The 144,179-nt window shown below is 37.0% G+C and overlaps 3 protein-coding genes across 7 annotated transcripts in view; 1 reads left to right on the forward strand and 2 right to left on the reverse strand.

The window, feature by feature from the left end:
* Positions 1–5,393: 5,393 nt before the first annotated feature.
* VCL (vinculin) lies at positions 5,394–119,640 on the forward strand. 2 transcript variants are annotated; one of them, XM_081268674.1, is made up of 22 exons: positions 5,394–5,741; positions 49,707–49,777; positions 71,114–71,264; positions 71,420–71,528; positions 74,977–75,099; positions 77,068–77,228; positions 84,937–85,027; positions 85,846–85,993; positions 89,995–90,148; positions 91,094–91,269; positions 94,700–94,890; positions 96,528–96,727; positions 98,185–98,313; positions 102,270–102,419; positions 104,676–104,784; positions 105,904–106,206; positions 107,344–107,468; positions 108,911–109,096; positions 111,957–112,160; positions 114,161–114,364; positions 114,741–114,845; positions 118,168–119,640. In XM_081268674.1, exons 1-22 carry the CDS (start codon positions 5,574–5,576, stop codon positions 118,312–118,314), a joined length of 3,405 nt encoding a protein of 1,134 aa, XP_081124800.1. In that variant the 5' UTR covers positions 5,394–5,573; the 3' UTR covers positions 118,315–119,640. The 2 variants fall into 2 exon arrangements, with proteins under 2 accessions (XP_081124800.1, XP_081124801.1); XM_081268675.1 differs by lacking the exon at positions 111,957–112,160 and having other exon boundaries at positions 5,406–5,741.
* LOC308634045 (non-histone chromosomal protein HMG-17-like) lies at positions 47,688–48,039 on the reverse strand (the record flags this gene model as incomplete). Its single annotated transcript, XM_081267631.1, has 1 exon — positions 47,688–48,039. The coding sequence occupies one exon, from the start codon at positions 48,037–48,039 to the stop codon at positions 47,689–47,691; it is 351 nt and encodes a 116-aa protein (XP_081123757.1). The 3' UTR covers position 47,688.
* A 2,220-nt stretch (positions 119,641–121,860) lies between the features above and the next one.
* The window catches only part of AP3M1 (adaptor related protein complex 3 subunit mu 1), a 28,105-nt gene continuing 5,786 nt past the window's right edge, over positions 121,861–144,179 (reverse strand). For 2 of the 4 annotated variants that reach the window (XM_081268676.1, XM_081268678.1), the window contains exons 2-9: positions 137,205–137,480; positions 136,238–136,409; positions 132,090–132,227; positions 129,699–129,784; positions 128,715–128,848; positions 126,195–126,402; positions 124,444–124,588; positions 121,861–123,979 (exon numbers count right to left, since the gene is read on the reverse strand). In XM_081268676.1, coding sequence (XP_081124802.1) covers positions 123,879–123,979; positions 124,444–124,588; positions 126,195–126,402; positions 128,715–128,848; positions 129,699–129,784; positions 132,090–132,227; positions 136,238–136,409; positions 137,205–137,477 — 1,257 coding nt within the window. In that variant the 5' untranslated portion in view covers positions 137,478–137,480 and the 3' untranslated portion in view covers positions 121,861–123,878. Of the gene's footprint in view, positions 123,980–124,443; positions 124,589–126,172; positions 126,403–128,714; positions 128,849–129,698; positions 129,785–132,089; positions 132,228–136,237; positions 136,410–137,204; positions 137,481–137,813; positions 137,926–144,179 lie in introns of those variants that run through there. The other 2 variants (XM_081268677.1, XR_014019061.1) reach the window with 2 other exon arrangements.

Genomic DNA, 144,179 nt, shown 5'->3' on the forward strand with positions numbered 1-144,179 from the left:
ATGGGGTGTGGTGTACGTGTCAGCATTTGCAGAAGGGAAGGAAGAGTCACTAACTAAGCCACTATGTGGTTCTCTTGTGGGGATGTGTGGGGAAAGGGCTGGTGAGGTGGTCTAGAGAGAAAAGATACATTTGAGGTAAGCTGGGGAATGCAGTGTGTATGTGTGTTTGTGTGTGTGTGTGTAAGTTGTATGTGTGTGTTTTTCTATGTGTAAGTTGTAAGTTCACTCACGTGGGCACAAACTGAATTGGAGTATATTGGGAAGAGCTATCTATACTGAGCTATACTCAATATAGCTTAGTAAATCCTCAGATACATAACTGATACACAGAAGTCCAAAAGTTAATCAGGAGGAATGTACAAAAACCTGGAGATAAAATGATCATCCCAATTAAATATAGAAGACTCAGGTTTTATATTCTGCTCTATTCTTGACTTAGATTCCCACAAATTGTACTCACAACTGACAGTTACTATGTCTCAATTTCTCAGTCTCTATACAAAGAGAGCTGTACTTATTTCCAACTACCTCAGAATTCCTATGGACCTCAAAGAATCAGAAGTTTCCATACCATAGAATAGTGTGTAATATAATTGCCACCATCAAAAATCCTTCCATGGGCTGGTGCTGTACCTCAGTGGCAGAGCACTTTCATAGTATGTGTGAGGCACTGGATGGAATCCTTAATACCACATAAAAATGAACAAATAAAGGCATTCTGTCCATCTTCAACTACAAAAAATTTTTTTTAAATCCTTCCATAATTATTTATAACAGAATGCTAAATTTTTATGTTTTTAAGATGTTCCTTATTACTACTAGTCTTCAAACTAATTATATGGCCTAGAGTAACGTTTAGCTAGTCACAACAAGAGTAAATGTCACATAGTCCTTAACCACTATAGTTTTTTTTTGCACATTTTTTATTTATTTATTTTTTAATGTGGTGCTGAGGATCGAACCCAGGGCCTCGAACGTGCTAGTCGAATGCTCTACCACTGAGCCACTACCCAAGCCCCCCCTCCAATAGGTTTTAATCTTGTGGAACTTTACTTTTTCATCTTTATCTTTGAGTTGTATGAACATTCACTTCAGTCTGGCCAGTTTATCCCATCGAACTGGAACATGCACCCATCTCGAGGCTTGCTCATTCTGGAATGTCTGCCCTCTTGCCTGCCTAACCAAACATTATTCTTCCTTTGAGGGCAGATCTAGTTCCATTGCCCTATTGTCTCTTTCTTATCCTCAGGCCCATGGTGATCTCCTCCTGCTTGGAATTTGAGCACTACACAATCTTTGGGTGATCTTCTCAAGCTAGGAATTTGAACAGTGCATACTCTCTGTAGCCAGCTAGAGAGAACTCTGTTTTAAAAGGCTCACGTGAGGGACTGGACTTGTAGCTCAGTGGTAGAGCACTTACCTAGCACATGTAAGGCACTGGGTTTGATCCTTAGCACCACATTAATAACAATAATAAAAAAAGGCTCATGTGATTAGATCAAGCCTATCTGGGTAATTTTCCTATTTTAAGGCCAACTGTGCTACTAATCACAGTAGTAAAATGTATTATATTCACAGTGTATACACCAGGGCTGAGAAATCTTCAAGGACATCTTAGAATTTTTACTGACCACAATGGGTAAAACTTCTACAAGCTTAGAAAGCTGTCTGGGTAGGAAAGGACAAAAACTCAAAAGTGAAACTTCACCAGGAGCTTTTGAAGACTGTGAATATGTCATTTGTGATTGTGTCAATAACAACAATGGCTCCTTTTACTGAAGGTCTCCTGAGTGCTTTACATAAATTCATTCACTGATCCTTAAGATCATCTTTATTATGGACTGGGGTGGGTAGAGCTCAGTTGTCTAATGTTTGCCTAGTATGTGCAAGGCCTTGGGTTCAATCTCCAGCACCACTAAACAAACAAAGAAAACAAAAACAAAACAAAACAAAAAAAGGTGGTATTATCCTACTTTTACAAAGAAAGAAATTTAAGTAGAGTGAAGAAAAGCTACTTGCCAGATTTAAATCTCAATCTAATTATAAAGCTGGGATTACAGGTTGAATACTGGCTGACTCTGAGTTTGTGCACATTATGTTGTTTAACTCACCTATCTGTGGGTCTGGGTGGTGAAGCAGAATGCAATAAGGTTGGTCTGGGCCCAGATTGTGGAGGGTATTTGCATTAACATGTGTTAACAGGTATCAAGAAAGATTTTAGAGTGTGTGTGAATGTCGGGAAAAGAGAGGAATAGAAATGGATATAGATGGAGAAGAGCACAAGGATATGGATGGAGGATTATGAAGAATGGTATCTTTGGTAGGTTAATATGGCCAGTAATGAGCAGCCTGGATTACAAGATTGGAGTCAAGGATGATACAGTTAAAAGACTAGTACTAGTACTGAATCTTGCTGACAATTTTTAGGAAATACATCAGATGGAAGAACATGCTAAAAAGCTCACAACCATATAACTAACAAAGTGGGAACAGAATGGAAATTACAGAAAAACAATCACACATAGTTCTATCACCAAGGTATTACTATTAGCAATACAAAACAATGGGCAGATAAAATAGCTTTGCTAGCTATGGTAGGGACTAAACAAAAGTTTTATTAGTTTTCGTAAGAATTTCCATGGGGAAAGGAAGTTCAAAAGGAGCTGTTTATTTAAAGTCAGTCATGATCAGACCTAGGTTACCAGGATAGCCTGGCTCATGGGCATGCAATCAGTGTTGATGGAAGGGCTCTTCACTCAGAAGGACTTCACATTGTCGTTGCTATCCTAATTCTAATTAATTTTATCTTTCAGTTTGCATTATAGGAAGAAAGTCTAATGGGACAATGGAGCATGCCCCAGGACTTGAAGCCTCAGTTTATGCATGGACCTACTTTCTGTCACCTGCTTTGGATGGGATTTCAGATGCCTGCTTCCACATCCTCTGTCCATCTGACCCTGCCCAGCCTCCCTCTCCCTACTCTTGCCCAGTGATTACAGTTTCCTGCTCCACCTTGGTCAGGGTTCAATGTGTGCTCCCTACAGTGTCTAGAGATGAGATACTATGGTAGCCGTTCTCAATTGGAGCTACAATGCAACAGCATTCCGATGGCTGACTCAGTGGGAGAAAGTTATTCAGTCTCAGGAAAGGCTGTAATATCAGCCTTTCTGCTATAGTTGGAGATGCAGGTCTATGGGAAGGGGAGATGCCTGGTTTGGCTTCCTTTCCCCTAACTGGGGAAGAGAGAATCAGTCCATCAGTTAGTAAGAGGAAGATCCTGGGACCCAGTGGGCTGCATAGGCCCAAGTTCCTGTGAGGGTCTCTACTTATCCCAAAGGTTTCCCTTGCCCAGGGCAAGTGCAACATTAAATAGCACATAAAAAAATAGAAGTATAAGTTGAGAAACCACCAAAGGAAGGAAAAAGCTTTCACATTGCAGTATCCCACATTTTCATTTTGTAATGGGCCCCACAAATTTAGTAGCTGTCCCTATGTGTAATGTAAGACAAATTCCAAAATTTCTTTCTCATCTATAAAATGGGGGGAATAAAATGATAAATGCTGCATACATCTGAATTTAAGTAAGGACTTATGCACACTTTGTACCAAATAATTATTATCTTAAAATTGATACAGAAGTTCACTGACTATAAAGATTGGGAAACAGTAATAACAATGTGAAGATATCAGCAGGGTGTGGTGGTGCACACCTGTAATCTCAGCCACTTGGGAGGCTGAGGCAGAAGGATTGTAAATTCAAGGTCAGCCTGGGGAATTTAGCCAGACCCTGTCTCAAATTAAATTAACAAAAATGGCTGGGGATATAGCTTAGTAGTAAAGTGCTTTCTTAGGATGCCCAAGACTCTAAATTCAATTCCCAGCGCAGTCCCCACCTTCCCTCAAAAAAACATATAAGAAGGAAGAGTTTAGGCCAGATGTGGTGGACATACCTGAAGTCCCAGCCACTAGGGAGGCTGACTCAAGAGGATTCCAAGTTTAAGGTCAGCATCAGCAACTTAGTGAGGTCAGAAGCCACTTAATAGGACCCTGTCTCAAAACTAAAAAAAAAAAAAAAGTGGGGGGGGGTTGCCCCTGAGGATGTAGCTGTGTGGTAAAGCACCCCAGGGTTCTACCTCCAGTAAACACCCACCTCCAAAAAGAAACTGTTCAGGATTTGACAATAAGCACATTAGAAACAGAGGGCATTATACTACTAGACAAAAATAGCTTTAAAAATTGGGTAGGACAAGGTATAGTTCAGCCTCTTGTGGTCCCTTGAGAAGCTGTTTTCATTTGATTTGAGCCTCTTTTATGTGGAGGTTTTTATGAAAGCGTTTCCTCTCAGAATGGGGAAGCTTGGGCAAAGGAGAATTTGAGGTTAGGAAGACACACAAAAGATGTCCTAAACAAAACAGGCTGTGAGGGGATTGGGTAATGTGTTCTTACCTATCAACAGGTAAAACGTACACTCTTTTGTATTTTCCCTTTACTTTGAAGGCATCTGTCCTCAATAAGTACACAGGTGAACAATACAGAGGCAAAGCACAATGACGTCCAAGCAGATCATTTTTCAAGTGGTTCTCTCACCTCGGCCTCACATGTGCTGGGACCATAGGTGCGTGCCACCACACCTGGTCTCAGGTTTGTTTTTTTAACAGTGAAAACTAGAACCTGAGCCCATCACTAGGAAATCTGTTACATAAATCGCTTTATTTTATACAACGGAATGCAGTCCTTCAAAAGAATGAGGTAGACTTCTAATAACTGTAAAAGATAACTCGGGCATTTTAATTAAGGCGGGAAAAATAGCTCGTTCTAGGAAAATGTTTAATCTCGTGTATTTAGAAAATACAGACAAAGGTGTCGAAGGTTACACACCAAATTGTTAACTGGGAATATCTCGAGGCCAGTGGGTGGAGTGTGTATAAATCAACGGGACACTCACGTTTCTCGGTGCATTTCCTGTTGTTTGAATCTTTTACGTTTCTGTGTATTACTGAGAGGGAATGGAGGATATTCTGACGGTCTCTGGTTAAAAGTTGAGGAGGGGGCGGGGAGACCTACGGCCCCGAGTTTAATCAGACTCTAGCGCCGCCCGAGGTGAGAAGACCCCGCCCCGCTGAGGTGATTCTGCAGAGGGGCGGAGCTCTGCAGATCCGAGGCGGGAGGCGTCCCCGGAGGGCGGGACCATCAGACTCCAGCCGCACGCTCCGCTCCCACCATGCCCTTATAAGGAGCGCCCCGCGTTAGGGCTCGGGAATCCGGTCGCAGTCCCTGAAGCGCAGCCCCATTCCCAGGCCCCTCCCTTGGGAATGGGGGCGGGGCGGGAGTTGGGCGGCGCGGTGGTGAGGGTGGAGTATCTTGAAGAGGGGCCAATAAGACTAATGGCCTGGGCCCGAGCTGCTCAGCCATTGGGTGCGGCGACGTGAGGGGGCGGGGCGCCCGTGAGGCTGGTTACGCCAAGGGAAGCCCGGACTCTAGTCGCTGTTCGTACTCAGTCTCTCCGCCGGCTCCCGGCCCCGCTGATCCCAGTTCCCTGTGGCCCGCGGTTCGCCGCCCCGCAAGCCGCCACGATGCCGGTGTTTCATACACGCACGATTGAGAGCATTCTGGAGCCGGTGGCGCAGCAGATCTCGCACCTGGTGATAATGCACGAGGAGGGCGAGGTGGACGGCAAAGCCATCCCTGACCTCACCGCGCCCGTGGCCGCCGTGCAAGCGGCCGTCAGCAACCTCGTCCGGGTGAGCTTGCTGGGCCAGGGACGGGAATCGGTGCGGGAGATGTCCCTGGAGTCCTGGTCCTCTTCGCGGATTCGTTTCTCGGGTGGGCTGCCTGTGGCTTTGCGCGTGGACTCTTATGCCAGATACCGTGGGTTCTAATGCTGATTTCCCCACTCTGACCTTGAGCAAGCTCCTGAGCCTCCGGGGCCTCAGTTTCCTCATCCATAAAATGGGGGCAGTCACAATAAAGCTTGTCTTGCGGGTATGGTAAGATTCAACGAGGTATTATTTGTAAAGTGCCTAGAGTGGCATATGTCAATAGTAAATGATAGTTGTGAGTCTATCTGGTGGCCACTTCCCTTGTACAGGCGGTCCTCACGTTGACTACCTTGCTCCCAGTTCCTTTTTAGGCCTCCCCAATCTGGCTTGTGGGTGGTGGTGGGGGGGGGCGGGTTCTCTTACTGATTCCCTGCCTTTCCTTCCAGGGATTCATATTTGAGCCACACTGCTCTCCTTTCTAACGAATTTTTCCGCCGCTCACTCTGAGACTTGCTTCAGTCACCCACCCCTCAACAGGGCTCCCTGTATCTGATCCTGTTTTCCACTCGTCTAAACTGACCCTTCGTCTTCCTGCGGTGGCCTCCTTCACCCCGGGGCATTGTACTTCTCATACCTCAGGCATTCTAACACCTTTGTGCAGTAATTCACGACCAGGAGCCCATTTTGCCTCTTCCTCACCCCTGCAGCCTTTTATTTTGTTCCCGCCTGTGGAGATGTCCACCTGGCTTTACCTGCTGTCAAACGGCTTCCTCCCGATGGGGCCTTTCCAGACTCTTGGGCCCTCCTCCTCGGCCCCTCCTTCTGCCAGGAAGCAAGATGGAGCTGCTGGGTGAGGCCTGTGGAATCCGGCATCCGCGGGTCCCTACCCAGGAGAAGGCTGGGGGCATCCCTTCCCAGGTCCACACTTTTCTCCAGGCTAGTGGCTCAGCAGACCCCTGTAACCTATAGAGTCTAATAACAGGTGATTAATAACAGAGGTGATTCCTGGAGGAGATGAAGTTCGCTTCTGAAATGGGACAAAAGGTCCTGAGCCCAGTATCTTAACACTCCCCTGACTAATGTCACACTTTGTGCCCCACTCTGGTTGGCTGACTCAGACTGCTCCCGTCTGTGAGGGAACAACTCTGGAAAAAGTTTTTACTGCTCCCTCACTGAGTTGGTAAATAGCTTTGTCAGGGTAGTCGGAAGGTTGGGAGGTAACTGTGTCTGGGTGGGGCCTGGGTTATCTGATTAGTTACTTTACTGCACTTAAAGGCATTTTAGCAGCTGAAAGTTTTCCTCCATCTTCAGTGGCCTTGGACTGCCTCCAGCAGTTCAGAAGACTGGTAGCTAGGAAGACAGGGACATATCATAGACCAAAATTCTGATCTTTTGTCTATAAAGATTTATTAAGGCTGGGGTAGGGGAGGTTGTGGCTAGAGAGGTGGCCTCGCCTGTGTGAAGTCCTGAGTTCTAACCTCAGCACCACATATAAATAAATAAAATGAAGGTATTGTGTCTACCTACAACTAAAAAACAAATTCAAAAAAATTTAGTAAGAATCTTTTAAAGAATACTGTATTTATTCAAAATGTCTGGTTCTACATTGTTCTCTTTGTAACTAATTTTAATCTAAGGCTCCAGAGTGCATTCTTATGTAGTGTTGTCTAACATGGCTGCATTCCAGACCTCCATTTTTCAACAAATGGGAAACAATGTAAAGAGACAAGGTAATAGTGTCCTTCCATGTAGTACTTCAGGAAATGAAATCTTAAAACCACATGTTGCACTTGGAACAGAGTTAGTGTAGTCAAGGGGTTGATATCTGGTTAGGCTATTTAGAGAAAAGTTATTTATGAGCTTCCATGCCATGAATTAATAAGCATTAATGCCTGTAGTATAAAGAGCATTGTAATAAATCAGTGGTTCTCAGCTTAGAGTGTGCATGAGAATCACCACTGGGGCTTTTTAGATGTAAAGATGTTCAGTTTCCATCCCAGACTTGCTGAAGAATTCTCCAGGGGGAGGGTCAAGGGCTTTGTCTTTTTAAGAAGTTCCATAGATGATTGTGATATACAACCTTTGGTTAGGAAAGATTGTAAATAAGCACTGAGAATGTAAAGAAATAAGCTTCGTCATAAGATGAAAAAAATTATATAAAGTTACATACTTCCCACACATACAAAAGAAGCAATTTGAGATTGGTGTATAGGCAGAGAGAAAGTAGAAAGGATTGTGCTGATAAATAATCATGAACAAACATACTTGTGAGTAAGTTGCTTCCAGATTTCAGTAAGTAGACTGTCTTGATTGCAGCTCAGGAGGCAAATTGGAGAGAAATTGGAGATGAAGTCAGTGCACAACATATGGTCAGTTTAACAGAAGGCCTTATCCAACAAAATGAACAAAGAGAGTGGGAGGGGGAGGATGAGAATGGTGTGTGCAGAAGACTGCATGGGTTGTGTTCTGGGTAGTCCATAGGACCTATCTATTGTTTTAAAATCACAGTGCCAATTATGGCTCTTAAATATATGAATCCTCTACATGCTTCAAGTTCTCAAGTAGATTGTGTATAGAGAATTGGCCTTAGTTAATATTTTTTTAATATGCTTCCCAGGTCCTTTTCTCAACATTGGCACACAGATGGCTCAATAAATATTGCTGAAGGAAAAGGAACTATGGGGAGGGAGATAAATTAGAAGCCTTTAAAAATTGTTTGATCATGAAAAAAATGAAGGTTTGAACCTTGGATGTTGCAAGGAAAATGAAAAAGGAATTAAGTAGAAATATATTAGAAGAAGAAATAATAGAACTTGATAATAGAACCTTGAGTTTGAAAGAACCATACGGTATAATAAAAATAACAAAACTGATTTTTGAGTAAATATTCTGGAATTTATATAATCTGAGCAAGTGTTTCTTAGGAGTTACTTGGGAGGTTCTATCCTTATTCTGATATTCCTCTTTGGGAATTTATTTCAGATATTTACATCTGTATGCTAAATTAGTCTTATTTTGGTCAATAAAATATACATTTTGACTGAAGTAAGCATTCCTGAGCCCACTATTGTATTTATCATTCTTGGTCTAAATGAAATTTAGATACTTCCAAAATTAAAATTTACTAGATGAAGATGAAATTTTTGATTGTTGAAATAGGTATTTATTTATTTGGTGCTGAGAATCAAACCCAGGGCTTCAGGCATGGCTAGACAAATGTTCTACCACTAAGCTATATGCCCTACCTCTAAAGGAGATATTTATTGAGACCCCTTTGAATGTCAAAGCAGTAAGTATGGTACTGGGCAGAATAAGTGTGATACTAGATTGAAAAGTTCCAAATGGCACTGAGGAATTAAAGTACTTTGGAAGTTCAGAGAAAGATGAGATGACTTTTTTTTTTTTTTTCCTTTTGGTGGCGTAGGGCAGGGAGGCTTTGTAGAGAATATAACATTTGAGCTGGGCGTATAAGGCACATGGGACTTGAACATTTAAAAAAGAAGGCCTCACAAGTGGAAGAAACTTTATCCAGGCAAAGGTGCAGGATTTTCAAGAATCTGAGGAGCAGGTTTTGAATTGGAACATCATTAAGATAACTGCTTTTTTTTTTTTTAACATTTATTTTTTAGTTGTAGTTGGACACAATACTTTTACTTTATTTTTTTATGTGCTGAGGATCAAACCCAGGGCTTCATGCATGCTAGCATATGTGAGGCCCTGGGTTGGATCCTCAGCACCACATAAAAATAAACAAATTAAACAAAGGCATTGTGTCCAACTACAACTAAAAAAATAAATATTTAAAAAAATCTTCTATCATCTCATCTATGTATATCTATATATTACAATTAAGTCATCACTTTTACTTCATACTTGTGCAGGGTAAAATGGGAATATTTATTTTCATGTCTTTTTTCCTACTCAGAATCCTGAATGAGACCATTTTTGGACTAGTTTTATTGAAATAAAATTCACATACCATATAATTAGCCTAATTAAAATATACAATACAATTCAATGGTTTTTGGTATATTTAGTGTTGTGCAACCATCACTGCAATCTAATTTTCTTTTCTTTTTTTATATATTTTAAAATTCTAATTTGTTATTACAGTAGAATGCATTTTTGACATATCATATATAAATATAATTTCTTATTTGTCTGGTTATACATGATGTAGAGTTACCCAGGTTACGTAATCATATATGCACATAGGGTAATAATTCATTCCACTATTATTCCTACCCTCATGCCCCCTCCTGTCCCTTCACTCCCTTCTGTCTAGTCCAAAATACCTCTGTTCTTCCCTGTCCCCCTTATTGTGAATTTGCAATCTAATTTTAGAACATTTTTGGCCACTCAAAAAGAAACCCCACATTCCTTAGCCATTACTCAATATCTCCCCAACACCTTCATCTCCCTTGTCCCTAGTAACCACCAATCTTCCTTCTCTCTCTGTGGATCTGCCTGTTTTGGACATTTCATATAGTTATATAACATGTTGCCTTTGTGTTTGATTTCTTTCATGTAACCTAATGTTTTCAAGGTTCAATAAGGTTTAATGTGGTATAGCATGTATGAAAATTTCATTCCTTTTTATTGTTGCATAATTGTTCATTGTATTGAATAAGACCCTTCTAAACACAAGTTCAATGCAATACTAAAGCAAGAGTGAGGTAGGAAAGGGAAGTGTAAAAAGACAAAGCAGAGGAGAGAAGTTCTAAGAAGGGTGGGATTCAGTAAGCAGTGTGAGAAAGTAAGTCTTAGACTGCCCATCTTATACCATGCTTTATAATTTTTTTTTCTTTCTCATTAAAGTGACCTATAGAAAACTGTCAGTCTTTCATGTGCAGATTATAGTCAAGTCAGTTTTATTAATGGGGCTTCAGATAATTTGCTTTCCTCATTGCTTCTGGGTTGTAACTATTCCTTGGGCTCATGAAATATTTATTTTGGGAGTTTTTGTGGCCTTGACTTTTATGGGTTTTACCCATATATCATATGCTATTGGGACTAGTTTTGGTACAAATAGTAACATTGTCTTTGCTTTAAACTGATAGATGGGAAAGGCTGTGTGATTTCCCCCCAACCACCAATCTTGGAAGCCTAGGCTTTGTACATGCTAGGCAAGTGCTGGATCATTAAGCTATATACCCATCGCTTTTTATTTTTTGAGACAGTTCTTGCTCAGTTGCCCAGGCTGACTTCAGCCTCCCAATTAGCTGGGATTATGGGCATGGGCCACGTGTTCTGCTCTTAAAAAGACATCAGCAATTAATTATGTCACTTTTAATTATCAATATTAACATCTGAAATTATTTTACTTTTTTTTTGGTTGGGGTCAAACTTATTTCAGTTAAAATAAGTAATAATCTTTGAGTGATAGGCCTGTGGGTAATTTTTTTCTTATTAATATTTTTCTATATTTCCTAACTTTTAAAATGTACATATACTTACTATATTAAGCAAAAATTAATAAAGCATTTGTTTAATGCTTTAGAATTCATGAAATATCTTCTTATTGACAATCTCATTGCAATCTTGTGGGTAGATATTGTGTGCTCACCATTTTATAGATGAGGGAACTGTAGTTCAGAGAAATGAAGTAGTCTGCCCATAGCTGGTTAGCCTAGACTCAAGCTCTGACTCTTATTCCAGGTCCTCTGCTTTTTTTACTCCACCATTCTGTATCCACTTTGAGCAAAATTCTTTTGGTTGAGGTTTTCCACCAAAAATCAGAAGCAACAAGAATGCTGTTAGTCATAGAGTTTCCATTTGTCCTGGGCCTGACAACTGTCTTGCCTGCTTGAAGGGTCTACATGAGAATGATGTGAAGGTAGACTTCTGTTTCATCATAGCCCCACTCAATTTCAAAGTTTTTTTTTTTCCTTTTCTTTCTTTTTTTTTTTTTTTTAGAAATAAGAATCCATATGCTGGGTGCAATGTGCATGCTTATCCCAGCCACTTGGGAGGCTGAGGCAGGAGGGATTTCAGGTTCCAGCCCAGCCTGGGTGATTTAGGGGAACCCTGTCTCAAAAATAAAATAAAATAGAAGAACTGGAGATGTAATTAATGGAATAGAGTGCTTACCTAATTTGTCCAAGGGCTTGAGTATCATACCTTTCCAAAAAAAAAAAAAAAAAAAAAAGCGAGAAAGGAATACATAGACATTATATTCCAAAACAATTTAATATTTACTCTTGTAAGAGAACAAAAGATTTTTGGAAATTGTGTATGTTCCTTTCTTTCTCTTTTGCTGTACCAGGGATTGAACCCAGGGCCTTGTGCATGATAGTACTCCACCACTGAGCTATATCACCATCCTGAAAATTGTGTCATTTTCTACAACTATGTATATAATTTTAATAGAGCTCCAATTTGTTTGTTTATATCCATACAATGGAAATTTAGTCTTTTCTAAAGTTATTTTTAAAATATTCATATAACTTTAAAAATTTATTTATTTATTTATTGGTACTGGGGCTTGAACCCAGGGGTATTTAACCACTAAACCACATCCCCATCCCCTTTTTAATATTTTATTTAGAGACAGGGTCTTACTGAGTTTCTTTGGGCCTCACTAGGTTGCTAAGGCTGGTTTTAAACTCATGTTCCTCCTGCCTCAGCTTCCCGAGCTGCTGGGAGTACAGGTGTGCACCATTATCCCTGACTTCATTGGTATAATTTTAAATGGGCAAGATAGGAATCAACAACAGTAACTTAGATTTGATGCCCCAGTTATAGTCATAGAGTAAGGAGAGCATTAAGGAAACTATTTGGAGCCAGGACTCATTTGGATTTTAATATTTATTATATATTTGTTTAAAAACAAAGTATTCTGATCATTTAGCATACTTATTTAATTACTAATCACTTATATCATTATAAAATGTTTACTTCTTTTTATATCTGAACTGAGGGTTATCATTTTAGAAGTCTTCTGGCAACCTTCTAGTCTTTCAGTGCTGCCCAGGAAAGGGGTAGATGAGAATATTCTCATTATCCACAGCCTGTACTCCAGTAGAGCATGTGTGTGCTCCAGTGTGACACTCATTATGCTGTTCAGTGTTTGTCTTCTCCTGTAGGTTGTTGGTTCCTTGGTGATAGAGACCAGATCTGTTCTGGTCATAGATGTGCAATATAAATTTTAAACTTAAATGAATATATGAATAGCATTTGTTTTTATGTATACAATACTAGGAATTATTGTGCAACCAATATTTCCCATCCCCAAATTTCAAAGCCAAATTTGGAAAGTCCCATCAAATTTATAAGGTTTTGACTGAAAAAGTAGAATATATACTAAGAGAGAGGAATGAATAGCTAACTGCCCATTGTTTGAGATAACAAAAGTGTTCAGGTTATTTTGGGTTGTGGTTTCTCTGTTTCAGAGTCATTTCAACTATGCAGGCCACTTACTAAATTCATAACATGCAGCTATATTGCCTCCTCTTTGGAAGTGGCATTTGGATTTTGCATTCTGTCTCTGGGAGTGCCTTTTTAAAATTTAATGATTTAGACCAGGTGTTGATATATTATTTGGAACCTGCTGGATACGCAGCCTCATACTATGAGTCATAAATTCCTCATTATTTTCTTGAACCATATGGCAAGAGACAAAGATATCATAAAGTTGTTCTGCTGGATTTTTGCTTTTTGGCTGATTTGGACCCAGCCTTTTTATTAAACTTTAAGCCATGGTCATGAAAGTGGCATATATTTTTTACATAATAAACCAGTGTTAGGGAAATCTTAAAAGAAGCAGCAATCCTTTAATGAACAACCATCAGAGATTAGCTGGTTTCTTTTTGTGCACATGTGTACTGAAGATTGAACCCACTGAGCTACATCCCTAGTCCTTGTTTTATTTTTTATTTTTGAGATAGGGTCTCACTGAGTTTCCAAGGCTGGCCTCAAACTTATAATTCCTCCTGCTTCAGCCTCCCATGAAACTGGGATTATAGGTGTATACCTTTTCTCTCAGCTGGTTTCTATCTAGAGATTTTCTAGAATAATGGTCTGTGCTCAGATTCAGTCAGGTCATCTAGCTTTCAGGCAGGTCTGACCTTAAACCATCCTGTATGAATGGGACTAAAAAGACCACAAACTTCTGCCTTAGCATTTTTTTTTTTTTAAGCTTCAGCAACTTTTAGTACAATAGAGCATAAATTCTTCAGATTGAGCTTTTAGGAGGAAAGTCTAAGCCTGGGATACCAAGGAAGATGTTGATACATTAGAGGAAGGACTTCCTGTTGGAGGCTTTAACTTGTGTTTCTATTAACCTTGTACAATGGACTTAGAGAATTTCTGCAATGTGTTTGAATCTCTTAGACCACATTAATTCAGATAAGTTGAATTTTGAGTTATCTACTGGCTGATTCTTTATTTTTTCAAACATTTTTAATACTAAGGTTTCCATTTGGGAATCCATATGGAAAGAAAGATGTCTCTTGCCTTTTCCTTCTCAAGAAGTTACAAAAAGGGGCTGGAACTATAGCTTAGTTGTAGATTGCCTAGCATGTGTGAGGCACTGGGTTTGATCCTTAGCACCACATTAAGATAAATAAAGAAATAAAATAAAGGCATGCTGTTCAGCTGTGTAGCCCATTTATTGAGTGGGTTTTTTGTTTTTCTGGTGTTAAGTTTTTTGAGTTCTTTATATATCCTGGAGATTAGTGCTCTATCTGATGTGTGTGTGGCAAAAATTTGCTCCCAAAATGTAGGCTCTCTATTCACCTCATTGATTGTTTCTTTTGCTGAGAAGCAGCTTTTTAGTTTGAGTCCATTCCACTTATTAATTCTTGATTTTATTTCTTGTGCTTAAGGAATTTTGTTAAGGAAGTTGGGGCCTAATTTGATGTGATAAAGATTTGGGCCTACTTTTTCTTCTATTAGGTGCAGAGTCTCTGGACTAATTCCTAGGTCCTTGATCCACTTTGAGTTAAGTTTTGTGCATGGTGAGAGATAGGGGCTTATTTTCATTTTGCTACATATGGATTTTCAGTTCTCCATTTGTTGAAGAGGTTATCTTTTCTCCAATGTATGTTTTTGGTGCCTTTGTCTAGAATGGGATAACTGTATTTATGTGGGTTTGTCTCTGTGTCTTCTATTCTGTACCATTGGTCTACATGTCTATTTTGGTGCCAATATCCAGGATATATAAAGAACTCAAAAAACTTAACACGAAAAAGACAAATAACCCAGTCAATAAATGGGCTAAGGAGCTGAAGAGACAGACTTCTCAGAAGAAGATAAAACATTTGATCAACAAATATATGAAAAATCTCCAACATCTCTAGTAATTAGAGAAATGCAAATCAAAACTACTCTTAAGATTTCACCTCATACCAGTCAGAATGTCAGCTATCAGGAATATAAACAATAGGTGTTAGCGAGGATGTGGGGGGGAAAGGCACACTGATACATTGCTGGTGAGACTGCAAATTGGTGCAACCATTCTGGAAAGCAGTATGGAGATTTCTTAGAAAACCTGGAATGGAACCACCATTTGACCCAACTATCCCACTCCTCAGTCTATACCTAAAGGACTTAACATCAGCATGCTACATTAGCACAGCCACATCAATGTTTATAGCAGCTCAATTCACAATAGCTAAACTGTGGAAGCAACCTAGATGCCCTTCAATAGATGAATGGATAAAGAAACTGTGGCATATATACACAATGGAATATTACTCAGCATTAAAAGATAATAAAATTATTGCATTTGCAGGTAAATGGATGGAGTTGGAGAATATCATGCTAAGCGAATTAAGCCAATTCTAAAAAACCAAAGGCCGAATGTTCTCTCTGATAAGTGGATGCTAATCCATAACAGGGGAGTGGCATGGGACAAATGGAGGAACTTTGATTGGGCAAAGGGGAAGGGAGGGTTGGGGAGGGTGCATGGGGGCAGGAAAGATGGTGGAATGAGATGGACATCATTACCCTAGGTACATGTATGACTGCACACATGGTGCAACACTACATCGTGTACAACCAGAGAAATGAAAAGTTGTGCTGAAGTTGTGTACAATGAATCAAAATGCATTCTGCTGTCACATAATACCTAATTAAAATGAATAAATTAATAAAAAATTTAAAAAGGCATGCTTTCCATCTACAACTACAAAAAATAAAAATAAAAAGAAGTTACAAAAAGATTTGTTAATGCCTGTAATCCCAGTGGCTTGAGAGGCAGAGGCAGGAGGATCACAAGTTGAAAGCCAGCCTCAGCAACTTAACAAGACCCTGTCTTAAAATAAAAGATAAAAAGGGTTGGGAATGTGGCTCAGTGGTTAAGCAAGGTTTAGATTAATATATATGGGAATTTTGTTCATTTGTAGTATACTATTAGTAACAAGTTTTTTATCATGCTTAGTCTTTAGATAGTCTTTGAAAAATAACATTTTTTCTTGTTAAAATTAATTTTTCGGGGGCTGGGGTTGTGGTTCAGCGGTAGAGCGCTCACCTCGCACGTGCAAGGCCCTGGGTTTGATCCTCAGCACCAAATACAAATAAATAAATAAATAATAAAGTTAAATTTTTTTTAAAAAAATTAATTTTTCATTGTTGAAATAGAATTTTATTAAGACACAGGATCAAGTAACCATTGGTTAAATTTGTTAAATTTGTTGCATTTTTGTTGGCATTATGTGTAGAGGTATAGTATGATAGAGTATTAAGTAAAAGGTGACTTTTATAATTAAACAGGAAATTGGGGGTTTGTTGTTTTTTTTCCTTGGTAAAAACTTTGTAGATTTTGTATACTCATATGCTGGATCATCAGTTCTCCCCAGACTCCTAGAGTGTCTCCCTTTAGATTGTTGGTTTCTTTTTTTGGGGAGGGTGGGCGTGTACCTGGGATTGAACTCAAAGGTACTCAACCACTCAGCCACATCCCTAGCCCTATTTTGTATTTTATTTAGAGATAGAGTCTCACAGAGTTAGTGCCTCACTTTTGCTGAGATTAGCTTTGAACTTGCGATCCTCCTGCCTCAGCCTCCCAAGTCACTGGGATTACAGGCGAACGCCACTGTGCCTTCCAATTCTATCATTTCTATTAGTAGTCAGCTCATTGGATTGGTGTGAGTGTGGGTGGAGTGTAGGTGTATGCTAGATGAGAGAATTGGTGAATCTTAGAACTAAAAATGTTTCACAGATAATGTTAAGTTGCAGAAAATGGAGTCTTTGGCCCTTAGAGAATTTCCCACTGATAAAATTTCCACTTGAATTACTTTTCAGGGGAAAGTGGCTGAATTTCATTGCAATTCTTACCACAGTGGGCCAAAATCCAAGTTCAAGTCATTCTTTCTTTTGAAAAAATCTTTAGTTATTCCCATGAGTAAGCTTTCTGTGAAGAAAGAGAAATGGCACATTTGTTCTTAAAGTTGAAAGTTGAGGGACCTCTATTATCTAATTTCCCAATGTTTCCAGTTTTCTCTCTATCTTCACCACATCTCTGGGGAACTGGCTGGTTTTTTATAATCTATCAGGTAAACAACATGTTTTTATTCATGCAGTTAAAAATAGATGAAGATACATGAAACTTTACATAGAAAAATATATCAGCAACACTTAAATTTCTTGTCCTACTATTCTTCATCCCAAATAGTAAAATTATTTATTGGACTCTAGCTATGTATATTGTTCAGTGTCATGAATGATCCTAGACTTTATAAGATATGATTTCTAGCTTCAATTTGCTTAAAATACAGAAGGGATTAAAATTTTATGAAGGGTTGCACATGCCTGTAATCCCAGTGGCTTGGGAGGCTGAGGTAGGAAGATCGCAGGTTCAAGCCTCAGTAAGGCTGTAGGCGACCTAGTGAGATCCTGTCTCAAAATAAAAAATAAAAAATGATACAAGTGGAAGAAATGATTTACAGTAGAGGGGGTAGAGAGAGAAAAGGGGAGGGGAGGGGAGGGGAAGGGGGATAGTAGAGAATAGGATAGACAGCAGAATACATCAGACACTAGAATGGCAATATGTAAATCAATGGAAGTGTAACTGATGTGATACAGCAATCTGTATACGGGGTAAAAATGGGAGTTCATAACCCACTTGAATCAAACTGTGAAATATGATATATTAAGAACTATGTAATGTTTTGAACGACCAACAATAAAAATAAATAAATAAATAAATAAATTAAAAAAAAAAGGGTGGGGATAGTAGAGGATAGGAAAGGCAGCAGAATACAACAGTCACTAGTATGGCAATATGTAAAAACGTGGATGTGTAACCGATGTGATTCTGCAATCTGTATACGGGGTAAAAATGGGAGTTCATAACCCACTTGAATCAAATGTATGAAATATGATATGTCAAGAGCTTTGTAATGTTTTGAACAACCAATAAAAAAAAAAGAAAAAAAAAAGGGCTGGGGATGTGGCTCAGTGGTTAACCTCCCTTGGGTTCAATCCCTGGTATGTGTGTGTGTGTGTGTGTGTGTGTATTTATAAATTTATAAAGGATTTTCCTACTTATTCTCCACTAATGAAATTGTTGGATTCAAGTTATTCCTCTCAAAGGGTTATGTGTTAGTACTATGAATACAGTGGTTTTTATTCTTTGGAATCATGGAGAAAATGTGAAGTAACAAATACACAGTGGGCCAGCAGCAAATGGAAAGGAGTGAACAGTTGGTGGGCCCCATAGTTAGGAAAAGATCTTTTAAGTACTGGGCTCAACTACTCTCTGCCTATGATACCCCCGGCTCATTGAATTTTTATTCTTCCAAAGCACAGTGCTTCTTGTGGACTTTTTATGTGGGCTGTTCCTTCTGCCTATACGTCTTTGGATAATTTCTACCAATCCTCCAATTCCGTATTGAATGTCTATTTTTTAGGGGTACATTCTTGGACTACCTCTAATCTAGATCAGGCCCTTCTATATTATATGCTTTCTATTATTTTTCTTTATTATACTTATTACAATTATAATTAATTATGTGATTTTTACTTGTTTAACATCTTTCTCCCTACCAGAGCTCTGCTGTTTGCCTCTGAATTTTTAGCACCCATCATGGTGCCTGGCTCATACTAGGGTCTTGAGTAATATTTGTTAAGTGAAAAATGGGAGGATAAGCCATACTGTAATCTCAGCTATTGTGAGGCTAAGGAGGATTCCAAGTTTGAGGCTAATCTGGGCAATTTAGCAAGACCCTATGTCAAAATAAAAAATAAATCAGTTGTGGTAGCACATCATACCTGTAATCCCAGCAATTTGGGAGGCTAAGTCAGGAGGACTGCAAGTTTGAGGACAGTCTCAGCAACTTAGTGAGGCTGTCTTAGAATAAAAAAATAAAATGGACTGGGGATTTAGCTCAGTGGTAAAGCACCTCTGAGTTCAATAAATCCAAATAAATGAATAAATAAGTAAGTAAAATGGGGGATGTAGCCCAGTGGTATCCAAATAAATAAATAAGTAAAATGGGGATGTAGCCCAGTGGTAGAACACTTGCCCAGCTTGAGGCCCTGGGTTTGATTCCCAACACACACACACAAACCCCCAAAACAAAGAAACATTTTCTGGAGAAATACAGTATATATCATTGCTATCAGTGAATTTCGAAAAAATTTAACTGCCAATTAGGAAAGTAGGTGTAAATCATTGCATGCAATAAGACCGTCCAACTCATGTTGAATAAATTCTAGGCACAGCCCTCAGGTGCATATGAAGATGATCCTGCTCAGTCCAACACAAGATTATGGGGGATATGTAAGAAGATTAAAAACAAAAAGTGGATTTGAAATTCACTGTTAGTTTTGATCCTTTGCAAATGAACAGAATAACCCACTTTGGCAAAATGCATCTAGTATGAGTTAGCACATATCAAAAGTCATACTTTTTAGACAGATCAGGTAAATCAGTATAGAAACATAACAAGAATTTGGGGAAGTATTAGAGTTTAACAATTAAGAGTTTAACTCCTTACATTCAAAGCTCACCATTGACACCTTTGAGAAAGATGCCATTGGAAAAATTATTTAATCCCTAATTCTTATGGTCCTCCTCTGTAAAATAGTAAAACTGAACTAAAGATAGTACATGACTCATAATGTTATTGTACTGAATGAGTTCATTAAAATGTTTAGAACTATTTCTGTCACATAGTTAAGAGCGCAGTGTTAGATATTATCACTAATATTCTTTCCCATGATTTTAAAGTCATATTTTAAATGTTAATCTAATGAAAAGGCAGAGTTTTTTTTCTTTTTTCTTTTTTTTAATGTCTAAGCATAGATTCTAACTTCTACTCAACAAGGCAAAGTGCCAATGAAAGCTTTCAGTAGAATTCCATATGTTGTGGAATACACAGTTCTACCAACTGTGGGGAAAATATCACTCACAGTTTTAGATTCCTGAACCTTTGATTGCCAGTTTCCCATGATTAAGGACAATTATCTGATTTTTTTTCTCTGTTGAGGATGGAACCCGGAGTCTCAGGCATACCGGGCAAATACTCAGCCACTGAGCTATAATTCCCAGCCCAACCATCTAATTTTCTTTTGTATATGGGTTCTTGATACATTACCAACGCTGGCCTTGAACTCCTGGACTCAAACATTTCTTCTGCCTCAGCTTCCCAGATATCTGGGACTATAGGCATGCACTGGTTTAATTTTTTGTGTGTATGTGTGGTACTGGGGATTGAGTCCAGTGGCATTCCACCATTGAGCTACATCACCCGCCCTTTTTATTTTTTATTTTGAGACAGGATCTTACTAAATTGATGAGGTTGGATTTGAACTTACAATTCTCCTGCCTCAGCTTCCCAAATCCCTGGGATTACAGGTGTGCACCACCATGCCCAGCAATTTTACCATCTTGTAAAGCATATAGTTCTGTGGCATCAAGAACTTCGAATTGTTCTACAATCATTACTACCACATATTTCCAGAAATCTTTTCATTTTTTCTCAACTAAAACTATGCATTTCTCCTTCTCCCCATGCCCTGACAACCACCATTACTTTTTGTCTCTATGAATTTGACTATTCTACATCACTTTGGAATTATACAGTATTTGCCCTTGACTGCTGGGCTTATTTCACTTAGTCTAATGTCTTAAGTTTCGTCCATTTTGTAGCATATATCAAAATGTCCTTTGTTTTGGAGGTTGAATTATATATGTGTGTGCCACATGTTACTTATCCAGCATCTGTTTTTGGGTTTCTTCTACCTTTTGGCTATTGTGAATAATGCTGCAGTTTCATTGTACTTTTAATGCCTGAGGCCTGGACTCTGTCCCTGAAGAACATAAGCTTCTGATGTGGTTGGGCCAGGACGATGTACCCAGCCTCTGATGCTAGGAAGAAACATATAATCAAATCAGGCTTAAGGCCCCTTTTCAGGATATGGTGGGAAGACAAGAAGGGACATTCATTCTTTCTTAGAGGGGCAGCGTTTGAAGCATGAGAAAGTTTTCTAGCCAAAGAAAATGGAAAGACTTTTTATACAGAGTGAATAGAAATATAAAAGGGTTAAAATGTGCAGTTAGGGAATGGGAGCTTTAGTAACAAGGTAGGTTGTGTGTTTGCTTATGAAGGTACTTACTTGCCATATAAATCAGTTTTTTGTTGTTGTTGCGGGGGGTGGGGTGGGGTGGGGAGGCACTTAAGCCACATCCCCATCCCTTTTTGTGTTTTATTTTGAGACAGGGTCTCATTGAGTTGCTTAGGGCCTCACGAAGTTGCCTAGGCTGTCTTTGAATTTGTAATCTTCCTGCCGCAGCCTCCTGAGCCACTGGGATTCCAGGTGTATGCTACTGTGCCAGGCTATAAATCAGTTTTGAAAAAGAAAACACTAATTTTAATGTTTGAATATGTAAAAAAAATCATAGTTCAAAATGTAAAAGGTAAGAGGTATACAGGGAAAAGTGTCCTTTTCTCTTTTGAATTCCAGCTAACTGGTTTTCCTTTTCATTGGAAAACAGTGACATAAGAAACTCAATGTCTTGGGGCTAGGGTTATGTGGCTCAGTGGTAAAGTGCTTGCCTAACAAATGTGAGGCACTGGGTTCAATCCTCAGCACCACATAGAAAACATAAATAAAATAAAGGTATTGTGTCTATTTACAACTTAAAAAAAGAAAGAAGGAAAAAGAAACCCAGTGTCTTAGGTATGCTTCTAGAGATAGTTTATACATATCTAGGTAATATATATTCATTTCCTTTTTAAACAAATGGTAACTTCTTATCCTGTCCTATTTCTGATCCCCACCCCCATATGTTTTGGTGAATATTTCTTATCAGTACATACAGAGCTTTCTCTTCTTTTAATAGTTAAATAATACAATAGTTCTCCTCCGCCCTCATCCATGAGAGACATGGAGATATGTTCTAAGACCCACAGTGGATGCCTGAAACCACAGAAAGTAATGAACTGTGCATGTACTATGTTTTCCTATAAAACACATACACATCTGTCATAAAGTTTGATTTATAAATTAGGTACAGAAAGAGATTAACAATAATAAAATAGAATAATAACAATGTACTATAATAAAAGTTATATAATTATGATCTTTCTCTTAAAATATCTTATTGTACTATATTCACTCTCTTGGGATAAGTGGATCATGAATTAGAGTGAGTTAACCACAGGTAACAGAAACCTCAGAAAGTGAAACTGTGGATAGGGAGGAGTACTTGACATCCCTTGATGATTAAAACATATTTTATTGAACTAGATTTAATAGAGTAATTGTAGGCTATTTGTGATCTTTTGTTGTTTCAGACAGTATGGTAAAGACTAATGCAGATGTCATTTTATGCATGTATGCAAATGCATTTATTTATAGGACCTTTCCTAGAAGTGGAGCATACTGAGCACTGGATATTCTGCAATAGATTTTTAAACTGAGGTATAAGGTTTTGAGAAGGTAAGCCTGGTAGTGGTGAAGAAGATTGATTGGAGCATTGGTAAGACAGTGGAATTGGAACAGCCATCCATCTAAGCAAGAGATAGGATAGTAAAGGTTGCCTTCAAGCAGTGAAAGGAGTACAAAAAGGGGACAAATTTTAAAGACAGCCTCTTCCTAACTTAACTTACATATAAATATATAGTATTCTCAATTTCAAAAATGAATCAGCTGGGCACAGTGGTGCATAACTGTAATCCTCAGGAGGCTGAGGCAGAAGGATCTTGAGTTCAAAGCCAGCCTCAGCAAAAGTGAGACAACTAAGCAACTCAATGAGACCCTGTCTTGAAATAAAATGCAAAATAGGGGTTGTGGCTCAGCTGTAGAGTGCTTGCCTAGCACGTTTGAGGCCCTGAGTTCGATCCTCAGCACCACATAAAAATAAACAAATAAAGCTATTGTGTCCAACTAAAAAATAAATATTAAAAAAGTACAAAATAGGGCTGGGTATGTGGCTTAGTGATTGAGTGCTCCTGAGTTCAATCCCTGGTTACCCCCACCCCTCCAAAGTTGTAGATGAATATAATCTTTATTTATTTATTTATTTTTAATGTGGTGCTGAGGATCGAACCAGGGCCTCATATGGGTGAGGCAGGCATTCTACCACTGAGCTATAACCCCAGCCCCTCAAATGATTTTTAAAATTAGTAATTTATTTATCCTAAGGACAATACTGTGTAGTTATTATCCCCATTTTATGGATGAGGAAACAAAGACTCATAGCATTTGAGTAATTCTTCCACAGTCCAGAGCTAGTAAGTGGCAGTGCCTAAGTTTAAGAATTTTAATTGTATAAATGAGCTTACTTAGAAATGCAGGGCAGAAAACCAGGAATCCTTATCAAATATAAAAGATCTCAACAATGATTTTTTGAAATTGTGTATGAAATAAGTCATGCTCATACCTTTTTGATCACATGTGAAAGACAGAAAAACTGAGTACAGTTGTAACGTAGATCCATTTATAGAGATGCTGGAAAAAAAAAAAAAACAGAAAAGATCAAGTTGAAGCAAGAGCTCAAAGGAAGGTCAATAAGGAAATGGCTACTTGACCTTGAACTGAAGTATGCTGCGATTTTTGATCAATCACTCTAGTATGTATTTCAAGCAAGCATGGACAGATATTTTTGCTGGTAAGATTTTTTTTGTTGTTTTACAGTGCTATAGATGGAGCCCAGGGCCTTACATGTGCTAGTATGAAGTTAAGGAAGCAGAGGGTGGTGGCACATGCCGGTAATCCCAACGGCTCTGGAGGCTGAGGCAGGAGGACTTCGATTCAAAGCCAGCCTCAGCAATTTATCGAGACCCTGGCTCTAAGTAAAATATAAAAAAAGGACTAGGGATGTGGCCCTGGGTTCAACCCCCAGTACCAAAAAAAAAAAAAAAAAAAAGATGTTAAGCAAAAACAGTAGGGTGATATGTTTAGAATAGTCTGATTTTATATTATAAGAAAGGTAAATCTATAATTTTCCCTATCTTTTTGTTATTACGGTTTGTACTTTTCCCACTGTGTAGAATTACCTTTCCTCTCTTATTAGAGTGGGCCCAGTGCAGTTGCCATTTCCTGTGAAGCTCTTAGGCTGCTTAGTTGAAATTACCTTTTCCCTTTGCTATATTCATTTAAGACTTGACTATGGTTCTTATCAAACCATTTATTTAGAAAAAAATTTTTAGGTTGTAGATTATTCTATCTATCTATCTATTTATCTATTTATTTATTTTTATGTGGTGCTGAGGATTAAAGCCAGTGCCTCACACATGCTAGGCAAGCACTCTACCACTGAGCTACAACCGCAGCCCCTCAAATCATTTATGAATTATAACTACCTGTGTTCATGTCTGTTTCCACTCCTCTTTTTTTGATCGTCATCCAGCTTCCAAATTTGAGTTTTAGAAGGCATCTAGTATTCCCTTGCAGGGGGATTACTTGCATAATACTTACTTTAATGTTGAACTGGTTGCATTTGTAGTACTGCAGTTTTTTTTTTATTTCCTGTCAGAATAAAAAAAGAGATAAAATTTCTGAGTCATAGTCAATAGAGTGATTTTTTGAATTTTTGGGCAATGATACAGCTTTGTATACCAGATAAATATTCTTTCCTAATTTGGGACATCTCTAGAGTAAAGGAAGCTATAAATAAGTTAGCATCATCTCTAAAACTGCCATATCTATCTCATCTCTAAAACCAAAACTTGAATGTTACATTTTCCCTGATATATACTAGAAGACTCTTTGAACTGGAAGCTCCAACTCAGACTATTCTAAAGCTTCTATGAAAGGCAGATTCCTCAGTTCATCTACTGCAGTCAGGCTATTCTGATGACACTGGAGAATGAAAATGCAAAATTTCCTCTCCACCCCTTTTTGTCTTGAAATTGATCTCTTCTATGTATAATTAAGAGGTAAATAAACCTGTTCCTCTTTTTTTCAAAGTCATGTTCTATTGATTTTTCCTTCCATAAATAACTTTTTTCTTCTTTTCCTTCCTCAAAGCTACCAGACTCTATTAGGCTGATTATCTTCTAATCCCTCCCTCTCATCCGTTACTGCCAAGTAAATCTTCCTTTAGTACAGCTCTGTTATTAACACCTTCTTGCTCAGAAACCTTCTAAGCCTCCTCTACTTTGTTTTCTAGATTAATATTATTATAGCTCTCAAGGGCTATCATACTCCTAACTCCTTCTGATCTTATTTCTCTGTGGAGAGCAGGATTCAGCAAAATTTTGGCTTCTGTGGCAAACTTTTCTTGCCCAGGGGCTAAGAATAGTGTTTATATTTTTTAATGTTTGGGAATAAAATCAAAGAAATTATTTCATGACACATGAAATTATGCAAAATTAAAATTCCATTGTCTGTAAATAAAGTTTTATTGGAACACAGATGTGTTCATTCCTTCATGTATTGTGTGTGTCTGTTTTCACACTTGCAATGACAGAGTTGAGAAGTTGTAATATGCTGCAGTCTGGCTGGGCAAAATAACCGGGAGGTGACAAGCAACTTGAAGGTTGAAGCGGGAACTGCTTTATTTCAGGGAAACTCAGCAGGAACTGAGCGGGAACTCAAGGTATGGGGCACCCAAGGTAGCAGGAGCCGCTTTATTGCGGGACAGCAGAGGTATATGTACCTAACTGATTACACACAGCTTGACTCAATTAACATCATCTAGATATAGCAGTCAGCCAATAAGGAATCCTCACCATCTTAATGGCTTGGTGGTGTTGCCTAACAAAGCACTCCTCCTGGCAAACTGCCAGGCACCATCTTGACTTGTTTTGCGGTCCCCAATAGTAATAGAAACCATATTGTCCCAAATATTACTCAAATATTAAAGTCTAAAATTTATAGAAAAAAATTGCCAAAAAAAGAAAGAAATTGCCAGCTGCAACCTCAAGTCATGGGTTTGGAAATAGAGTTAGAAATAGGCCTCAGAGATATTCTGATCCAACATGCTCATTTAAAAAATAAGAAAACGTATTCCCAGACATAACCAACCAGACATAACCAATGTATCTAAAGAACATTCTTTGGGCAGTGGAGAAGCCAAAATCAGAATGCAGTGGTAATCCTGCCCCACCATATGCCCCTACCATGAAATTTGGACTAGCTCATTGAGACTGCTGGAGTTTTAATAATAAACCCTGTATTCTTCTTTGCACATGTTACACTTTCTTGCATCTAAGATGCTTTTGTTTTTTCCAGAAATTATACCAGTGTAAGACTCAGTTTAAACAATGACTCTTCTTAACCCAATACCTGTATAAATTCTCTAACCACTGACTCTAGTAGTGCTGAGTTATACCTCTCTTTTGTATTTACAAACTGTAGACATTGATATAGTCCTATTTCTGTTCTAGACTGTAAGCTCCCTATCTGTACATCTTTGTGTCTCATGAAGTATCACCTGTATAGTGCCTTACGTACAGAACTCTTGGGACTTAAATAAAAAAAAAATGAATTAATATAAAACTAGCTGGATATAAAATATGCCTTAAACATTTCTGGTTTAATTTTTTCTTGGTTCTGAGGACTGAACCACTATGTCCTCAGCCCTTTTTATTTTTTATTTTGAGATGGGGTCTTGCTAAGTTATTTGTGCCTTGAAGCTGAGACTGGCCTTGAAGTTGTGATCCTCCTATCTCAGCCTTCTGAGTCATTGGGATTACAGACATGCACCACTGTGCCCAGCTACTTTTTTTATATTAAAAAAGGAAAAGAAAATATGGCATCACTGAGTGATATTGTTAATGAGATCAGCTATTTAGGAGAATTCAGAGAGTTATCTACATTACACCTACTTAGCAATTGATGAGTTATGTTCACCCTGAACAGAGAACTTTGATTTCTCCTAAAGAGGATTACTTAATTGTGTGGTAATTATTTAAGTCTTTAGTATATTTGTTGATTACTAGGCTTACAGAAATCTGCCACTAAGGTAGGAATTCACATGTTAAAATCAAATTCAACAAAGAAAACCTGATTTTTAAAAATTATTATTATTAGTAGTAGTAGTAGTAGTAGTTGTAAATGGATGGAATGCCTTTATTTGGTCATTTTTATGTGTGCTGTGGATCGAACCCAGTGCCTCACACATTCTAGGGAAGCACTCTGCCACTGAGCTACAGCCCCAAACTTACTGTATTTTTTATATCTTTATTTGATTTATTTTTATGTGGTGCTGAGGTTCGAACCTAGTGCCTCACAAATGCTAGGCAAGTGCTCTACCACTGAACTACTACTGTAGTCCCTGACTTGTTCTTGATGTACAGAGGTTCTGTTGTTATATATCTTCTTAAACTCAGTTTGAGATGGTTCTGTTTATGAACCAAATATAGATTTAATGTTGTTCTTTGATGAACAATTAGGAATGAATTTGATATTTTATAAGGACTGAAGATACATTGTAGTTTAATGCATAATGTATAGGTGCTTTGCAAGCACTATCTAACACTTTTCTTAAAACCACAAACTAGTTGGGTCTGGTGGTGCACATTTGTAATCCCATCATCTTGGGAGGATAAAGCAGGAGGATTGCAAGTGAGTTCAAAGCCAGCCTCAGCAATTTAGGGAGGCCCTAAGCAACTCAGTGAGGACCCCCCCCCGCCAAAAAAGTTGTGGGGATATGGCTCAGTGGTAAAGCGCCCCTGGGTTCAATCCGTGGTACCAAAACAAAAGCAAAAACAAAAACCTAAAACCAAAAAAACCTAACAAAAACAACAAATTAGCTGGGTGTGGTGGTGTGTGCCTGTAATCCCAGCAGCTCAGGAGATGGAGGCAGGAGGAAGACTGGTTAAAAGCCAGCCTAAGATATTTAGCAAGGCTGTTAAGCAACCTGATAAGACCCTGTCTCAAAATAAAATATAAAAAGGGCTGGGACTGTGGTTTAGTGGTTAAGCTCCCTTGGGTTCAATCCCTGGTACCAAACAAACAAACAAACAAAACAACAAAAACCAAAACTAAGTAGATTAATTCTGTCCTTTTTATTTGCCCAGCCTGGAATATGTTACCTGAAATGGTAGGGCTGATATTTCCTAACGAGTCTGTAACACCTATTCAACATCTAGGCTGTAGTATTGGTAAGCAAGTGAAACAAAAGGAAATTTAGTATTACTATAAAATCTTTCTCTTGTTTTAGACCAGAGCTCTATCTAATCTATTAATGTTACATGAAGAACAGTGATGAAATAACATCTGCAAAAGGCACAAACACAAATAGTATTACTGGAGATGGTTTACAGCTTATTTCTATCAGTACATCTTGGCCAGAGTGGCCTGAAGTGCAGCAGCTGTTCTCTTATTTCACTTTTGGGCAAGTTTAGAACTGAGTCTGTGCACAGCCCATATGTAGTCATAGCGAATTGTGTTTGCAGTTGTCAAAAAGAAAAGATAAAAATCTCTAGAAGAAAAGCTGAAAGGTATACCTCTGGAAGTGTATTTAGTAGAGGCATCATAAAAGTTTTTTTTTTTTTTCCTATGAACATTTTACTCAGTAGCTTTGCCGTTTGACACATGGGTATTATAGAACAGAATTTCCAGTTCTGGCTGCCTGTGAGAAATTGTAGTTTGAATGCCGCATTTTTTTTTTTTTTTTTTAACAAAGAAATAGTGCAGTGTTGCTTGTGGCTCTAATTTAATGGGTCAGGGTGTTTATGATGGCCTGGAGCCAAATTCAATTATTATATTGTAAAAGAGGCTCTGAATAATCTCCAATTAGCAAGCAGGATGGCTCCCAACATTAATGAAGACATTTAAAGACTATTGCCACCGGGTTAGTATTTCAAATTTTGACAATGCCTGTAATTAAAAATTTTTAAAAATAAAAAATAAAGGCTACATTGTTAGTTAATCCTGGTTTAATTTTAAGAGCTTGTTGATACCAGGAGGATTCAGTTATTCTTTCCTAAGGGAATAATGATTAAGAATGATTAAAAAAATGATTTGTGGAAACTCTGGGAATGAAAACCAGGACAATTGTTTAACTGTTGGTCAGGCTGCATTCTGATCCTGCATCTTTTTTGCCCAATGAGAACTTGAAGTTTTCTTGTCCTTCTTGCCATCTGATAGCTTTGTAGAATTACAGAATAATGCAAAATAACAGCAAAAAACATTAGACAGGGGTTGGGGTTGTGCCTCAGTGGTAGAGCGCTTGCCTCGCATGTGTGAGACACTGGATTCGATTCTCAACACTGCATATAAATAAATGAATAAAATAAAGATCCATCAACAACTAAAAAATATATTTATTTATATAATTTTTAATATATATTTTTTTAACACAGTGCCTTTATTTTTATGTGGTGCTGAGGATCAAACCTGGGTCCCACCCGTGCTAGGCGAGCACTCTACTGCTGAGCCACAATCCCAGCCCCTAAAAAATATATTTAAAAAATTAGACATCAGGGGCTGAGGTTGTGGTTCAGTGGTAGCATCCTTGCCTCGAATGTGTGAGGCACTGGGTTCGATTCTCAGCACTGCATATAAACAAATAAATAAATAAAGGTCCGTCAATATCTAATAAAATATATTTTTTTAAAAAATTAGACATCGTTGAATCTCATTCCCTTGTTTAAAAAGATAGTTTAGTGAAAAGGTTTAATTTACTGGGGCTTCTCTCAGTTTAGGATTAAACATGGGTTTGCTGTGGCAAACACCTCTGAGTGATTTTTAAGCAAATTAGTTAATCTCCTGTGCCTCTGATCCTGGTCTGTAAAATGGAATAGCAAATGGTAGCTGTCTCCTGAAGTTGTTATAAGAATTGAATGAGATAATAAAGAGTACCTGACTTGTAGCATGTACTCAATTAAAATTAAAAAAAATTTAAGGAGAAAACTGAATGAAATCAAATGACTACTGCAAAGGCAGAAGAAAGAAAAAGGGACTTATGTTTATTTGGCACCTGTCATCCACCAGGCTCAGTTCCAGGCGATTTACATGTGTATTACATCCTTTAGCCCTAAGCAATATTACTTTTTCCACTTTACTGGTAAGGAGACTGAGGCTCAAAGAGATTGTTACTTAGCTAAGGACATAGAGCCTAGTAATAACAGGGTGAGGTGAGATTGAGACTGCCTTATTCCAAAGCCCCAATTGTTTTTCCATTACTGTTACCTTCCAGAATGGGGAAAAGGAGTTTTCCTAACATGAAAATGGGTTGCTGTTCAAAAGTTCATTTACAAATGAGTTGTTTGGAATTATTTTCCCATAGAAACAATGTTATAAATGGTGGGTACATGTCTGGATTTATCTATAAAAGTTACAATGTAATTGCATTTTTTTTTTTAAAGAGAGAGTGAGAGAGGAGAGAGAGAGAGAGAGAATTTTTTTTTTTTAATATTTATTTTTTAGTTCTCGGCGGACACAACATCCTTGTTGGTATGTGGTGCTGAGGATCGAACCCGGGCCGCACGCATGCCAGGCGAGCGCGCTACCGCTTGAGCCACATCCCCAGCCCATGTAATTGCATTTTTGACATTTGGGAACTAAAACTTTTTAAAAAACATGTTTGCAATCTATCTATTAAAACAAGAGAAAAAAACCCCACAAAAATCAATTATATTTAACATTTTTTTTGAATAATACTTTGAAAAAAGCAGATTTGCTTTGAGGGCAGTGAAAAAGGTTTATGCTGTTTTGATTCTGGTGGGATTTTCATGATACTTTACTGGTCTAGACCTTTGTAGCATATCCACAGCTATTATTTCCCTTTATTTATAATCACACATGAGATAGGACCAGTGGTAGAGTCATTGTGATTGCTCTCAGCAATATTTAGCTTTCCCTTTTTGTTGTTGTTTTCATCAACTTTTTTAATGGCATATGGGAGTCTAGCTGGTCATCTTAATATAGTCATGAGAGTAGTATTAGAATTCGTGGGTGTATTGAAAATATAATGAAAATAAAATAATGATGGTTTTCCTGAGTTAATTGTTCAGCAATTAGAAGGAATGGAGAAGTTAAAGAAAGTGTGTGGGCAGATATGAAGTTAGTTAAATGTTAACTTACTTTGCTACTTGTCTATATCATTTTCCTTATTTCAGTGGGCACTTATTTTCTGAGCATTTGTTATGTATAGAAATCCATCTGTTTTGCCTCAGATCCATACTGCTAGATGGGAAAACATACGAGCAACATGAAAAAACAAGGGAATAAAGCACCCCAAACAAATCAAGATGCTCCAATAACCGAATCCACTGAAAACACAGTAGAAGTAATGTCAGAGAAGGAGTTTAGAGTGTGTAAACTGATCTGTGAAGTAAAGGATAGTGTAAGGAATAAAATCAAAGAGAAAACACAGGAAGTGAAAGATCACTTCAATAAAAAGTTAGAGATTGCTGGGGCTGGGGATGTGGCTCAAGTGGTAGCGCGCTCGCCTGGCATGCGTGGGGCCCGGCTTAGATTCTCAGCACCACATACAAAGATGTTGTGTCCGCCGAAAACTAAAGAGTGAATATTGAAAAATTCTCTCTCTCTCTCTTAAAAAAAAACAAAAAACAAACAAGTTCAAGGCTAGCATGGGCAACTTATCAAGATCTTGTCTCAAAATAATTAAAAAAAAAAAGAGAGATTGTGAAAAACAAGCTGGAATTACATATTGATGGATCACTAAACCAGATGATGGTGTTAATTTGAACTTAAAAATTATTCTCAAACTGAATGTTCTCTAAACATCAACAATTTGAAGCATTTACTAAGATTATATTTAGCTCATCCAATGATATTTTTCTCCCTACCAGTATTTATAAATATGCAATGGTTATTTAGTTATAACTAGTGAGAATAATACTGAATTCTCATTTAAGTAATTATTCCAATAACTAAATAAGTTGGAAATAACTAAAGGAGATTAGGAATGAAAAACACTACTTTTATGTTCCCATGAAAACTGCTTAATTTCCTATCAGTAAAAGCAGGAGTAAAGGGTGGGAGTTGGGGGATATTTATGTTATGTAGCATTTGCTTATGTGTGTTTGAAACTGATATGGAAATTGGTTTAAGTAAGTTTAAGTCACTTTAAATAGGATTCGATACATTACTCTTAAGTATGGGAATGTTAGTCACTTAAATATCTTGCTTGCAAGTTAGTAGTGTGCTTAAAACACAGGAAATGGAACCAAGAAGCCCAGATTCAAATTCAAATTCTGTAACTCTTAGAGAAATAATATCTCTAAGTTTCATTTCTAAAATGAAGACTTTGGAGTAGATTGCCACATTCTTTTTCATTCAATAGTTTTCAGTCTGAAATGGAAGGAACTCATCTTGTGTTTCTTTGAGGGAATTTGGGAGAAAGTGAGTAGTGAGGGGACATTCTCTGTGCTGAGGACCTGCTTTAAAGTGGTTGTAAAGTCTACAGAAAAATCTTGAGTTGAGGAAGAGAATATTTGTAGACTGGAAGCCTTTCACAGTACCTTCCTAAATAGGGATCTGGTAAGCAAGACTGCTCTGCTAACATTTATCTAGCCTTAATTGATACACTCAATCTCAGAGGTCAGTTAGAACAAACAGCTGCTGCAAAGTCAGCTCAACTTTAGTTCTAGGGAAATGATGTGGCATCAAATCCAAATCAGCTTGTTGACATTAGAACTTGTCACCAACATGGTTCATCTGTTGAACCCATGTGATTTTGTTCTCATTGATGTACACAGAGATTAATTTTTTGGAATTGGTCAAAATTTGAATCTTCAGGCACTGGTGGTTTCTCATTGCCTTATAAATTGTTATTTACCAAGAATATTATTGATACAGATTAGAATCTTTCCTGTATTTTTCTGATTATGAAGGCAATGTATACTTTTTTTTTTCAATTTGGAAAGTACAGAGAAGGATTAAAAAGAAAACAAAAATTATATGCATGACTTTTTCCCATGTTTCAGTCATTGTTTTCTGTGAATGTATATTTGGAGAATACCAGGATATTTTGTCATTAGTGAAATAACTGAGGGTTAAGTAAAATTTCAATTAACATTTATGATATTGGGGAGCTTGGCTAATGTACTGTGTTAATTAAGATTCAATCTTGTTGGGCTGGGATATTGCTCAGTGGTAGAGAGCTTGCTTAACATGTGAGATGTGAGACCTGAGTTTAATCCCCAGTAAAACACACACACACACACACACACACACACACACACACAAATAAATAAATAAATAAACAAATAAATAAGTAAATCTTTTTTATTCAGAAGGTTGAGGCAGGAGGAGGATGGTAAATTTGAGGCCAGCTCTGGCAACTTAGTGAGATCCTCTCTCAAAGTTGGAGGGAAAAAAACCCACAAGGTAGGGGTGGGGGTGCTGCTGGGGATGCAGCTCTTTGGTAGAGTGTCCCTGAGTTCCATCTCTGGTACCTGTTGCAAAGGGGTGAAAAGAGAAAGATTGAATTTTTAAATTTAATTTTTTTTTTTGTAGTTGTAGATGGACAGAATGCCTTTATTTTATTTGTTTATTTTTATGTGGTGCTAAGAATCAAACCCAGTGCCTCACACTCGCTAGGCAAGTGCTCTACCACTGAACCACAGCCCCGCCCCAGCCCCAGAAAGATTGAATTTTGCTTGTTGAATCAGAGGGCACAAACTTGGATGCCTGCAGGAGCCAAATAGGCAATGAGTGAATCAAGACTCTGGGAAGACTGTGGTAAGTTAAAACTGAGGCTTTAGCTGGAGAAGTTACTATCTCTAGCTAATTGCTTTCATTTGGAGATACTTGAGCCTAATGTTATCAGATCTTCCTAATTTTTAAGGAAGTCCAGTAATTTTGATTTCCTTTTAAATACGAAACTTCTCATTTAAGAAAATACTGCAGGTCAAACAAAATAGGTCTGGGTGTTACACTTGGCCTTTGTACTCCATTTTGTCACTCCTGACATAAATACTTCTCAGTTTCTCATAGAAACTTTTATTAAATAAAATATTTTAGAGAAGAGTTGGAGAAGGAGTTTCTGAACTGAAAATTTTCACTCTGTAGAGACACTAAGAGAGTTGCTTAGTATGGAAATGGTAAACCCAGATAAAGGGATCAGATGATGAGATAGCTAAGTGAAATGGGCTGGATGTTAAGAGAATGAGTCATACAGGAATTATATTCCCCATAAGGAATATTTGAATTCCAACGATTATTTTTTCCTGCTGCAATGCAGATCCAGTGTGACCTGATCTTCTGATATTTCAAGAAATATCAGGAATTTGGATCCCTGTGAAACATCTTGATTTTAAAAAACAGTCTGGATCAAACAAAAATCACCCCTGTCCCATTCTATTAAATGGACATATAATTTGCAACTTTTGGCCTTGATTACTGTTTCCTAAGTAAGCCCTACAAATTCTAATTTCATTATAAATTAATATATATATTGATAAAGAATTTGGAAATGGTAGACTAAACAAAATGAAACAGATTTCCTGACTAATGTTTATCTTAGATCCAAATTCCGCAGTAGATATGCCCATCACCCAGAGTTATATTTCTGTCTCCACTCATTTCTCCCATTACCTCTTTTATTTTGAGGTGGAGGTGAACTTCTTCCTGGTGAAGGTTAGTCTCTCCAGATTTTGTTCCTCTCTCTCCATGGTCCTTGCTTCAGAACCAATTTCTGGTTTCTTCTTTTCCTTTAGTCTATCAACATGCTTGGTTTTGTCCTAATAAAGTAAACACACTTTACTTTAATGCTTGGTTTTCTCTATTAAATAAATATAATTTCTTATGCCAGACATAAAAATTAACCCCAAATGGAACATAGATCTAAATGTAAGAGCTAAAACAAGAAACTTCTTAGAATCAAACCTAGGTGTAAGTCTTTATGACTTTGGGTCAGGCAAAACCTTCTTAGATCCTACACCAAAAACATAAGCAACAAAATAAAAAAAACCCAGAATTTGACTTCATAAAAATTAAGAACTTTGGTGCTACAGAGGCCATCATCAAGAAAACGTAATGTATATCTGAAAATAACAACTAAAAAATTAAAAAAAAAGGAAAAGAAAATGTAAAGACAACTTGCAACTTGGGAAAATATTTGCAGAAACAGATAAATCATTTAAAATGTAGGCAAAGAATTCAATTAGACATTTTCCCAAAGAAGATGTACAATTGATCAATAAGCACATATAACAATGCCCAATACTGTTAGCCATCAGGAATATGTAAATAAAGACCATAGTGAGACACCATCCACTAGATGGCTATAATAAAAAAAGACAGATAATAAGAAGTGTTGCTGAGTATGTAGAAAAATTAAAACCCGCATACATTTACTGGTGGGAATGTTAAATAGTGCAGCCTTTTTGGAAAATAGTCTAGCATTTCTTTGTTAAACATAGAACTATCACATCCATATGCATTAGTTTTTTGTTGCTATAATGAAATATGTGAGGCAGATTATTTAAGAAGAAAAAGAGGCTTATTTAGTTAACAGTTTTAGAGACTCAAAGTCCAAGATTGGAAGGTCTCATTTGTTCAGGTTCTGGTGAGGTGAGGCAGAACAAGGTGAGCATGTCAGGGAGCAAAAGATCCCATTTCAGTATAGAAAGGCAGGGAGAGAGAGACCTTAGTCAGGCTCAGGTTTTTATAACATGCTCTGGAGAGAACTCATGCTTAGACTAATCTTCTCTTCTGAGGGCAGTGCCTCCAATGATCCAAGAATCTTCCAGGAGGTCCCACCTCTTATACACCACTGAGGCTGGGGGTGTAGCCAAGTGGTAGAGTCCCTGCTCAGTATGCTTAAAGCCTTAGGTTCAATCACCAGCACCGAAAACCAGATTCTGTGCCATCTTTCATAATCATAATGGGGAGCAAGCTTTGAACACATGAAACCTACCGGGGCAAACCACATCCAAACAATAGCACCATATGACCCACCAATTCAATACCTGGGTATATTGACCAAAGCAAATGGAAACATGTATATACAAAATCTTGTACACTAATAGCAGCATATTCATAAGAGCCAATACATGAAAACACTTTAGATGTCTATGAACTGATGAATGGATAGACAAAATATGGTATAACCGTACAATGGCATGTTATTTGGCAATAAAAATAAATGAAATACTGATAGATGCTACAGCATGAAAGAAGCCTTGTCACTAACGAGCAGTCTACCACGCGGCCTGCGCAGTGGTTTCATTAATGAGGTTCTGGCATTCAGTTAGTTAGAAGAGATCAAAATAAAACACACAGACAGTACCTTATTTTAATGCTAGGTCCGAGACGGCTCGGTCTCCCTGTTTCCCTGCCTCCAGCCGCTCAGCAGGGCAGCGAGGATTACTCTGGGCTAGCAGGAGAGAGAGAGAGCGAACACGCCGGGGATCAGCCTTTTATTTGGGGGAAACAAGAGATTCAGGGGAGAATTCCATCCAATGAAGGTTGAGGGGGGGCTGTACTCCAAGGTCAGGGTCAGTGATTGGGTCTCCAGGGTCAGTGGTTACGCACACCCCCACACGGATGGGCTCTCTCATCAGGAAAGGGTCGGGATAACTCCGACACAGCCAGAGTGCCTCAGGCCCTTAACGGGAGTCACCCAATCACGTGTCAGAATGGCTCCCCACATATTCCCCCTTTTTATTCTTAACAATGAGGCGGCGGTTCACTCTCTGGAGTCCCCGGATTCTTGATTGGAGGACTCGCCATCCTATAGTTACAATACAAAAGAGAATTAACAGCAAAGAGAATAATCCAATAATGTACCAAGCGGAGTGCTTAAGAATATTTCCAGGGTTGAATCCATTTAATTCCTTCAATATTTGGTTAGCCAAAGAAGAAGGATCTGAAAAATCAGCTCTATTATTTTGAATGTCTTGGATATGGTGATGAAGTTCCAGAATATCCAAGCTATTATTACTATTTTGTCAAATACCTAATAAATGGTTTTTAACCTTCTCCCAATCCCAGAGAGAAGCATTGTACTTGGCAGCTGTAACACATACATACTTATAATTAGCATGGCATTTAAGCCTTTCCTTAAATTTTAAGGCTGAAAGTTCATTACCAATGTTAATAACAGTCGCCTCTAAGGCGTTTAACTTAGTTTCAATCCTTTCATCAATATTTACTTGATTACGCAGAGCCTTGGAAGTATTTTGAGCTAAATTATTAAGAAATTTTGCATGCTGAATATTCTGAGACAATGTCAGAGATGCAGAGACGGTTGAGGCAATAAATGAGACCAGTGCTAAGACACCAACAATTATGACTCCAATAGCACGTTTAGGTCTTGTTAGCTGGGCATGAATTTGCTGTAAAACTTGTAAACCAGCATCAGCATACCATGGCTCTGAAATATTAGCAGGTAATAAAACAAAAGAGGGCTGATGAAGTATCAGCACTCCTTTTCCTCCATTATACCTAGAAATACAATTGGTTAGATTGCACTTATTACAAGTAACAAAATATCTATCATCTATCCATCTAACTTTTACATTTCCAATAATTAAAACATAAGGAGATTGGACACAGGCTCTTAGGCCATAGCAAGATCCCTCTTTACAGTTCTTGCCAACACATTTTGGTAAAGGTTTATCGGTAAAATGTAAATACTCTGAGGCAGCAATTAAACGCCAAATATCTCTTTGAATGCCTCCTTCACTATAAGTCAAAATATTACTAACAAATCCTGCAGGTGTCATAGCAGAATTTCTTCGTAATTGTCTCTTATCAATTTTTGGAGACCAGTCTAAAATATACCCACTAGCTTTAGACACCTTATGTTGAACAGGAAAGGTATTTACACAATCCATCCATTTAGGAAAGGTGCCAATTTTAATTATAGAACTATTTGGACAGTGGGGTACCGGTGGAGGTTTTGCAGAAATGACTGGCTTGTTATGGGAAAGTCCCATCTTAATTATTGATCTAGTATTAGGTTTTAAGTCTCCATAAATAGAATTATTTGTCAGTCTAGGTTTACCAATCGCTGTCTTTTCTTCAAATGATACTTTCAGACAGCCAGCATGTTTATCATGTGACCAACATAAAGGTAATTGGGCACTGTAGCCAGAATAATTAAATCTAGTCACATGACTGGGAGTAATATGAGTATCTGTAAATCCTCCCATCATGAATGAGTCATTAGTAAATACTGGAATAGATTCTCCAGTCCACACAGCTGGGTGTACCAGGGGTGGATCTGGGAAATAAGTCCAATAAGTGTCTACTTGATTCCCTTTTACCTGACAGCCCAGTAGGGCAATTACTGTCGCTACCATCAAGACTGGTGTCCTGTTCTTTCCTAGGCGTCGAAGTATTTGGGAAGCCTGGGTTGTCAATTTCTTCACATCTTTCCATGAAATCAGCTTCTCGGCTGGTTCAATCTGGTCTTTCTTCATCTTTTTCCGATATCTCCTCCTTCTGGGTTGTGGCTCCTCCGTGTCTATCCTCAGTCGCTTGAGTCTGGGTTCTATTTCCTCCATGTCTGATGGCACGTTCAGGCACCCAGATGGGACGGAAAGCACCTTCTGGAAAAATACAAGCATGCCCTCGGCCCCATGATATTACCGGATCTGGGCCCTTCCACTGACCAGTCTGTAAATCTTTCCACAGAACTCTGCCTAAAGGGCCTGTCACCGAGGGAGACATTTGTCTCTCAGCAGCAGTGTGACCTTCTGTGTCACAGTTTAAAAAATTTAAAACAAATAAGGCATGATTAAGACTATTTTGGGGAGTCATTATCTTATTCCCCCTTTTTAATTTTTGTAATTGAAGCTTAATAGATAAATGAGCTCGTTCTACAATGGCTACCACGCGGCCTGCGCAGTGGTTTCATTAATGAGGTTCTGGCATTCAGTTAGTTAGAAGAGATCAAAATAAAACACACAGACAGTACCTTATTTTAATGCTAGGTCCGAGACGGCTCGGTCTCCCTGTTTCCCTGCCTCCAGCCGCTCAGCAGGGCAGCGAGGATTACTCTGGGCTAGCAGGAGAGAGAGAGAGCGAACACGCCGGGGATCAGCCTTTTATTTGGGGGAAACAAGAGATTCAGGGGAGAATTCCATCCAATGAAGGTTGAGGGGGGGCTGTACTCCAAGGTCAGGGTCAGTGATTGGGTCTCCAGGGTCAGTGGTTACGCACACCCCCACACGGATGGGCTCTCTCATCAGGAAAGGGTCGGGATAACTCCGACACAGCCAGAGTGCCTCAGGCCCTTAACGGGAGTCACCCAATCACGTGTCAGAATGGCTCCCCACAGAGCAGATATTGTGTGATTCCATTTATATCAAGTGTCCAGAATAGGCAAATCTATAGTGACAGTGGATTAATGATTGCCTTATATTGGGTGGAGGTGGAGAAAGGTTTAGGTTGAGGGGCAGTAATGACGACGGTTACTGGGTTTCTTTGGGAGTGGTGAAAATGTTCAAAATTGATTGTGGTGATGGTTGCATACCTGGGCATATGCATATACTAAAACCCATTAACCTCTCTCTAGCAGTTAATACTATTGACTGTTCTTGAAACTCTATTCCTTGGCTTCGCCCCCCAACCCCCCAACAGGGATTGAACTCGGGCACTTAACCACTGAACCATATCCTCAGCCCTATTGTGTATTTTATTTAGAGATGGGGTCTCACTGAGTTGCTTAGTGCCTTACTTTTACTGAGGCTGGCTTTGAACTCAAAATCCTCCTGCCTCTACCTCCCAAGCCGCTGGGATTACAGGTATATGCCACTGCACTTGGCCTATTCCTTGGCTTTTGTGACATAACTCCACTATTCTTTCCTCCTACCCCCATCTCCAGACATTTCCTTCTTGGCTCTTATCACCAGTTTTTTTTTTTTTTTCTTTTCCCTAGAACTGGGAATTGAACCCTGAACCCAGTACTCTTCCACTGAGCTGTCCTCCGAGCCTTTTTTTTTTTTGAGACAGACTCTTGCTGAGTTGTCTGGATAGCCTTTGATTTAACAATACTCCTGCTTTAGGCTTCTGAGTAGCCAGCATTACAAGGGTGCTGCCACCATGCCTGGCTACCAGCTTGTTCTTTAACCAGTTACTCATCTATTTTTTTTCTTTGTTTGTTGGTTGGTTTTGCTTTTTGTTGTTGTTGGGTTTTGACCTCATTTATTGTCCATGGATTTTAGAACCATCTGATTTTTACTTTCAAATCCATTTTTTCCAGTCAGGAGTTAACTGAGGAACCATCAACTCAGTTATTTATTGAATATCTTCATTGGAACATCCTGGTGTTAATTCCTTTCCTCCCTTTATGACCTACTGACCAAATCACTTGAGTCAGGAGCCAGGGAGTCAACCTAGATTTCTCTTTACCCTCCATACGGTGTGAGTATCATGTAGATGCATCTCTTTCTCTGTCCTCTTAATCTCCATCCACATTGCTGCTGCTTAGTTCATCTTTATCTTTCATTAAGACTCCAAACTCCTTGAGATCAGGGGCCATATGTGTTTTATTCATCACTGACTATAATTTGTATGTTATATAAATTCTTTGTTGGTTGAGTAAATAAACTAGATTAACTTGTGTTTCTAGTTTTCTTCACTCTGGTCTATTTTTTTTCAACATTTTTTTATGCCTTTATTTTTCACATGAATCAAGGATCGAACCCAGTGCCTCTCAAGTGGTAGGCAAGGCTCTACCAATGAGCGACCACCACAGCCCCTGGTCCTTTCTTGCTGTTGGATTTTTCTGTTTGAAATTCAAACTTAATACTGTCTTTTGCTGATACACATTAAATAATTTCTCATTGCTTAGCAGATAAAGTCTAAGCCCATTGCATTGTATGAAAGGCTCTCTATGATGTGACCCCTTTCTGCTTGTCCAACTTCATTTCCTCTCTATACCTCCTCTCTCTGTGTTCTTACCATGTGGATCTATGTTCCTTAAACTGGTCATGCTTTCACATATGCTGTTGCATTAACTAGAAAGCCCTCCTTTTAACCTCAAATCCCTTTTCTCCTGGAGAATTCTCATTCAGCTTTATTGGAGTTTCTTCTGTGAAATCTCTTGTACCTCACTGATAAATGTTTGAAACTTGGGAATAACTCGTTTTGAGTATACATTACAATTATTTTTTAAACATTGTCAACAAAGGGCAAGAACAGTATCATTCACTTTTTACGTGTATCCCATAGTGAAGATACAATGCCTACCACATAGGAAAGTACTCAGCAAATACTTGATTAAATGAATAAGTTGGAAATAAGAGTGGATTAGAGTCCCAGATTTTCTTGATATTTGGCCTCTTAAACACTTGACTCTGGCTGGCCATTTGCAAATCATATAAAAAGGATATCAGCAAAGGAGCAGATGAATTATAAATCCATTATTCCTGTAAGAAAACAATTTGATGGTAGGACTTACCCACTATTATCTTTGAATGGCTTGTGCCTAGTAATGGACACATCTGTGTGTGAAAATGATCTTTAGTGTAATGGATTGATCAGCCTAAGACTAATGCCATAAGATGATGATTTGAACCCAAATTAAATACAGGCATATAGGTACACATTTCCATGTCTGATCACAACCAGCTGGTCATAATTAATAGGCCTTGTAGATTGTCACACTGTAAAGGCTTACGTTTTTATTACATGTATTCTCTTACTTAAATTTCCTAATAACCTTTTGTTTAAATACATTATGAAATTGCCCTGCTGCTTTTTAATGTAATTTCTAATAGTTACCACTTATACTGTACAGAATAGTAACAGAAGTCCTCCTTGCTGTGTTTTGTCTTAATGTTTTCTTAAATTTAGTCTAGCTAAGAAAGACATTTACATTAACATTTTTTAGTCCAGGTAGTAACTTGAGCTGGAGTGGTGCTATTTTTTTTTTTTTCTGGAAAGAAACCAAATTTCTCCACATTTCTGAATCAAACTGAGTAGATTGTGATGAAAGGAATAAAAATAAAAACAGCAGAAGACAAAAGCCCTTCTACTTAAGAGTTTTGAACTGAAGTCACATGTTGAACAAAAGATATTTAAATTAACTGTTGAACAAAGTAAGAACTCTTCAAAAGAAACAGGGTTCCCTGCCAAGTCCTCTGAAAATGCCCTTAGGCCTCTTTCTCTTTCTCTACTATTATTTCAGTTTATATGTCTAAGATATTTTATTATCTCATTCTCTTCCTACCACCTAGTGGGCACATAGTTGGCACTTAGTGCTGTTCATTGGATTCAATGGAATTGGGTCTCTGGAGTTAGTTTATTCTCTGAAGAAGAAACTAAAAGAGAAATAATTTTGTCCAGGAATAGAAACAACAAATCTGAATTCTCTGCAGTGGAATGAAATTTAAAAGTAATTAGATTATTCTGAAAGGATTAGTTTTAAATGGAAAACTTGGTCAGAACTTAGATTATAACTCAGACTTATTTGTTGTTTCTCTGCATTTTTTTAACCCTTTAACATATAGGTCTTTTTCAGAGGGATAAGATTTAAGGATTAAAAAATTCAAACATTAACTTTAGTGGAATCCATAATTGTAAAATATAATATAAAACATATAGGAATCAAAAACTTTTAAATTTTATATTTATTATTATTTTTTTAAATTTTGTGGTGCAGGGGATCAGAACCCAGGACCTTTTCATGTTATGCAAGTATTCTACTACTAGTCCCCGCATTAATAATTTTTTACATTGCTTGTTCCAAAAAGAACTTGAGGTAGTAAATGGGAACTTAAAGTAGAGGAGACAAGTTTAAAGGTATATTTCCTTTACCACAGAGCTAAAGTGTGGTTTGGTCAACCCATTATAGGTAAGTAAGGAGACACCTAGCGAGATCACATAGTAGTAGGAGAAATATTTGAGTAATTATGTGACTTATTTGAGATCACATGGTTATTTATTAGCTAAACTAGAATAAGAAACCAAAATACCAAATTCTGGCATGTATGAACATTTGTTTTAATAGGCCAGGTATTTTTGCTACACAGGTTTGAGACAGATTAGTTAAGATTATTACTGATCTGTTTGTTTGTAAAGTTGTAGCCTTTATTAGGAATCATACTTCACCATACTAAGTTGACCTGCAGGAATAATGTTTTCCCAGTTAGCAGAGCATTTTGTGAATTAACCCTTTATTAATTGTTTGTTCTACTCTATTTTTATTTGGAAAATATAGGTGCTATAGAAACTTTCTGTTTTGAGGATGTGAGGAGAGAGGTGGAAAATGTATTTCCTGTCATCTCCTGATTGATGGCTTTGAAACTGGAAGCTTTGCCTGGTTTTCCTAGGCAGGCTTTGCCACTTGTTCACTTGTATATCTTTAGAAGCTTTTTTTTTTTTTTTTTTTTGTGTGTGTGTGTGTATGTGTGTGTGGGGGGGTGCTGGGGATTGAACCCAGGGCCTTGTGCATGCAAGGACTTTAGAAGCTCTTGATGTGATATTTCAGTGATAGAACACTGAATTGGCAATATCAAGAACAGAATATGACAATCCTTCAATAAATGGGTAGGTCAAGCAAACATAATTCTTAGTATACATTCACTTCGTATACAGAGCCTTTCCCAGGCACACTGGACTTTTTTTTCTAGCATCATTTCCTTTGCTGAAGCTACTCCAGCCTGTTCAGTAAACCATGTACTCAAACACATCTGACTTAACCCTTTCCATTTTTTTCTGATAGGAGGTAGTCCTGTGATGAGACTATAAGAAAAACATAATAGAAGGTTGATAAAGCAACTGTGAAGAATGAATTAGAATAAGGAAGATTGTGGAGACAAGAATACTAATTTTGGAGATAGTGAAGTTTCCATGGATCTGAGTTGTCCAATATAATAGTTACATGTATCAGTTTGGATAAAATTGAAAATTCAGTTCATTGTTTGCACTAGCCACATGTGGCTAATGGCCGTTGTGTTGGGCAATAGAGATTAAATAGAACCATTTCCATCCTAACAGAAAGTTCTATTGAACATTACTGCCAAAAATCAACTCCCTAAGTGAAAATCACATTCGTTCTTCATAGTTATATTTTATGTGTTATACCTTAAAAACTGGGCCGTTTGTCATACCTAACCCAATTCTAGGCTGGGTGTTTTCAGAGTTAGAGAGATTGTGGATACTATCACTACAAGTATAAATGCGGTTTAGTGTCCAAAAAGTAAAATTTAGTGTCCATCACTTAAATACTTAAGACTAGCTTCTAAATAAGTAACACTTGAGCATACTGTTATTATTCTCTTCTCTTTCCCCACCTATTCCTCTCCTTGCAAAAGAGGCACAAACTAATTAAATATAGTTCCTTTCTACTTACTTCTACTGGGGGCAGAGTATTTTCTATTTGCAAAATTGTTTTAATGATTTTGCCTGGTGTGATTATGATTGTTTTATCTTATGATAAATCTTTCCTATATATCAACCTTCCAGTATTGCTGCTATTTTCTTTCTTTCTTTTTTTTTTTTTTTTTTTGTACCAGAGATTGAACCCAGGGGCGCTTAACCACTAAGCCCCATCCCCAACCCTTCTTTTATATTTTATTTAGAGGCAGGGTCTTGCTAAGTTGCTTAGGGCCTCACTAAGTTGCTGAGGCTGGCATTTAACTTTCAATCCTCCTACTTCAGCCTCCCCAGCCACTGGGATTACAAGTGTGCACTAACACACTTGGCTCAGTGTTGCTGCTTTTGAAAACATTTCATTTAATTGACCTAGAAGTCATTTCTAATTTTTCTTCATCTTAGTCTACTCCATAGTCTACTCCATATCCTCCATCCTACCCAGTCCAAGAACAAGTTCTAATAATGGTTCTTTCCCCCAAAAGATATAATAATTCTGTTATTTTTTTTTTTCCATTTCCATTTTCACAGTCTTGTTTTAAGTAACTCTTTCTCTCCTGGATGATTGCAGTAGCCTGTTAATTGCCCCCTAAGATCTCCACATAAAAGGCAAAGCCATCTTTTACAAACAAAATCACATCATACCAATTTCTTGTTTAGGACTTCTCTTGCTGTTGTCCTTAAAAAGGATTCCAACACCTCATCCTGGCCTGAAAGGCTCCTTGTGACCTGGCCCTGGCCTTCTTACCTGATCTCATCACCACATGGCGCTTCCCTTTTTTCCTAAGCTTCTTTGGCCTCCTTTAGATTTTCTAAGTACACCCCATCTTTCCTGCCTCAGGGCCTTTTTCTTGCTGCTTCCTCTGAACTGCTCTCGCCCAGCTCTTGCTGAGTGCTTTTCTTAGCTTCAAAGTCTCAACTCTGAGGTTGTTTCTTGAGGAAAGATTGCTTTGTCTATTCTTTCTAAAGTAGACTCCCACTACTTCCACCCCTTATTCTATAGCATCACCCTGATCATTATCTGGAGTTCTATCATTTGTTTAGAGAACACCTTAATATTACTCTTAAAATTAAAAAATTATATTGCTACAATTTTCTTCCTCCCCATGTATTCTGACTACCCCTACTAGAATATAAGTTCTATGAGGGCAGGAAACCTTTTTTTATTTTCTGCTCTATTCCCAGTATCTAGAACAGTGCCTGGCACTTGTGTAGTTTTCTCAATAAAAGTTTCATAATACTGAAAAACTAACAACTTTCCAAAGGAGATTTAAGAAGAACTTATCTCTCTCTCTTCCCTCCTTGTTCTCTGTGTCTCTGTCTCCCTGCCTGCACATGAAAGGAAGCTCCATGTGTCTTATATGTGAACATCCTTTTAGGCTGTTCATACTTAATATGAACCAGTGACTTCTAGGCTGAACCTCATCTTTTTTACTTCATGAAGTTGTGATCCACAGTTTTTTTTGAATGGTTAGTTTCAGCTGGAAAACATAGTGAACAATACATCTGGAAATATTCTGTCATGCTTGATCTGAGAAACTGTAGAAAACCAGCTGCTGATTTGAAAGGCTTTTATTACGATACAGATAGTCTATTGTCTACAGAAGTACTGGCTATTGCACAGTAGTGTGTGTGTTGCTTTTTCTGAGCTATTAGCTTGAGAGAAAAAACTTGTATTCACTAATTTATGCATGACTTGTAGTCTCTAAGAATGGTTTATTGTGCTGTTCTATTTAGCTGATTTACTGTGCATTTAGGAATTTTTCTTACTCCATTTTTTCTTCTTTGGATTCAAAAGTTAAGTGGCAAATAGGATTGAGATACTTTCCAATCTTCATTTAAAAAATTTTACAGGAGTAACCAATTTTCTTCCTCTATGGGTTTCTGCATTCAAATGTCATTTAAATTTATAACTCAGTATTTCTATGTAGCTGTATATTGATAAAAATTGGTAAATTTCATCATTTACTATGTTAAAGTTTACTTTTCATAGAGTACTTTATAATCATGACAGAATGGGAGAGAGATTGGTATCCAAGCCCTACACAGGAGGTGAAGAAAGTGAGGCGGTGTATCATTTGTGGTATAATGCATTCACATATATAATTTGATTAGTGTGACTTTTAATATTTTGACAATATTTAACTTCATGTTTCTGGTGCTGAGTGTGAATATTTTAAAAAAAATTTACTATTACTATTTAGAAGATTTATGTAAAATGACAGATAATTTCTTAACTTTCAAGTAGGAAATAATTACACCTAAATAGCTTAGAGAACACCTTAATATTACTCTTAAAATTAAAAAATTGTATTGCTACATTTTAAAAAATTTGGAACTAAACAGTGCAAATCCAAATTTACTCAAAACGTCCTAAGCATTAATACAACTACTGTTAACATTTTATTTTCTATTCTTTCAGTGTTGTATATATATAAATTTTGTTGTTTTTGTAATGATAGTATATTCGTTTTTATATGTTTTCTTTTATTTTTTTTCAAACTGTATCCAGCTTTATTAGAGATACTTTTCATAACCAATCATGGTATTTCAGGCAGGACATGGGCAGACAATCATTAACAGTATACAACAACTTTCAAACTCCCTTCTTGAATGGACTACCAAAATCAGAAAGCCATTATAAAACCCAATGAAGTCTTCATTTGATGCTCTGAATAGGGAAAATTTAGCATGTTGTTTAACAACTTTTCACAAGCCGACCCTGACTTTCAGGAAATGAAAGGAAAATGGCAAAAATTATTAATCTGAAGATCCACAATCTAGAAAAGGAACTGCTGCTCTTCTGAGGGACATATTCTCAATGACATCACTGGAAAGTCCAGATTGCCCCCCACACTGGTAAAACCAATGTTGGGAATCAGGTCCCAACAGGTCTGAGTTTAGGGGAGATAAGTCTATGCCGATGGCAGAGAGGGACAGGAGGACATACAGATGAGTTTGAGTTTTTCCATACCACAAGGCATTTGTGCCAAGGTGGCTATGTGTGCCAACATCAGGGAGTCCCTTCCTCTTGGGAACAAAGAGGAAGTCTTTCAAAACTAGAAGGGAAAGGTGTTTTCCCCCCACAGCAATCCAGCTTTGGAGACATTCTACTAGTGACATATGCTCCTTCCCCCCACCCCCAAAACAACAATGAAGTGTTCTGTGTGCTAACAACATAGCTTAAAAAAAAAGTAAAACAAAATTCTGCATTTTTATAAAACTTGATAAAAAATAGTATTTCAAACTGTACAATCACCAGAAGTACACAGTTATCAAAACCGCACACACTTCACTTGGCATCTCCAGCACCTTCAGCTTTCTGTGCCTGGTCTGTTTTGGCATCTCCATTTTCTGCAGGGTTATTCCCATCCTTGCCAGTGTCAGCTTTTCCCTTTTTCCCTTTGGGTACCTTCTCTCCCTTCTTTGCAGGGGCCTTTTTAGGCTTGGGCTGTGGCTTTGGAGGAGCAGGCTTGGCAGACAACCTTGCAGATCTTCTCTGTGGTTCCTCTTTCACCTTGGCTTTATCTCCTTTAGCATCCCTTTCAGCCTTTCTCTTGGGCACGGTTGCGACGGCGCTGGACACGGGGATGCAGCTGCCCGCTTTGGTCAGTGCGGGGGTGGGGGGTGATGGGGGGGTCATTCTCGCCTCTTCTTCTTCCTCTATGTCTTCTTTTAAATGAAAAATGTCATAAAGATTTTTCTCATAGAGCTGAGTCTTTGACCATTGCTTTAATGGTCCCCATAATACTCAATCGGAAACTGTATCTTAATTTTTTAACTTTTCCTTTTTGTTGGATAAGTTATTAAAAAAGTGTTTTAGCTATTACAATTAATTAATTAATATCATTGTGAATACTTTTGTGAATATTGTTATTACCACATTTTTTATATTATTGCTTATAGGGTATATTCTCATAAGTGGAATTCCTAAATGTGACCTTTTTTTGCCTTTTCTAATATACACTAGCAAATAATTTTCTAAAGAGAATATATTAGTTGATATTGCCATTCACAGGGTTTAAAACTACTTGTTCTGTTGTTGCATTCAGATTATGTATTTTACTTTTTAAGTTGACCTATAGTTAAGGGACAACATATTTTAATTTCACTTTTTAAAATTACTGTGAAGGGGGCTAGGGTTGTCACTCAGTGGTAGAGCACTTGCCTAGCATGTGTGAGGCACTGGGTTTGATTCTCAGCACCACATAAAAAAATAAATAAATAAAATAAAGGTATTGTGTTCAACTTTAACTAAAAATAAATTAGTATGAAGGTGCATATTTTTATGTTTGATTTCTAATGTCAGAGTCATTTTAAATATTTTTCCCTCAGTTCCAATAACTTCTATTTTTTTTCTGTATAGGTATTTTAAACTACCACACTTCATATATTTCCTGTAATCTTTTAGAGATATAGCATTATACATATGTATAAGTCAGGCCATGGTGGTATATATCCTAGTGACCTGGGAGGCTGAGGCAGGAGGATTGCAAGTTTGAGATCAGCATCAGCAATATAGCAAGACCCTGTCTCAAAATAAAAAATAAAAACATGTTGGGATGAACCCAAGTACCATGTATAGTCATAAAGCTCTAATTAAAAAAACAATAAAAAATAAATATAAAAATGGCTGGGGATGTGGCTTAGTAGTAGAGTGATACTGGGTTCAGTCTCAAGCATGAGGGGATGACAAAAACATATACATATATATTCTTCTTATTTTTTTTAAGTTGTAGATGAACATAATACCTTTATCTATCTATCTATCTATTTATTTTTATGAGGATCAAACCCAGTGCCTTACACGTGCCAGGCAAGTGCTCTACCACACAGCCCCAGACCCTATACATATATATTCTTTTTTTTTTTTTTGAGAGAGAGAGAGAAAGAGAGAATTTTTTAATATTTATTTTTTTAGTTTTCGGCAGACACACATCTTTGTTTGTACGTGGTGCTGGGGATCGAACCCGGGCGTGCCAGGCGAGCGCGCTACCGCTTGAGCCACATCCCCAGCCCCATATATATTCCTGATGATGAATTTCTCTTTTATTCTCACTATGCTCAGTGGTGTCTTCAAATTAGTTACTCTGTAGAAGGAATAATTCCATTTATGTTATTTAAGTATGTTGTGGAAGCATATATGGGAACAATCTTAATAATTCAAAAAATGCAGAAATTGTCTTTGGATTCAGAAATTTCAATGATTGATTATGTCTTAAAGTATAAGTTTCAAATATATTTAAATAAATAATAGTTTGTAAAAGTTTGAAAATTTGTATTTGAATTATGAATCTTTCCCTCTTGTAGGTTGGAAAAGAGACTGTTCAAACTACCGAGGATCAGATATTGAAGAGAGATATGCCACCCGCATTTATTAAGTGAGTAATTAAAATATTTTGTTGCTTGACAGAAAAATCTTGTTAGGAAAAGTAACTGATTCCAGGAATAACTTTTTTTTTTTTAAATATAAAACTTATGTTTACAATTGAAATGTCAAGTTTTGGTCTTTCAACCCTTCTTTTCCTACTATGTTGATTTTAGTCATTGGTGTCAGGCACTTTAGTCAAGTCCTAAGTAAAAGTGAAGACTGATGAAAGAGACACTTCCCCCATCCCCTAAAAAGAGTAGAACTTCTTGAAGACAAGACTATTAAAGAAACTTAATAAAGTAATGCACCCCCCATGATTAGAAAAAACACTTAAAAAGAGAGTAAATTCAAATGGCCCAAAACATAAAAAGGTTATCCATCTAAGTAGCTATTGAGGAAGTGCAAATTATTTAAATCCCTGAGTTAGAAAGTCTGATAACATCAGTTATCGATAAGGTTGTGGAACAGTCAACTGGATCTCTGTTGGTTGGAAATATAAATTGGTATGGAAACTTTGGAAAACAGTTTGGTGTTAGTAAAGTACAAGACAGGCAGCTTGAAAGTGTATTCTCTGGAGATACTCAGGCATATATGCACAATAGAATTCACATAAAAATATTTATGTCATTTGTCAAGATGACCTCACTGATCTGTCTATAGGAGAATGGATTAAAACAATCATGGTATTGTCATAAATTGGAATATTAATGGTATTAACAATAAGAAATGAGAATTTTTTACTTTAAAATATCTAAAGTATTAAAATGTTTTGTTTTTAAAGAGCAGTGAATGAATCTTAAAATTTTTTGAAGGACATTCTACTGTTATATATAACTAATTAGAACAAATAAAAAGTTTTAAAAAAATTTTTGAAGGAGGTTAGTGATAGACAAATAGTTCATTTATTTAAAGTTCAAAAACATGCAGGAAAAAAAAAACTGCGATTAGGGATGCCTATTTATATGGTCAAAAAACAAAGGTGAGTAAGGAATTAATTGTCAATAAAGTCAGGGTAGTGGTACCTCTGATGGATGAAGAGGTTTATATTTAGGGAGAGGCATACAGAAGCTTCTAAAGCAGTAATAATATTCTATTTCTTGACTTAAGTGATGAGCTTACAATGATAGTTGTTTTATAATTATTTGTCATTATAGTTTTATGTAATTTTCTGTATTTAGGTTATATATCACAATTTTGAATAAAAATAAGATGTTTCTATTTTTAATCTTCCTTGTGTTTTATTATTTTCATTGAATAGATGCAAAAGTTTTAGTCATTGATGTCTTATTTCTAACTTGAGTGGGTGTTTCTATGGAACTATATTTCTTCCAATTCATGTGTCAGGGAATAAGGTACTGGCAGCATCTATTTTTTGTAAATTTTACTCTGTGCATCTTTTTCTTCCTTCATTGGACTTGATGATCTCCAGTGTTTCTTCCAGCTATACCCTGTATGGGCCTACTTTGTTTATCTGCCATTCCATCACCATGATAATATTAAGATGAATAGTATGCTGTTAAACATATAATTAAACTTGCATTTGCCTTACATTAAAAATAACTGTAGCTTTTACCAAGTTGCTACTAACCCACTGGAAGATAAAGAACATTGTTGAGAGCCACAGACAAGTCAAGATGGCGCCTGGCACTTTGCCAAGAGGAGTGGTTTGAGAAGTAAAGCCATCGAGCCATTAAGATGATAGAGATTCCTTACTGATTGACTGCTGTGTCTAGATTATGTCAATTAAGTTAAGCTGTGTGTAATCGTTAAGATGATGAGGATTCCTTATTGGTTGACTGCTGTATCTAGTTTATATTAATTAAGAACAAGCTGTGTATTCAGTTATGTATATATACCCCTACTGTCCTACAATAAAGCGGCTCCCGCTGTATCAGCCTTCACAAGTTGCTCCCCCCCCCCCCCCCCCCCCGCTATTTTTGCCCAGCCAGACTGCGGCAGAGCGTGAGACTCTGAACAGAGAGTTTCAATATCAAGTGGGTGGTTGCATTAGATAACCTTCCAAAAAGTTTCTTTTAATAAGACACCTACCTGTTATTAAAAAGATTTTGGATGCTGGAAGAAAAAAACTTACTGTTTTCCCCTTTTTGTGGTGTTGGGAATTGAGTTCAGGGGCACTTTATCACTGAGCTACATCCCTGGCCCTTCATTTTTATTTTGAGATAGAATCTTGCTAAATGCCCAGGCTGGCTCAAACTTGCAGTCCTCCTTCCTCAGACTTCCTAGTAGCTGGAATTACAGATGCAGGCTACTATGCCTGGTCTTACTTTGCTATTACAAAGATTTCAGATGCTGCAAGAAAAAAAAAGGAAAAAATCTTACCCTTTCATTAATATTGACATCCAAGTTTATAAATATAATTTGGCAAATGGATTTTTGTCAGGAAACTCATTTCTGCTCATTCTCAAAGATATATCCTTGAAATATGCTATGTATTCTCATAGGCTTCCTTGGAGACTTAGAAAAATTAAAGAAGTGTATGCTGTAGTTGTGATAAAATCTTCAAAGGAATAGGTAGCTATAAAACAAAACAAAATTTTCTTTGATCACCCTTGGTGGCAACTGGGACACCAACCCCTTTCTCTGTTAATTGGTAATTTAAAGAAAAGAATTATGCATTTATTCTTCCTTTCCTATATAAACTTTATTTTAGAGTAGCCCAATAGCCCTAGTTGATGAGGAGAATACCATTCAATAAATATGGAAGGAAGACAGGATTAGAAAGTCATCATTGTATAACTTTTCTTGATAGAGTTGGTTTAGGTAGAGATATTTAGTGGATAAAACCATTCAGAGGTTTGAACCTCTGTTGTGCCATGGGGGAAAATCTTTGGCCCCCATGGGCAATCTGGGAAAAATAGGGTATTATAAACAACTAAAAGATTTACTAGGCTGTTTACTTAAAGAATATATAACTTAATATGCCACATTCTGAAATGTTACTTGAAAAATAGCCTAGAGTACAAACAACAATATAGTTGTGGTAATCAAACAGACTTAGAGGCAAATAAACATTGTACAGTTTAAATCATGATGGTTCTTTATGTTTTTCTTGCTTTTCTTAGAATACAAATGAAGCAGAACACAGTAGATGACTGGACTTGTAGTGGGGAGGGGACATAGAGGGAAACAGATGGAAACAATTAATGACATCTTTGGAACTGTTGAGTAGGACATTGTTTGTACTGTTTGCTTGATGTTTAGATGTTTCCAGAGCATGGATGACCTAAGCTTCCTCTGTAGTTTTCTTTTACAAGGATTTCTAAATAGTGACTGCTTAAGGCAGCAGTAACAAAGAAAATGTTTTACAAATTTATTGTTTTAAATCAGTCTTTTCCTAGAATATTAGGATGTCAGGGTTAGTGAAAACAGAAGATTCTTGGCCTGCAGATAGATTTATACCTAAACCAACTGATACATATTTAAAGATTTTTCAGAAAAGATATAACATTTTAAGAATAGGGTTTTCAAAATCAAAGAACAGTCATATTTGTATGACTGGCAATTAAGGGCGTTTTGGAAAATGTGTTAATATCAGTTAAAAATGATTGAGCATCCCTAATCCACAAATCCAAAATCTAAAACACTCTGAAATGTGAAACATATCTGATCCTGAACATTTTGGGGTATAGGATATTCAACCTGTATTTGAATGGTAATTTTCCATGAGGGACTTATAATGCTCAAAAGATGCCTTATTGTAAAAGAGAACCATTTTAATATAGAACAAAATTTACATTGTCACCGGAAAGCTTTTTCTTGGGTGGAGCAGAAGTTATTTTATCTCTGACTTCACAGGCAGATAAAATACACAGTTTACTAACTTTACCAAGATTGCAATGATAGCTACAGTGTTGCACAAGAGGTATACTGTTGCATGATGATTGCCATAGAAACTTCTGTGAGGATCATAAACTTCAGGAGTGCAATATCCATGATGTACTATTAAAATATTAGTTAGGCTCATCCCATGAGAAGTCATTTGTTCCCTTAGAGACTGTCAGCAGGAGAGTTAGCCCCTGTACTCCATGTTTGCACCTGAATCATCATTGTCAGTTGTCAGTGTCATCATCATCATCAACTACAGCATTAATTAATATTTATGTATATTGATTGATCAATGGGCTAGACACACTTATTGGTTAATTTTTATTGATTGCTTTCTATTTGTCTAGCTTGGTAAATGCTATGTAGAATAGCAGTTCTTACCTATGTATAATGAATGATCACTTACGAGATCTGTACAAGTAATTTATTAATAGTAATAAAGAACCAAAGTTTACTAGTGCTTCATTTTAAAAAGTAAATTGAGCATGTTCAAAAGTCACATGTTTACTAATATCCCTCTCATTCCTATCTACTTTTTTTTCCTTTTAAAACTCTCATTGAAGTATAATATATTCTCGTTTTTTATTATGCTTTCTTTAGTGGGAGTGAAATTACACTTACTATGGCTGGGAATTATACACAGTCCCAGATACATACATGGGAGTATATGGGGCATGTCATACATATGAATTTTATTTTTCTATGTATTATGGAGAAATAAAGGTGGAAATTGTGGCTGCAGAGGAATTTTTTTTAAAAGAAATACTTTAAGTTTCAAATCAAAAGCTGTAATACAGACTGACTTTGTAATAGGAATACAGAGAAAAAGACCAACATTAGAGGTAGGAATAATAGAAAAAGTCTCATGTAGGAAGTAGGATTCAGGAGGACAGAGAAGGTAGAAAGGATGGCATGAGCAAGTCATGGGGGCCTGTGAATCCAGAACTAGTCATGATGGGGTTCTAGGAAATAAGCTTTGAAGGTAAGTTGGGCCAACTGATGAAGGTCCTTGAAAGCTTGGTAAAGCTCTTTAGAATTGAGCAGCAGAGAAGCTTTGCAGTTTGTGAGCTGTTGAATGACAACATGTAAGTGATTTTTCAGGAAGATTCATAGCCAAATACAGAATGAATAATTGGTGCTAGTGCCGTAATGAAGGAAAATAAGTTATATGTCAAACCTACCAGAATCATTTCTGTCAATGTGGATTTGCTTTTAATTGATTCTGTGGGAAATATTTACGGTAATTTTATTTGCCTTTGAAAAATTGCTTATGCTGTCTTCAATGAATTTCATCCTTATTTCTGCAATAGAGCAGGAATGAATAAAGAAGGCAATTCTTGGATCCTGGCCAGGATTATTCAGTATCTGAACATATCAAAAGGTGGTGGTCTTGTGATATAAACTCCTTGAAAAGGGCATAGTATGTGTTGTCTGTTGGCAGGCAAATGACAGTTTTATTTAGAACTCTAAAGTGTTGTCACATTCCGCCTCAGTGCTGTTTTGAACAGTCTGCTTGAAATCATCAAAACTTGGATTGATTCACTAGCTTGGATTATTTTTAAAACATATTGAAATGTCTAGGCCTAGTGAATAAAATAATGTTCCAAAAATAGTATATGAAAAGGTACACTATTGCTACATGATTGCCTTTAATCATGTTTCCTGCATAATTACCTTATTTTAATCCTTAAACTTTAGCTGAGCACAATAATGGTATATACTTGTAAAATTTTACCATGATTTGTATTATTGTACAAAGAAAAAACCTTTAAGATGATCAAAACATGTTTATACTTAATTTTGACCTCTTAGACCTGAAGTAATATTGTCACATTTTTAGCACTTACATTTAGCTTTTTCTTTGCTTTTGATCTTGAGCACTCAAACTAATTGTGATGTAATTCTATTTTTAAACACTTGTGGGTGGAAGTGCCCAGAATATCTTTATTTTGAATTGATTTTTTGATCATATCACTCATTGGTTTCTGTTTATCAGGGGCTAATGCATGCTTCTAATGTTTTGGTTAACTTGAGTTTTTTGTGATCCTTTCCATTGTCATTATACAAGAAGATTTTTGTCTATCAATGTGGATGACCAAGTGTCTGCGAGGTAATCATTCACATCTGCCAGTTGTCTTGCTGCATTTTTGACCTAGGGCAAGCACTCAAACTTTAAATAGTTCACCTTTGGACTTGCCACAATTAAATGTAGTTGGGTACTACTGTTTTGCACAGACTTTCTCAAACAAAATGATTTGTGAAGTTTTGAATCTTTTTAAAAAGAACCAAGTCGTTTTATAAGTTTGTAGACAAGTTTTGAATAGCTTGACAGAGATTGAATCTTTGGTTTACTTTGTATACTATTCATGATTAAGAAATAAGCATATAACAGGCTGGGGTTGTAGCTCAGTGGTGGAGAGCTTGCCTAGCATGTGCGAGGCACTGGGTTTGAGTCTCGGCACTGTATATAAATAGATAGATTTAAAAAAATAAAGATCCATCAAAAACTAAAAATATATTTTAAAAAGAAATAAGCATATAAAACTATAAACATGTAATACTTCAATTTCCATTTTCTGCAGAGTAAACAAAATCATATGAGTGAAAAGAACTCAAGGTGCCAAGGGAACTCATTTATTGTACACTTACTATTGAGCAAGGTAGATATGTTTGTATTTTCTTACGTAATTCTAAGAATACCAATTTCAAGATAATAATAAACTCCTTTTCCAGATAAGAAGACTGAAGTTCGACAAACTTATTTAACCTATTCAACATCAGTCAACTAGATAAGTGGCAAGACAAGTGTCTGTATTGGTGGTCTCATGGCTTCCAAGTTTATATTCTTTCTGCCATCTGATCTTCAGAGAATTGTATAGTCCATCCCTAGCCCTCCAGGCAGAACTTTGTATCAGTTTTAGATGAGATAACAATTTACACTTTCACTCACTATTTCCAAAGAAGGAATAGTACAAATAAAATTTGCCATGTATCACATTGTTTTAAAAACTAGAAAGAGGTTGAAGTAATAAAATTTTAAAGATTTAAAGAATCATGGAGATTATTTAAAAAAAAAATTTTTTTTTTTAATATTTATGTTTTTAGTTTTCGGCAGACACAACATCTTTGTTTGTATGTAGTGTTGAGGATCGAACCCGGGCCGCTCGCATGCCAGGCGAGCGCGCTACCGCTTGAGCCACATCCCCAGCCCTCATGGAGATTATTTAACCAACTGCTTTATTTTTAGATGAATTGAGCATCAGCTATACCTTATAGACGGACTTATTTTTGCCATGATTGCCTATTTTTGTTAAATGCCCTTTCTGTATCTATTGATACATGTAATTTTTATCTTTTTTTTCTGTTAACATGGTCTGTGGTCTTATACATAAGTAGATTTTCTGATAGTGGATTATTCTTGTATTTCTAGTGTAACCCTATGTGGTTCTGATTTTTTAAAAACTACAGTGCTGAATTAATTTTGCTTACATTTTGAAAGGATTTTTGCTTCTTTGTCCATGAGAGACCTTGATCTATAATTTCCTTTTCTTGTATTTTTTGTGTTTAGTTTTGCTACCAAGGTTATTTTAGCTTCATAAAATGAGGCCTTTTCCTGGTCTCTGAAACAGTTTATTTATATACAATAAAGATTATCTGTTCTCAAGTTTGGCATAACTTGTACTTAAAACTCCATGAGTCTTTTTCCAACCTTGCACATGACTGAGTCACACACCCCGGCTGGGTGCTGAGGTGCTCAGTCACAGAAATGTGGCAGAGCTTTCCCCACCCTTCTTGGGTTCAAGGATAGATGTCTCGTGCATGGGTGTGTCTTGCTACAGTCCCATGGGTGAAGCCATGCTCACCTGTTCCTTTGTAATATAACCCCTTGCCCTGTTTAGGATAGAATCTTCCATGGAAGTGCCTTGTGTGTATCCCCTTCTCTTACTGTGCCCTTGGGTGTGGCCTACCCAGGTGCCAGTCAACCTGCTGACAGTGGACATCATGAAGATAGACTCAGCCCCCTGAAACCTGATCCTGTGCCTCATTTGAATAGCTTCTCCTTAATAAAAGGGGTCAGCGCGTGCTCTCCCTCTCTCTCTTCCTGCGGACCCTTAAGGTCAGAGGAGCCTTCACAGGGACCCCAAAGAAAAAGGTTAAAAAAAAACTCCATGAGTCTTTTGGAAGGAGAGACTTGATTCCTCATTCAGTTTCTTTTTGTTATCTAATTCAGATTTTAAGATTGTTATAAGTTACTTTTAATAATATGATACTTTTCTAAGAAATTATCCATTTCATCTAAACCCCGAAATTTATTAGTAAAACATTCATAGTTATCTGTTATTATCATTTTCATCTCTCTTGTATCTCTAGTTTTTTAAAAAAATTTTAGTTGTAGATGGACACAGTATCTTTTTTATTTATTTTATGTGGTGCTGAGAATTGAACCCAGGCCTCACATATGCTAGGCAAGTGCTCTACGGTTAGCCCCGAATCTCAAGTTTTATCACATTTTTTTAAACCTTTTATTTTATTTATTTATTTTTATGCGGTGCTGAGGATCTTACCTAAGGCCTCACACGTGCTAGACGAGCGCTCTACCACTGAGCCACAACCCCAACCCTGTCTACCTTTGTTTTAAAGTGATGTTGGGAATTGAACCAAAGGACTTGTACTTTCCAAAGTTTCTTATTTTAATAGTTTGTCAATACTTCAGTCTTTATGTTTAATCTTTCATATACATGTAATTTATAATGTATATGTATATATATTATTTTTTATTTTTGTGTTACCAGGGGTTGAACCTAGTGGCCCTATACCACTGAGCTACATTCCCAGCCCTTTTTATTTTTTGAGACAAGCGTCTCACTAAGTTGCCCAGGCTGACCTCAAATGTGGGATTACATGCATGTGCCACCATATCTAGCTCTTTTTAAATGAACATATTTAAGTTTTTTTAAATTTTGCTTAAGTCCTACTACAAGTTAGGCTATAGCTGCAGATACTTAAGTATTTTGTAATTTTGATTATGAATTGCTCTTTAACCAGGAGTGCATTTTAAGGTTTCAAAACTCTTTTCACTATCTTTTTGTTATATTTCAAATTCAATTGCACATGCCTACAAGATAGGGTTGGTAGGATATCAATTATTGGAAATTCTTTTTTTTAAAAAATGGACACAATATCTTTATTTATTTTATTTATTTTTTATGTGGTGCTGAGGATAGAACCCAGTACCTCACAAGTGTGAGGCAAGCACTCTACCACTGAACTATAACCCCAGCCCCCAATTATTGGAAATTCTTTTGTGACATGATTAATGGTCAGTTTTGATAAGTGTACTATGAACTCTTCAAAAGAAAGTATATTCTCTTTTTGGGTATGGGGTCCTATTTATATTGATTAGGTCAATATATCAATATTACTGGTCAAAATTTTTATAGGCTTAACACTTGTCAATGAACTATCAGTTTATGATTAAGATATGTTGTGGACTGGGGTTGTAGCAGTGGTAGAGCACTTGCCTGGCATGTGTGAGGCACTGGGTTCTATTCTCAGCACTGCATAAAAATAAATAAATAAATAAATAAATGTTCAGCGACAAATTAAAAATATTTAAAAAAATAAGATGTTAAGGACTGGGATTATGGCTCAGTTGCAGTGTACTTGCCTAGCACACAGCAAGCACTGTATTCAATCCTCAGCACCACATACAAAAATAAATAAAATAAAGTTATTATAAAAAATAAGATGTTAAAATTTCCTATGCTAATTTTAGATTTGTTAATTTTTCTCTTAATTGTTGATGTTAGCTTCAAAATTTAAAGTAATGTTATTAGCTAGTTATAAATTGGTAATTCTCCTGGGTTTCAAATTCTCTTAATGATTTGTTTATTACCCTTTGGTTTTTAAGAACAACTATTGATTGTTGTTACCCTGTTGTTGGCTTGCATGTCCAGACTTTGTTCTTTTTTTTTTTTTTTAAATCCACAGGCTGGTTATTGGCAATTTCCTTCATAAGTGAAAATATGCTCTTGTTTCTATTCCATTTCATTTTGTATTTAGATATCCAAATCTCTAACTCACTGATTACATTCTGCTATAGAATAGTGATTTTTTTTAGCATAAGGGCCTTTGATAATAGCAGATAGATTTATTTACAATAAGCATCAATAACATCAACATATGTTTGAAAACTACTAGTATCTGTACAACACATTGGCTCTGTGCTTGATCTGTTTCTTCCATAACCCTGGCGTTATACGGAGAAGAACCACAGGAGCCCACAGACCTGTAAGCAGCAGTCTCATCAAAATCTCTTCTCCTTGACCTGATGCCAGATTTGAAAAAGCAGGTGAAGAAAGGAGGGAGAAAGAACAGGAGTAGTATTTCAAGACTTTAAGGATTCTAAGGTTGTGACTCATATTCTTGTCTTTCAAATTATCTGCTTACCAAAACTGGACGTGCATTCAACTTGAGCTTCTGGAACACTTGAAACACTCCAACTCCAACATACTGCTTCAATTTAGTTATCTTTTTTTGGGGGGGGGCGAGGGTAGGGAGGCACTGGGAATTGAACCCAGGGTGATTAACCATAGAGACACATCCTCAGCCCTATTTATTATTTATTTTGAAACAGAGTCTCCCTAAGTTGCTTAGGGCCTTACCAAGTTGCTGAGGCTGGCTTTGAACCTAATGATCCTTATCTCTTGACTTGGGCAGAATCCTGTTGTGTTTGAAGATGAAGTCAAAACTGACTTCAAGCCCTCTTAATCTCATCTGAAATAAGTTAGTGAGCCTGTGTGTGTGTGTGTGTGTGTGTGTGTGTGTGTTTGTGTATTTGTGTTTTAGTTTTGTTATCTCAATATATATGCTCTAGCAAAGTAGGGTTTGGTGTTGCCCTTTAAGAGTTTTGATTATTTTCAGTGGGTCATTGTGGTTTTTAAAAAATTTATTTTCCTCTCAGCTTTACTGAGGTACAGTTGACAAATGAATATATTTAAGGCATATTATTGTGTTTCTAATTTTCATTTTAAGTATATACATGCAGTGTCTGTAATACGACTGTTTGATAAGAATGAGAAGGCCACTTTGCACTGTGTTGTAATTTAAGAGAGTAGGGACAGGGAAAGGAATACTTTGTGGATGAGGTCTGTGGGATCTTTAAGTCTAGGAGCATAAGGTTGGAACAGCTTGTTTTGGTATTATCATGCAGTGGGTGAGTTGGTCCTGTGCACTTGCTACTTGAACTAGATTAAAATATGTCATTGTACTCTGTGTTCCCGACTGCCTCCTAAAAACTATGCCTGTGGCCTTCACTCAGGTTTCTAGATGACTAATGGCTGAGGATCCTTGACCTTTCTCAAAATATCAATGCCATGAGCAAAGCATATTAGCTATTACTGTGATGTCACAGAACAAGTCTATATCTGCTGTTTTATAGTTAAATTTGTGCCAAATGGCCAGTATGTAACATAAAACTTTTATTTTTATGCATTTCTCAGAGTCTTTTGAAATCTTCAGTTTTATTTTTTAAAATCATGTGCATATACACAAAAAGGTTTGAGGAGTGAGTGAATTGATTATAAAGGCAGAACTTTCTATTTAAGGGATACTAGAATGGCCAAACCAATTTATGATGCCTGAAATTTCACTGGAGCTCATTCCTCAGATTAACAATGTAAATCTTAAATACCTAGTGAAGGGAGAATTCCTTCAGCCTTAACAGTTATTTTTTCTTATCTGATAGGTAGGAAAGCAGAGGGAGTGTGAGTGCCTGCCCTGCTTCTCCCAAGCCTCAGTTCTCACTCAATCCTTATACTATGAAGGACTTTAATATTATCTTCAATTGAGGCCATGTATGTAATCACAGAGGAAAAAAAGGAATCTTAAAAGGTTATCATGCATAATAAGATTATTTATCATGCAATAAAAATTGTTAAATGTAAGAATTAAATATTCCACCACTTTTATGACTCTCAGCATTTCTTCACTCTTAAATATGATGGGTTACTCAAACTTGGAAATGATCAGGGCCTTTTGTAATCTCTGACTAGATGGAAAGAGAAGGAAAGTTTCAAAAGGGTTCACAAGAGAGCAAGAATAATAGTCAGTTTTGCTGGCTGAATAATTATGCAAGGGCCTGACTGGTTGGAAATGGCAGCAAGGGAGGTGCTGGGTGTGGTAGCTACAGTGGAGAAGACCTTACTTATCAGCTGATTGCATTTCCAACTTCCTTCTACCTGTTTCCTTCTCCTCTCTTTGGTGCTGTTAGTGCTTTGTATGTCAAACGTTTGTGGTCTTTGAGTACTTTGATGTCCATGAAATTACATTTTCAGCGTCTGCTCCATAGCACTTCAGTCTTTAGTGAACGATACATTTTTTTGTGACAATATTTATAACCTAAGTATCTGTACTGTCTAAGGTCAGTTTGTGTTTTTATTAAAACAGTGAATTTGATATAGGATGAGTTGCATCTATCCTTCCCTGACATGTTTTGTTTTTCTGGAGGAGTAGGTGGAAAGCTTAACTTGTTGAATGCTTTAGAGAGCCTTTTAGTTTTAAATTATGGACCAGTATATGTCTAAATAGACCTATTATACTATCTCCTTTATGTTATTTTCTCTAATGCTTTCTCTCTCATTTCCATGGCTAAACCAGTGAGCTGAGATATGATGATTGATTTTTACAGAATCAAATTGAGATTGTGTGGCTTCCCGGTGAGTGTGCTACCTGCTCTTTATGATGGTAGACTGTCCTCTGTAGTCAGTTGAACCAGGCTCATTGTATGTTATTTTTTTCACAAAAAAGACAGTGTGTGTGTGTGTGGGGGGGGGGGAGGGTGTTAGAGGAGATATACCTACTAGAAAAAGAATTCAAAGAGATATGGTGATAACTATCATTTTTATAAATAGTGGCAAGTTTGTGAAACAAGAGCAGTGTCTTTACTTTCTCCATTACTTTAGTAACAGCTCAAATAAAAATGACCACTCCTGCTTTTTTGCCCTCTCAATTTTTGCTGGACATACTTATAAATACTAATAGGTACTTGTTTGTATATCTATCTCATCCTACCAAGGTGGTTGCCCCTTAAAGTAGGTTTTTTTTTTTTTAATCTTACTTCTAGGAATCATAGTATGTAGGTCCTCAATAAATTAGATGAATCAATAGAATATATATGAAATAATTCAATAAAAGGAATTTAAGATTAGTACTTCACTTTTTCTGAGCATAGTCTGAAAGAAAAAGTCTTTAAAAAAGACTAGTGGGTTATTTTATTCTAGTGGGGGTAAGGACACTGTCTAATCTTGCTTGCTCTATGTTTGAGGTTTCTGCCTTTGGATATGGTCACTGTGGGGATGAATGGTTTACAACCAGACACTGTATGTATAGGATGAAATTATTCCATATGACACTAAGAAATGAATATGCTGATTTGCATACTCAGAAACAATATAAAAGTATCGGTAGCTTCCCAACATCCAACTTGTCCTAAGGGAAAATTTTCAAAAAGAGAGAGAATATACATATATATGTATGTACCTGTATAGGTTATCATTTGTTTTCCTTGGGGGAGAGACTTGTGGCAATCTTTTTATAATCTCTGAATCTGTTTTTTATTTTTTAATAAAAAATTTAGGGCTGTGGTATATAGTTCAGTGGTAGAGCACTTGACTAGATACATGGTTTAATTTCCAGCGCTGCATAAAACAAAAACAAAAACAAAAACTGAGCTCAAGTTTGAGCTTCTTTTTTTTTTTAATTTTTATTTTTCAGTTTTCGGCAGACACAACATGTTTGTATGTGGTGCTGAGGATCAAACCCTGGCCGCATGCATGCCAGGCGAGCGTGCTACCGCTTGAGCCGCATCCCCAACCCTCAAGTTTGAACTTCTTAATTGGTGATAATTAAAATCACATCGGACTGTGGTTGTGACTCAGTGGTATAGAGTTCTTGCCTGGCATGTGTGAGGCACTGGGTTCGATCCTCAGTACCATATTTAAATAAATAAATAAAATAAAGGTATTGTGCCCATCTACAACCAATAATAAACAAACAAACAAACAAATAATAAATCACATGGAACTGTGAAATTTGGAAGCTTCTCAAATTGGTTCACACAATGTCAGGGACTAATTCTCGGAAGCAAGTCATGAGTGAGTATGCTTAGGGATTCTCTGAGGCTGTCATTTTGTATAAAGTATAAGAATTTTCTGGTACTTTTAGGTTGAAAATGGAAAAGCAGAGAGAAGCCTTAATCTAGTTATTTGATTTTGTGTGTGTGTGTGTGTGTGTGTGTGTGTGTGTGGTTGCTGGGGATTAAACCCAAGGTTTGAAACATTCTTGGCAAGTTCTCTACCACTGAGCTACATCTCTGGCCCCAGGTGATTGATTTTAAGTCTCTAAATCAATATTATTAGCATATAGTCAAGATACAAATTATTTAGTAATTTGACCACATCCCTAGTTATTCTCTAAAAATTTAGATTTCTATTTTAAAGATCACTTTAAGAAGCCAGCAGCTTGAATGTTTAAATAAAATCACATTTTCCACAGACAAGACAGACTCCTTCCTGTTTCTGATTGCTGGTTAGTCATAGTGGGATTTTTTTGGCTTTTATGAATGCCATTAAATTTTAATGTACAGATCAGATGTCTTATTGTACGAAAAATGGTGCAGTGTCTGTTCTGGCCTTATCATTTTACCACACAAAGGAACCATTAGTGTAGAATCAATTTGATTCCTGTAAACCTTTTTCATTTCACTCGTCTTTTTCCAGTTTCCATTTTCTCTAATGATTATTCCTAATGTTTTAAACTTTTTTTTAAAATTTAAAAAGCTTATATAGTACCTGGATCCTTGTGAATAGATGTAGCACAGGAGTTGCATTCTGTGATGCTTATGTTTATTTGCTATAATTTCATCTACGTTTAAGTTTCTTAGAAATAAAATCAAGTTTGGGACTCTATAGTTAAAAATTTCTATGGAATAAATTATTTCCTTTGAAATAGACTTGAGCATTAATTATGTGTTAGGCTGTGAACTCTATGAATATATTAATTAAAAAGACAGGATCATTGCTTTGTTGAACTTTCAGTCTTGTGAGAGAGACAGCTAAACTGAGAAACTGATAAATTCTTTAGGAACACATAGGTATCCATAGATTGGGGAGACGAGTTATAACTTCCTAAAGGAAGAGGCATTTAAAAATGGAGTCTAAGAACAGGAAGGGAAAAAAATCAAACAAAAGAGGGGTGGAGGACAGGTTCTTTAGATGGAGGAAATGACTGTAGAAAGCCTGAAGCCATGGTATCAATGGTCTTCACAGCTAGTGGTCTTCAACTGAGTGAATGTCTATCCCTACAGGACTAATAAAAAATTCCTCTTGAACATTTTTTTCATTGAAACATTTTAGATTAAGTTTAACAAGTTGCTAAATGTGTGTTTTCTGCCATATTGTATATTATATACATATCTAAAATATATTTTCATATAAATTTAACTTATTTAATATTTGGAATATGTCTGCCATAATTATTGGGAAAGCCAGTCTTTGATTGTCCAGTGTCAGCCAAGTCAGGTTACTTTTTAAAATGTTTTTTTTTTTCCTAATCTGTCAGTTATATTTTATTTATTCAGCAGTACTTGGGATTGAACCCAGGGGCACTTTACCACTGGACTATTTCCCCAGCCTTTTAATTTTTTTTTTTTTTTTTTTTGGAAACAGAGTTTTGCTAAGTTGCCCAGGCTAGCCTCAAACTTATGATCCTCCCACCTCCAGCTCCTGAGTCAGGCATGTGCCACCATGTATGACTATTAATTGTATTTTAAAGATATTTAAATAGAAAAAAATAGTCTTTTATATTTTACCTATATATTTACAGAGCTTTCATCCTTTTGTGTAATTCTAGATTTTCACCTGGCATTTTTTCTTTTTTCCTGGGGGACTTCGTTTAAAGTCTCTTATATAGTTCTGCTGGTAAAGAATTCTTTCAGCATTTATGTATCTGAAAAAGTGAAGTATATTTTCAATTTTGAAGTATATTTTCACTGGATATAGATCTTTAGGTTGATATATATTAGGGTGGTTTTTTTGGGGTGGGGTGGGGGACGGTCAGTGCTGAGAATTGAACCCAGGAACCTAGCACAATGGTAGGCAAGCACTTTACCAATTAGTTATACCTCCACCCTTTCCTGCCTCTCCACATTTTTTAGAAGTTTAAAGATATTGCTTCATTGTCTCCTGGCTTGCACTCTTGCCAGTGAGAAGTCTGCTGTTCTTTGTTTCTTTAAGAGTTTCTCTTATTATGGGTTTTAATGAACTTCATTATGATTTGCCTTAGTGTAGTTAGTTCTTGATATTGTTATATTTGGGATTTATTGAGCCTTTTGGACGTAGGACTTTATAGTTTTCTTCAAATTTGGAAATATTTTAGCCTTTATTTCTTCAAGTAATTCCCTTTACCCCTGCCACCTTCTTTCCTTTGAGGCTTCATTTGTACAGATATGAGGTTCTTTGGAGTTGTTCCATAGCTTACTGATGGTTTAATTTAAAAAATTATGTTTTGACCCCATTTGATCTTGGATAGTTTCTATTGTTATGACTTCAACTTCAGTAAATTTTTTTTTTTTTGTGTGTGTGTTATCTAATCTGCTACTAATTCACATTGTATTTTTGTATCTCAGTTTATTTTTACATCTACTTGTTCTGTTTGGGTCTTTTTATGCATTTAATTTATCTATCTAAGGTACTTAATCTTTTTTTTTTGTACCAGGGATTGAACTCAGGGGCACTAACCACTGAGCCACATCCCTAGCCTTCTTTTGTATTTTATTTAGAGACAAGGTCTCACTGAGTTGCTTAGTGCCTCGACATTGCTGAGAGTGGCTTTGAACTCAAGATCCTCCTGTCTCAGCCTCCTGAGCTGCTGGGATTACAGGCGTCCGCTACCATGCCTGGCCTCAATCTTAAATATAGACTACAGCTGTAATAACTTTTAAATATTCTTGTCTAGTGATTCTGTCATCTTTGAATTTCTGAGTTGGTTTTGAATGATTGTTTTATTTTTCATTACAGGTGTTATTTTCACGTCTTTTTGAATACCTGGTATACCTGGGTCCTAGGACAGAAGCTTCATTGTGAAAAGACATAAACATATTTGGATTATGTTAACAACAGGGCTTGTTCATAAAAGTAGTCGAGTCAGACAGACGTATAGGTACCTTAGGCACCCAATACTTGTGATTAGTGTCTGAAGTGAATGTTGTCTTGGGCTTGAGCCCTTAGACTATGGAGTCAACACTAACTTTGGATTGTTAATGTTATAACAAGGACTTAAAGGTTGCTTTTTCTAGAACCACTGACTCTTCATTTGGCCTGAAAATGTAAAAAACTTGGTATCTGTTTGCATTTTGAAATCTGTCTCCTTTGCTTTCTGAGTCAGTTACCTTGTATTCCAGAAAAAAAATGGATCTAATCCATAAATTTCTTATGATAAGTCAAAACTACTCACCAGGCATAGCAACTTTCTTTTCTTTTTTTTTTTAAATATTTATTTATTTTTCTAGTTTTCAGCGGACACAACATCTTTGTTTGTATGTGGTGCTGAGGATTGAACCCGGGCCGCACGAATGCCAGGCAAGCGCGCTACCACTTGAGCCACATCCCCAGCCCCAAATAGCAACTTTCTTATGGATTCCAGCAAGGTCCTGCCTGACTAATCCTGAGAAAATGATACCAAGACTGCTTGACTGTGCATATTTCTGGCTCCCCCTTGTCTCCCTAATCTGGGAGCTCATGTCAGTACCGCTGAAGTCAGAGTTGAAAACACGGTTCTCTGTTGTCTTTCTAGTATAGTTATACTGATTAAAGTTCCTTTCCTGCTTTTCACCATTACTTTTTTCTGTTTGGTTTTTGGGATGAGTTGTTGTACTTGATAATTGACACTCCCGGAGTTGGGCCTCTGTTCTAGGACTCTGATAACAGTGTCTGAGTTGCACCTCAGCCTCCTGGATATCTGGTATCACAGGCATGTGCTATTCACAAAGCTTTTATAATTTTAAAAATATGAAAATCTCTTCAGCTTGATTCATAATAAGAGGAATGGAAGTTAAAACTATGTTGAATAAAAAGACAACCAACAAAATAGGAAAAGGTATTTGCAAATTGTATATCTGATGAGGGTTTAATATCTAACATATATTAAGACAACCAAATTGAAAAAATAGCCAAAGGACTTGAATAGACATTTCTTCGAAAAGATGTCAAAATGGGCAAGCATATCAAAAGATGTCCACCATCATTTGTCATTAAAGAAATGCAAATAGAAACCATGAGATACCGTTTGGCTGGCATTTTTTTTTTTTAATTTTTATGTGGTAATGAGGATTGAACCCAGTGCCTCACTTGTGTTAGGCAAGCACTCTACCACTGAGCCACAACCCCAGCCCTTGGCTGGCTTTAATAAAAACAAAATGAAAAATAACAAGTGTCAGTGAGGATGTACAGGATTAGGAACTCCTTTGTTACTGGTGAGAATGTAAAATGGTGCAGAGTTGGTAAACAGTTTTACAATTTCTCAAAAAAGTTGAACATGGAATTAATATATTACCTAGAATTCCCTTAATAGATGTAATATCCAAGAAAAATGAAAACATATCCATACAGAAAGTTTTACAGCATTATTTATGATTGCCAAGAGGTAGAAATAAACCAGATGTCCATCAGTGCATGAATGGCTAAAGCTAATTGTGACATATATATGCAAAATAGAAAAGAGTATATAGCAGAAAGATCAGCAGAGTACAGGGAAGGGAAATAGAGGGAAAGGAGGGAAGAGAAAAGGCAAATATTGGAGACTGAATTAGAGTAAATTGTATTCTATGCTTTATAATTATGTCAAAATCCTAATGTATTCGGCTGGGGATGTGGCTCAAGCGGTAACACGCTCGCCTGGCATGCGCGGGGCACTGGGTTCAATCCTCAGCACCACATAAAAATAAAATAAAGATGTTGTGTCCACCGAAAACTAAAAAATAAATGTTAAAAAATTCTCTCTCGGGCTGGGGATGTGGCTCAAGCAGTAGCGCGCTCGCCTGGCATGCGTGCGGCCCGGGTTCGATCCTCAGCACCACATACCAACAAAGATGTTGTGTCCGCTGAGAACTAAAAATAAATAAATAAATATTAAAAATTCTCTCTCTCCTCTCTCACTCTCTCTTTAAAAAAAATTCTCTCTCTCTCTCAAAAAACAATCCTAATGTATGTATAACTAAAAAGAACCAATAAAAAAAAAAAAGAAATGAGCTACTGATAAAAGCTACAACTTGGATGAATCTTGAAAACATTAGGCTATATAAGAGAAAATAGACAATAAAGGTTACATGGTATATGAATTCTTTTATAAATATATAAGCAAATCTACAGAGATGGAAAGCAGATTAGTGATTATCAAGGGATGGGGGAAGGGGGAAATGAGGAATGATTACTTAATGAGTGCTTGGTATTTACTGAGATGATAAAGCATTTTGGTGCCAGAGAGAGGTGGTAATTGAACAACATTGTGAGTACTAAATGCTATTGAGTTGTACCATTAAGATGATTATTTGAATGGTTTTATGTTATGTGACTTTCCCTTTAATTGAAACAAACACACAAAATATTGGGATCCAATCTTTGTGTATCACTAGTGAAGATCTAAAAGTTTGATTATATACTTAATTGGTGAGACAGAACCTTTGATTTAGCAATTCCATTTCTAGAATGTATCCTACAGATAATATAGGGTAAAATGATGAGTATCCAAGATGATTCATTGAGGCAGGCTAATAAATTATGAACTATTATGTAGCTGTATAATAGAATGAAGCAACTCTTTATGTATTTTTAATAGAACATTTCCAAGTTAAAAAAAAAAAAAAACAGAAAGCAGAGTGTGCTTAGTGTGATCCTATTTGTGTAAAAAGGGAAAATGCTTTCATATACCAAAAATGTCTTATGAAGACATACAGAGGAATTGCAGCATTGAAGGAAACTCAACATTGATTGCAAGTGGAATTGACTTTGAGTGCTTAGAAGATAGATAAAGGAGGGAAGATTTTTCACCCTATGCCCTTTTAGTTTTAAATGTGTATATGTTTGTGTAATATATCTGAATATACATATTACACAATTTAAAATTAAACCAAAATTTTAATTTAAAAATTAAAAATAATATGAGCTGGGGGTGTAGCTCAGTGGTAGAGCACTTGTCTCGCATATGTGAGACACTGTGTTTGATCCTCAGCACTACATAAATAAATAAAATAAAGGTATTTTGCCCATCTACAACTAAAAGAAAAAATAATAATAACAAACTACTCAGGCCCTTGAGACTGACCAAAAGCCATATCAAATAAATCTTGTTCTTCACTGATATTTGTTAGTTACTATCTTATGGCACCAATATTTGTGTTTTAGCTTAGGAAGGTATGCTTTTTGAGAGTTAGAATAATGCTTTTTACATCTTTATATACATACCTGCCATTTCTGTAGCATAGTGCTTTTTATGTAGTTGAAATTCTTATGCTGGTTTAATTCTTTTTATTAATAAGGCAACCTTACTTTATACTTGTAAAGTTTTGTGTTATTTCATTTGATCCTCAAAATAACCTTGTGTGGTAGTATTTTTTTTTTTTGCATGTGACATTTATTGTGTTTTCAAATGAGAATGTGTAATTTTGGCTAAGCATTTTAACTTTAAGCAACTTATTCCTTATCTTTATAAGTTACTCAGTGATAACTGTGCGTACACTGAATATGAGATTAGAGGATCTGTTAGGCTCTCTGTATGGACGGTTAATTGAATGAATGAGTACATTTCAGTAGTGCAGGAGGATCCAGGAGAAAATTTTTTTTTTTTTTTTTTTTTGCATTTTGGATTCTTCTTTTAAATTAATTTACCCCACCCTAACCCACCATTCAAACCCTTGGCTGATCTTGTGGTCTGTATTAAACTATATTGCTATTAATAACTGGTTTACTGATCTTTTTAACAACAAAGTTTTATAGGCTGTTTGTAAGTGGGCCAATGGATTTGTCAAACAAGTTTGTTTAGGTCATGAGTGAAAAATTTGTATCCTGTTAAATCTGAAAATACTATCAAGGATTTCAGTTCTTTATGCAGTGCCTTTTGATGGCAGTATGTATAGAATGGAGAGGAAGGAGTAAAGAAACAAGGAGTTACAGAGAGATAACAACATAATGTAAAAGGTCCTACATGTGTTCTCATCATTTTTTTGTTGCCAAGAAAAAACAAAGAACAAAGATTTGGTGCACTGAATGAAAGAATGAATGAACGAGTGTTCTCCCATTAACTGCAAATAATCTAGAAACCTAATCAGATTATCAGTTGGTCTTGGATATTTTTCATGTAGGAAAAAAATGTGAATTTACATATATTTAAATTCTTCATGATAGTCTTCTGCTTGGTTCTGCTAGTTAACCCATGTTCTTTCTCCCAGGGTTGAGAATGCTTGCACCAAGCTTGTCCAAGCAGCCCAGATGCTTCAGTCCGACCCTTACTCAGTGCCTGCTCGAGATTATCTAATTGATGGGTCAAGGGGCATCCTCTCTGGCACATCAGATCTACTCCTTACCTTCGATGAGGCTGAGGTAGGCAATCTGAGGCCCATGCTGATTCTCCCAGAAAAATAAATTAGTTTTACAGATAATAATGGAACACTGATAATTGGTGGCTACACATTCGCATTACCATGTTTTCTATGTATAATTCTCTCACTTGACTGAATACTGAAATATGTTTTCAGGTTCGTAAAATTATCCGAGTTTGCAAAGGAATTTTGGAATATCTTACAGTGGCAGAGGTCGTGGAGACTATGGAAGATTTGGTCACTTATACAAAGAATCTTGGGCCAGGTTAGTCATATTGAGTTTTTATAATAATTTTTTTTGTGTGTGTTTGTGGGTTGTCCATGTTGGATCATGAGGAAAGGATACTTGTCTTTTTGCAGAAGATAGGTGATCATGCACTGGGCATGCACTGGTGTGTCTGTTCTGTTGATGGAGCTTCTGCTGAGGAGAAGTCTTTGTCTATCAAATCTGAATCTGCTTTCTACAAATTCTGGCCCTGTGGAATAAATTAAACCAACATTGCAAATGTTGCTGGAGAACGTAGAAAATACTTTTCTATTACTGTAATGCTGAGGGTCACCCTGAATCCTGACCTCTTCATTTCACATTACACAGCATTCCTTCACTGTCTGCCAGCTGGCTTTTAGCTTTTTCTGATCTCTTAACTTGCTAATTAGCCTGCCTACTATTGTGGATTAATGCTCTAGCCCAAGGCTGCCTAATATAATCAGATCTAGGAGAGAAGAGCTGTGTGGTTAAATCTCATTTTGAAATAATTGTTTAAGCATCTGAGTATTTAATATTCAAAATACACAAATAGATACCAGCTTTTGATGTTACAGACAGGTAACATGACCTTGAGAATCATTAAAGAAGAAATGATAAACTTGATATTTATCACCTTATAAAATTCTTCTGTTTTATGTAAAATGTTGGATTTTGCAAACAGTATTTTTTCCTTCTGTACTAGGGATTGAACCCAGGACTGGAATATGCTATACCACAGAGCTATTTCTGTAGTCCTATTATTAAATGTTATTGATTGATGTACTGGGGATTGAATCCACAGATGTTCTACCACTGGGCAACATCCCCAGATCTTTATTTTTTATTTGAGAAAGGTTGTCAATGAGTTGCTTCGGGCCAGCTTTAAACTTTCGATCTTCCTGACTCCTGAGTCATTGGGATTACAGGCCTATGCCACCACACTAAGTTTTTTTTTTTTTTTTTTTGGTTGTTGTTGTTTGAAACTGATCTTGTTATGTTGTGGAGGCTGGTCTTGAATTTGTGATTCTCCTGCCTTTACCTCCAAAGTCACCTGGATTATAGGGATGTGCCACTGTGCCTGACTCTCTTAATTTTTTTTATTTTGAGACAAGAGTCTCGATAAGTTGCTCAAGCTGGCTTTGAATTTATGATCCTCCTGCCTCAGCCTCCTGATTATAGGCATGTGCCACCATGCCCTGATACTTACAGTATTTTAGGTTCCAGTATAGTCATTTTTTTAGGGATGGGGTGGGGGTTCCAGGGATCGAACTCAGGGGCAATATTCTCCAGCCCTATTTTGTATTTTATTTTATTTAGGGTCTCACTGAGTTGTTCAGTGCCTTGCTTTTGCTGAGGCTGGCTTTGAAATCACAATCCTCCTGCTTCAGCCTCCCGAGCCACTGGGATTACAGGCGTGAGCCACCATGCTGGCCAGTATAGTCACTTTAATGAAATTTAAGAAGATCACCTGGAAATGTTTTTTTTTTTTTTTTTGCTTCAGAGCTGTATTCTAAACTTTCTTATACTGTAAAATTTTTCTGTTTCCTCAAGTGGAATTTTATGCATAACAGACAAAAGGAAACTATTATGGATGAAAAAGAGGCAGCCCCACCTTCCTGCTTCTTTTTGGATGGTCTGTGAGACAATTTAAGAAATCCTCGGAGTAGCCTGGCATAATCCCAGTCACTTGGGAGACTGAGACAGGAGGACTGAAAGTTCAAGGCCAGCCTCAGCACCTTACTAGACCCTATCTCAAAATAAAAATAAAAAGGACTGGAGATGCAGCTCAGAAGTAAAGCACCCCTGAAGTTCTAGGAGCAATTTGAAAATCAAAGCTTTAGAAAATCACATAGCACCTTTGAATAATAACCAAAAGTTCTAGCAGACTGATTGCAAAACACCAGATGCTTTCAAGCACTATCATAACTGTGATTATTTTTATAATATTTCTATTTGTTTCTACTTATAAAAGTGGTATATGCTGGGGTTGTGGCTCAGTGGTAGAATGCTTGCCTAGTATGTGTGAGGCACTGGTTTCGATCCTTAGCACCACATAAAAACAAACAAATAAAATAAAGTATCCATCTACAACTAAAAACTTATTAAAAAAAAGTAGTTGCCGCGTCCGGCAGAAATGGACCGAGTCCGGCGGGAGACGTCAGGGTTAAAAGATTTCACAGGACACCAAGGTTCTTCATCCAGGGAGAGTCTGTCTTTATTATCTCAGCTCATACTTATATATTTCTTTCAGACAGAATGGAAAGTTACTGGTAGGCGGAAGCAAGGACGGAGGGGGGCAGGTGGTCCTTGTCGACTCATACTAAGCCTTCAACCAGGAACCTTATCAGACCCAAGCAGGTCGGGACGTTCCCACATGACCATTATAGGCTGAATATGAAAACAGACACCACAAATCTTTCAAGGCCTTGGGAGCTGGCCTCTTTGACGTGCACAACAAGAAACCAGGGCCGGCACCAAGCCCCGGGGGCCAGGGGGGATCCGAGCCAGCAGTTCCCCCTCTTTTGTTTGTTGTACGTCAAAGGGAATCAAGTAGCCCCTGTCTTAGGTCGTTCACTGCCCTTACAGTGCTTACCCGTCTCTGGGGAGGCCCCATTCCCCTGTCTTAGGTTGCAGTGTAAGCGTGAAAGTTGCCCGTCTCTGGGTACTACAAGATCAGCTTGTTGTTACCAAGGCATTTAGTGGTAGCGATCCAGCCAGTCATTATTGGGTCTCTAATTGGTTCCGGTTCGACAAGGCATAGAGTCAGAGGAGAGGAACAACAAAAATAAAGAAGGAAAAGGGGGTAAAAGGAGGAAGGCATGAAGCAGGGATCATTGTAGAAAAATCATCTTCGAATTGGTCGGAGACAAACTTCAGCAAGATCATCCTTGGTTTGTAGGCGTTGATAATGGACCTGTATTGGCTTAGAAGTCAGAATGTTAATTTGATCTTTAATAAATTGTGTCATTCTCTTGACAAGGAGTAGTATATGCTTATTTTGGACAAATTGGAAAGTAAAAAAATATATATATGAAGATGAAGACAAAACACACCACTGAAATTCTTAGAACTTTTTTAGTCACTGTATTCAGCACTAGGCTCACATGGGATTCTTACATAGCACATCATGGTGGCCAGATATATGGTGTGATACCTGTATGTGTAGTAATCTGGTAAAATATTTTTATCCCACTTATCCATTTATTTTTTTTTACAAATAGGTATTAATTTGTTTCTGTTTCTAATATTTGTGAGTATATTTTTGTCAAACATGAAAATTATATTGTATTTAGAGTTTTCATATAATAAATTACTTTCATTAAAAGGAATAAACTTGCATAAATGCTAGGGTTCAGTGATTAGTGGTTTGAACTTTGATAGTAATTCATAATGGATTTAGGCTTAGAGAGCCAGATCCATGCTTGTTTTACTACTCTTCCTGCAAAATTTCTTCCTTGTGCCCCAGGAATGACTAAGATGGCCAAGATGATTGATGAGAGACAGCAGGAGTTGACTCACCAGGAGCACCGAGTAATGTTGGTGAACTCAATGAACACTGTGAAAGAGTTGCTTCCAGTTCTCATTTCAGGTATTTCCTGCTTGCATTTTAGTTTGTAAGGAAAATAAATGTTAGTATGTTCTGAACTCTGAAGTTCATTTTTTTTTTCCTGCTTCCTTTGATGTCCTTTAGCTTGGGTAAAAGTGAGATTTGATTGATTGGGTGTTACATGATGGTGCATGATGCTAAAAAGGATTCATCTCAAATGCTCTCCTTCTCCTGTACTTTGTTTGAACTTGCCCTTTCTGTGGCCTAGTCTGTTCTCCTAAAACTCTAACAGGACCTTTTCCTTGAGAGGTGGAATCTCCTGTAATCATGGACATTGATTTTTTTCACACCTTTACTTGTGTTATAGAAAAATAATTAGAAACTAGAATGGCTATATAGAGCACTGTATGATAAAGAAATGAACTCAGAGCCCTTTTCAGTGTTAGCACAATTTTCCTAAAAAGATATTTAACTGTTTTCTGTACTGTGAATAGATCAGCTCTTTGGCCACCAGCTGGGACCACTTTCACTTTGATCATAGCCCCAAAATGCAAACATGATGGCTGCTTTCTCACCTAGCAAAAGGGATTTGTACTTACTGAGTGTTTAGTATGTGCCAGTCCTTCTTTTATTTATTTATTTTTTGGTATCAGGGATTGAACCCAGAGCACTTAACCACTGAGGCACAACCCCAGCCCACCCACTCCCCACCCCCTTTTTAAAAAAAATTTAGAGACAGGGTCTCACTGAGTTGCTTAGGGCCTTGCTAAGTTGCTGAGGCTGGCTTTAAACTCATGATTCTCCTGCTTCAGGCTCCAGAGTGACTGGGATTACATGGGTGTACCACTGTGTCCAGCCATGCTTGGTTTACATAATTATCTTAATCTGATTGTTAGTTACTTAGTTTAGCTCTAAGAGGTCAGCTTCATTTTTAAAATGTTATGAGGCATATCACTGTGACCCTAGTTACCTGCTCTGATGGTTTAGATAGAAGCTAAAAAAGGAGATATGAATGTAAGAGTTCAAAATGCTCTTACATGCACTACAAAACAAAAATTTGTAGATAGGATCCTATGTGGAAAGTATTTGTGGGGTGGTGGTGGTGGTGGTGGTTTGTGTTGTGTGAGCATGCATATTTTGCTAGGGATTGAATCCAGGAGGGTTGGGGATGTAGCTCAGTGGTAGAGTATGTGCTTAGTATGAGCAAGGTCCTGGGTTCAAACCCCAGTACCACACATACACACACATACACAAAAGGAGGGGACTTGGGGAAGGATTGAATCCAGGGCCTTGCCTCTGTGACCCAAGTACTCTACCACTGAGTGATCGGCCTAGCTCTAGGAATATGTTTTGAGGCCATGTGTTCTATGTGCATTGGAAGATGGTTTCTTTCTAATCTGGGTAACTCAATAAAGTGTTAATTAATCTTTGCTTATGAAATTTTTAATAATTTGATGGGAAGATATTCTTTCTCTAATGCTCCTTATTATCATTCTTAATTTTTTCTATTTTACTTCTGGGAAAATATCATTCTTAATTTTTTCTGTTTTACTTCTATTTTACCCTGCTCCATAGTGAGAGAAGTCCCGGAAGATAAATTGATTCTTTGGGGTCTTCTATTGAGATTGGAGGCAGCAGGATACTCCATAGTATTATTGATGGTTTTCATCTTGTCCCATTAGGTTTGCAGTGGGTGGAACCAGTTTTAGGGTGCAGGATAATAGCTTATTTAGAAGGATATTAAGAATATTAGATATTTTATGATTATAACTCATCAGTATATGCATGTTAATTAGTTCCCTAATCATGTAGTGGTGATGTTTTGTACCTTTAGATTTCTTTGCAATGAAAGTTGTAATATTGGAACTTTATTGGCAGATTTGTAGTGTTTGTTTTTGTATATTTCTAAGACTTTAGAAATTCAAAATATGTGTTCAAAGTGTAGAACATCTTGTATGAATATTGTCACACAACAAGATTTAATTGCTGATCTTTTGTTTATATTTATAGCTATGAAGATTTTTGTAACAACTAAAAATTCAAAAAACCAAGGAATAGAAGAAGCTTTGAAAAATCGCAATTTTACTGTAGAAAAGATGAGTGCTGAAATTAATGAGATCATCCGTGTATTACAACTCACTTCTTGGGATGAAGATGCCTGGGCCAGCAAAGTAAGTCTTATTGGAGGAGAAATAAGCAAAATCCTGAATTCTCCCTTCCTAGGTGATTTTGATTGTTACCTGTTGCAGATTTTATCTTGTAATTGTGTATAGCATAAGAGTACTTAGGTATTGTGAATGTAATTTCTTCTTTACTTTTGTTTCATGGGTTACTTGCTACCTTTGCAAATTTCTTTGTTCCAAGGTAGAATAAATAAACAGTCATGTGGAATGAATATTGGTTGAAGGCTGAGGTGGGTAGCCTTTCTTTCAGGTTGGCTGATGAGGAATGTTAGTCTCCTGGGTGGGATCTCTTCCTTGTATGTGGGTGATTGTAGCCAGGTGACTAAGAAAGACACAGAATATGCCTATAATTTTAAACTTTATGGAAAAATTTCCTTTACCCAACCTTTGATTCAGAGGAATATACAGAGGAACATCTTAGCATTTGTACATGTGTCTCTTCATTATTCCCTTTTCTCTAAGGAAATTTAATTTAAAATATTTGTCTTTACATTTGTCAGTTAGTTTGTGAAGTCCCTTTCACCCTGTCTAGAATCTCTTCTTGGGCTTAACGGGATTGGTGGATTCCTTTTAGAGTCTGTCAGCAGTGGTTTTGTGTTACTGCCACTCTGGTCCACTTTTTCCTATGTAGTGACTATGAACAAAGCTTCCACATCTGGAAGAGCAGAGACATTTGTGTTTATACTTAGGAGCCCAAGATGCAGGCAAAGATGCAGGCAGTTTGGGGAATATACTGCTTTCTCTAGGATCTAGACCCAAATGTTTCCAGGGTCACCTAGCAGGCTGGTAGCTGACTAAAGAGGGGATTTTATAGTTTGACTTTTGTTGGTTGTTTAGTAGAGATATATATGTTTTTCCTCCAGGACACGTAAAAGGTAGGGTCAAAGCAGGGACCTAAAAACCACCAGCCCTTTCTCTTTTACCCAGAAAGGTAATTTAACAATGGATATTACATTAGTTTACTTCAACTATGGATTTGTTTAACAGTCATTTTCTCATTGATGTGCAGTTCTTCAACTGGTTCTAAGATTATATTTTAAATTTACATGGTAAAATCATTTTAAATCTTTGATATTGATTTAATTTTGCTTTTGCATACTTGACTTTTACTTCCCTGTTGTGACTTCTTTATGCATCTTTTTTGTTGTTGTTCTCTTGTTTGTTTTATTCTTTTTCTCACGTTTAGAAGGTAAGCTTTCTCTTGCCCTTTAGTTTCTTTTTTGCTTAAAAACAGAAAAAGCATGTCCGTGGGGTTTTCTTGTGCTGTGTGCTGTGCCTTATTCTGTATGCCGGTGTGTTAACACTGTGCTTGACTATGTGTTAGAATGTGATTTAATATGGGACTCTGGCTGTGCTGCACATACTGTTTGACTCTGCTCATATTGAGCTATTTCTTTGGGGAGAAACAAAAGGAAACACATTACTATGGGCCATCAGGATTTCTGTATTTGGTAGGTGCTTTTTAAAATCTGTTTTCAGTAGGATCCTTAGGACTTATTTTGCCTAGTCATTCCCACTGACTTCATGTGAAGCGGTTTTCCCCAGGTAGCTGGGTAACCTTTGAGTTACCTGTATGTAGACCCTGCTCTAAGGAAAGGCTACTTCCAGCTGATGCCATCTCCCACCAGTCTTCTTGACGGGCTCTGAAATTTTGCTTTTGGAGTTGTGTAATTGGAACTTTTAAGTCAAAATGAAAATGAGTAGGATAGATAGCTTAGCTGAGGCACCTGTCCTGCGTAATAATCCTTTGATTTGTTAAAGTCCAAAGGACAAAAGAAGCAAACTATGTATACCTAGTGATTTTCCTAACTTCAGTCCATGGCTTACTATGTGAACTGTCTAAGCTGTGAATCAGCCATAATTTTCTGAATTCATGTTCCCCTAATCTCTTTCCTTTGCTTTTAGTGGATGAGAAAGTAGTAAGGAGGAACAGGCATTTAATTTTTGAGAGGAAAGTCATTCATCATTTAGTAAATGTGAGTAAATGAATAAGTGCTCAGCTTTATTTTGAACTGTGATCCAGTGCTACATCTTTAACAAAATAAAACAACTTTCATTGAGTTTTTCAGGACTTGGGAGGATATATAAGGAATAGACCTGTTCCTCACCATGTGTGGTCTTAAAGCTGTCCCAGTTTTATGTTCATCTAGGAGAAAGTAAGTTGGCTAGGATGCTGCAAAACTAACTTTATCAGGAGTGAAAGAAAGTAAAATCAGTGAGTTCAAGCAAAAAGAAGCTCAAATACATGACATCAGAATGAACAAGAAATTTTTAAACCTGTTTACTTTTGTTATACATTTAACTGGTTCAAAAAAATAAAAATACTGTAAAAAGAGATACAAGACAACTCTTCCTCCCAACCCTGTCCCCATCCACTCTTACCTCTGCTCACTCCCTAAAAAATAATTTTTATTAGTTACAAGAATATTTAGCAAAAAAAATTACCTTAAAACTGACATTGGTAACTAGGATTTGGGCTGTTTTTCTGTTTATTAGGGTTATGCATCTTTCATTGATCAACTGTAAGCAGTGAATTAATCAGACCTTGTGTCTGTTATCACTGAGTTCCCATTCTGTTCAATGCATACAGTGTCTTTCGCCTCCTCTTGGCCCTACTAATATATAATTAACTTTGTCTTACCATACTTGTTTCATGCTTCCCCATTGGTGCAGTATTCTTCTGGAAAGTGATGGTTCCTCTAGAAAAATGGGGGAAGAAAGTAAGTGGAATGAATTCTTGATAAAAAGTGTGTCTTGCCAATTAAGTTCAGGTTTTGAAGAGGCAATGCAATGGCTATTTGACATTTTATACCTATATTCAAATTGCAGATTTACAAATTTAAAAGGATCTTTGACTTTAAACACTATTTCTTTTAAAAATAAAAAGTGTCCCTTTCTTAAATCAACAATCATAGTGATCATTGAAAGTCAAGTTAATATTTTTTCTTAGGAATACATTATGAGCCAAAAGAATTTAAGTTAAACATAATTCTAATACTACTCTTTATAAATTTAATACTCAATATTATTTTTTTGTATTAATAGTACTTGTATTTTGTTGCATGTTGGAAATTAAGAAAAAATGAGACAAAAATTTGAAAAGCATTTCACTGCTAAGATAACTTGAGTCATTAAATATGGTTATTCAAAATGAGTTGTGGGGAGTTTCCTCCCACTGTGGTCCTAAACTGGTGATGAGTAAAAGTAGTGACTGACTCAGAGGTCCTGCATATACTTTACCAAAGAAGGAAATATTGGTTAGAACATGCCATCCTGTAATACTATCCCTTACTGCAAACCATTGAGATTTAAGGATTTTATTTTATTTTTCCTTTTCTTTAAACAGATACAACTTTTTAAAAATGCCTTTATTTTATTTATTTTTATGTGGTACTGAGGATTGAACCCAGTGCCTCACACATGCTAGGCAAATGCTGTACCACTGAGCTACAGCCCCTGCCCCTATTTGATTATTTTTAAAAAGAGGTTGTATATGAACTTTTAAAGAGTGTTTTAGTGTTTTGTTTTAGCAGCTAATAGAATGAAAGATTTTTCTGTTCAGGATAAATAGTTAATTCAGGTATTTATGATGTGTTATTCTTTCCCCTCCCCCAATAAGGAGAAAATCCCCCAAAATGTCAAAGGAGTTTATGTTTCCTTTCTGATCTGTTATCTTCAGCTAGCTGATTCATCTGGTTGTGTGCTCATAGGTGGCCTAGATTTTTAGAGCTGGGAAGGTATTCGTAGAGATGAGAAATGAGAAACCGAGGTCCAGAGAAGATAACTTGTCTGAAGTCTCAGGACTAGATAAGTTATGATAGTGAAAATGTTATCAGAAATGGAATGCGGTGGGAAGGGAGGTGTTAGTGGAAGAAGGGAAAAGCAGCTTGGGGAGTGATATAGAGAGGTCCTTATTCCCAATATTTAAAATTTCCAATTTTAAATTCCTGGGATTGTAGGACATCACTTTCCTAATGATAGCTCTTCTTGATCCTGTATAGAGGATCTCAGTATTATTCACAGGTATTTTTGAGGCCTAAACATATATTGAATTTTAGGAGTGTTTCAGTTCCTGGAAAATCATGTAAATCAGTATTCTCTTAGGATGACCTTACGTCTTTTGGTTTGTGGGGAACAGTGCCAAGGCTGCATTTTTTCATTTAAAACTTGATCTGATAAGATTTTTATAATAAAAGGGGTTATACAGGAGGGCAGAATACTACCTGCCAGCTGTCCCAAAGCTACATGACTAGATCTGGTCTTTTTTTACTCTCACTCTTTGAAAAAACAACAAACAAATAAAAAACAGATAGAAGATTGGTGGAGACTTTTTTCCTAAATTTGAATTTTTATAGAGAAGAATTCTCAAAAGATTGTTGTATTTTTTTCCTTCTATTTCATACTCAGATTGTACTCTGGGTACTTAGACTTATGTGACAGAGTTTAACAAAGTGCTCGGGGCACATATTATGGTTGACCACAAGATTATAATTATTTTTATCTTTTATAAATATATCTGCAAATTGAGTTCTAATGCTTAGTGTTTGGTGAATTTGTTTATATTATATCCTAAAGTTAGTATACTTATATTTCTTATGACAGAATTTTATCAGTTTCATCTGTCCTGCAAAAGAAGTATGAGATTCTTAGGAGACCAAAATATTTGTTCCCATAAACACTCTTGTTTTTAATAGATGCGACATTGCACTGCATTTTGTTTAAATTATTGTTTATAACCTTCCAGAAAGAATTTAATGTGGCCTTTTCAATGATAAGTTTTAAACCTCCAAAATGGTCTAAAATTCATTATTAAAAACTGGTAACTGTCAGGTGCAGAGGCTACTGAGGAGATTGAGGCAAGAAGATTGTAAATTCAAGGGCAATTTATCAAGACTCTCATCAACTGAGACCCTGTCTCAAAAGTAAAAAATAAAAAAAGGCTTGGGATGTTTAATCCCCAACACAGAAGGAAAACAAAAACAAGAGCAAAGAAAAACCTGCTAACTAGTTGAAATTCCCAGTTGTAAAATGTGGCTTAATTTCAAAATTTCCCTTGTTTTTATTTAGGGAAAAAGAGTATCTCTTAATTTTAACTTCTTGGTGGTGTCAGATCTACTATTCAGGAGTAAATTACTCAATTCCTGAGAATCATATTCTTTTTTTTTTTTTTTTTTGTTAGTATATAGAAGCCTTTTGAGCTTTATTGGGGAGAAAAAAGAAATGATTTTTGAGGATGCTGAATAGAGCAAAGCTTATTTTTCCATTGTGTTTCAAATCATTTTGGAGCATTGGAGGATAAAAGCAGCTATTTATGTTAGTGAGGATTATGAATTTGATGTCTACATTTTATTTTCTGGTCAGTATCAACCAAAGCCAAAGTTGAAAAAAGAGATTTGCGACTGTTGTAGAAGCTTAATGACATCATTGGCAACTCTCTTTGGTAAAAGAAAAAAATTCTCAAGTTTTATCTGAAATAAAAGAATAAAATCTGGAGTGAACAAGCCAGAGATGGCTGGGTATGGTGGGATACATCTGTAATCCCTGCTGCTTGGGAGGATAAGGCAAGAGGATGGTGGGTTCAAGGCTGGCCCGGGCAACTTAGTGACACCTTGTTGCAAAATAAAACAAGGATTGAGGCTGTAGCTTAGTGGTAGAGTGCTTGCCTAGCATGCTTAAGGCTCTGGCTTGATTCCCGGGACTATAGCAAAACAAGACAAAGCCCAACAAACCCGAGTGATTCCCTGTTTCTTAATTTGTAAAATCAAATTATATTTAAATTTGAGATTCATTGAAATAATTGAGGGGGAAAGTGGCAAAAACAACATCTAACATGGAGGGCTTTCCCTCCCTTTTGAATTTAGGTTTTGAAATGTAATACTTGGTATCTATTGGTTTTCTCACTGAAAATGAAAATGTGTTAAGGAAGTGCTATTAACAGGTTTTAAATTAAATATTTTTACATTGACACAATTTCTCCTCTCCAGAGTGTTCACATACTTTCTAAGTAAGAGCTTGTGTACGTGTGTGTTTGTGTTTTAATCTGTACCTAAATAATTTGTGTATTATACCTAATAACTTGTGTTAAACCCTGAAGGCTATCTGTCTCCCTGAGGTTAGGAGTTACCTGAGATTTTCTTTTAAGAAGATATTGTTTTGGGTCTTGCTAATTTGGAATTAAGTGTTGCATTACTTTTGGAGGCAAGGTTTGCTGTACAAATTAATATAAAACAAGGTGAAAGAGAAGAACAGATATTTAAACCACTTAAAATCAAAGCACTCAGAAATACAACTTGTCTATTTGTACTAGTTACAAATGGATTTTCAAATCTCACAATGCTACATTTTATGGATAGCTACCAAATCCCATGTAACTTGATAATAAAAATATTTTACGTCCTTTTTTTAGTAATTTAGTTAACCTCTTTTTTGGTGCTGTGGCTGAGAAATAAGGTTAGAACAGAACAGTCTATCTGTTTAGATGGGGAAGGAGGGAATCCTAACGTTGGGAGCCCCATCATTTGAATAGGGACTTTGAAAAACCTGGGGTCAGGCTGCTAACTTTAAGCCTGATTATGAATGCAGCCAGTGCTTTTTATTTGTGCTAGGGCTGGTCTCCTTTACATTGAAAGTGGGAATGCTCCTCGTGCCCCCTTGTGGAAAATTGGTGGTATAACACCACTAAGAACCTCAGTTCTTTAGGATTGGAAATAGAGGAAAGTTAGGATAATAGGACATTGGCTAGAATTTTAGAGGTTAACTCTGTGCTTTGATGGATTGACTCCATAGGAGTCAATTCCTTGGAGCAAGAATGAGATAGACTTTCTTTTGAGATGTTAAATAGATCCTGAAGAGGTGGCCAGCCTATCAATTCTGAGAATGTGTACATGGGTATTTGTTGTGCTGTTCTCTGCATTTTTCTCTGTTCAAACAAATTTTATGAATACTCAAATTTTTAGAGGAATTAATATGTTGTCTCCCAGCTGTATCCTGGGAGATTTTATGCTTATCATCATGAATCCTGTTTGTAAACAATCAAGACCCATTTATTATATGTTGCCTCTCTTTCCAGATTAGGGATTATAAAGAAACTAAGGATGAGATGTAGTAAGGAAGAGCTGCAAAAAATTTTTTTCTTGTATAACTTTAAATGTTTTTTTTTTTTTTTTAGAATTAAAACAAAACTGCTACATTAACTTTTAAAATATCTTTTTCCAACCAGTAATTCCAAGTTTTTCAGATTAATTAAAGTGAAACATCATCCAGTTTGGGCGTATATTTCAAAACAAGATGTAAAAGAATTGTGATTTGTGGCACCACATACTAATGAGGCTTCCCTGAAGCGGGGAGGGCTCTGGCAAGGCTGCAGTAGATGAATGTTGACTAGTAGAAAGGCTGATAATGAGGCATGTGACAACAGAGCTTTTTTCTGTTGAAGACATTAAACATCTTTTGGCTTGAGCAATTTTACCAGTTTTCACAGTTTTAGCAATAGACACAAGGAAACAGAATAGAATTAACTGAAGATTTGCATGCAAGATGCTGCATTTTGATAGCAATAAGAATTGTGTTGTGATGAGATTATTAAGACCATTGTAGGACTACCTTAGCTTTTGTATGTTAGTGCTGTAACTACTCCTTTGTTTTATGGTACCTCAGTGATTGCAAAGAAAATAATTGTGGGATTTCTCTTCAAAAGGACACTGAAGCCATGAAGAGAGCATTGGCCTCCATAGACTCCAAACTGAACCAGGCCAAAGGTTGGCTCCGTGACCCCAGTGCCTCCCCAGGTAACCCTTTAGTTTTGCTTTTCTGATACATAGAATAAAAATATAAAATTGAAGCAAATAAAAGAATAGAATAAATCCTTCAGAATTTTGCAATCCTGAGATTACTACTATAACATTTGGAACATAGCTCATCTTCTGATAGTTTTAACTAGTGGAAGCGTTATTGGACCTTAAAAGAATGAAGGGCATAGCCATATCACCTCTTACTGTGGAGGAATAAACAAAGCAAAACTGGGCATTCTTTGCAAAATTATTTTTTCACCCATTCCCCAAATTGGAAAGGTAATTATTTTGAATAAAAGCTCTTCTCTGCTAATTCCCTTTGGGTAAACTTCCATTTATGTCAACAGAGTACTTAATTAAGTAGATTAAATAGTAATGTCAATAAAAATTGGAAAGTGAAGTTGACTATATAAAGATAAGATCCAAGTATGTTATTGAGTTTGGCTTTGTGTACTCTCTAATTTAATATTTATTCAGTTTTAGATTAACATTTGAATGAGCGAAAAGCTTAATGGAGTTTGGAGGTGCTAAGTACTATTAAATTAGAACGGCCTATTTTCATCATCCACATTATTACCACAAGCTGCTTAGTATCTCCAAATGGATATGGTTCCAAGTATCTATTTTAGCAGTATCTGTGGTTGAAACCTCAGCTGTAAGGGCATCGCTTGGCTATTAGCTATCAGATGGATTGTCTTCTGTTCACTTGTCATTTAAAATTATCTATTCCTTCAGGAATGAAATGATGTGTAAAGTATCCTCTCTAAATGTTTAATGGGTCTACAATGCAGGTTTTAACTATCTTTTTATTTTAGGGGATGCTGGTGAACAGGCCATCAGGCAGATCTTAGATGAAGCTGGAAAAGTTGGTGAACTTTGTGCAGGCAAGGAACGCAGGGAGATCCTGGGAACCTGCAAAATGCTAGGGCAGATGACTGATCAAGTGGCTGACCTCCGAGCTAGGTAAACTTTTTCTGCTCTTAACAGACTTGTAGTAAGTAATTCACACAGAAAGCAAGTCTGTGCCAGTTTTACTGAGTTATCTTTGGCTAGTAGATAAAACAGGTATTTCATTATATTAGTTTTTCTGAAATTGAGGTGAACTTTCCTTTTTCTAAACTTTTAATATATGCAAGTGTATACCTAATAAAGTTGTAACTTATTCTATAATTGAAATAGAAATAGAAATTGGATTTTTAGTTTGTAGCCATAGATTTTTGAAAAATAAGGGGCATTGTTGAAGTCTGGCTTGTTTAGGTATATATTAAGAAAGATGGGTAGAAAGAAATATAAAGAGTGAAAACATTGAAATTATTTCACATCATTTTAGAAATCAAATAGATCATCCTTTAAGCTGGTAATTTCTGGGCTCTTTTTTTCTTTTTGGCAGAGTGGGTTCTAGGAATTGAACCCAGGAGTGCTTTACCACTGAGCTACATCCCCAGCCCTATTTGTTTATTTATTTATTTTTAAAAATTTAAAAATTTTTAGTTATAAATGGACACAATAACTATTTTATTTACTTACTTTTATGTAGTGCTGAGGATCAAACCCAGTGCCTCACACATGCTAGGCAAGCACTCTACTACTAATCCACAACCCTAGTCCCCCATTTTATTTTTCATTTTGAGACAGGATCTTGCTGAACTGCTTAGGGCCTTGCTAAGTTGAGGCAATCCTCCTGCCAGAGCCTCCCAAATCCCTAGGATTACTGGTGTGCGTGTGTCACCATGCCCAGCTATTTCTGGGTTCTTTATGAGTTTGTATTTCCGCACTAGTTTTTGGTTTTTAATTCTTTTAACTACCTTTTACCCTCAGTAAGTCTTGACTTTTGGAACTTTCCCCCTCATAACTCAAATAAATGTATAATTTATTGTTAAGACAAATCAGTATGATATAGATTTATTTGGAATTCTTCCACGTAATTACTAAAGTTCAAAAAGTTCCTCATTTTTATGGAATTTTATGCTATGGGCTTTTAGAAAGTAGAAGTGTTCCAAGACACTAGTGTACATGAAAATTAATTTTGCTTTGAGAATGTTGTGAAACCTCTTAATATCATTCACATACAAAGGGGCTCCATTATACTTGATTTCAAAGTAGTCACCCTGAAGAATACACATCTAAAAAGGAGTGATTCTTTTTTAAAAATATTTATTTATTTTTTTAGTTGGACACAACAATATCTTTATTATTTTTATGTAGTGCTGAGGATTAAACCCAGGGCCTCGCACGTGCTAGGCGAGCGCTCTATCACTGAGCCACAACCCCAGTCCCTTAAAGGAGTAGTTCTTAATCTTTTTTGGACCAAAATCACTTTTTATAATCTGATGAAAGCATTTATCCCTACCTAAAAAGATGCCAATGAACATTCCCATTCAATGTTTCCTATGGTTTCCAGGGATTCGTGGATTGACCATCGTCCTGGAAGCTTGGGGCCTTCAGATTGTGTCCCTATCTTGACAAGGAGAAGAAACAGCTTAAATAAATGTGATCTCATTGAGTTCAGGGAGCCTTTCTCCTGCTGAGAAGCAGTCTCCCTTGTCATGAGGATGGCACTAACTTTGCTGAAGGGACAAAAAGAAGTTTTGTTCCCATTCAGAGAAATGCCAATGCAATTTGACAAGATTCTTGGCTCTTTTAATTTCTCATTTCTGGCTCTTTTGTTTACAGCCTTTTCACAGTGTGGTAGACAGTTTTCACTTGGAATTCTCAAATACACAATTGTATGTGTTTAGAGAGATGAATATGAGCAAGAGAATGAGGTAATTGTATGGGATCAACTATTAGTCTTTAAAGCAAAAAGGCTAGAACAGTGATGAGTGGCTTTGGGCCTGTTTCACAGTGGAGCCTACAATATCCTTTCATGAGGAAAGATTGGAAAGCTATCTTCCTGTTGTTCTTTCTTAAACATAACTACTCAACTATTTATCATTTTAATGACTGAAACACAGTGACCTTTTTTTTTCCTCCATTGATATTCTTCTGGTCATGAAGAGTTTCTAGATTGTAAGAATATAATTTTATCCTCATGGGACTTAATGAGTTTTTTTTTTTAAACCAGGAGCAAGAGTGCTTTTCCATGAGCTATATTCTCAGCCCTTTTTAATTTTTTAATTTGAAATAGGACCTTGCTAAGTTGCTGAGGGTCTAGCTAAGTTGCTGAGGCTGGCCTCAAATGTCTTCCTTAATTAACTTTTTTTTTTTTTTTTTTGGCACTGGAATCCAGGGGCATTTTAACCATGGAGCCACATCCCCAGACTTTTTCATTTTTATTTTGTGACAGAGTCTTGCTACGTTGCTTAGAACCTTGCTAAATTGCTGAGGCTATCCTTGAATTTGGAATCCTTCTGTCTCAGCCTCCCAAGTCAGTGAAATTATAAGTGTGAGCCACCACACTTGGCAAACTTTTAATTTTTAATGTAGCCTATACTTATTTTTACTTTTTTTGCAGTTGTATTCACATGCCAAAGATTCCTCATCATGAATTACTAAATTTGAAGGGGGAAATAGCAAATTAAATCATAAATATTATGTTTCCTAAGTCTTCATTCTTCTGGAAGGTAAAGGAAGTCTTCAAGTACACGAAAATGGAGAGAGAGAGAGTGTGTGTATACCTTTTATATACCTGGCAATGAATTTATGGAGTTTATTACTTCAAGTATTGGTATAGATGAAAAACAGATGTATTTTTTTTTAAAGAGGGTAGATAATTCAATGATAGGTGCATATTATTATTAAGGGAAGCAAAGATGTTTTAGAGTTCATTCTAAAGTTAGAAGCTCAGATTAGGATGAACCATGCCATGATAAAGTTGCCATTCCTATGACTGAGCTAACCAAACTGGGTTAATTAAAAAAAAATTTGAACTTGTAAAAAGATGGCAAATCTTCCTTTATGACTGGGAAAGTCTGTTAAGGAAAATAAGTTTCAGGGCTGGGGATGTAGCTCAGTGGTAGAGTGCTTAGATTGTGGTACTAGGGATTGAACCCGCAAAAAAAAAAAAAAAAAAAAAAAAAGAAGAAAGAAAGAAAGAAAGACATGTACAAAGGAGAACAAGTTTCTGCAAACACATTATTTTTTGTAGTAATACCATTCCATTTCTGAGAGAGGAAAATAGTGAAAATGGTTCTTTAGGAACTTTATAGGAAAATGATATACTTCTTGTCACCATGTACTTCCCTGCTCAGTTCTAACTAGTTTTGTCTACAAATGGATTAAGGTAATTAAGATCATCATTAGGTCATTAGGTTTGTCACACAAATGATAATTTAGTCATAATAGTATATTGTGATATTTATATTGCTTTGTTGTCAAAGTGTTTTCAAGTATATTATCTTGATGCTTGATACTCTGTTAAGTAAGCAGGGCAAGTACTGTATTATTGCTTTCTTTCATTTTACATTAGTTTTATTTTATAAGAAAAAAACTGAAGCCAAAGGAGGTTAAACATCATAAAGTCCCTGAGGCACCAAAAATTAGGATTCAAACAGATTAAATTTGTCATTGTGATGCGTTTTCAATTACTCTGTATGTATTGCCTTCTCAGTGTATTCTCGCCCATAAATAAGACAATTCAATGGCTACTTATTTCTAAAGCACACATTACTATGGTAACAAAGTCCTCCATAGCAATGAGATCCCCAGTACATTTTCCCACTGAAGTTTAGATTTGGTTATATAATCACTACCTAGAGGCGAATAATGATTATCAAAATTTGCTGGCCTGACTTCAAAGTGGTTATGCAGTTCCATAAAGCTCATGTGTATTTTTAAAAGCAAAAGAGAAAGATGGTTTGGGTATCTTGCTTTGTTTAGCTCTGTTTTCTTGTGTTATCCTAGATTAATGGGGAAAATGAAAAAAGACAAGCATGCTAACAAAAATGGCATGTACTGTGGTGTTAAGGAATATTTTGTTATTAAGTATTTGAGAAGGTGCAATGACAGTATCTTTGTCTGAATAGAGGTCAAGGAGCTTCACCAGTGGCCATGCAGAAAGCCCAGCAGGTATCTCAAGGTCTAGATGTGCTCACAGCAAAGGTGGAGAATGCAGCTCGAAAGTTGGAAGCCATGACAAACTCAAAGCAGAGCATAGCAAAGAAGATTGATGCTGCTCAGGTAAATGTAATGATTTTCAGGAGGGGTGGGAAGTAAAAGAGAAAGAGAAGCATTCCACAAATATCCCCAAGCTCTTCCTTTCCCCTTCTTCCTTTTCTTTCTCTCTACGCCTCTCATCATTTAGTGTGAGTAGATAATGGGTGTTCCTAAGTGATGACTGACTGACTTGTTCCCAGCAGTTACCAATGTTAACACATCCCCTACCATCACAGTTTACACTAATATTTATCTATAGTTTGAAATGAAGGTCTTCATTTTGAATATTTTGACTAGTTAAAAGTGAGCACTCTGACTTCCAAGAGAATCCTAATTCCTGTTATAGATTATAGTACATTGAAACTGTTCCTTTTCTCAGAATTCTCAACTGTATTTCATCATAGAAGTGTAAAGAGTCAAAGTTTTCTGATTCTACTCATTTTTAAGTTATCAATGCACCTTTATTTATTTATTTGTTTGTTTGTTTGTTTATTTATTTATTTATATGTTGTGCTGAGAATTGAACCCAGTACTTTACACATGCTAGATCTACTCTTACATAAAATCATTTTCAAGTATGTCATAAACAAATGTTTGATAAACTTAAATGTTTCTGATTAAGGATGAGATAAAGGTTTATGAAGATATTTTATGCTAATAGATAGGAACAAAGTTGTTTTTAAAAAGATGAAGGAGGGGTTGGGGATATAGCTCAGAGGTAAAGCACATACTTAGCATGCACAAGGCCTTGGGTTTGAGTTCCAGCTCCCAAAGGAAAAAAAAAGATGAGAGATTGATTCGATCTTACAATGAAGCCAAACACCTCTATAAAACAATAATAATTATCACTCTAGAAAACAATTACTGGTGTGCTATGGGATTTAGATTTTTTTTTTTCTGATGGCTTTGTTAAGGTTAATTAAATGTGGTTCATGAGTAGACTGCAGTATTCTCTCTTTCTGTCTGTAGAATTGGCTTGCAGATCCAAATGGTGGACCTGAAGGAGAAGAACAGATCCGAGGGGCTTTGGCTGAAGCTCGGAAAATAGCAGAATTGTGTGATGATCCTAAAGAGAGAGATGACATTCTTCGTTCCCTTGGAGAAATATCTGCTCTGACTTCTAAATTAGCAGATTTACGAAGGCAGTATGTATTCAATCCTTTTAATTGTCCTTTAATATCTTTCTTTCTTTCCTATTTCTTTTCCCCTATTGAACATGTAAGTTGAATCCCCATAGGTTAAATGCATGTATGATACTCCTCCACTGTAGTATTGGCCAGATCAGATATTACCTTTATTGTATCTGTGACATGAGGCTTATTAATTTATTACCGATCATAGTTTTTAAAGTGCTAAGAACTCCTTAAAAAATATTTATTAATGTGGTGCTGAGAATTGAACCCAGTTCAATTTGCTAGGCAAGTGCTCTACCACTGAGCCACAACCCCAGCCCAAGAACTCCTTTTTAAAGTTAAGTTTTTCTAATTTCTAAGCTAGGATATTCCTGCTACATCATGTTTATGACATGTCTGTTTCTCAGATATATGAGGAAAATAATTTTTGTAGCTAGCTATGAATAAAACCCCCATGTGTTTATGTGTGTATGTGGAGAAGGGGAGAATCATAAGAAAGTACTTTCTTCCTTTCTTCACAGTGTTATTTCTTAGGTAGCAATTATTAAAGATCTTTTTCTGGGTGATTGTTCCTTTAACACCAGTCTTATCATAGATTCCTTTCTTAAAGGCTTTCGTGTACTTACTTTGATTATATGGAAAAGAGGCATTCCTTTGTTCTGATAAATATGTTCCTGTTTGCAACACATGCTAATGAAGGGTATAATGCCATAGAATAATTCTATTCTACCTAAGTCCTCCATCCCTAGTCTCTGAGGATATTTTGCTTTTCATTTAACCTGCATGTTTCATTTTCTGTCCTTCCATGAGACAATGCCTAATTTTTTTCCCTAGTGAGAGATACTTTAGAGTTCTTTGAAGTTTTATGTTGACTGAAAGGATATTGTTGGCTAAGAAAACAAACTCCTGCCTAGTGCTACAAAATAAGTTTGTAGACATACTTTAGGCAGGAGGTTGTGTTGACAGAGACCAACTTGAATAACAGCTCAAATTTGATTATATATCAAGGTCAGTCATTTGAACACCATTGTCTTATGCCCCAAATCTTGATTGTGTGTCAGGAAAAATGGTAATTTACCAATTTTAAAATATAATGTTCACAAAGGTCTTTTGTTCAATGTTAATTCATTAAAATAATGTGTTACTTTGTTTTTTTTTTTTTTTTTTTTTTTTTGTACTGGAGATTGAACCCCGGGGTGTTCTCTATCTTTAGTCCTTTTTATATTATTTAAATTTTTTTTGTAGTTGTAGATGGACACAATGCTTTTATTTTATTTGTTTATTTTTATATGGTACTGAGGATTGAACCCAGTGCCTCACGCATGCCAAGCAAGTTCTCTGCCACTGAGCTATAGCCCCAGCCCAGTCCTTTTTAGTTTTAAGTTGATATTGAGTCTTGCTAAATTAGAAGTCTCACTAAGGCTGGCCTCAATCTTGCTATCTTCCTGCCTCAGCCCCACCTCCCAATCTGAGTCACTGGAATTATAGGTGCATATCACTGTGCCCACTATTTATAATTTATTAGATTTTAAAATACTCAAATGGAGAAACTGTATTTTGGGAGCTAATACAAGTCTATATACATAGTAGGCACTCATTAAAGTTTCAGTGATGAAGAGATAATTAATGGTAGAGTGGTAACAGTAGATCTTCATGTGTGGTCACTTGTGCCATTATTACACTTATTATAACATACATATACATAACCTCCAAGCATAGGAGTAGCCATGATCAGAACATGGCAAATAACTTCTTTGTCTAGTTTTGTCATGGGGAAGGCTATAAAATCTTAAAATTATAAAGGAACTCTTAAAAAGTATCTTTTAAGCAGATGGGTTAATATTTTTACAGGTGAGATTAGTCTTAAGGTTACTTTTCTATGCCTGAGTAGTCTGATATGTAAAAAATGTTGGGTTTTTGTTGCTGGGAATTGAATTCAAGGCCTCACACATGCTAGGCAGATAGTACTTTTAATAGTGAGCACTCTATTATTGAGCTATATATCCAGCCCTTGATATATAAAATTAATCAAATTCTTTATATTTTCTTGGTAAGGATCTGAAATCTTTGGAATAGGTTTTAATAGGTAGTTATTGCTCATTGTGACATAATTTTGTGGTTGTCTTTTAATTTTTGTGTTGATACTCTGTTGAGGTTCCTTGGTTGCAAGGAACTAGCTCAAGTAAAAAAGTGGATGATTATTGAAAATATATAAAGGTATCTAATAGAATCTAACAGCTTGAACTGTGGCTATACCTTATTAGATTTTTTTAGATAACTAAAAGCGCCTCCCTCTACCTCTTAGCATCCTGGAAGCTCTATCGTGTCTTCTAAGTCTGCTGAACTCTGGGTGCTGTCTTTATTTATTTGGAGGTTCTTTTTCTGGCTTTGACCTACCATGGCCCAGACTTAAAATAAATTTTTAGCTCCAGATCCTACCACAGGTTGGCCATGTGATGTTTTTGCAGCATGGACCAAGGATTATCTGAGGTTGTTTAAAAATGTGGACTCCATCACTAGACATACTTAATCAGAATCTCTTTTGATGGTGGTCATTATCTGTATTTAAAGTTAGATCCCAGATGACTCTTTTTTTGGGGGTGCTGGGGATTGAACCCAGGGCCTTAGTGCATACAAGGTAAGCACTCTACCAATGAGCTAATATCCCCAGCCCTCCAGATGACTTTTATTTATACTATACTTTGAGAACCAATTGAGTCAATGGTTTACTGACAATGGTTAGTTGTCTTTGAGTTAAATAACCACTCAGTTCAATCACTGGGTATTATTAGTAATGACATAAGGTAATATAGATAATACTTTTAATAGTGAGCACTCTAAAGTCAGAGAGCCATGTTTGAACCCTGACTGACTCCATCAAAGTAAGTATGACAAGTTTTTTAACTTTGTGTCTCTCTTTTTTTTTTTTAAATAATATTGGTATTTATCTTATAGAGTTTTGGCGAGGATAAGATAATAAAAGAAATGTGATTGCAACAGTAACCTTGCAGGATTAGGACTCAAAAGATAGTATTGCTGGTTCTACTATAACTACTTCAACTACTATTACTACTGCTACTACTACAACATCAGCAAATATGGCTATCTAAGCACTTCTAGTTCCACGAGTAACTAGTGTTTTCAGGACTGGCAGACTGAGTATGCAGGTAACCTACTGGTTTTTGATTGAGCTCAGGTAACCAAATGATTGAACTTGGTTGGGTTAAATTGACTCAAACTCACAATTAATGCCTTAACCAGGACAAAAATTTTGAATTTAAATTAATAATTTCTTATTTAAGATCCAAATAAGCCACTATTTTCAACCAAAGTTAATAATAATCATTAGCAATTTGTCATCTCATTACCATTTTCATTAGCAACGAAGTCATCTCAATGTAAACAGTCTGTTTTAACAGAATGGCTGTTCTTTTCTCTGTAGGGGGAAAGGAGATTCCCCGGAGGCTCGAGCATTGGCCAAACAGGTGGCCACGGCCCTTCAGAACCTGCAGACCAAAACCAACAGGGCTGTGGCAAACAGCAGACCTGCCAAAGCAGCTGTCCACCTTGAGGGCAAAATCGAACAAGCACAGCGATGGATTGATAATCCTACAGTGGATGACCGGGGAGTTGGTAAGGACCTTAGCACAAATCAGCAGGTTGTTGATAGGGGTCTTGTAACATTTGTAATAAGGTGCTGAAAGGGTTCTTCAGTCATTGGTGAGTCAGGCATTTTTCAGTGTGATTCCATTTCCAAATATAGCCAATATAATCCCTATGATTTAGCAAAGAAGCATTAAAGAAAGAACGATTTTGATATATGCAAATAGAAGAACACTCATGGCAGCAAGGAATGGTGGTGCCCACCTGTAATCCCAGCAACTTGGGAGGCTGAGGTAGGAGGATTACAAATTCAAGGCCAGCCTCAGTAACTTAGTGAGACCCTGTCTCAAAACCCAAACAAAACAAAACAAAAAAGTGCTCAGTGGTAGAGTGTTACATAGTGTAACATATAAGAGGCCCCCAATCCCCAATATAATCCCCCTTCTTTTCCCCAAAATGGACACATGCATTTGTGCACATGTGCACATGCACACACATGTGCACACACACACAGGAGAGATATTCATATCAAAAGTGAAACTTTGAATTAATATCAGTTCTATGTATACTTCTATTTTATAGTATTTCTGTGTTCACAGTCCTTGCCAAGTATCCAGATAAATATAATTTTTGAAAATAGTGAAAGGCACTTAACATTATTTTAGTTTGAAGTCTCTTTCATCACACAATCAACCTGAAAAATTTTTAACTTAAAATTTTGACTTTGGGGATATTTTAAGAATGGTTTTGTAAAAATTTATTTTGTGATAGCAAGTCTGCTAAAGCTGAAAGATCTATTTACTCCATTTGCCATATTTGTTGGATCAACAGATAAATTTTTAAATTGGTGATGTCTAGTGTCAATAAGGGGCTAAGGAATTGGGCAGGCACATATCTTACAGATATAGGAATAAATTAGTATAGACTTTCTAGGTTTGGTATTATGTCAAAAACTTTTAAAAAGTTCATATTTATTGACTCAGCAATTCAATTTGTAGGAATTTTTCCTAAGAAGTAATTTTTTTCTAAGGAGTCAAAACAAGAATATTTGTTAATAGTTTGAATGTTTAATACTAAGTATGTCAATATGATAAAATGCTACATAGATTTTTAGATTATGTTTGTTACTGTTTGCAGTGCTGGGATTCAGACCCAGGGCCTTGCACATGCTAGGCAAGGCTCTACCAGTGAACTATATCTGCTACTACTAAATCATGTTTTTAAAAGATATTTAGTTAAGTGGGAAAACACTTGGGTTAAAGAAAAGAATCAGGGAACAAAAGTTGGGCTTGGGGTGTAGCTCAGTGATATAAAGCCCTTACGTAGCATGTATAAGGTCCCAAGTTGGATCTTGAAGACCACAAAAAGAAAGAAAGAAAAAAAAAAGAATAAAAGTTAACATATAGGGGCTGGTGATGTGGTTTAGTGGCATACAGCCTGTACTTAGCATGTATGAAGGCCTGGCTTCAATCCTCTGCAAACCCCCCCTTTGGAAGAAAGCATAATTTATCTGTTCTTACTTATGCTTTTTTGTATTTCCAAAATGTTTTCTTTTGTCTGTAAACGATCACTCTACAAAATATTATTTAAAAAACAAACAACTGGAATGCCATTGTGGTTACCTTTTCTAGGTCTATGTGAGTTTTAGTGTTTTCTTCTTGGTCCAGGTCAGGCTGCCATCCGGGGCCTTGTGGCTGAAGGACATCGTCTGGCTAATGTCATGATGGGGCCTTATCGTCAAGATCTTCTTGCCAAGTGTGACCGTGTGGACCAGTTGACAGCTCAGCTGGCTGACCTGGCTGCCAGAGGGGAAGGGGAAAGTCCTCAGGCCAGAGCACTTGCATCACAGCTCCAAGACTCCTTAAAGGTAGAATTTAGGAGCACATGTCATTAGTCGTTTTATGCTTATCATTACTAAAAAATGATGGATGGGAGAGAAAATAATTAAAAATACATAATTTCTGGAGTTTAGGAAAACAAAGAGTATGACCAAAGATATAAGGAAATCTAGAGCTAATTATTAGGAAAAAGCTCACCAGTGTGTGGTAATGACTTAAGTTGTTTTCCAAATTTCACTCAATGAACTCTTTTATGAATTTTGCTCTGTTCATGTTTCACTTGTACTTTTATTTATTTAACATTTTTCTTAAAATGGACTTCTTTTTAAAACTTAAATTAAAAAAAAAAACCTTGTAATAATTCTGAAATCTTATGCTTGATGAGCTGGTTGTATTTTTTCCCTACTATTTTAAAAAGAAATACATAATTATTAAAATAATTTGTCTACATAACACCTAAAATCATCTCCAGTATCACCAGTCAGTATTTGTCACCTACCTTGAAAAATGGGGTGATGGGGATTTCTTTGTATAAATTGAGAAAACTTAACTTGGACTAAGTGAAATAACTATGAAAAAGAGCATGTGACTTCTAAGAATGCTCTTTTTTAGACTCATGTTAAGAAATCTATACATATATACTTTGTTTTTGAGATTTCTTAATTTCCCATTCTTGATTTAGTACTTCCTAAAATAATAAATTGCTTAGAAATTTAACATTGCATCCACCAGATAGTTACCATGGTCATCATCAGGCCTCTCCAGCAGTGGGAACAGTGAGGAATTCTGTCTTCAAGAACTCAAGACCTTTTTGGGCTCAACCCCATGATTTTCAGTGTCATTTCATGAAGACCACCAAGAAAAGAAGCAAAAGTGCTAGGTGCAATGGCACATGCCTGTAACCCCAGCTATAGGAGACTGAGGCAGAGAACGGCAAGTTTGGGACTAGCCTCAGCAATTTAGTGAGACCCTGTCTCAAAATTAAAAAGAACTGGGCTAGGGTTGTGGCTCAGTTTTAGAGCGCTTGCCTGGTGTGTGTGAGGCACTGGGTTTCATCCTCAGCACCACATTAAATAAGTAAGTAAGTAAGTAAATAAATAAATAAATAAATAAGGAAGGGTGTTATGTCCATCTACAACTAAATACATAAAAAAAAATTTAAAAAGAACTAAGGATGGAGCTCAGTTAAAGCACCCCTTAATTTTAATCCTCAGTAAGTCCTCCTCTCCCACCAATAAAAAAAGTAAAATTCCTTGGGGGTCCTATCTATTTCACTAAACATTAATCTCTTAGAGGATAGGATTCATAATTTTGACCTGTACTAGCTCAGTGTTTTGTACACAGATATTAATAAATATTTATTGAATTAAACTCAGAGAATGAATATTTTAGTGAAATAAGGACATTAACATATATGCTTTGGGGATGTTGCTGGAAATTTTCATTTTTAAACAATAAAAAATAAAATAAATTTTTATTTTTTAAGGATCTGAAAGCCAGGATGCAGGAGGCTATGACTCAGGAGGTGTCAGATGTTTTCAGTGATACCACAACTCCCATCAAGCTATTGGCAGTGGCGGCTACTGCCCCTCCTGATGCACCCAGTAGGGAAGAGGTAGGTATCTAAGAGCTTCCATTTCTTCTGTTGGGCAACTCTTTGTAAAGGTAAAATGTTGTTACAGGGTACACATGCAGCAGTGGCTGGGAAGTTGTAGGTGGAAGAGTAGAGGGGGATCTTTTAATTCACGAAGTATATTAGTTATGAAGGTTTTTAATTGCAAACAGTAGAAGACTTGACCATCAGAAAGTTTAGTGACATCACAAGAAACATGGATGTAGGTAGCTCTGGCCTTGCTTGATTCAGAAGCTAAAAATCATGAAAACTGGCATCTCTTATGGTTTTTTTGGTCTTTTCCTTAGGGTATGTGATGACTTTTACTGCCCCAGGTGTCATGTTCAAGGCAGGAAGATATAAGGAATTGGGGCACTCCAGTTTCAACTGTTTATTAGGACATTTTGTTCTCAACACAGAAATCAGGACAGGCATTTTAAATCATTTGATGTCATTATTCTACTCTAAACCTTCCAGTAGTTTCTCCCTGTCCCAAAGTGAAATCAGAGTCCTTACAGTGAACAGTAAGGCCAGTGATGTGCTGGTAAACCAGCTCTCCAGTAAAACGAAAAACAAAAAAATCTGACTTGTAATGTTTGTAGAATTCATGATGTAAATACTCCCAGCATGGCTGTTTTAACATGAAGTCATTGAAAGCAAAGTTGGGAAGAGATAGGCATATTTTACATATTTGGTAAAAATGGCTTCATCACACCACTGAATCTGGTTCCTTGTCTACTTTTCTGACTTCATGTTGGTATTATTATTCTCCCTCTGCATATTCCTCTCTATGAGAACAGAGCTTCTTTTGTATATGTTCTAATCTTGAGGCCTTTGCACTTGTTTTCCCCACAGATTTTATTATTCACTCACTTTCTTCAGTTTTCTATTGAAATATCATTTTTGGATTACTACCTAAAATAGCAACTCCAATCCCAGGGATTTCTTTATCTCCTTATCTTACTTTTCTCTATAGCATTTATCAACATTTGATATAGTTTATTTTTATTGTCTGTGTCACTCAAATTAGCACGAAAGCTCCACGTGGGCAGAGACTTCATTTTGTCATTGCTTTATTGCCAGTTCCTAGTGTAATACCTGACACACAGTTAATGCTGAATAAAAGAAAGTAAAGGCTTTCCCAGAAATCCTCCAGGAGACCTTCACTTATGTCTCCTTGTTTAGAACTCTGTTGCATGGTTACCTCAGCTGCAAAAGAATCTGGCAAAGCAAGTATTTGGTTTTTCAGCCTTTATAGTACTGGCAGCAAAGAAGAGATTTTTGGGTCAGGCAAACTAATCCAAAGGTGAAGGTTTGTGTTATTCTTATTTGCTACTGACGCCTATTTTCTTTCTCTGGCCTCAATTACTAGGCAGTTCAATTCATGGTCTCCTCAGGCTAGGAGGATTTGCTACTCTTTTGTTCCAGCCTTCTTTGATTTTTGGACTAGTAGATCCAACTATTTGCTCATCCTTTCCAGCTAGATGCTTCATTAGTTCCTCAGCATATGTTGACCTTCTGTTATCCCTTGGTAATTTGCATGTCACCATGGACTTTCCTTCTCCCCATCTTCTCATATCAATAAATAACTCAGGCATCTTAAGTTGATCTCACAAATATTTCTTAAATCCTTTCTGTTTTCCATTAGTATTGTCACAGCTCTGATTCTGATGTTTATTCCTCACTTCCTGCATGCCTGCATAACTCTGACTGGTCTTCTTTGAATCTGTCACTAGCCCACCAATTAAAAACAAAACCAAATCTGATCCTGCTATTCTCCTGGTTAAATGCATCAGTGAGACTTATCTTCAACATAGGATAAAAACGGAGCTCTCTGATCTGGCTTTTAATATCCTTTCTATGTCAATTTCCTACAAACCCTTGATTCTCAGTTTATGCCCCAGAAATACATAGTTGCTTGTAGTTTCTTGAATATTCTGCCCTTTCTATGTCTTTGTTTTGTCTGCCCCTTCTTTTTTTCTACCTTTTCCCTCTTTATTATGCTTTACTTCCTGGAGAGTTAATTACCTTTTCCTTTGCTCCATTAATATCAGTGTATAGCTCTATTTTTGCACATAGAATACCATATTGCAAGTATCTATTGGCTCTTTTTCCCCCACTAGGCTGTGATCTCCTTAAGATGCAGATATTGTTTCATTTACTTTGGTATCTTCAGCACCTATCCCAAAATTTGTTATGTAGTAGATGGTCAGTAAACTTTGGCTGAGTGCCAAGAAAATTATACTAAGCAGTCAGTTAAATCAGAGGGAGCATGATATATGGTTTGGGAGGAGATGCCAAAAGACCAGTTATTTATTTCAATAAAATGGCTCAGGCCGGCTAGGAAAAACTTCTCCTTTAAAAAGTAAATATAGCAACTTCTCTAATGAAGATGTTAAGAGATGACATCAAACTACTGCTGAAAATATAGTCAAATGCAAAATCTTGGCCACAATATACCTCCTCATAAGTTTAGCCTTAGCCACTAGCATCATGTATACACAAACAAGGGTTGAGCCAGTTGTAGTGGCTCATGCCTGTATTCCCAGCTGCAGTTCAGTGATAGAGCACTTGCCTAGCATAGGATGTGCAAGGCTTTGGGTTCAATACCCAGTACCACCACCACCAAAAAATAAAACACTAAAAAAAAAAAATAATAATAATAAAAAAAGAAAGAAAGAAAAAGAAATAAGGACTGAGACCAGGAAAAGGGGACTAGGAGATCAGAGATTTCAGGCAGAAGTTTTGAGCATGAAATGTCAGGAATTTAGAAAACTAATTCTAACCAAGAGACCAGGATAGGAAAGAGACTCAAGAGGATAGACATAGGCTGGGTATGGTGGTATAGGCCTATAGTCCCAGCAAAACAGGAAGTTAAGGCAGGAGGATTGCAAGTTCAAGATCAATTTAGCAAGACTGTCTCAAAAATTTAACAAAAACAAGAACAACCCTCCCGCCCCCCGCAAAAAAACCCACATAAATCCCAGAACATTGGCAATGAGATTGGAACTTGTTTGAGCCAAGAAACCTTTAGAGATTATCTGCCTTGAATTTGAACTCGGTGGGCAGACCCTCAGGAGGAGGTAAATAAAGAGGATGTATTCTGTAGGGAGTTCGACATCTTCTGTGCATAATGTAAGCCTGACCCAGTGCTATTTGGTATGCCTTGCTTTTTCAAGTGTCACTTCTAAAAACGTTATCCAAATAAATGATGGAAGAACTTATCATTTCAAGTAGGTTAAATAGCCCTATTTGTGGTATATAACCTTGCATGGTATTCACATTGAAGGAAAAGTTAACTTTTTATAATTTGAGAGCTGAATAACAAATAAGTAGATAATTTTGCATTTGGGATTAATAAAAGTCAGCTATCCTTACCCTATGTCAGGTCCAGAGTATGAGCACCAGGTTTCATTTTTTTCTATGAAGGTCAAGGGAAGTGTTTTTACAACATTAATGGTAATGGGATATACGAGGGATACTTTTTTTTGGAAGCTAGAACTCAGTTTAGGACTTTTAGTCCTAAGCTTGTGATGCTTTCAACTACCTATAGTAGCTGAGTAGGTTTGTATGTCTTCTTCAGATTAGAGGATAAACCTTTTGGAAACTGGCCTTAGTCTTTATCTTTAGGGATGCATGTGTGCGTGCGTGCATGTGTGTTTGTGTGCGTAAGTGTGTATACAGGATGCTTGTGGCTAAGGCTAAACCTCTGAGGAGGTATATTGTGGTCAAGATTTTGCATTTGACTATAGTTCAGCAGTAGTGTGATGTCATCTCTTAACATCTTCATTAGAGAAGGTGCTACATTTGCTTTAAAGAAGGAGTTTTTCTTAGGTGGCCTGAGCCATTTTATTGAAATAAATCTTCTTTTTATTTTAATTAGTTATACATGACAGCAGAACTTGGAGCACAGCTTTTCATGAAATAAATATTCTTAATGTCTTTGTATTTTCCTCAAGGTATTTGATGAGAGGGCAGCAAACTTTGAAAACCATTCAGGAAGGCTTGGAGCTACAGCAGAGAAGGCGGCTGCTGTTGGTACCGCTAATAAATCAACAGTGGAAGGCATTCAGGCATCAGTGAAGACTGCTCGAGAACTCACACCCCAGGTTGAGTTTTGCTTGCTCTTTATTTCAATACTCATTATACAGTGTTCAGTAAAGAAAGTTAATTACAGAACACTTTCTATACAATTGTGAATACCAACTGTATGATCACATTAAAAAATATTCATAATGTAAAACTTAGTGATTTCTAGAATTAGTATTTTATGGGACTTTTAACTTTATACATTTATGTATTGTTTGAATTTTTAAATAATGGCCATATATTAGTTTTGAAAGTAAAAATAAAGCTGGGTGTGGTGAAACATACCTGTAATTCCAGCAACTGGGGAGGCTGAGGCAGGAGAATTGCAAATTTGAGGCCAGCCTTAGCAACTTAGTGAGACCCTAGGCAACTTAGTGAGACCTTGTCTCAAAATAAAAAGTAAAAAGGGCTGGGGAAGTAAAAAGCTCAGTGGTAAATCCTCTTGGCTTAAAGCCCAGTGCTTCCCTGCCCACTCCCCCAAAATAGAAGTAGAAAAAACTAGTAAAGCAGCTCTTCTAATGAACACACATATATAGTTAGGAAAATTCTTAGATGATCTTGAGAGGTTAGTTTGCTTATATTTTAGAGTTTATATCTTTTCCCTGACATCTCTTTGAGGGAATAAAAAACGAAAAGAAAAAAAAGCCCATTTGTTTCCATAGTGTGTTTTCTTTTTTTTACTTAATTGTATAACCAAGGTGTACAATGAATTATATAATCAAAGTATAGCTAGTACATTTGGGAGCAAAGAAAATTGAGAAAAAAAAGAAAAAAAATTACACAGGAATTAAAGTCGTAACAGGTAATAGATTTTCTTTAAAAATCAGTTCAATGTGATTTAGCTTGATGTTTGTGCAACTTCTATTCAGATTATAGAAAATTTATTTTTTTCATTCATTTATTCAGCAGATATTTATTAAGGGCTTGAAATACACAGGGAACCATATTAGGCTTTATAAATCTATAATACTGAATTTCATAGGAACTTGTGGGAAGAGAGCATATCTTATTAATTATTCAGCTTTTGCCTGTGTCACATGTTAGCAAATTAAATTCATACATTCTGTCTCCTTCTCTCCATGTTTGTGGTGCTGGAGATCAAACCCAGAGCTTTGCATGTGCTAGGCAAGTATTCTACCACTGAACTACATGCCCACCACAAATTAGACCTTCCTGAAAGATTACATTCATCCAATTAAAAAAGTCATAAAATACATATATGTCTAACTTTCTTGAAAAACTCCATAAAAATGGAACATAAAACAAACTTTGAGTATAGAACAGATTTCTAAAAAAGAGAAAAAGAAAACTAGGCTTTAAGTTATTAGCTTTAGAGACTGGGGTTGTGGCTCAGTGGTACAGCATTTGCCTTGCACATGTGAGGCACTGGGTTCAATCCTCAGCACCACATAAAAATAAATAAATAAAATAAAGGTATTGTGTAAAAGTTACTAACTTTGGAAAAAATGAGAACCAAACTTGAATCCTTTAAGACCTTGAAGCTTGGTTTTCTCACCTTAGAAAAATGAAACTAACAAATCTAATGGATTGCTCTTAGGAGTAAACATATGCATGTATAGCCTATATTTTACCAGATACTTATGTTATTTCCTTCTATCCCCAAAACTGTCACTGACTAGTCAGGACCTCTTGAGCAACCCACTTAAATTTTCTTTTCTTTTCTAAACAATTTTTTTTCTTAATACTTATTTTTTAGTAGTAATCAGACACAATATCTTTATTTTATTTATTTTTATGTGGTGCTGAGGATCGAACCCAGGCCCTCACACATGCTAGGTGAGCACTCTACCTCTGAGCCACAGCCTCAGCCCCAACCCACTTAAATTTTCTGAGTGTTGGTTTTTGCATCTGCAAAATGAGATATTGCACAGGTTGTTGTTGTCAGGATTAAGTAAGAAATGGATGTGAAAGCATTTTGTAATTTTCTTATTTCCTTAAAATCAGACTATAGGAGCTATGGCTGTGGCCTGTAGTAGAGTGCTTACCTGGCATGCATAAGGTCCTGGGTTTCATTTTATACACACACACACACACACACACACACACACACACACACGGCCATTGACATTTTTCCCCCTCTCTGCAAAGAGTCTACTCTGGGGAGCCAAACCTAGTGTGTTCACCCTAAAGAGACCTGTCAGTTTTTGGCTTTATGGTGCCATCTCTTGGTGAAGAGGAGAAGGCTTCATTGCAGATTTGTAATTTGAGTATGAGGGTACTCTGCTGGTGTTGAAAAGTTGTTTTGTCATTGTCAGGTCATCTCAGCTGCTCGCATCTTACTGAGGAACCCTGGAAATCAAGCCGCTTATGAACATTTTGAAACCATGAAGAACCAGTGGATTGATAATGTTGAAAAAATGACAGGTAGAGTTTTTGTAAAGTTCTTGTCTGATCCATGAGGAATGAGTTCTGAGAGCCCCAAGCGGGACTGGTTCTATTACTCAGCTATAATTGGATAAAGGGACAGTCATGTGCTCAACAGTGTTCTTGGCCCTGATTAAGGCTGCTGAGCAGTGGCAGCTTCTCATTCAAGCCTTGCAACTTTGTCTGAAGAGAGATTGTTTGAGTCTCTTTTATTTCAGTGCCACCCTCCCAGTGTGATGTTTATTGTTACAGCTCCTATCTTCACTTTGAATAGTGTCTTTGCCCAGTCTGAGGCAGAGTTCAGTTTCAGAGGCTAGGAGGCGGTGTTCTTGGATACAGTGGGTGTCCCTGTCATTTTCAGTGGGTTCACATTTCAAGGAACCACAATAGCTACTATTTAATAGAACTTGTCTCAGAGTTTCCTTCAACTTATCAGCTACGTAGTTTAAAAAAAGAACAGAAGAAACCAACCACCAACAAACCTGTGTCTGTACGACTGAAGTAGCAAGTAGCACTTCTGAATCTTCTTCATTCTCTGTGGAGGGTGAGATAGGAGAGAAGGGACGAAATGAAGAGTGTAGGCTCTTCGTTGTTCCTGCAGAACCCGCTGACAGGGGTCTATAGCAGCCAGAGATGAAAGTGGAGCTCCCGCAGTGTCTGAAGAGAGGTAACAGAAACAAGAAACAGGCTTTTAGGGTTATTGGAATCCTCTGCGTGGCTCATCTTGGGCACTGCATGCTGCCAACAACCAACAGATGGCTTGGGAGTGAGACGGGAAGAGAGAAAATGTTATTAACAGATAATGTGGTGATGTGGTGAAGGTTTCAGACATGATCTTGGTTTCCTCCTGATGTCTTTGCATTTCTGGTTGTCTGTGGTGGATACAAGACCAGCGACCACGGTTGGTATAAATATTGCAAATCCATATAGCCTATCTGACTGTGTCTTCACTTTTTTCTTCAGTGGTGTTTACCTGGAAGCTTACGGTTGTGTAGGGATAACTTTTAGCTGAAAGATAGAGTATTGTAGTTTATCATGAGAAACAAATAGAAATGAATATTTTGGAGTCTCTTATTCTTCTAAAACAGAAATTAAATTCCATTTTTGGTCTCTTGACAGGGCTGGTGGACGAAGCCATTGATACCAAATCTCTGTTGGATGCTTCTGAAGAAGCAATTAAAAAAGATCTGGACAAGTGTAAGGTAGCCATGGCCAACATTCAACCTCAGATGCTGGTTGCTGGGGCAACAAGCATTGCTCGTCGGGCCAACCGAATCCTGCTGGTGGCGAAGAGGGAGGTGGAGAACTCTGAGGATCCCAAGTTCCGTGAGGCTGTGAAAGCTGCCTCTGATGAATTGAGCAAAACAATCTCCCCTATGGTGATGGATGCAAAGGCTGTGGCTGGAAACATTTCTGACCCTGGTAAGCAACAAAGCATGGTGGTGAGATAAGGTGCACCTCACAACCGCCACATACAAAGTCTACACACACTTAGTCTGAGAATACTAGGCTAATCATTTTCTGTCCACACCTCTGCAGTATTGGCAGGTGTGTAGATATACTGGTTCAGCTTCACTATGCTTTCTTAATGTTGTCTGGCTAAACAGTTCTTAACCCTGTTCAATCATTATTTTGAAAATTTCTCAAAAGATGACTAATCAGTTTGCCATATATATAATATATAAGCTTATGTTTATAAGCTTATATAATACTGTTGTAACTTCTTGTGTATTTTTCTCTATAAAGCATTTTATTTTTCTGTCAAATATGGAGGGCTAAAGTTAACCTCTCGTCTCTTAGGCCCTAAAGAATCTGGGTTTTTATCAGCTGAATTTTGATCATATTTTCAGTATCACTGAAGGAGAGTGTAATTGGAGCCACTCCTTTGGTTGGAATCATCTGAATTCCTTCCTGTTTTGAACACCCAATATTTCTATTCTCATTTGTGAGTAGAATCCAGTGAGAGAGTGGAAAGGAAGCGCTGGTTTATCCACCCCTGACTCAGGCAGAATCTTTCTGATGTTCTTAACCCACCATCATAAAGGACATAGTTGGTTCACTAATTGGAGTTTCTCATATTTTGAAGATTCCTGAATTCCAGCTCAGCATAAATGGCTAACATGCTGAATGCCAAATAGAGCAAAGGTTTAGGGAGAAAGGTGGGAAGTACTCTGGGGAATGTATGCCCAATCTGAAACTGACATGTCCCACATTCTGCATTGAGCAGATAACTCTTGACTGTGTCATCATCAGAGAGGTGATGGGTACCACCTGAGGCCAGAGTGTTCATGCCCAAGAATCTCTTGATTACTTGTTTGTTGTCCAGTGAGCAGGCACGCTGAACACTATAGGAACAGCTGGTTTGTGAGACTTCCTACTCTTTTCAGGCCTCAGGACATCTGACTTACCCTATCTCCCTTCCCCTTTAGCCACTGCCTATGATGCTTACTGGCAGCTTCACATTCAGCTTTTGTTGATAGAAACCAGTTCTTTTGCTAGACAGACAGTGCTTTGGGGCACTGACCTACCCAGCTGAAAATGAGAGTATCTTGTGTTTAGGCCTGCAAAAGAGCTTCCTGGACTCTGGATATCGGATCCTGGGAGCTGTGGCCAAGGTCAGAGAAGCCTTCCAACCTCAGGAACCTGACTTCCCACCTCCTCCACCTGACCTTGAACAGCTCCGAGTAAGTAAATTCAGAGAGATGGGGAGTGTTGAGCAGCAGGGTGTTGAGAATGTAACGAGAGAGAAGTAAACTGTATTTTAGATTTTAAGAATCAAGTGGCTTGGTTTAGCTTTTACTTGAACTTAAGTCAGAGGCTTATCTTGATTTTTATTCCCAAATTTAGTAGAGTCAAAATCCAGTGCTTATATATGGGTTGGTAGGTATCTGTGCTATTGGCCTCCTGTGATGGGGTGTGCCTGGAACAGAGAAGCTGGCTTTGGTAAGTGTGGATGTAATGAATGATGAGGTAGTGAGCTATGGTAAAATCCTTGCACAGCTTGTGAGGAGGAAATTTCATGTGTTCCCAATTGCTAATGGTGTTTAGAATCTTGTATAGGTTCTTTCCTTTACTTGACTGTTATTTTTTCTTGTTAGAAAAAAGTAATATATGCTTTTCTAAAAAAGTTTTATCAAACCTTAGTTTAAAATCATTTGATACTGGCGAGGAGTATCAAAGTACCTTGAATCCATGATTTAGCAGCAAGTTCAATGGGCAATATCTTGCAAATACAAATCCAAGAAATAGATATAGTGATTATATTTAGATACTTACTCCAACTAACATTATTGGGAATACCTTGATATAGGGAATAATTTATCAAAACAGTAATTTATTTATTTCTTTGACTTATTTTCCCGTATTTAATTTCAGTAGAATATGTTAAGTTGGTCAAAGACAGAATTGGATCATTGTGCTCATAACTGAGAAGTAAATATTGCTTCCCTAATCTCCAACAGTTCTTTGATTTTTTTCCACCCCCCCCCCCCCCCCACCTGAGCTCTTGGTGAGTGGTTGGGGCAGACAGAGGGAGATATTCATGACATTAGGTAGTCATGACATTCACAATCAGGATCTTGGACTAGGGCTGTGGCTCAGTAGTAGAATGCTTTCCTAGCATGCACAAGGCCCAGGGTTCAATCTCCAGCACCACAAAATAAATTAATAAAAGTTCTTCTAATTTAAAAAACAAAACAACAAATAGGTTCACTAAAAAGGTTATAAAAAAGGAATCAGGATCTTAAAGGTAATTTGAGAGATGAAGAACCTAAGGCCTAAGTGAGAAGTTATTTGCCTTTCAGCTGTCCCTTCATAGAACTTGACCTAGAACCCAGAACTTCGATCTTGTGTGGGGATCATCTTTGAGAATCCTTGATCCCGTAGTGTTGTGTATGCCCCTCTGGGATATGACCAACACAGTAACTATTAGCTATTTGTAGAGTGAAAAAAAAAAATGCTTCTGTTGAGATTGCAGCAGGTGGTCCCTGTGGCTCAGTGTGGGTGGTCTTATTTGAAGTCAATGTGGGTGGCTTTTCTAGAGATGCTTTTTAGAGGAAAGGAAAAAATCTTAAGGGGGAGTAGTTCCTAGGATTTTACTTACAAACCTGTTTATTCTCTTTCTTAGCTAACAGATGAGCTTGCTCCTCCTAAACCACCTCTGCCTGAGGGTGAGGTCCCTCCACCCAGGCCCCCACCACCAGAGGAAAAGGATGAAGAGTTTCCTGAGCAGAAAGCCGGGGAGGTGATTAATCAGCCAATGATGATGGCTGCCAGGCAGCTCCATGATGAAGCTCGCAAATGGTCCAGCAAGGTAAGTAATGAAGCTCTTCTTGTCAAGAAAGGATGTCTTTTGAGAAAAAGATGAAGAACTATGCACAAAGCCCAGGAAGAAGAGTCCAGATGGAGTCACTCTCTCCCTCTGCTTTGGTTCCTGTGTTGCCAATAGCATGTTCCTGCCATTACCTGTGATTTAGTGAGATATTTCTGGTGTTTGATAGTTTCTCCTTCTTGCAGCTCAAATGAAATTTGGGATGCCTGTGGTTTGAGAAGAAGATTCCTTTCTTCTTTGTCCATTAGAATGTCAGCTGCACTGACCCTGGATATTTAGGGTCTTTTAGAATTTGCTTATCTTTCTTTTAAAATGTTTTTAGATGTTCCATTGTTAATTGTTGGATCTCCAAATACCAAACTGTCTTTTGTGGGCTGTGCTACAACTAGATGAAATGTTTGCATTCACATTAGAAGCAGATAGATTGGTGTTAGAAGCCGTGTGCTTTGTCTTTTCTCAGAATCATTCTACCTCTCAACTCTAGACAGCTCCAGGCTCATTCCAGCTCAGTGTAAATGTTAATGTGGGGGATGAAAACTTGGATGCCGCAGCAGTTATGCCCCATGAATAACTTACCTGTTTCCTCCTATATGATAATGAGTAGTAGCTTTTCTAGATAAGAGCAATGAAATATAGTTCTTAGTTCTAAACTGTTTCTAGTTTAATCCTAGATCTTTATTTTCACCATCTATTTACCTTTATTCTTTTCATATCCTTCTGTCTTTTAACTTTTACATTGAATGTAGTCCCCGGGACTGCCTACACCTGTAGCTGACCTTGGATTATTATTATTTTCTTTTTCAGGCTGGGAAATTAATCTTGGTTTTTGTTTTGTTTTGTTTTTGTGGTGCTGGGGATTGAACTCAGGGCTTTGTGCATGCTAGGCAAGCACTTTAGCATTGAGCTACACCTAGCCCTTAACTTTGGTTTTTAACGGTGTTTTTCAAAATGCTTATCTGTGCACTCAGGTTCTAAGAAGGAATGAAGACTTTGTAAGTGTTGGACTTGATCTGTGCAATTATTTATAATGATAGCTTTCCAACTGGGGCATGCATACCCTGTTGACCGTGTGGTAGATTCCCTTGTGTATAAAGAGAGTGAGGAATGTGACAGTGAGGGTTGATTTTACTCAAAGGAAATGGAAATTTCATTAAATTTAGATACATTGTACAGTGAAACAAAATATTAATAAATTATGAAGATAAAACATAAAAGGGGCCGACAGTACTGGACTACATATTTTCCCCACTCTGCCATTTGTGACCAGAAAACTTGAGGTCTGAGTGTCTCCTGAGGTCTAAGCATTAGGGGTTTGCCGACTTTGAGTTATGTGAAGTCAGGAACAACTTGAACGGTGTATGTGTTGGGGAGGAATATGTATTTGTGTGTGTGTGTCAATCTGTTTGTCTTTTTATACTTTGTCACTCATCCCTAGCTGCAGTGAGTTAGCCTTTCTGCTCACTACAGAATGGGGTTGAGTCTTGTTGAGACAGAGTTTAGGTGAAAGGATTTAGGTGGTACCTGGACCCCTTTTTGGCCCTGAATCCTCCAACTTAATTTTCACCTTTTGGTGAGACAGATTTTATATATAAGTTGATTGGTACTTTATGTATAAAGATTGATAGCAATCTCAAATATAATTCCATACAAACTCCTACTTCCTTTTGGTTACAGATGTTTGATGTATAGGACCTGTGGTCACTGTCCTTCATGTGAATGGTTTGACTTCATTGAAGCAATTCATTTTGTTTTCTTTTCCCCTCAACCTGTTTTTCAGCATCTGATCCCCCCGTCTCTTCCCTTGATCTCTTACAGTACCCACCTCTGTTACTAAATTCATGTTCTTCCTCTCATGGTCCCTATTCTTTTCATAGGTACCCATTTTGGGCTCCTGTGAGGGTCTTCTGAGCTGAGCCTCATTCATTGGTCAAGTCCATGTGTTGTCCAATCTGTGAATTAGATAAGTCAAGTTTGAGATGAAAGAATCTATTTTGCAATAGGAGAGAGATTTAGGTTGTATTCAAGGAGAAGCTTTTGAGGTTGGTATTAGAAACAGATGTAATAAGATATTGTGGAAGCTTTCTCTCTAAAGACTTTGGGGGGTGGGAGAGCGAGAGAGAGAGAGAGAGAGAGAGAGAGAGAGAGAGAGTGTGTGTGTGTGTGCGCCCGCGTGAACGTGGTTTTCCCTGCAATCCAGACAGGGTATTTTCTTGAGGTTCCTATAGCCGGACCATTGAGGGGTACTTAATGAATCCTCTTCACCCATCATTGATTTCCTACCTCTTTCCTGGTTTGGTGTTTCTTACCTTTGACATATTGTTTTAAATTTTGGATCTTTTAGCTGCAGAGCTGACCTGTCACTTCTTGTGTCCCAGAACAATGTTGTGACCATACAATCCAGAAAAGTGTTCATTTTCTTCTGTTCAAAGCAACTTGTGTGGCTGTATTTACTTTTCCCTTCTAATTCCTTTTAAAGGTAATAAACTACAATTGGGTTTTGCTCCTCAAAATTGTTCTGACATGAGAATTACATGTGTCAAGTTTAATTTTAGTAGTTAAGTGTATAAAAAATATAACTTGCTTTCTTAATATAAATATCTCTGGAAACCCTTTGCTAGTAGAGCAAGACCCTTTTTTTCCTTCACCACAGGGTGACTTGGGCTGAGTGCTGCTGGAGTTCCCCCTTCTGTGGACCCTGGTTCCTCTAGCTCCTGGAGTATGCCATTTTCTTTCCCATCCTAGGCAAGCTTTGGTTACTAAACTAGCTGAAACTCAGTTTCCCAAGTCCTACTGCTCGTACTAACACTATCCCTGTTTCTCATCCTTCCCGCCATCGACAAAGCCGGGTATCCCAGCTGCTGAGGTGGGTATAGGAGTTGTAGCTGAGGCAGATGCGGTTGATGCTGTTGGGTTCTCTGTCCCCTCTGACATGGAAGACGATTACGAACCTGAGCTACTGTTAATGCCATCCAATCAGCCTGTCAACCAGCCCATTCTGGCCGCGGCTCAGTCCTTGCATCGGGAAGCTACCAAGTGGTCTAGTAAGGTACTGATTAGCACTCCCAGTTGGGGACTGCTCCAAATGCATCCGGCCATGTGCAGCCTTGACACATTGCATCACTCATGATCTGTGCGGGTCCTGTGAGTCTGAGCAGGGTGGGTATCTGTTTGTCTGCACCTTGTTGTTAGGACTGGCTTCACAAGTTTGGTAGGTCTGCTAATGCCAGATTAATTGGATTGCACTTATGTTTGGGAGATGAAGAGAAATGGGGTCACTTTTTGAAAGGATTCTTTTTCTTACCAACTTTGTGGCCCTTGCTCAACTTTAAATCTCTTGAGAAGCTGTGGATGCACCTCTCAATGACTTCTAGGTCAGGAACCATTCTCCACCATTAAGAGGTCCCCTGGCCTGACCATTGAGCTTTGGCCCCTACCTCCTGCCCCCGACTGCTCACTGATGGATGGTTTAGGCATATTGATCAGGGTGAGAAGCAGCTTTTATTGCAGGGTCTGTGGGGAGGACTACTTGCTCCCTTGCACTTTCCTGTGTGGCAGATGTTGGCCTTGATGGGAGCCCACAGGGAAGGGACGTCACTGACTGCTTGTTCAGGTTTCTCAGTGGGAGGAGGGATAGATAGTAACAGAGGGGATTTAGTGAACCAAATGCCAAATCTAAAATAAACTGCTATTAATTAGAATGGGGTTTCTGTTTCCTTCTCCAGCATCCTCTTAGCTGAGGTTTTGGGACTGAACCAAAGCTAGTTTGGGGAAAAAGGGGGTTGGTACTGGTCACGTTATTTCCTTTGAAGGTGGCATGTTGCAAGAAGAAATGTTTGAAGAGTGATGGATAACAACTAACCCTGGCGCTACACTATTTCCTAACCAAAGTCTTGAAATTTGGAATGATTCTAGGTCTGTGCTGGAAGAGGTGGTTCAGAGGGCCTCATCTAATATACCCTCACCTCCTGGCTTCTTCCTGTACGTGTTCTCTTCAACCTCAGTTTACTGCCTGAGACATCACACACCTACCAGCATAAACAATTAGCCATTTCATGGTGTCTGTAGAAGTCTCTCACAGAGCACCCTGTAGTGGCATGATTTGCATATGCCTCACTGCATTGTTTATAAATTGAAAAGCAAGAGGGGAGAAATGAGTGGGGCCTGGCCTTTTGAAAATAATGTAGTTGCTGTGATTTTAGGTTGTTTTATGGGCGTAAAATAAATTACTTGTATATATCTTTATTATGACCCATGAAGGTTTTAGTGAACCAAATGCCAAATCTAAAATAAACTGCTGTTAAATAGAATGGGGTTCTGATTCCTTCTCCAGCATCCTCTTAGCTGAAGATTCCATTAATTGGAGGCTTCACTTTAACTGAAGGGGCTGAACAATTGATTCTTGATGTTTTTACATGTGAAAGATTAAAATGATGTTATATTTCAGGCTGACAGGACAAATGAGACACTTGAGGAAAGGCAAGAGCAGATTGGATCAGAAAATTATGCTCCCCTTTCACCAGCTGTGAACAGTTACTTTAGGTTTTACATTCTAGTGAAGTAGTGAGAATTTTGGCTGCTATTTGCAGCCAGGGTAAGGATGAAGAGGATGATTTCAGCATCTGGAAAGGCTCCTCTGTATTTTTCCTCTCTGGCCAGTTCTACTGCTTTTTCTCCTATTACAGAATGAAAATGCCTTTTTCACCAACTCCTTGGCCATGGCCCCATTTTATTGACCCTATTAACCTGGAGATGCTTAAGTGCTTGTTCAGTGCTATGCCTGCAGTGCACATGTTGCCCTTTCCGACTTATATCCAGGTCTTCCTTTTTCAGTCAGGAGATTCTCTGTCTCTGATCAAGTGTCCTGCCTCATCCTCCTCTGTTTCTCCAGTGCTATCCATATCATTCATGAACCGTCCTTTTAATCTTCTTCTCATCCTTCCAGAGGGCTGCTAGAGCAGCAGGCTCTCTCCTCTCCTGTTTTTCTGCTCCTTCCTTAACTTGGCAGAGTGTGGGCAGAGCTCACACTGTATGTTTGCTTCTCTCTAGGGCAATGATATCATTGCAGCAGCCAAGCGCATGGCTCTGCTGATGGCTGAGATGTCTCGGCTGGTAAGAGGGGGCAGTGGTACCAAGCGGGCACTCATTCAGTGTGCCAAGGACATTGCCAAGGCTTCAGATGAAGTGACTCGGTTGGCCAAGGAAGTTGCCAAGCAGTGCACAGATAAGCGGATTAGAACCAACCTCTTACAGGTACCTGGGAAAAGAGGGTGTGTGTTTGGCAGGTTGGGTGGGGAGAGTTGGGAGGAATATGAGGATAATGAGGGAGAGAAGCAGCAGAGAGAAAACTGGGTGAGTAGGGGAAATGGAAAAAAGGGGAAATATTCATGTGAGTTTGGGAAAGACAGACTCAAGAAAGTTTTATTTCTTAGTCAAAGGAAAGAATGTGAATGTGTTGGCTTCTGTATAAAGGGACTGGACTAACCCCAGGAAGAAAAAAAGTGTTTTGTTGTAATTTGAGTGCCTTCTGCATGCTAGCCATTGGAAGTAAAGAAGTGGAAGTCCTCCCCTTGAGGAACGTGTGGGCAAGACAAATATGGACACGTACCAAATTAAACTTTCTCTTTAGGTATGTGAGCGAATCCCAACTATAAGCACCCAGCTCAAAATCCTGTCTACTGTAAAGGCCACCATGCTGGGCCGGACCAACATCAGTGACGAGGAATCTGAGCAGGTATGTATTTGCGGCTTTTGGTTTTTTGCTAGCAGCTTCTGTGCTATTCACTTTAATTCTGTTTTAAAGACATTTTAGCTCTGAATGAAATATTCAGCATGGGGGATGGAGTCTTATGACTCACTTTCTCAGAAGGAGAGTCTTTTGTTATAGAGCTGCATCAGAAATTTGGGACTGGGGGGTTGGGATTGTGGCTCAGTGGTACAGTGCTTGCCTGGCACGAGTGAGGCACCGAGTTTGATCCTCAGCACCACATACAAAGTAAATAAATCAAATAAAGGTATTGTGTCCATCTACAACTAAAAAATATATTAAAAAAAAAAAAAGAAATTTGGGATTGAAAGTAAAGCACTTGGGCAACTTGTGTTACTTTGCAGATGGGAAAATGAGGCATAGGGAGGTTAAACGGTTGAGGTAGCACCACGAATCTGTGCCAGTTAGGCTTCTACTCAGTTCTTTTCTCTCCTACAAAAGGCTTGGCTCTTTTAAGGCTTCTGCTGCCTGTCCACTCCCACGCACTCTGTCTTTTTTGGCTGGAGAGGACTGTCTGCCTTCGGGTGATTTTACAGCCTTGGGGGAATGAATCATGCAGAGTGTGCAGGAGTATGAGGTGGTTAGGCCTGTTCTGAGACTTAAGTGACAGCTCAAGGTGGTGCTTCTTTTGCATTTTCTTTAGTCTTCTCACAGAGAAAGAACGATGGGGGAAGGGTTCTTCTTAACAGTTTGTCCTGTTTCTCTCCGTTGTGGAACTGTGGCCCAGATCTTTCAGAAAACTCTCATTTGCTGGGATTGGTGGTGGGTGCCTGTAATCCCAGAAGCTCAGGAGGCTGAGGCAGGAGGATAGCAAGATTTAAGACCAACCTCAGCAATTTATTAAGACCCTGTCTCAAAATAAAAAGGGCTGGGGGGTATGGCTCTGATAGAGTGCCTCTGGATTTAATCCCCAGTACCTAAAACAAAACAATCCATCCTCATTTGAGCACCCCTTCCTCTTCTTATTTCCCCTCTGGAAGATCCTGCTGTGAGCCACATTCCCCTTTTCTTCTTTTGATAAGGAATACATCTTTGTTGGACTGCCCAGACAGCGCTCATACATGGAGTATGAGGCAATATATATCAGGTGGTTTGGGAGTTAAGAAAATAAGAGACACCATGTTGCCAGGCATGGTGGCGCATGCCTGTAATCCCACCAGTTTGGGAGGCTGAGGTAGGAGGATTATAAGTTTAGGGCCAGCCTCAGCAACTCAGCAAGGCCCACAGCAACTCAGTGAGACTCTGTGTCAAAATAAAAAGTAAAAAGGGCTAGGGTAGAGTATCCCTGGGTCTAATCCCCAGTACCAAAAGCAAAACAGAACAAAAAGACACAATCCTTCCTCTTGGAGAACTCACAAATAATTTAGGTTTCTAGGCCAGAAAACAGAGGGTAGGAGCACTGTAGAAGATACAAGAAGGCTACTTTTCTTGGTTTCATTATTGCTGCTTCCACTACCATATTCTAATCCAGCAGCTCTCACCTAACCTTCTCTTCTCCCAAAACAAGGGAACTGGATCTTCACCCCTAACTCTCATGTATTCTAGGTAGCATTTGGGCATTGGGCTGTTTTCCTGTCATGTGATCTCTTCTGCCTAAAGGTGGGAAAAATTGGAGAAATAAGGATAAGTTTTGAGAGATTCAGGTCTTATTCATTTAACCAACAAAAATTTGTCTTGGGAATATCTACTGTGTTCCATTAAACTGTCTAGTAGTCCAGGTGTGGTGGCATATGCCTGTAATCCCAGCTACTTGAGAGGCTGAGGCAGGAGGATCATGAGTTCCAGGCCAGCCCAACAACTTAGTGAGACCCTGTTACAAGAGAAAAAAATAAAAAGGGCCAGGGTTGTAGCTCAGTGGTAGAGCACTTCTGAATTCAATTCCCAGTTGAACCCACGCACCCCCCCCCCCCAAAAAAAATCCAGGGAAAAAAGGTAGAAAATGACAGTGTGGTAGAATGGAATAAATACACGACTATAAGTGAGAAGTCATGAGTTTTCATCCTGACTCTGTCAGGATGAAAGTTTGGATGGCAATCTCTAGACCTCTCTGCTCCTAAGTCCTTTTGTTGATAAGTGCAAAGATTTACTAATCAGAAATTCAAGCCCATAGTTATTTCTCCCAGAACTGTGATCCCTCTGAAGTTTCATGCATAAATTTAATACACATGAACATTTTTCTCGGGAGAACCCACAACCTCCATTTAAATAGTTATTCTTAGCTAAACAATCATTAAGGTTTCTGACTTTATGTGAGCAGAGTACCAACATTCCATTCCTATATCGTTGTGTTTGGAAGATAAACTTTGGATTTCCATAGATTGATCAGGTGGTTGGTTTATTCATTAATTGAATATTTATGAAATGCCTCCTAATGTGCCAAGAACTGGAGAACAACTGTGAACAAAAACTGACAAAAGGGGCTGAGGATGTAGCTCAGTGCTTGCTTAGCATGTGCAAGGCCTTGGGTTCAATCCTTGGTGCCGCGCGCGCGCACACACACAACCAGGGCTGGGTGTGATGGCGCACACCTGTAATCCCAGCGACTTGGGAGACTGAGGCAGGAGGACTGCAAGTTCAAAGCCAGCCCCAGCAACTTAGTGAGGCCCTAAGCAACTCAGTGAGACCCTGTGTCTTTAAATAAAACATGAAAAAGGGCTGGGGATGTGGCTCAGTGGTTAAGCACCCCTGGGTTCAATCCCTGTTACAAAAGCAAAACAAAAAAACTCAACAAAACAAAAAAAAAACATGACAAAAATCTGTCCTCCATTATGGAACTTATATTTTGTATGGACAAACAACCTATCTCAGAGCACAATAATCTAGATAAAACTTAAAATGTTTCAACAAGTGATGATGGATTCTATGGAAAAAAATGAAAGAATTGGAGGTGAGGACTATTGCAAGTTGGGAGGTGGTTTGTGATGTAAAATAATGGGAGAAAGGAAGGCCTCACTGTGGTGACAGTTGAGCTAAAAGATCTGAAGGACATGGGAGGGGAAACCAACATTTACCTAGGGGAAGATTATTCCAGGTAGAGGGGATAAATATCAAGAGTCTGGAGGGGGAGGAATGCACTTGAAAATCAAGAGGTACAGACTATATGCCATCTGAAGGCACAGTACAAGATCATGATGGTCTAGTTTGGGGTCCTTTTTGGTTAATACAGCTAATCCATCAGTGATGAAAGTGAGTACAGGGAATGGTGGCAGTCCATTCTTGGCTTAACCCTATTTTGGAGACAGGATTGCATCAGGGACTACTGTAATGGAGAGTTCTTCTTTCTTGACAGGCCACAGAGATGCTAGTTCACAATGCCCAGAACCTCATGCAGTCCGTGAAGGAGACTGTAAGAGAAGCAGAAGCTGCTTCAATCAAAATTCGAACAGATGCTGGATTTACACTGCGCTGGGTCAGAAAGACTCCCTGGTACCAGTAGGTACCCAGCCAAACCTGGCTGGTACGGAAACCCCTACTGAAAAGAAGAATAATCCGAGTTCCAGAAGCCATCTGGAGTTGCTGGGGGTTGAAAGCCACATCCCAGCCTGACATATCAGAAAGGAATGGGGTCTCTTCACATTACAAAACATTTATACTCTTTGTCATGGACACTGTGAAATATGTCTCCATATAAATTCTGTATTCTCAAACACAGTTAAACTCATGTATACTCTGTCTCAATAGGTGGACTGGGTTTCTAGCCCATGGACTTCACATAAGCTCAGAATTTAAGAGTGAAAACACTAGCCAGACACCCTAGGGGACATTTCTCTCTTGTTTCCTTTTCACCAGCCAGTCAGTTAAGAAAATCTCTGCTTCCAAAAAATTGTTTGGGCTTTCCATGTTGCTGCTGACCCCGCCTGCCCTGGGTTGTACTACCTGGGTCCTTTTCAGAAGTGAGCTTTGCTGCTGCAGGAAAAGGTAGCCTTTGGGAGCCCCAACATATAGGCCTGGATTCATTTCCTGCCTCTCCCCAATTTAATTCAAGTTTCCACACACTAGCAAACTTCACTGTCAGGAGGAAATCACAGAATCATGATTCTGTCTTTACTATGCCCCTGAGCAATGTCTGTGCTAGGGAAACTTCTTGTCCCATGGCAGTCCTCAGCCTGCCAAGGTAACCATCCCATGAATACACTGTGTGCCCTGGTGCTCTCTGTCACTAGAGGGGCAGAGTAGCCAGGGTGTGGCCCTGCCCATCTTCCCAAGGGGGTCATGCCCAGGCGTTCCATGCTTTGTCACTGCCTGCAAAGGTCTGTGCTGAGGACTTATCATTCATTCTTAGCTCTTTATTGTTCTTTTTTAAGCTGAAATGCTGCATTTAATTTTTAACCAAATCATGTTCTGGCTTTTGTAGTCTTCCCCTAAACCCTTCCTAAATAAGATTTTAAAATATATGTAGGTGTTCTTTCTTTTCTTTTTTGGGAAATTGGAGTCTCACTATGTTGCCAAGCCTGGTCTCAAACTCCTGGGTTCAAGGGATACTACTGTCTTGACCTCCTGAATAGATGGGACTACAGGCATATGTCACTATACTTTGGTTTGTATGTAATTTCGAAAGATCCTTTTTATCCTTTGGAAATTCAGTTCATAAGAATTAGTACTAGACCTCTGAGATTAATGAAAAGGCAATCCTGTTAAAGGACACTTCTATCTAAGGGAGAGTGGTATTTGCAGACTAGAATTTGAATGCTTCTGGGACTAAATCAATGGTAAATACTCCTGGAATTCCTACTTCCCTTCAACCAACTAAACCAAGCCCCTTTATACTCTCCTAAATATAACTGAAAATAATGAGCATAATATTTAATCATCACCATAGTAAATTTCCTATTACGCAAAGTTAAAAGGCAATTTTTCCTCCCCTCCCCCGGACACTTATCACTGCTGCCTAAGCATTCTCCAGCACGTAAACCATATTTCTTTCCAAACCCAAAATGAAAAAAGTAAAGGAGTGAGACCCCTTGTCTAAATATTCTTTCCTTTCACCCCCCCAATGTGTGTTAGATCCCATCATCAAATGTACAGCACTTGTCTTAAGGTGGTCCTGCACACTCAGGCTACCTCTATTTCCTTTTAACTGATAAAAAATTATTTTAAGGCCCTCAGCATATTTGTATAATTGCTTACCTGATATAAATGCAATATTAATGCCTTTAAAGTATGAATCTATGCCAAAGATCACCTTTTGTTTTACTGAAGATTACTTAGAAGAAATAAGAAAAATCTCTGTTCTTCAAGTTCTTCTGGTGTTGAGACACTGGTTTTACACTTTATGCCAGATGTGCTTTTCTCTAACAACAGTGCTCAAGACACAGTGAAGCAAACAAAACAAAACAAATCCCTGAATGGTAGAGGTGTCACCACTTTAAAAAAAAAAAAACATTTGTAAGCTAGGATTTGTTATATGCAAATATTTTCTGCTTCCTCTTTTTTCTGTTTAAAACAATAAAATGCATTTGTATAAATAATGCTCTAAAGTTGGATGTTATTTTAGTAAGAACTTTTAGGTCAAGTTTTTCCTTTATTTTTGAAGAATAGCCAATTAAACTAATCCTTAAGACCTGGAAACTAAAGATGTAGAAATCGACAACAGTATTTTAACTTAACAAGGATCTGTGTGATAAAGGACAACTTTGGGGATTATATACTAGAAGTAGCAGTGACAAAGGTTAACAGAAGGCAGAAAGTAGCCAGATGACACAGATCACCCACTGGTTGAAGAAGTCTTTCTATTTAATAGGAATGACCATCTCTATCCCTTAAAAAGCCGAAGTTATTAAATGTGCAGAACCACAAATCCATTTTTTTATATTCTAAAATTCAGCATAGGAAGGTTCTCAAGGACCTACCAGGGCTCTGGGGCAGAACTAGCTTTTGGAGACATATTCCTCTTCTTAAGCCCCGACTAGAACAGTACTAGGAGATTTTTAAAAAATATTTTTAATTGTAGATGGACACAACATCTTTATTTTTTTAATATGGTACTGAGAATTGAACTCAGTGCCTCACACATGCTAGGCAAGTGCTCTACCACTGAGCCACAATCTCAGCCCACACTAGGAGATTCTTGGACAGAGCTGGAACATAACAGTTTTTGCCTGATTTTTCTAGATCTGCAAAGGTTAAATATCATTAAAGGTTGAAACGTGGGCTGAGGCTGTCGCTCACTGATAGACTGCTTGCCTAGCACGTGTGAGGCACTGGGTTCGATCCTTGGTACCACATACAGAAATATAAAGTCATGCTGTCCATCTACAACTACTAAAAAAAAAAAAAAAAAAAAAAGTGATACTTAAAAGTGTTGCTAACTGCATTTATCACTGCTTTTATCACCTACCTACAAAAGCTTCCAACCATACAGGCGGATTCTAGCCTGCTTGAATTAAAGAGAAATGTCCGAGGCTATTAATTAGGGCAGCAATCTCTAAAATTGCCCCATTTCTGCTATTTACCTTATGTTCACTGCTGCATTGTAGTTAGTTGTTTTCACAAATCAGTTGCCTCTAAGGACAATGAGATCAGCACATTCCAAGGGTTCTTCTATAACACTATTTAAGGAATGTACCTACCAGATGAATGCCCTCTGAATACAATGATGGGGACTTCATCACGCAGAAACTAAACATCTACTTTCATTTGCTCTTAGGATATACTCCCTTCACAACTTGGAAAAAGGGAATATTATAGGATTAGCTGGACCTCTGTGTTTAGTAAGTATTCTAATATTACTGAATATTCATGTATATATTAGTAGATGGTAGTGATAAAGAAGGGAATTTTGAATAGCTGTGAACATACTAAGTTAAGGAAGAGAGCATTTGAAAGTGTTTTGCAGCAAACTTTACATCATATATGTGATACAGAAGAAATTCTGATCATGTTCAGCCTGTTGACATTGAACAGTGCCCATCTGGGAACATTCAATTAACAGTTAAGCTTAACAACAACAAAAAAATAATAAAAAAATAAAAAAAAATCAACCTGTTGCTTTCATTTTTTTATTGACAGTATAGCCAGAGCTATTGAAAGAATTTATTGGACTCTATCAAATTAATAAATACAATAATTTAATTGTAGAAGGAAAAAGTCTACTTGGACATTTTAGCAGAAATTGATAGAGGCAAGGGACTCTTGGCATACATTCTACTTGAATATAAGACAGCACAGGAAGAAAATTGTACAGTGCAGGTATGGACGGTTGAGATTAGGGATTCTGAAGAAAGAAAAGGAAATGTTCTGATTGCTCTTTTGAGGAAAGAACTCTTAAGATAATAAAAATAGGACAAGCAATTGAATAAAGCAATATTAGATAAAGGGAATAAATATTTGGCAACATTTTGACTCTAGCTGCCAATCTGAGATTGGTTACTCTACAAATTTATAAGTTGTAAAAAGTGCCATTGTTACTATGTGAAAGGCAGACTGGATGCCCTAGGCAAGCAAAGGTAAGAATGCTACTGTACAATGGGTGCACCAACCACCAGCGCTTGACAAAATAAATGAGATGACTGTAAGATAACCCTAAAGTGGCAGGGAAAAGAGAGTTATAAGCTGAAACAATAAAAGAAAACAGAATGGAGCCACAAGGAGAAGAAAACTTAATAGCACAAGTAACAACAAAGAAACAGGAAGAGTACTTCAGTACTTAAGTTTTAACTTCTAGCCTCCCTTCATTTTTTCATGTCTAACGAGGCAAAATAATTGGGCAAGGACTACTAAACCAATGAAGTTGATGAAATGGTAACAACTACAGACTGACTTTCTAATCATGATGATCAATACGGTATCATAAATGTTACTAAGAATTTTGTTTCTGCCTCAATAAGGTTCTTCCACGTACTGTTGTCAGTATGGCAGAGTTATTAAATTACTGCACTGACAATTGTGCAACAGTTTTAGGAGGGAGTCATCATAATAGCCTTGAAATGCACATGGTATGAAATGGAGTTCCCTCTAAAGAAAAGGGATGCACGCATATTCAACAAAAGATAAAAGATTTAAAAAGAAAAAAAAAACGATAATGAGGCAGATACATTTTCCTCCTCTTGCTGAACTAGGGCATGAGGCATTTAGGTTAACTGTGGGATAAGTGATGTTGGATAAAGCTGTATAAAGCATGAAGATGGCTAAAGTTTCACCTAAGTTTCTCTTTTCTACCTTAATTTGCTTAAAAAGCACAAACACTTATGCTTGTAATAACTTCCTGAAAGCAAAAGTATGTTCCCTTTTATTACCATAATAAAGCATTTGCCCCTTTGATACAAATGATTTTTACTGTGCTAACAGCTGAACCGGTGGCACAAAGTCGAGATGGTATTTACTGCAGCAAGGTCCTTGTAAATCAAAATCTTGAGCTTTACATAAAAATCTTATTATAAAAAATACAATACCAAGTACAGTGTGAATGGAGCATGGAGCAGTAGTGCTCCCTGCCAGGGCCATGTGGAAGTGGCTTTTGCTACAGTGCTTGCTTAATGGCACAAGTGAAAAGCTGAATAAGGCAAACACTTGAAGAGGCAGTTTTTGTAAACTTCTTGGGTGGGGGGAATTTCCTCTGTTAGGACAGATAGGACTGGGATGGCTAAGATCAGGAGGTGTGACATTTGGCTGCACCTGACATGTCACATCACTGATTGAGACAGTTCCTGCTGAATAAGACCAATTCACTGGCTTTAGGAGAGCAAGTGAGGTTATCAATGTAGTCTTCTGCCTTTCCTGTTACAGTGTGCAGCATCCAGCTGGTACCCACCTATGGAAGAAATCACCTCCATAATCTTCCTAAGTGAAAAGATAAAAAATAAGCTAAGTCATTAGAAAAGATTCCTTAGCTTAAAGCTCCTTAAGAACCCTACATCAATTTCTAAATAACTTTGTTAGTGGTGTATAGCTCAACACAAATGCTTTAACTAGAATATGTATTCCCGCCCATTTGGTACCTAATAGTAAATTGTAATGACACTTGAAAACAAATTGATCTTGTTGAGGAATTTTGGCCTCTTCTCATGTCCTCACTTGAAACTTTCCAGCTTTCGTGACATATTTGACTCCTTTAAATGGCTTATACTTCTCCCCATACATGTCCAAGCGGTTTACTTTTAAGCCTGTGTCATAAAGAATGAAACAAAAAATTGTTATAATTCCAACAATAATATAGTACAATATTTGTTGAGCAACAGGTATTATGCTGTAAATCTGACACTAACAAATATCCCTTTCACTATTTAGAAGCAATGTCTCTTCTACAATACGTGAATTACTATACTTTGAAGGTATGGATTTAGTTAAGATAACCATGTAGGAGGGAATGTTTTTTTAAGGCTAATTCTGCTTCTGTGAATATGAATGACTCTGTGGTGCTTAAGTGAGGGTGGGGGGTGAAGGGATGCTGTGTGAAATAGGAGCTCTGCAAAGTCCTTGATTCCTGGAGGCTGGCCCTCTAGTACTGTATAAAAGGCAAACTGACATTTCTGTTCTTTCTATAGTGGGAAATGTTTGTTACTTTTCTAAGTGCCTAATAACTGAGCTCAGCAAAACTTAATTACACTTAAACACAAGTAAAACTTACCTGAAATAGCAAGCTGCTGGATCTTGAACTGTATGTTGAGGCTAGGATTCTCTTCTGGCTTGGGTGCTCCAGACTGTAAATTTACCAGTCCTTTAAGACTTGGAAGCTTTTGTGGAGTGATTTTCCCCACATCCCATGTTAATACCTTAAAAGGACATTGAAAAAAAACAAAAAGACAAAAAAAACAAACCCTCAACCATTTATTAAAGACAAATACTCAAGGATAAGGTTAAAAGACAGGTCACACAGGTGAACATAAGCCTATCTGATTTCAAGTATTCTTTCCATTATACTGCTTTCATGGCTTTTCTCTAGGCCAGTTTCTTTTACTATAAAATGAAAAGACTTATCTTGGTGTTAAAACTTGTAGCCATAGTATCCTTTGTTAAAAAGCAACTGTTTCTGTGGAAGCTCAATAACAGATGAGAAAATGAAGCTCTTAGAGTTGAAGCTGTAGGGTGGAGAGCCAGGGATGTGGAGCTTCCCTGCTCAGTCTTAAATGGTTTCTGGGAAGGTTCTCTGAATCCTTAGAACACAGGGTTAATGATCTTTAACATTCTTTGACTTTATTAAAAAATAAGCCTTTTAATTTATCAGGCAGCTGATTGACTCTGCTGTTAAAAACAATCATTTTCTACCAAAGTAGGAAGATGACAGAAAAGTCATCTTTTGGAATTCCACTAGAGGAATGTGTAAGTAGATTAGGAAGCAGCTTTCTTAGCCAATATCCCCCATGGAATAATATATGATGCTTTTAAGTTAGAAAAGCATAAACAAGTCTTAATGATCAATTTCTATAGAAAAATCTAACAATTACTAACTATATTATTTTACTCTTTTTAAATTTTTTAAAAGTTGTAGTTGGACACGATACCTTTTATTTATTTATTTATTATTTTTTTTTAAATTTTTTTTTTAATATTTATTTTTTTAGTTTTCGGCAGATGCAACATCTTTGTATGTGGTGCTGAGGATCGAACCCGGGCCACACGCATGCCAGGCGAGTGCGCTACCGCTTGAGCCATATCCCCAGCCCCCCTTTTATTTATTAATTAATTTGTTTATTTATTTGTGGTGCTGAGGATTGAACCCAGCGCCTTGCACATGGCTAGGCGAGCACTCTACTGCTGAGCCACAACCCCAGCCCTTATCTTCCTCCTTTATATATGTATTTTTTGTTGTAGATGGATACAATACCTTTATTTATTTATTTTTATGTAGTGCTAAGGAACACATGCTAGGCAAGTGTTCTATCACTGAGCTACAACCCCATCTTCTTATATCCACATAATGTTTTTCTCTCTTTAAAAAGCTTTTCTTTTTCATTAGATAGTGGGGTGAGACTCTGCATTATCAATGGATGAGTAAGTGTACACTGTGAAAGTGTGCACAGAAGTGATGAACTCTTCTGTTAATTTACTCAGTGGTAGATGCAGGATTCTTTCCACAGTTAGCAGCAGAAGCACAGCACAATATTATCTCCAGTTTTTTTTCTTTTTAATATATATATATATATTTAGTTATAGATAGACACAATACCTTTATTTTATTTTTATGTGGTGCAGAGGACTGAACCTAGTGCCTTCCATAAGAAAGGCAAGCACTCTACCACTGAGTAACAACCCCAGCAGTATCTCCAGGTTTTATAGGAACTTTCTTTTAAATAAGACATTAAACACTTCCCCCATAATCCCCAATCACAAAATAGATTGCAGAAACACTTGCTCACTCTTGATTTGAAGTGGCTGTACCTTGGTGACTGGATCAAATGTATAGCTGCCTTGTGTTGGTGTCAGGTTCATATTCAGCACAACTTTTGGCATGTGAACTGTCACTGTAATTCCTTCAATAGTTTTTCCCATATTTTGCTTTGGTCCAATTGTTATATCAAATCTGCCACAAGAACTGTTCTCCTTAAAGCTGATACTGTGTTTCACATACACTGGTATTGCCACTAGACTAAAAAGAGAAAAAGACAGGAAAGCACAATACACACAATTAATGGTGTGGGGCAGCTCCAGAAATGGACTGAAAAAAACTTCAGTCCAGAGTATTCTAGCCTGCCTCCAACTCCACAATAGGGCTTTATACCTCTAGAACTGCAGATGCTATATCTGCACAAGGGAGAGTTGGATACAACATGTTTTCATACCAGTGTGCTAGAAACTGAGTTCTCATCTGTAAGTATACAAACCAAGACAGAAACCTGAAGTTTAATTATTGTATAAATAATTTAGGCAAATGGTTCTAGTTTAAAAAAAATAAGAGTCCACTGAAAAATAATTTGAAGTTATACATACCCAAAAAGTTCCTAAGTGACAAGAATCAAGAAACAATTCCTCTGCCTTTGAGTCTTACATTACCCAAATGCTTCTAACTATATATACATATACATGTATACATACATATTACATATATGTGTGTGTGTGTGTGTGTGTATCCCCCAGACCTGGGGATTGAACCCAGTGCCTCACACAGGATAGGCAAGTTCTCCACTACTAATCCCTAGCCCCTGATATGCTTTTTCTTTTTTTGCTTCAATGGGGACCAAACTCAAGGGTGCTCTACCACTGAGCTGTATCCCCAGCCCTTTTCATTTTTGAATTTTGAGATAGGGTCTCACTAAGTTACCCAAGCTTGCCTTGAACTTGGAATCTTCCTGCCTCAGCCTCCCAAGTTACTGGGATTTTACAGAGATTTTACTAGGCTTGGCTTCAGCCTCTCCTTCTCATATTTTCAAAGGACAAACTAACTACAACCTATAATGTTAAATTAAAATTAATGTTAATTTAAAATTCAGTTCAGACAGCAAAGGAATCAACAATGTGAAGAGAGAGCCTATAGAATGAGAGAAAATTTTTGCCACCTGCACCTCAGAGCCTTAATCTCTAGGATACAAAAAGAACTTAAAAAACTCAACACCAAAGAAACAAATAACCCAATCAACAAATGGTCAAAGGAACTGAACAGACACTTTACACAAGAAATACGAATGGTCAACAAATATATGAAAAAATGTTCAACATCTCTAGCAATTAGAGAAATGCATATTAAAACTACACTGAGATTCTCATTCCAGTCAGAATGACAATTATCAAGAAAATAAGTAACAGTAAATGTTGGCGAGGATTTTGGGGAAAAGGTAGACTCACATTGCTAGTGGGACTGCAAGTTGGTGCAACCACTCTGGAAAGCAGTAGGGAGATTACTCAGAAAACTTGGAATGGAACCACCATTTGACCCAGTTATTCCACTCCTCAGTCTATACCCAAAGTACTTAAAATCAGCATACTGCAGTAATGAAGCCACATCAATGTTTACAACAGGCAATTCACAATAGCTAAGCTATGTAACTAACCTAGGGCCCTTCAATAGATGAACGGATAAAGAAAATGTGGTATATATACACAATAGAATATTACTCAGCCATAAAAAAGAATAATTTCATGACTTTTGCCTCAAAATGGATGGATCTGGAGACTATCATGCTAAATGAAATAACCCAATCCCCCCAAACCAAAGGCTGAATGTTCTCTCTGATAACACACACTTTCATTGTGTGTTAGCAACTCTCTGATATGCAGTTGCTAACACAATAAAAGTGGGGGGACAAAAGAATAGACGTTCAGTGAGTAGACAAAGGAGAATGAAGGGAAGAAAGAGGGGACGGAAATAGGAAAGAGAGTACAATAAATCAGACATAAATTTCCTATGTTCATATATGAATACAGCACCAGTGAAAGTCTACATCATGTACAACCACAAGACTGGGATCCTAATTAAAATAAGTTATATTCCCTGTATGTATGTCAAACTATATTCATCAGGAATATCTGACAGAGATAAAAAAATAAAGAACAAATGAAAAATAAATAAATAAAATTCAGTGCACAGAAGGATGACTTGAAGTTGGTAAGTTGGGGAGTAGCTTGAGAAGGGTCTGTCTCCTCTTAGTCACTAAGTCATGGTAAAATTATGGCACTAGTTCATGATTTTTCCCAGGTTACACTTGATCCAAAATGCCTGCTCTTGGCTACAGATTTTACTATAGCCTCATTTATTTTTTACACTCTTATATTCAAAGTACTCTGGTTATTTTTTTTTTTTAGGCACATATTTTCACCAGTTCTCATCGGGTCTCCTGGTGAGCCATAGTCAAAGCGAGCAAGAATAAACTCAAACATCAAACTGTCAGAATGAAACAGGGAAAGTAGAGTTCTATTCAGTACACTGATATGTGATGGCAGATTTTGGTTGATGTATCAACATACTTTTGTGAGCTGACACGATATGATATGAGTCGGAAATTTCCATCTGGAGGGATAAATGACAAAACTCGTTCAGATTCCCAACGCTTGAATCTGATGCAGGGGTGGAAACTGACATCATCTAGAAGCCTTGGGTTCTGCCAAGAAAATAGAAGAACCATACACACAGAATATAATGAGTATGGCCATACTACTCAGATATTATGAGAAATTAGTATGCTCCTTAAAAAAAAAAAAGCAGTCAGTATTATAACAGTTTATTATAACCACATCAACACAACTTTATAGCTTTACAGTTTACAATTTTATATATATTACTTGAAATCTAATAACTATGAGGGAGAAAAAGCAATTATTATTTTCTTCCCATAGCTGAAAAAAACGGAGTTTCAAAGAATTTAAGGTCATCCAGGCACAGTGCTATCTATACACCTAAAATCCCAGATACTTGGGAGGCTGACACAGGAGGATTACAAATTCAATGACAGCCTTAGAACTTAATGAGATCCTGTCTCAAAAAGTAAAAAGAGCCAAGGATGTAGCTCAGTAGTAGATCACCCCTAGGTTTAATACGCAGTACTGCTCCTCCTCCCCAAAAAACTCATGGAGAAATTGGTGACAAAACAGTACCCGAACTCAATTGTCTTAATTGTTAGCAGTGTGTCATGCTGAATCTAAAGTGATACAAAAGACCAGTGCCTGTTCATATCAGCAAAACAACTAATTATTCATTAAAAGTAACCCTGCAAATTTGCAGAAGCCATCAGCTAATTTTAAGCCATTTCTAGCACACTTAGGTAAAAACCTCTCTTCTTTAGCTTTTCCATAAAGGCTATACTCATCATCTACTGTATTAGGACATTGTGCTAGGAATATTTGAGATAATCTTCTACAACCTAAAATACAAACTTATCTCAGTATTTATTACTTAGTACTTCATTTGAATTAGGCACACAAGAGGCTACAGAACAGGACAACAAAACTTACCATGAAAGAGAGAGAGAGATCGGGCATTCCAGATAGCTTAATGCAAGCATCAATGACTCCTTGAATTTCTGCAAAGACTGTAGATCCTGAAGAAAGAAAGAAAAAGGGTGATAATATCAATGGACTCTGGGTCTTTACTGGAGCTGTCACTATATCTAGAGTAATGGGAATACACCCTGGGTGTCAGACTTAACCAAAGCTTTGCATCCTTATAAACACGTCAGAGGTTCCATTACATCAATCCAGACAGCTTTTTCAGTGAGTGCTTTGTGTGCACCTAACTGGGTGGAATATAATTCTAAGGAATTCTATGGAAGAATCAAACCTGTCTCCTTTATAGAGTCAAAAAAAATTTGTAGATCAGAATTCATGATGCCTTACTTTAAGCCAGTTACCCTCTATTCCTCTCCCTCATGCTATGTATTCATTTTAATATTTATTGTACACCTGCTGTGTTCCATACTTTTTTTCTTTTGTTACCAAGGGGCACTTAACCATTGAGCTACATCCCCAATCCCCCCTCCCCCACTTTTTGTAGTTGTAGATGGATAGAATGCCTGTATTTTATTTATTTTTAATTTTTATGTGGTGCTGAGGATGGAACCCAGTGGCTACTTTGCTGAGGTTGGCCTCGAACTTGTGATCCTCCTGCCTCAGCCTCCCTAGTTGCTGAGATTAGGTGTGTGCCACTATACCCAGATACAATCTTTTTTTTTTTTTTTTTTTTTTTTTTTAGTTGCAGATGGACACAATATCTTCCTTTTATTTACTTATTTTTATGTGGTGCCAAGGATTGAACCCCAGTGCCTCACATATGCCGGGCAAGTACTCTACCACTGAGCTACAACCATAGCCCTATAGTCAATCTTTTAAGGCTCCTGGATATAAGTCCAAAATATTTTAAATATAATTTAAAAATTAGGCAGGTTTCTTATGAAATGGACTAAACTACCTGTTAACTTTTAAGAAAGAGGGCATGGGGCTAGGGATGTGGCTCAAGCGATAGCGCGCTCGCCTGGCATGCGTGCGGCCCGGGTTCGATTCTCCAGCACCACATACAAACAAAGATGTTGTGTCCGCCAATAACTAATAAATAAATAAATATTAAAAAAAAAAGAAAGAGGGCATGATCCATTATTCTGTAAAATGAACTACTGTAATGAATTCTCCCCGGCTCAAACCCCTGCTGGGATCAATCCAGGGCTTTATGTATGCCAGGCTAGTACTCTACCCCAAAGCCATATCCCCAGCCCAATACCTACAGAAATTTCTGTGTATCTTTTATTCTTAACCCATTATGTCCACTGTCCTATATATATGTAGAAAAATTTTATAGGACACTTATAACACTGATCAATTAAAGTTTTTATAGGTGTCTTATATATAGTACAATGGAACATATTAATGTTATAATGGAAGGGAATTCATGAAGAAAAGATATTGGCTATAATTCACAATGAGTCATTATCACAATATCAACTAGGTGTGCCACCTTGAATAGGTCGTCTAAGTCTTGTGAGCCTCAGTTTCCTTATGTATAAATTGTGAGGATAGGAGGTATTTTTAATAAATAAATTTTATGATTCTAACACAGTACCACTGTTTTATCTTGCTAAAAAATAATCAGAGCTGGGCTTGGTAGCACATGCCTATAATCCCAGTGACTTGAGAGGCTGAGCAAGGACAATTCTAAGTTTGAGGCTGGCCTGAGCAACTTGGTGAGACCCAAAGCAACACAATGAGACTGTGTCTCAAATAAAAAAAATTAAAAGGGCTGGCAATGTAGCTTAGTGGTAAAGTGCCCTTGGGTTCAATCCCTAGTACAATCAATCAATCAATAATCAGAAAAGGGGTTTTACACAGGAGGATTACAAGTTCAAGGCTGGTCTGGGCAACTTAATGAGACCCTGTCTCAAAATACAATAATAAGAGCTGGAGATGCACCTCAGTGGTAGAATGGTTGCTTAGCATGTGTGAGGCTCTGAGTTCAATTCTTGTTATTGTAAACAATAACAAGAAAAAAACCCAAACAAAAATGGGGGTGGGGGGGATGGTTCCTTTAACAGATATACTGCACAGAAATTAAGAGCAAATACAGTCGGTATACAATAAATGTTAAAATGAATACATAAGCATGAGGGAGAGGTGAGGTATACAGGATAACTGGCTTAAAGTAAGGCATCATGAATTCTGATTTACAAATGTTTGGCAGATCTAAACTAGTGGTTATGATAATTATATGTAACCTCTGGGCAAAATAAACAGATTTATAAATCATTAGAAAACAAATGCCTTTCTGCTGAAACCACACTGCTAAGGGACTTCAATTTTCTATTCAGCTTGTGTCAGCTAAACTGTTTTTTCCCTATAAGGCCATGTGCACACAATTACCTGATTTATCTATAATTGCATCTATTTCTTCAACGACATCAAAATAGGCTTCATTGTTTGTGTATTTTACTCCTGCACGGCGCCATGGAATGTTGGACAGCTGCCCAGTGGGGAGTGTGTCCCCAACATTACTACTGCCTAGAAATGGGAAAAGGAGAATACAAAGTGGATGTGTAAAATGGTCATCAGAAAAGTTATTATTTGAAAGAAGAAAATGAATGCTTTCGCTGCTTTTTCAATGCTGGATTTTTCTTCATGGTCTCCAGGATTGTCAAACACATATCCTTACCAACAATATCAAATTTCCAGAAGACAGAAATAGGCCATGTGGTCCTTCGTCTACATGCCAAACAAGGATAAATGCATTCACTTATCTTTTGCATCCTGTGTGTTAGCAGTAACCTAGCTAATTCCAGTAGTCCAACAATGATCTCACCCTGCTGCTATAGAGCAAACAAGAGGAAAACCTTCAGTTGAAAAATGTCTCCACTGAGAATACAGTGATAACTCAGTTCTTTTGTATTCAGCTGAATTCTATATGAGACAATGCCAAGCAGGACTCAGCGGAGTACATGGATGAATATACTCTAGTATTTCCCATTCAGCTACAATATGGGTAATGTTCAATATTTGGCTAATTTCCTGGTAAATTATGTTGAAAACAAAATTATCAAAAACACATATCCTTGAACTGTGACTTATTTAACTTTTGGTTAATACTTCTAATTAATTTAAAAGTAGTATATGCTTTATTAAAAAAAGTTCAGAAAAGTGAATTTTAAATAAATCAGTCTATCTTCTTACTGCCAAAATACAACTATATTAACATTTCTTTAGACATTTCCCCCACAAATAGGTTGCAGTATTATGTTTCTATTTTGATTTTTTTGCTTTGATTTTAAAATACAGTTGCAATCATACTGTATTTACAGATGTCTAGTCAATTTATGATTGATATTTCTGCAGCCAACCTGTTGCCTTCAGAAGATTTTCTGAAAAACAGTGCTCCAATCATGTTATTTTTCTGCTTGAAACTCCTCAATTTTCCCCCACTTGCTTTATGAGAAAAGCAAACTATTTAGCACTATAGGTGAAACTCAGTGGTAGAACACTTGCCTAGCACAAGGCCTTGGGTTCAGTCTCTAGTATCACAAACTAAAAAGACAAAACAAAACAAAACACAGCTAAATATTTAACCCAGCATTCAAGGACTTTCCAAACGTATTTCTCACTCAACTAAAAATATAGCTCTGCTTCTGTTAAAGGAGTAGATACAACTCAAAGTTTTTCACTTATTTTGTTTTTCCTCATCTAGTTCCATCTATGAAGAATGATCTTATTCTCCTTTCTCTTTCTCTCTTTTTGGTACTGAGAATTTTACCACTGAGCCACATCCCCAACCCTTTTTATTTTTTTTATATTGAGATAGAGTCTCACTAAATTGCTTAGGGCCTTTTTAAGTTAATTAAGGCTGGTCTTCAACTCATGGTCCTCCCTGCTCAGCCTTCCAAGTCACCTGTGCCATCTCTTTCTATACTTCACTGATTCTCTAGGGGTACCAACTACAGTTCTTAAAGGATTCTCTCATCCACTGAACCATTATTTTAAACTTTATAATATACTGCCTTATGAATCTGTATTTTTACATTTTGTCTTTTAATGTTTTTCTGACGATAAAATGCATGTTCATTTTGGAAAGTTAAAAAGTAAAAATCACCAGGCATAATGTTGCATGCCTGTTAATATCAGCAACTTGGAAGGCTGACGCAGAAGGACCCCAAGTTCAAGGTCAGTCTTGGCAACTTAGAGAGAACCTGTCTCAAAACATAAAAAGTGCCATTCTGACAGGAGATGAAATTAGAGTAGTTTTAATTTGCATTCTTCTAATTGCTAGAGATGATAAACATTTTTTCATATATTTGTTGATTGATGGTACATTCTTTTCTGAGAAGTGTCTGTTCAGGTCCTTGGCTCACTTATTGATAGGGTTATTTGTTTTTTTTTTTTGATTCTTAGCTTTTTGAGTTCTTTATATACTCTATAGAGATTAGTGCTCTATCTGATGTGTGAGAGGTAAAGATCTGCTCCCAAGATGTAGGCTCTCTATTCACCTCACAGATTGTTTCTTTTGCTGAGAAGAAACTTTTTAGTTTGAATCCATCCCATTTATTGATTCTTGATTTTACTTCTTGCAATACAGGAAACTTATTAAGGAAATTGGGGCCTATTAGACATGATGGAGATGGGGCCTACTTTTTCTTCTATTAGATGCAGGGTCTCTGGTTTAATTCCTAAGTCCTTGATCCACTTTGAGTTGAGTTTTGTGCATGGTGAGAGATAGAAGTTTAATTTCATTTTGTTGCATATGGATTTCCAGTTATTATGAAAACAAAAAACAATAAGTGTTGGCGAGGATATGGGGGAAAAGGTACACTCAAATATTGCTGGTAGGACTGCAAATTGATGCAGCCAATATGGAAAGCAGTATGGAGATTCCTTGGAAAGTTGGGAATGGAACCATCATTTGACAGCTATCCCTCTCCTTGGTCTATACTACAGGGACACAGCCACATCAATGTTTATAGCAACACAATTCACAATAGCTAAACTATAGAACCAATCTAGATGCCCTTCAGTAGATGAATGGATTAAAAAAGTGGCATATATACACAATGGAATATTACTCAGCAATAAAAGGGAATAAAATCATGGCATTTGCAGGTAAATGGACAGAGTTGGAGAAGATAATACTAAGTGAAGTCAGCCAATCCCCAAAAAACAAATGTTGAATGTTTTCTCTGATATAAGGAAACTGATTCATAGTGGAGTAGGGAGGGGGAGCATGGAAGGAATAGATGAACTCTAGATAGGACAGAGGGATGGGAGGGGGAAAGGAAGGGGCAGGGGGTTAGAAATGATGGTGGAATGTGATGAACATCATTATCCAAAGTACATGTATGAAGACACAAATTGGTATGAATATACTTTATATAAACCAGAGATATGAAAAATTGTGCTGTATATGTGTAATATGAATTGTAAAGCATTCTGCTGTCATATACATATAAAAAATTAATTAAAAAACCGATTTCAATACAAAATGTGATACAAGTAAAAAACAAATCAAAACAAAACAACAAAAAAAAACATAAAAAAACCTGGGCATGTATCTTAGAGGTATTCTTTATACTTTCATTTATTTTGGTAGTGCTGGGATTGAACCCAGGCCTCCACCACTAAGTTATATTCCTGGCCCCTATAATGCTATTCTAAATATGAAAACGCAATGGATGGCACTAGAGCAGATTATGCTTAGTGAAGCTAGCCAATCCCTAAAAAACAAATACCAAATGTCTTCTTTGATATAATGAGAGCAACTATGAACAGAGCAGGGAGGAAGAGCAGGAAGAAAAGATTAACATTAAACAGAGACATGAGATGGGAGGGAAAGGGAGAGAAAAGGGAAATTGCATGGAAATGAAGGGAGACCCTCATTGCTATACAAAATTACATATAAGAGGTTGTGAGGGGAATGGGAAAATAAACAAGGAGAGAAATGAATTACAGTAGATGGGGTAGAGAGAGAAGATGGGAGGGGAGGGGAGTGGGGATAGTAGGGGATAGGAAAGGTAGCAGAATACAACAATTACTAATAGGGCATTATGTAAAATTGTGGGTTCATAACTCACTTCAATCTAATGTATGAAATATGATATGTCAAGAGCTTTGTAATGTTGTGAACAACCAATTAAAAAAAAACAAACAAAAGCAAAACCAAAAAATAAAAATACATACATAAATTTAAAAAAAATATGAAAATGCCAGTCAATAAATAGGCTAAATTCTCTTTTAAGTGGCCACATATACTGGCTTTTTTTTAAGGACTAACTAGGATAATTTATTCAATCTTATTTACTGCTAAATAAAATTATTGTGGTTTTGCAGAAAACCCTACATAACAAGAGAAGTTCTTTATCATTTAAGACCTAGACTCTTTCAATAAAGAGAAATATATATCCATTTTAACATTACAGTAATTTTAATTTTGGACATACTGGACTATCTTAGTCTGTCAGATCATAAGCAACAATGAGCTGTTCATAACATTTTAATTGCTCAGTTCCTAGTAGAGTATGTTTTTATCTTACCTGTAATAGAGTTGACAACAGAACGTAGAATTGTTGGTGGTTTAATCAGTTCTTTCAAAATGTTAGACTCTGTTGCCAGTGGAAATCCGTTGTCTAACATTTCTTCCAAGAGCTCATATACTATGACCACATTATCCTTAATTGCAGCCTCCGAACACTCACCAAAGTAGTCCTAGCAAAATATTCATAATATTCCACAACAGAAGGCATGAAGGCTTGTTAAATACTTTTATGTTCTGAAAAACAAACTTACAGTACCATAACTTATTGTTTAAGAAGTCAGATATAAAGAGAATAGGAAAAAAAAAAAAAACAAAAACAAACCCTCTCCATAATCCAAACAATATTCCTCAGTATTTTCTGTTTTAAAAAATATTTATTTTTTAGTTGTAGTTGAATACAATACCTTTATTTTGTTTATTTATTTTTATGTGGTGCTAAGGATCGAACTCAGGGCCTCGCATGTGCTAGATGAGCGCTCTACCACTGAGCCACAACACCAGCCCCTCTCAGTATTTTCTTAATATTTTTAGATTGAATTCCATTCCATGTTACTCCCCAAAATACTGAAATGTTAAACTGGAAGGTCAGTTATGAACTTCATTATCCCTGATTAACCTACTCCAAAGCACACAGGTAAGTTTTAAGTTATATGGTATATTCAGCCAGATGAGTAAAATCAATGAAATTCGAATATGGAAGAGTTCATAACAATAAAAATTTGGGGACCATCCAGAGAACGGTATGTGGAAGACATTATTGTTTCCTGATGATATATTTTGTAAAACATATAAAAACAGAGAACATAGGAGCTGTGTGTGCCACTTTATACTCTATACTAAAATGCTTAGTTTAAAAGAGGAAACATACCAACCATTAAAAGCTGGGTAATTAAAAAATATAATCATGTGTTCTCCTCTAACTACCTTGTGTAATTTAAATTAGAAAGGTTTGATGGAGAGCCAACCTGAAAAGTGTCAGCAACTCGATGTAGGAACTCAATAACAAAGAGAGGTGGCACTTCAGTCTGTATGACAGACACAAAGAAGAGCTTATCCCGGTAGATACTGATGAGGTAGTGGTGAGGTGTTGAAATGACAGGTGGTACATTTTCAACATCAGCAGCTTTCTCCTGAGCTTCAAAGAAATAATCACAGACAGATTGGCTCACAACACTCTTCCAGTGCTTCTCTAGAAATATGTCACCGGAACAGTTTATGAGAAACAGACTGTGGATCATTTTCTGTGGGGAAAAAAAGGGTTTAAATTTATTATATCAAAAAATATCCTTGTAATGCCCCAGCACAAAAAACAGACAAAGGTAATACAAGAAACTATAGACCAATATCACTTCAGAGAACAGATGTAAAAGTCCTTGACAAGACATTAGTAAACTGAATTCAGCAATATATGTAAATAAAACGGAATTGATTCTAAGAACACAAGGTTGGTTTAACATAGGAAAGCCAACAAACGTAAAATATTAATAAAAGATTAAAACAAGTAATTTCAAAAGGTACAGAAAAAGCATGTGACAAGACCCAACACCCTTTTATGAAAAAAAAAAAATGCTTACAGTAGGAATAGAAGGAAACTTTCTCAATCCAATAATGTCATCAATTATAACTTCACAGTTAACATCATATTTAATGGTCAAAGATCAAAAGATTCTCCTTTAAAACCAAGAACAAACAAGGATGTCCATTCTCACTACTTTTATTCAGTTTGGTACCAGAGATTCTAGCCAGGAAAATTAAGAAAGAAAATTTAAACAAAAGCATTCACTGGATTGTGTATTATGGTCATTGTGCAGGGTGGTACCGAGGGTTGAACCCAACGGTGTTTAATCACTAAGTCACTCCCCAACCCTTTTTATTTTGAGTCAGGGTCTCACTAAATTGCTTAGGGCCTTGCTAAGTTGGTGAGGTTGATCTCAAATTTGTGATCCTTCTGCTTCATCTTCCCTAGTTACTGGGATTACAGGTGTGTGCCACCACATCTGGTTCACTGGAAAGGAAGAAGTAAAACTATCTCTATTTGCCGAAGACATCATATGTAGAAAACCCTAAGGAATCCACAAATAAAACAAAACTAATAGAGTTAACAAGTGAGTTTAGCAAGGTTACAAATATTAAAAAAAAATTAATACACTTACAATAAATAATCTGAAAATAATTTCATTTACAATAGCCTTGAAAAATTCAAATACTGAGGAAATAAATTTCACAAAAAAAGTAGAAGTCTTGTATACTAAACGCTTTTCCAAAACATCACTGAAAGAAATCAAGAAATCTAAAATGTGGTAAAACATTAAGACAGTACTGTAAAGATGGCAATATTCCCCAAATTGACTATGTATTCAATGTAGTCCCTATTAAAATCCTAGCTGCCATTTAAAAAAATTTTTTGGGGGGTGAAAATTAGTAAGCTAACCCCAAAATTCATATGGAAATGAAAGAGATCAAAACAGCCAGAACTTTGGGTGTAGTAGTGCTCATGCCTGTAATCCCAGAGGTTCTGGAGGCTGAGACAGGAGGATTGCAAGTTTGAGGCTATTTTCAGCAACTTAGCAGTTTAGTGAGACCCTGTATCAAAATAGAAAATAAAAAAAGGGTTGGGGATGTGACTCAGTGGCTAAGTGCCCTGGGTTCAATCCCTGGTGCCAAACAAAACAAAAATATACAAACAAAAAAAACCCCAACAATACTGAAGAAAAAGTTGAAGAACTCATGCTACCAATTTCAAAACTTACTATAAAATTAATGCATGATATTGATACAAGGATAGATTTATATATCAATGGAACAGAAGTGAGAACTCCAAAATTAACCCTTACATTCATGGACAATTGATTTTCAACAAGGTGCTAAGGCTGTTCAGTTGGAGAGAGAATAGTCTTTTTATTAAAATTGAATTTACACACAGGAAAAGAACAAAATTGTATCTCTACCTTACAATGTACACAAAAAGCAACAAAAAATGTATTGAAGCTCTAAATATAAGTGTTAAACCTACAAAACAATTAGGAAACACATGCATCCATCTTTAAACTGTAGAATTAGACAATGCTTTTTTTTTTTTTTTAAGAGATGACACTAAAGTATAAAAGAAAGAAAAAAGTAGATAATCTGGACTTCATCAAAATTAAACTTTTGTGCTTCTAAAGGACATTATCAAGAATGTGAAAAGGCAACCCAGATAATGAAAAAGAATATTTTAAACCATATATCTCATAAGGGACTACTCTGCAGGATATATAATAACTCTTATAATGTAATATTAAAGAGAGAATCCAATTTTTAAAAAATGGATAAACGATAGACATTTCTCCGAAGAAAATAAACACACAATTGACCACATGAAGAGATGTGTAATACCATAAGTCATTAGGGAAATGCAAGTCAAAATCACAATAAGATAATATTTCATATCCTTTTAAGCTAGCTTTAATAGTAATAATAAAGAAGACAGATAATGCGCTGGGGTTGTGGCTCAGTGGCAAAGCGCTCACCTAGCACATGCAAGGCCTTGGGTTTGATCCTCAGCACCACATAAAAATAAATAAATGTATTGTGCCCAACTATAAGTAAAAAATAAATATTAAAAAAAGATAATAACAATTGTTGACAAGATGGAGAGAAACTGGAACCCTTAAAACATTGCTGGTAGGAATGTAAAATGTTGCAGATGTTGTGGAAAGCAGTTTGGATTCTTCAAAAAGTTAAATATACTCACTGCATGAATCAGAAATTCAATTTCTATATATATAGCTAAGAGAATTGAAAGGACATGTCCACACAGAAATTTGGACATGAATGTTCAAAGAAACATTATTCACAATAACCCAAAAGGGGAAATGATCCAAATGTGCATCAACTAGTGAATGGATAAACTAAAAGTGGAATATTTACACAATGGAATATTATTCAGCTATAAAAAGGAATTAAGTACTTACACATATTACAACATGGATAACCTGTGAAAGAATCCAGACACGAAAAGTCACATACTGTATGAGTCCATTTGCAGGAAAAGTTCAGAATAGGTAAATACATTCAGACATAAAGTAAGTTGATGGTTTCCAGGATGGGTAGAGGGGAAGGTATGGGGAGTTATGATAATGGATTTGGCATTTCTTTTTTTGGTGATAAAAACATTCTGGAATTAGGATGTCGGAAAAACTTTGTGACTATGCTAAGAACTACAAAATTGTATACTTTAAAATAATGAGTTTTACAGTATATTAATTATATCTTGACTCTTAAAAAAATAGTCTTAATTACTTCTGGCACAAATGCACACCAAAATATGTGTAAAAACATTTGTAACAGTGAAAATCTGCTACTCAAATATTAATAAAAATAAATTGAAAAATATTTATAAAATATTATATAGCAATAAAACTGAATAAACGATTGCTACCTGAAATGTGGAAGAATTTTACAAACACAATGTTGAAGAAAACCAGATATAAAAGAATATAAATGTCATAGTTCCATATATATGTTGTCTTATAACAGGAAAAATAATCAATAGCATAAGAAATCAAACGGTTTCCTTTTTGAAAAACAATCAGGTAGTGACTGATAGGGGGACAAGGCTAATTTTCTAAAGTACTGGTAATGTTTTAACTCTTGACCTGGATGATGCTTACAAGTTATTTTCATTTTGTGATAATTTGTTGTGCTTTACATTATGATTTGTATAATTTTCTGATTTATTTATGCTTCAAGTAAAAGTGTACTGCCTATGTAGTATGGAAAATATGGGAATGGTCTATTTGCCGAAAATTTTTCTTTTCTGTTTACTTCTATCTTTTGTAGGATAAGCACCAGAATCAGGTGTTTAGCCCAGTGGTCAATCATTCAAGTAATAGTATTGTATGATAAATGCTACCAAATAAGAAAAAATTTTAAATCTATAAATACAGTTCTTATGCATGAAGATAAATTCAGAAGAGGAAAGGAAATTCAGAATCGATGAATTTAATTCTGTAGATACAGAAAACAGTGACATCAACCTGACCAATTCTTTTCAGAGGAAATCATTTATTTTATGAAAGCAGGTGACATTTAAAGACTATCTGGTTATCATTTCCCCTTTGTATTTGACACATGTTCAATAGTTGCCAAGTAAATAATATTGATATATTTTAGCAATTACTGTACTAATAAACTAAAAATGCTAGTAATAGTTTAGTGTTCCTGTATATCAGAAACAACAACAACAAAAATGTACCTTTGTTCAAAGCCATTTCTATTTAGTCAAGCAATTAACTTGAGTTGGCAGCAATAAATTCTAACTTCAGGGTTGGGAACTGGGAAATTTGTCTATTTTATCTAGTCAACTGTTTTGCTTAGCATGTTTGCTTTGTGTCAGCCTTACATTTCTGTTTGAATGTTAATATTATAAGTTCTATTGGAATATGTAGACTTGTTATATAGAACCTGGTGACTTTATAACCTTAGCTGATAAAACTTTTTTTTGATACTGGGGATTGAACCCAAAGGCACTTAACCACATCCCCAGCCCCTCTTTATTTTGAGACAGAGTCTTGCTAGGTTGAGTTGCTGAGACTGGCTTAGAACTTGCAATTGTCCTACTTCAGCTTTGCAAGCTCCTGGGATAGCAGGTGGGCACCACCATGCCTGGTTTGGCTGATAAACTTAATTTTTAAAATGCAGCAGGAATATCCAGTGATAAAATATGTAACCAAACTTATATTATTTCACCTTTTTCTTGTAACAAAATCTTATAAAATGTGGACCCAGATTTGAGTACCTCAGGTATATCAACTATAGAATATGACATCCTTTAATCCAAAAATTAATCTTTCAACTCTGAAGTATTTTACTCATTAAGGATCATGGAGTTAGTAATATCTAAAATGTCAGTATGTACTACAGGCCACACACTATGCTAGTCATTTCAACTACATAATCTTATTTAATCTTCACAATGCCATGTTATAAATACTGCTTTCATCTCTATTTTACAGATAAGATAATAAAAATCTCATAAAAGTCAATTACCTAAGATCATTTGGTCAGATTTAAGACTAGATATAGTTGAAGCATTATCTCTTACTCTTTACCATTGCAGACTAATTATTAAAAATATATTCTGGCCCCCAACCCGCACCCCCTCCCCGGGGGTCCCGAAGGCCGCCGCCGCAATGTGGCATCTATACACAATGGAGTACTATGCAGCAATAAAAAAATGACAAAATCATAGAATTTTCAGGGAAATGGATGGCATTAGAGCAGATTATGCTTAGTGAAGCTAGCCAAACCCTAAAAAACAGATACCAAATGTCTTCTTTGATATAATGAGAGCAAGTATGAACAGAGCAGGGAGGAAGAGTAGGAAGAAAAGAGTAACATTAAACAGAGACTTGAGATGGGAGGGAAAGGGAGAGAAAAGGGAAATTGCATGGAAATGAAGGGAGACACTCATTGCTAAACAAAATTACATATAAGAGGTTGTGAGGGGAATGGGAAAATAAACAAAGAGAGAAATGAATTACAGTAGATGGGGTAGAGAGAGAAGATGGGAGGGGAGGGGAGGGGGGATAGTAGGGGATAGGAAAGGTAGCAGAATACAACAATTACTAATAGGGCATTATGTAAAATTGTGGATGTGTAACTGACGTGATTCTGCAATCTGCATTTGGGGTAAAATTGGGAGTTCATAACCCATGTCAATCTAATGTATGAAATATAATATGTCAAGAGCTTTGTAATGTTGTGAACAACCAATAAAAAAAATGTAAAAAAAAAAAATATATATTCTGGGACTGGGGTTGTGGCTCACTGCTAGAGCACTTGCCTGGCACATGTGAGGCACTTGGTTCAATTCTCAGAACCACATAAAAATAAATAAATAAAATAAAGGTATTATATCCGTTTATAACTAAAAAATTATTAAAAAACATTCTAATGCATATTGATTAAGATTTTTTGCAGTAAAGAAAATATACTTTGTGCTATCCAATATAGTAGCCATCAAACACATGTGGCTACTGAACACCTCAAATATGATTAATGCAACTAATATACTGAAGTTTTAATTTTAATTAATTTAAATAACCACATGAGTTGATTACATTGGACAGAGTAGTGAACACTGTTTCAGCTTATGATTTTAAGAGCAAGGGTTAAAATATGTTTTTTGTGGGCTGGGGTTGTGGTTCAGTGGTAGAGTGCTTGCCTAGCATGTGTAAGGCACTAGGTTTGATTCTCAGTACCACATATAAATAAATGAACAAAATAAAGGTTCATCAACATCTAAAAAAAATTTAAAAAAATGTTTTTTGTATAGTTAGAAGTTCTACTTTTTATGCTAAGACAGTTTAAAGAATTAGAGTAGAAAGTACATTTAATAGGGCTGACACTGGTTATCTTAAGCATTGATTCTATGGCAAGGACAGTTTACATGGATCTATGCTATTCCCTTATCAAAATCAACTCTAAAAGAGCTGCTTGTTCTTAAAGCAAGTGACTTTGTAGTTTCCTTGTTTTTAGGGCCAGATACTCTTAAGCTGGTAAAAAATTCTTTTCAGGAAAGTTTCCACCAGTTGTTTTTATTGGCAGTAGTTCAGGTTTCAGAAGAATACAGTAAGTTAAACCAGACCATTGGATTTATTGTTGTTATCCTTAGTGCTTAGACGAAAGCATAATATTTGCAGCTCTTGACAGTGCTTAGCTTTAAAACACATCTTAACCTTCTATAATAGGTAAAGAGAGCTTATTTCTTTTATTCATATTATGACCAATTACCTAATGCATATAACAATTAAATTAAATAATGCCACACAGAGCAGTATAAATTTGTCTGTCTTTGCTTTTGTAGCTGTAGTTACTTTTATTATTTTAACTCATTAAGTCCCAAGTGTTCAATTCATTGAATATTTTCAATGAAACTGATACAAGTGCATTAAAAA

Source organism: Spermophilus citellus (assembly GCF_964194105.1).
Source record: "Spermophilus citellus genome assembly, chromosome: 15".
Taxonomy (NCBI): domain Eukaryota; kingdom Metazoa; phylum Chordata; class Mammalia; order Rodentia; family Sciuridae; genus Spermophilus; species Spermophilus citellus.

Bases quoted from the DNA above. Each gene is read 5' to 3' on its own strand.
- VCL (XM_081268674.1), top strand. From the start codon at position 5,574: ATGCCGGTGTTTCATACACGCACGATTGAGAGCATTCTGGAGCCGGTG. The intron at 49,778-71,113 runs GTGAGTAATTAA...TCTTTCTCCCAG, and splicing joins ATGCCACCCGCATTTATTAA to GGTTGAGAATGCTTGCACCA. The intron at 94,891-96,527 runs GTAAGGACCTTA...TTCTTGGTCCAG, and splicing joins AGTGGATGACCGGGGAGTTG to GTCAGGCTGCCATCCGGGGC.